The following is a 119,441-nucleotide window of genomic DNA, read 5'->3' as shown; positions in this document are numbered from 1 at the left end:
GTATATGACCTCAAATAGGGAAATTTAAAGGACTATATTTAAGAATCCATTAAGAGTATACATATCTCACCATCATATTCATCTCATGCGAGTGCCAAGCACTTGCTGATTTTGTTATAATTATATCTAAACACACGGCACTTTTTGTAGACATTGTAATCATGATCATCATACGCATTTCACTAAAATCAAATATTGCGAGCGCAAAATGCGAGCTGAAAATTTTTACCTGAAGAGGGGCATTCTAAGGCTTTGTAGGAATTCACCAGGGGCCGTGGAACCGGGGGGCTCAGTTTTCCAAAACCGTGTACAAAATTGGAGAAAAAAAATTACCATACGATTGTGATTTAAATGTTAGCCCCCCCCCCCCACTTTTGGCTCAGCACCCCAACTTTGAAAACTGTTCCTAGGCCCCTGTTCACTAAGACCAAACACATTTCACTAACCAAATGATTGAAAGTTGTTAATATTCAGATAAGAAAAGGAAACATTTCAAGGACTGATTTAGGAATGAACAGTATATCTCACCAATCGAACGGAAGCATGCATGGACAGGAAATTTTTTATATTAAAACCTCAAATGGCGAAATCACTTTGAGTGGTCATGAAAAGACACATATGTCATTACATAAAACATGTGAAACAAGGTTTCAGTACAACAGGATTATATCTCGTTAAACAGACAATGCGAGCACCAAAAACAAAGAAGACATAGGCCCTAATCATGTTCTATATAAAGTTAAAAATGTTTCTTATGAAATATAACATAGCACAATTATGATATAATATAACATTGTAACGAACAATAATTTTTCCTTCCCCCTGCGTTTCTCTTTCTTTCTCCCTCTTTTTCGCCGTCTTTTTTTTTGGGGGGGGGGACCTCCATGCCCCCAGTAGTTAGGCCACAGCCCTCGATACATGTATTTAAAATATATGTTGGTTATCCGTTTATGCTCTCCAGCATATCCAGTAAGGGGGGGGGGGTCCGTCGTCACGTACATCAGGTCTCTCCATCTGGAGGGGGGCACGTCCTGTTGGTCTCCTGCATTTCAAACTAATATTCAGAAAACAATATCCTTCTCTTCCTCTTTCCCTCCTTTTCTACTGTTTTTCTTGGTAGTGAAAAATTTTGGGTCCATACTATGCCCCGAAGCCCCCATCTCTTTGCCGGTGGATTTATACATACCTCAAACATCGCCGGCTCATCCCCTTTCTCTCTCCATCTTCTACATTCGTCATGTTTTCAGAATTGAAATTTTAATCTAAAGTTCATGTAAACATGATTGCAACACATTGTTTTGAGTGACAAGGAGATAATTAGCTGGACACCTGCAGCTGGATATATGAGAAGCAGAACAGCTGTTCATTACATAAAAACCGGTTTTATCATTTTTGGTATGACATGAGTAAATTTACAAAGTATATAAACTTTCCTTTCTAGTTATGATCATTGTACATAACTTGCAAAGTGGGCATGTTTAAAGAAAGAAGGCGTTAATGTGAAATTAAAGAACGACATGCAACAGGTGATAAATGACAGCCAAATTCTACACAGGAATTATTTTATAAGGGGATGTCCGCTCGTCGATATAGCTTTAATTAATAATTGGCATTTTAAGAAAAGAGGGGAATGACGACGATCATAGGCGGAAATCCCAGGGATACAGGGGTAACGCGTCCCCCCTAACCAAAATAGTAGGGGCGGGGGACACAATATCCCCCTACTATTTTTGGTCTTTTATGATGGAAAGAAATACATCATTCAAAATCGAAATAAAACCTGTATTTTGGACGAGGTGACCTTATTTTGGGGTGATAACCCCTTTTCTTTTTTTTTTGCTTGTCAAATATATTTTGGTCGAAATGACCTTACATTTAGGGTGATAACCCATTTTTTTTGCTTGTCAAATTTTCCAGCCCCTAGTCTCCCCCCAACCTTTTGGGAGAGATTTTCGCCCTTGACGACGGTGGTGATGATGACGATGATGATAATAATACTGTTCATACCTACTACTATAATAGCAGTGCTCTCATTCTTAATTCTTATTATCCTGACCGGGTGCTCAGGAGTATCCATTCAATCTTTGTGCATGGCGGCATGGACATTGGCAAATGTAAATTAAAGGTCAAGTCCACCTCAGAAAAAAGTTGATTTGAATGAACAGAGAAAAATCAGACAAGCACTGCAGTGCTAAAAATTTCATCAAAATCAGATGTGAAATAAAAAAAAGTTATGACATTTCAAAGTTTCGCTTATTTTAACAAAATAGTTATATGAACGAGCCAGTTACATCCAAATGAGAATGTCGGTGATGTCACTCACTCACTATTTCTTTTTTTTTAATTGTTTGAATTATACAATATTTCAATTTTTCACGAATTTGACGATTAGGACCTCCTTGCCTGGAGCACAAAATGTTAAAATAATGGAAGTTCACGTGTTCAGGGAGGAATGAAACTTCATGTCACATGAAAATGACGAGAAAGTAAAAATATTTCATATTTCATAAAATAAAGTACAAAAGAAACAGTGAGTGAGTGATGTCAGTGATGTTCCTCATTTGCATACCAACCGAGATGTGCATGTAACTGTTTTGTGAAATGAAGCGAAACTTTAAATTGCCATAACTTTCTTATTTTACATCCGATTTTGATGAAATTTTCAGTGTTATGCTAATTGAATTTTTCTCTTTTTATTCAAATCAAGTTTTTGTTGGGGTGGACTTGTCCTTTAATTACCAATTGACGTGAGTTCAGTAGTGGGATTTGAACCCCGGACCTTGTTGTTTAAAATATTGTTACTTATCCGCTGAGCCAGGGGCGTCGGTCCATTTTTTGCGAGCTGAAATTTTTTAGTATATTGACCTGAAAACAGGATACCTGTTTAGAACTGTTTGTAGTAACTCATGAGGAGGATAAATATCTCACTACACAGATAATGCGAGTGCCGAGAGTGAGCTGAAATTACTTTATATTCTGACCTGAAAGCTCGATATTCTAAGCATTTTTTGTATCAATGATTCAGATGGGTATCTAAAAGAACAATAGATGCGAGCGCGAAGCGCGAGCTTAAATTGTTTATATTTCAATCTGCAAAGCGGAAAATTTAGCACGATTTGAAATAAAGAACGAGTTGTGTATCCCAATCTCGCTTGCTGATTTCTGTGTAACATTACAATCTTTTTTTATTTTTGCACATCCGAAATTATTAGGGGGCAAAACGATATGTCTGCCCCCAATATTTTCATTGGTGCCCCCCCCCCTCCGGATCGACGCCTCTGCACTGAGCCACAATACCAGTCCTTTATTCCTCCTTCCTCAATTCATTTTGCTCATCAAAATACCCTGTCGCGGCGTGATCATCGTCAACACTTCATTGAGTTATTGATCAGTAAACTAATCTGCTGTCGGAAATAAGCTAATATATCCATGAACATGACTTTAACTCGTGTCAATCTCTTTAAAGTATTGATAAAAAAATTACGATTTAAAAATGTAACCAAAAATAATCACTCTCTCCGCTCGATCATCGAATCGATCGCTTCTATAACGCCCTTGTTTTTATATGATAAGCCTGTCGTCATTGACTGAACTCTTTTAGTATAAGAAGGGGTGCCTGTCTATGTTAATTTCATTCTCCGAGTCATCATCATCAAGAATAGAAGGTATCATGGCTTTCAAGAATATCTTCGTGGTTCTTTTCGTTGGTACCATCATCCAGTTTGCGGCCGGTGCCCAGGAGTGTAGCTTGAGAGAATCTGTTGGGGCACTTCTTGAAAGCTGTAGTGCGTGTAAGTGTTTTTAGTCTGACTCTTGATCTTGATATATCAATTGATGTAAAGTGAAACTAGGTCTGAAACTTCAATTTTTTTCTATATCAGCACGATTTGTCAAAAATCACTTTCCGGCATGTTCATAACTATATTTTCGGGGGGGGGGGGGCAACATACTTAGAAACTTTCGACTTGAAAGTTAGTATAGGGACCGAGCTTATGCATGGAGCGGTTTTCCAATTTAAAAGAAATGTAAGCTTTCACAATTTCTGGGAAGGGGGAGGGCAACTGCCTCCTGTCCTCCCGCTGAGTACCGCCATGTCTTCCAGTTATCTTCTAATCGTATATCGGACGGTATAGGCTTACCTTAATTTTTAGCTTACTGTGAGAGTAAAATGATAAAATGTATTTGGTCTAAATTTCTATGAGGGGGAGGGGGGCGTAACACGGAAAACAGTGACAATATAGAAATTAAACATGATTTTATAATTTTGAGAAAAAAATCGATTTGTTTTATGATTATGACGTTTCATCTAACATGTTACAAACAATTTCAAAATATGAGTAGGTCGTCAGGGACGCGTATATCACCCATTTATGTTCAACTTACGACTTGTGCACATACTGATACCCATTGAAATTTCAGATCGTATGACTAGAAGATGCCAGCATCTTATAGACATAGCCTAGATGAAAATATAAAAAAAATCTACTTAGATCATGTCGATGGAAACTGTAGGATCTACTTGTGCAAAGCAGTAGAAATATTGTCAGTAAAATGATAGCTGGTACAGTAACATAACTACTCTCACCTATCAGAAAGTTATAACCATGTCGGGTAACCATGTTATAGTTCATATTAGTGAATTCACAATAACCGTCTGATTGGGCTCTCCTAGTTGGTGACAAATTCGAAAAATGAAATTGTCCAAATTATGAATGGTCTGTTGTATTGTATACAGTGACAGCAACGCAATGTCCAGATGGCTGGGAATGGTCTAAGAAGACCGATTCCTGTTACTACTATCTCCAAGCAGAACTGTCGTGGAACAATGCTAGAACAAACTGCAGGAATATGGGAGGAGATTTGGCTAGTCTGACTAACAGGGAAGAGATTGGCTTTGTTCAAGACTACATTCTATCTATTATTGGTTCAGCTTCATGGAAGAACGTCTGGATAGGTGAGCATTATTTGGTGTAGCGATTCCGACTCTCGCCTTGTTATCAGAGGGTCGTGTGTTCGAATCCCACCATGGCCTACAGCGTCCTTTGGCAAGGCGTTAATCCACACTTTGCCACTCTCCACCCAGGTGTTAAATGGGTACCCGGTAGGATGTGAAAGCCTATATGTAGTATGCCTAGCAAATGAGTCTTGGAACTCTTGTTGGAATGCTCCCCAGGGAGTGGAGAAGATGCATACATTGTATGCGGGCATGCAAGGATCCGATGACCGGGGCGCGACCTGCGCAATAAATATCTGTAAAGCGTTTAGAGACGTCGTTCCGAAGTATTAAGCGCTATATAAATGCGGAATATTATTATTATATTATTTGAAATATATCCATGTAAATACCTCTTTTAATAAAGGGGAAGAGACCATTATTTTTCCTCAAAAATGATTTTCAACTTTCCCGTTGATATTTGGCTAAATTGAATTTAATTTAAAATGTTTTAAGGTCAGTTGAAATGAGGGACTAAATCTATTAAAGAATCGAATACTGTTGAAATCCTATATTTTGTCTGACCGTCGGTTTGATCGCTCAAATATCTTAGAAATTTTATGCTCTTAAACTATCCTTTAAAAAGGTTTTATAGCCCCTTTGTAAGAGAAAATAACAGACGAATTAAAAATCAAAATATGTAACAGGTTGATGAAATCGTCATAATACTTTGAAGATACTCCACCATCTTATCTACACCTTCCGTGTCTATAACAAGGCAAACAAATTATTATTATTTTGTTAAAACTATAATTGAAAGTAGGCCTATTCGATCAAGCCCCCAAACTCAACAAGCAAAGAAATTGTGATACAGGTTCATCATGTAGAAATTAAAATTTAAGTATATTGAAAGGACATGTTTTTCATGAGTATAGTTTGGAGGGCTATATACGAACCTAACCCCTACACATACTGTCTTAACCCCTCAAAAATCAAACAAAATACTAAATCACACACACACCGTCCACCCCCCCCCCAAAAAAAAGCTTGGAATTATGGAATGCTTTTTATTGTTGCCAATTATCTCGATCGCAAGGACTCCAATTATTTCCAAATATACGTTTCATCATTATTATTTTTTATAGGAGCGGACAATACTATAGAAAGTAAAAATTAAAACCTATATATAGGCCTGCTTGCGTATACTGTATTTTTATAACAAGTAACATACATGATACATGCTCGGACTCCCCCCCCCCCCCAAAAAAAGGGGGATGTATATTTTGATCACCAATCTCTTCTCATCATGTATGTTTTCGAAATTTCAGGGATCATGCGGGACGGTAACAAATGGCGATGGTTGGATGGAAGTGAGCTCGCCATACCCGCCAAAGCATTTTGGTATCCCGGCGAACCAAACAACGCGGGCGGTGGAGAAAACATCGGGGAGTTGTACGCCTCTGGGCTCATCAACGACGAATCTCAAACAAGTAAAACACGACACGCTATCTGTGAGATGACGATGTAATCAACAATGGCATCAACCAGGCATAGCATCAACAACAACAACATCATCAACAAAAACACGTCACGTGATCAAAAAATCGTCGTATATCATTCCAAGGAGGACTCGACCAATAAAAGGCATACCATTCTTTGTGGCATCTCAAATATTGCCCTTCGTGTTTACGTTTAGTAGTTTGGGGAAATAATGGTGAAAATGCCTCTTTGAATCTTTAAAGAGAAATTCCAGTAGTTGCAGTAAACACTGATTTCATGAGAAAGTCTGTAAAACAAGGCTTAATTGTCCGTGTATCATCGAGGATCTAGATCTGGTACAGTTACATTAACTGAACTTTGTGAAATCTTCCCAAATCTTGAAATCTACGCTGAAAAATGTTCACACCGAAGATCCCCAACACAGATAAGCGCACGTGGGACAATGTATAATTATTGCTTAGAGCGTCGGGCCCGACGCCCTACCCGAATCCTGTGCTTATTTGCTGATTTCTCAGCAATTACACAATTTCTTCCAGAATCCTTTGGCACATGCATTTTATTTATACAAACAGACACTTTGGTGGTTATTTCATTATATTCTCTACGAACTCATTTTGATATCGTTACCAAAACTAGCATTTACCTTTAATCTTTCCTAATAAGGCACATGCCAGGCTATTTTTGAAATGAATATCATACCTGGCAAAAGATAAGTGGTAAAATAAAAGCTGTTGAGTTCGATGTATCAACTTTTACTTAGTAAACAATGGACAAAAATAAATCTCGAAATGTTAGAACCTCTATATGTAAAAAGCTGTTCATCCAGCTCATTATAATTTCTCTCCTAAATGTTCTTCAGGATGTAATTTTATACCTATTTCATTTCAGCAGTTGATCATAATGACCCTCAACATGTATTCTCAGATAAATGTATAGGCCTATCATTTAATTTTGCAATATTAGTTGAATAAAAAAAAACACTGCAGTACTATACTACAAAAGTGATCATATATAGACTTTGTTTTCCCTTTTTACTGTTTTAGGAACTGCGTTCTTCATATAATTTTCTTTATTTGGGAAATCGTTGAAAACAAGCTTTCGTTTTCAAGTAACAAACCCAGTAATCAGTGAGAATAAAAAAAAAATGATTTGACGCACGTGCATCTATTTTCCTTTCTTTCTTCTTTGGCAGTTAATTTAGTTGTTGTTGCCTTATTCCAGAGTATGTGTGCTTAAAAGAAAGGTTGACAAGATGAATCTTCAGAATCAGAATTCAAAATAAAGGAAGTGAAGCCTTTTTTTTGCCTGTCCAATATTGTTTCGATCGTTTCGTGGACGAAACATCCTTAATTAAGTTGTTATTTTATTTTGCTCGTAAAAGTTTTTCTCGAAAAAATAGAATGTGCCCCCGGTCCTTTTGGAAAATCCTGGATCCGCCCCTGGGTATGGATGACATATTTAGATCCATGGATTTGAGAGTGTAACAAAATTGATATTTTAGAAAAAATAAGACCTAACCTCGGATATCTATAAGTGATCAATGGTGTTACACACGATAAGAGTTTCATGATTATGTTTACACAAAATTAAACTTACTCCTCAAAGGAAGAGGGAGGGAGAGAGGCCTGGGAGATAGAGAGAGAGAGAGAGGGGGGGGGGTGAATTATGCAAAAGTGAGGGTAATACATAATACCCGGACAAAAAAAAGATCTTTATAGCTTTACACGAGAGCGTGTTTACCCATCAAGTCAACATTGCAAGATAAATTATCTTAGGATCTCGACAATCGATTGTATTATAGGCCTACTATATATACTTCATAACTTCCGTACTTATACACAGTTAAGAATTTCAAGAAAATGTAAATAGAACTCTATCAATTGCAAGAAGCAAGGAAGTATATAGACAAATACTCATCTCTCTCATCTATTCTCTCCCACTCACGGAGCATGAGGAAAGTCTGCGATCGCGGAGTGGTCGCATCCTTTCGAGACAACTGGGCGGACGGCGGTGGATCGAATAGGGTGTTTTAGTATTTTTTTGAACCAGACATTTCTCTGAAATAATTATAACAGCAACATCATCATGATATTAAAAAGAAAATTGCATATCCTGTTGGTTTAACTTGAAAAAAATTGCATTTAATAAAAAAGTTCAGAATGCTAGAAACTCCACAAACTTACACAAGCCACACAAACAAATGTATGGGACAAGAGGCTACGTAGATCAGCCTTTCGTGACCCCCTCCCCCTGTCTCGAAAGGGTGTGTTAATTTGACATCCCTTCCTCAACCTAATATTTTGAACCAAATAACCCCACCTCCCATGCAGTTATCTCCAACCCCGCTCCGCGAGTCTTCGTCACAAGCTCCGACTCACTCCTCCCCCTCCTGCTCCCCTGTGCACTACTCCCTCCTTATCGCCCTCCCTTTTCATCTTCAATTCTCTTCTTTATCAATCACTCTTTTCTCTGTTATTGCCCGCCTTTCTCCCCATTCTTCCTCACTCTTTTTGTTCCTAATCCCCTTCTCCCACTTTCTTGGCCCCCCTCTCTCTTCTCACCTACCGCAATTTTCTTGTTCATGCTCTCATATCACATCTACCCCTCCACTTATCCTTCCCTCTCTCCACTCCCATCTCCCTCTTTCTTTCTCTCCTTCACCCCCCCCCCCCTCTATATACATGAACAATGACAAGCCATTATAGGGAGACATACCAGATCGTGCTCGTGATGAAGTTTCATATATTCATATTAATCATATCGCCCTCTCAATCTGAACATTAGTTTCCTGATTACATATTTAAGAATATACACATAAAGGCCTTATGTAATTTGAGTGAATGCAAATTCATCCTCACTACTGATAACATGCATCTGCTCATAATTGGCCACTCTGCACAGTGGATTTTGCGCATTACAAATCCCATCTGTTATTATTATCATTAACATCAAAACAATAACATACTAAATTGGTACTTTGATATCTCTGGTAAATATAGTCATGTACTTCTAGAAATTAAATGAACCAGAATTCAAGATAGCGTTCTCATTAGGCCTACTACCTTGATTCAAGATTACATGCATTTACAAAACAAAATTATTGCATATATCAAAGTTACATAAAAACAATGTTGATAAATTGCATTAAAAATTGAAAAAAAAAATCAAAGTTGAACGTTCATCCAGACCGTGCTTAAATCACTCTAAGCCGAACATTCCACATAAGATCTTCTACTTCAAGTATTGATACAACACAAAGTCAGTTGTTTTTTAATACACATTAAAAAAAATGAACATGCATTTCAATTACATCTTAATTACTTGGTCCTTTCTGGAAATTGTATTGCACTCAAATATTTCAAAATATCTATTGAGAAGCACAATCTAAACAATAGTGTGACATGAAGCACAATATGAAAGGGTAAGTTCACCTTGACAAAAAGTTTAATATATTGATACCCCAAAAATAGTACCAAAAAACATATGTTGAATGTTTGAGAAAAATCCACTACATTTCAAAAAATTATCAGAATTTAAATTTCAATTTGTGAAGTTATATGTGAGCAGCTTCCTTGTATGTATCATGCAGTAACAAATCAATGAAATGCCATTTTCTCAAAAATATTGAAAACAGTTTTTATCTTAATACTTTTAGTATATCAACAAATTATTAACTCCTGAAAGAAAAAAAAGTCATTGAAAGTTAGACATTATATTGCATAACATACATAACAGCTGCTAGTATATGAAGTCACAAATATATTTTTAAAACCTTGATTTTCCTCAAGTCTTCACCAATGTTTTTTTTTCTGGTACTTTTAGAACAAGCTTTACTTCGGGGTGAACTTCCCCTTTAAGTGTTCACATGAATCACGAACAGGCAATGATTACTAAATTTAAAAAAGGGAGAAACTGTGTAACATACAAGATGGGAGAGATGGTGGAAATGAGATGTTAAAAAACACATACACACACAAAAATATCTTCAATTATAAACATAAATTCTGAGTTAAGACACAACACAATCATAAAAGTTAACTATCATGGAGTTGTTTAAAAAGTGTCTACAATGGTTTTCAATGGGCCATCCAAACAGTCATTGGTAGAACGTGCAGCAGCAATCAGTATAGAGTTGCCATGAGAATGAATTAAGAAAACAGAATTTATACATACAGTATACAGGACGGAGAGAGAAAGAGGATGGGACTGGCAGGATGGAATAAAAAAGAGGAGAGAGAGGGGGAGAGGGAGGAAGAATAAAAGAGAGAGAGTCACTTAAGTTTTACTTGTCCTTTTTGAGGCACTATATTTGTTATATTTCCATCAACTTTGATAAAAACATACTGTAAACTGTAGACAAGTTACAGGTAAATCAAACATCTTAGGTATGCTGCAGAAAAACTGTGTGACATAAATGCTATACATGATGGCCCCCGTCCCCTGTATGGAAATGGCTGTGTCAGCTCTTGTGTGTGGTCTCATGTTCTGTTTAGCCTATTCATGGACGGTGAAATCAGTATTTCATTGCATGATGCCCTTTGAACAAATCAATAATGCTGATTATTTTTATGATGGCTGTATTTGATTACATACTTTGAGATGTTACAGTGAGACGTTTAATGTACATGGGGCGGGCTTGGGGGCCCTTGAAACCCACCCCCCATAAAAGTTCTTCGAAACGACTTTATATCAAAATGCAAAATGACAAAGTCTACCATAAAGTTAGATCTTCATTTTGAACAGGCGGCAGGCCCCAAAATTTGCTCAATTCTCCACACAAAATTTTCCCCAAATGCAATGTTTTGTTCTCTCAGAATATTTTGTTCGTCACATCATTTGATACTTCTTTAAAACAAGTGGAATGCCTCTGGCCGTCTCACCTGCATCACGCGGTTCAATATAGCAGCAGTGCTGACTTTGCATACTACTCTAACTCGCACAAGATGTTCAGTGATACATGGTTACTCTTATGTCCTCTTTTTATGAACTAGACCAATAAACTTACAGAGATATGATGGTTATTCAACAAAAAACCCCAACATGGCCAAAGTTCATTGACCTTACATGACCTTTGACCTTGATCATGTGACCTGAAACTGGAACAGGATGTTCAGTGATACTTGATTACTCTTATGTACAAGTTTTATGAATCAGATCCATAAACTTTCAAAGTTATGATGGTAATTCAACAGATACACCCAATTCGGCTAAAGTTCATTGACCTTTGACCTTGGACATGTGACCTGAAACACGCACAGGATGTTCAGTGATACTTGGTTACTCTAATGTCCAAGTTTAACGAACTAGACCAATAAACTTTCAAAGTTATGATGGTAATTCAACAGATACCCCCGATTCGGCCAAAGTTCATTGACCCTAAATGACCTTTGACCTTAATCATGAGACCTGAAACTTGCACAAAATGTTCAGTGATGCTTGATTACTATTATGTCCAAGTTTCATGAATCAGATCCATAAACTTTCAAAGTTATGATGGGAATTCAACAGATATCCCCAATTCGGCCAAAGTTCATTGACCCTAAATGACCTTTGACCTTGATCATGTGACGTGAAACTTGCACAAAATGTTCAGTGATGCTTGATTACTATTATGTCCAAGTTTCATGAATCAGATCCATAAACTTTCAAAGTTATGATGGTAATTCAACAGATACCCCCGATTCGGCCAAAGTTCATTGACCCTAAATGACCTTTGACCTTAATCATGAGACCTGAAACTTGCACAAAATGTTCAGTGATGCTTGATTACTATTATGTCCAAGTTTCATGAATCAGATCCATAAACTTTCAAAGTTATGATGGGAATTCAACAGATATCCCCAATTCGGCCAAAGTTCATTGACCCTAAATGACCTTTGACCTTGGTCATGTGACGTGAAACTCATGCAGGATGTTCATTGATACTTGATTAACCTTATGTCCAAGTTTCATGAACTAGGTCCATATATTTTCTAAGTTATGATGACATTTCAAAAACTTAACCTCAGGTTAAGATTTCGATGTTGATTCCTCCAACATGGTCTAAGTTCATTGACCCTAAATGACCTTTGACCTTGGTCATGTGACATGAAACTCTAATAGGATATTCAGTAATACTTGATTAACCTTATGGCCAAGTTTTATTAACTAGGTCCATATACTTTCTAAGTTATGATGTCATTTCAAAAACTTAACCTCAGGTTAAGATTTGATGTTGACGCCGCCGCCGCCGTCGCCGTCGGAAAAGCGGCGCCTATAGTCTCACTTTGCTTCGCAGGTGAGACAAAAAGTGCTGTCTGTATAATTTCTATGCACAAAAATACAATTCACCCTAACAATGATTTTCCAATAAATGTAAACACATTCTATTGACATTATCAATAAAACTTAAGAAGTCAATACTGTATATTACCAGAACTAGCATTCCTTATGCAAGATAATATAACATAATATGAAGTACAGAATGAAAATGAAATTTCAATAAAAGCAAGAACATGTTCACGTTTGACAAATATGACTTGTAAGTGAAAAAAATATGACTCTTACTGACGCCTACATTTGTCTTTGGAAAATCCCAAATGCACATATCACTATTCCATTAAGTACTAGATAAATGCATCTGTATGCCCCAAACTTCAAAACAGTTATGATATGGAGAATATGACAGGACAATTTATTTTAAAGGATTTTCTTGGTTTCTGGAATGCTAATTAAGGAAGTAACCCTAATTAGAAAAAGAAATGACAATAGAAGCATTTAAATCAGTTGGGAAATGATAATAATGAAGTTTCAAGTAATAAGCTACTAGACTTCCTATTACAATCTTGAATTTATGCATTTCTTAAAAATGAAAAAGTTTTCATGGAAATCTTAATGACCCAAATTCACAAAGGTGGTTTTGAGAACCCACGGTTGAGTCCATGGTTTATTCAGATTTCCTGTCTTAATTAAGCTTATTTTAACGCGTAGATATTAAAAAATGACCAATGCTGATGCACGCTATTGCCACAGTGTGTCAAATTGATGCCTGTAGCCATGGTTATCCTTGCTATTTTATTCATGAGTCCACCGGTTTTGAATAACGAGTCCACTCTTCAAACAATGGACTCATGAATAAAATAGCGTATCTAACCATGGTAACAGGCGTCAATTTGGCGCACTGTGACAAAAGCGCGCATCAGCATTGGACATTTTTTTATATACGTGCCGAATACGCGGTAGATTAAGCGCAATTTATACAGGAAATCTGCATAAACCAAGGATTCAACCATGGGTTTTCAAAACCACCTTTGTGAATTCGGGCCATTTAGTTTGAACATAAAATTGAATGGACTGTTTCTACAGATTCTGCCTATCTCTTTGTATACACAAAACTTGTTCCAAATACTTCTTCTTCTGATGTTTCACTAACTTAGAGACCATTTGTTTAACTTGAACATGCCGAGGATGGGATTCCTCTGAATCCCTGCCTTGTTTTTGCTCTTTCGCTTTGTGTGTCCTATGGTCAGACTCCACAATACTTATTGGAAAGGCAAGATCAGGAGATTCCTCTTTAATATGGATGTGACACACTTGATTCTCACACCGTTGTGTCTCTGTATTCTCATCCACTCTCTGCTCTTCATAAGTCGCATCTGGTTTCCTGTTCTGATGTGATTCTTCAAGCTTACGCCATTCCATCTCATCGAGAAAGGCAGACTCAGGAGTTTCTTCTTTTACATGGATCACACGATAGACCTCATACTCTGGGTGTGTCTCTGTATTCTCATGCAGACTCTGCTTCAGGAAAATAGCATCTAAATCTCTTCTTTGATCTTGATCTTTCGATTCAGATACTTCTTTCCCGTATTCAGACTCTGCATCATTTTCCAAGGCAAGACCAGATTCCACTTTATCAAGGCAAACTTCAGTCTCCTCTCTCATCTCTCTATTTCTATTCTGCCTTTTCTTTCTATACTTTTCTCTTTCCTTTTCTTTAATAGTCTGCTGCTTCTCTACTGAAATTGAAGCTCTCCACTTTCTTCGATATTCTCTGAAGTAAGCTTTTCGAGATCCGGGATCCGCCTTTTTCGCTTGCAGGACTTGTTTCTTTCCTTGGCTCGATGCTCCTTGCTCTTTCAGCTTCTGTCGCCTCCTCTGCTGCCGGATTCGTGCAGCTTCTCTCTCCATCTCCTTCTTAACTTTAGCTGCCTCACTATCGTCTTTTCTAAGAGCATCTCTTCTTTGTTTCTGTCGCCTTCGGTCATACTCATGATAGTTTGTGGACCGTTTCCGCATTGATCCCAGGACTGGAGATTCTTGGGGAGCAGAAAGCCGCACAGTCCACTTGGCTGTTCTTGACATTTCCAGACCTGTGTCTTTCAGATTACTGCAATAAAACAAGCATACGTACGTGACGGTCATTCAGTTTTTTTATATTTCACAATATCATGAATTCATAAAAATAATGTGTTTGATATTCACAGAATGGTTATTTTCAAATAGTTAACACTTAATGAACAGAGCCCTGTACCCCTGTACGTACTTTTGTAGAATTTGTCACAATACATGCAGACATGACATGGCTGCTGACAAATATGTACAGTTGAGGCCAAAAGTTTACATACACCCATGGAATTTAGTGAAATTTGTTTGCTTGCCAAACATCTTAAAATTTATTATATCTACAGAAATATGAATAATACCATGAAGAATTTGGTAACAAATGAAAGAGCATATTAAGCTCTTTCACATGAGTGGGATGCCGTTGGGATTAAAGTATATTTCAGGTGGAATTTTCTCTGAATAAAGTAATATTTTGGCCAAATGTATTATATTTTCAAACATTGTTTCATAGAAATATGTCAAATCTATGATTTATAAATACATTTAAATTATCATGATATGTCACCACTGAACAAAAAAATGTAATCTGAAATGTTAGTGTGTGTTGAGAAGTAACTAGCACAAATACAAAATGTTTTTGTCAAGTTTTTACTTTTAGTTTGTCTAAAATATTAAGATTTTTGGGGGAAAATGACACCTAAATATTTTTCAGCTCCTAATGACAAAGCAATGTGATGAAGGGGCGTGACATACTCATTTGTTTGATATCAAATTCGTCACAATAGCACAAGATACAGTAAATTTTATGATGTTTGGCAAGTGTCAACTTTTCTTTGAATTTCCTGGATGTATGTAAACTTATGGCCTCAACTATACATGTATGTAGCTTGTTTGCTAGCATTGGGTGCACTTATGAACTCTACCATCATATAGCAATTACATGTACATGTATATGTATTTCGATGACTGAAATTATTGACCACAGATCTAAATCAATGTTCATTTGAAAGTACAAGAAAAGAAGGACATACAGCAACTGACTCCATCAAGTTATGATGCATTACTAATGAATTATACATGTAGTGCGATGATTTTTCATTCATAATAAAAATTAAAAAATCCCCTTCCCTTTTTTTCACACTGCTAGATACATGTACATGTGAGATTGAGTTCCAGTATCAGTTTATACATGCAGCAGCTAGCTTTATCTAAATTCACTTTTACCCTCTAAGTAGTTCTCACTGAACACAACAAAACCTATAACAATTGATTTGGTTTACTGAATCTATGTTGATATTCAGTGTGCATGCATGAAGGTATCTTAAAGTGTCAAGAAATTTAGAGTTCTAACTTAGTAGCAGCGTTCTCGCCAGTGTATAATACGCATGGTTCGAACACCATGCGTGCGGAAATGGAGACCAAGTGGAACCATGCGTAAAATTTCAGCGACATGCGTGGAAAAATTAAATGGAAATATTCAGAAAAAAATAATACACTCCATGAACTCATCTTAGTGATATCAACTTCATTTATCGGGTTGCGCCGAAGTCCCACCAACTTAAGACCACTTGCAAATGAAAATCAGTGCAGGGCCCTAGCTAGCGCCGACGCTCGTTGGATGCGCATTTTGTATACTGTACCGTACATTTATGCACAGATCGCTAACTAGGTGCATGCACGATACGCGTGCGCTATATAGACGATCGACGGAGCGGCGGACATGTTTTGCAGATCCAGCCTAAATCTAGAAACACGACAAAGCCCTTTGACTTCTCATGTCTGGTCCGACCAGGGCCCGACTCTTTTTTTTTTTCTCGAAAATATTTACAATTCATAAGCTGGAAAGCTGCACTTCTCTTTCTTTGGACTGAACGGCAAGTATCTGTGCATTTATGTGGGCTTAAAAATACGCCACAATGGGGCTTCCTTAGCGCCTCTATTTGATGAAAACCCAGGAGTGGCAGCACAGTCCCCGACATGGGTGAATTTTTTTCTGGCGAGAACGCTGCTTAGTAGTACCGTACTTGTACATATCTTACCATTCAAAAAGAATTCACAGCTTCTTATCTTTCTGAGTTTGAATGCTATGGCCTTGGCTGAATGTGTTTATCACAATCTTCTTGATGTACAAGATGACATAGACGCACAGGTATGATACGAAGTACCAGATCGTGTACGCAATGGACAGAAATGCAGCAATAGAAGCCAACAGGTATCCAGCCTTGTAAAAGGATCGAGTGTAGACGCAGGTCGCAACCACAGCTACGAACAGTACCAGAGGAAGTCCGTTGTTGACGAGCGTGATGAAGAAAGAAGTCTGGACGTTCTCGTTGAACTTGTTACGCTTCATCGCCTGTTGGACCGCCTCATCATGAGAGAGGGTATGCCTAGGTCTGAATCTCATTGCTATGGATGCCTTGGAGTCTGTTTGGCTGAAAAACTTCCAATGTCCTTAGTAAGAATTAGTCTTATTTTCATAAGACAAGAACAGCATATGTCTATGAGAAATGATCTGATGAACGTAAAGTAGATTTTCTTGCTATAATCTCTTGCTATAATTTCTTGCTATAATCCAATGGTCACTTCAAGGCAAAAGTGAAAATTTCCCTCGTCCTCAGCTTGTTAACCCATCTCATGCCTTGGAAGATCTAAAATCAAAGAATATGAAATTAAAAAAAAAGCATTAAGAACTGAATTATACACTTCATTCATTGTGCTTGCAACTCGCTTTATAAAGTATCTTATCTACATGTACCAGGGGGCAGATGGGGGGGGGCTATTCCTCTTCTACTCTTCTAAAAGTAATAAGGGCATGAATCAATCCAAGGGCATGGCTATCGAAGGCCATAACCATTGGCCCTATTGACTGTCCCTGATGTGGCCCCTCTAATTGGCCTTGGAGATTTGTTGTGTCCCTTTTTTGTGTTTTCCATTAGTGCTGAGCTATAGAAATTTGCCCAATGGAAAACTGGCCTTGCCCTAAAAATAAACAAATATTAAGGCCAGCCTAAATGTATGGTAGTGGATTGCATTACCGAACACTTTTCGTGAATTCAATCATATCAAAGTTCAAACACATAATTCTCATAATATTCACCAAACTTTCACCATAAATACACAATTACCTACAAAAAAATATGTACAAATTTTGCCAAAATCGTTTTTCCTTTTTACGTTATTAGCTTCCAATCGGACCCCTCTTCGCATGTGAAATATTTTACCGAACATGTGTTTTCTATGAGAAAAGTTGAGAAAACAACAAAATTACTAACGAGCTATTTTGACCATATTCCATTATTTTTAGATTAAGACTTTTAGAATGTGTTTTTGACCATTTTTCATCATCTTTCTATTTAAGTCCCTTTGGAAGAATGTTGCAAGTTTTTGAGCGTATGAGATATTTTCTGACGTGTACGATGCTCGCGTTCGGTAATACAAGGCCAGTCACAAATACAATCACTCATCATACCAACCTCCCAAAGACTCTCATGACCCTTGCTAATTTTGGACTCCAATAGACTTATAAACAAAAAAAAAATCTTGTAAGATGCAAGAGTTTTCACAGGAAATATTGCCGCAGAGATGACACAAGTTCGATCTATCAGTATCACAAAAAATCTGCAATGGTCATTGTGAGGTTTCCCCATAGAAGGGGAATAGAAATTTGATACCCTTCCAAATATCGAACATCTTCTTGGCTGAATGAATTGGAAATGCGTGCTGTAAACATGCATGCGCATGCTCGCTTTTCAATTTCAGAATGGAGGTGTGCAAAGCTGAGCGGGGATGTCCGAGTTTGGGTTTTAGAGTGCGATTTAAATTGCCAAAATTGATTGCAGCACCCAATTTTACTTTTACTAACGTTAACTTGTTAATTGTTGAGGCTTACCAACTTAGGGCGTAACTTAGGCCTATCAACAGAATAGGCCTACCATGTTTTTTATTTGATTCAGTGAGAATGTGACATTCACATTGAATCATTGATTGTAATTTTTGTTATTATTTTAGGGCATTGTTAATGTTGTCACAAAGACCTCCAATTATGCCTTTGGCTTTGTCAAGTTTGGGTTCTCATCACTCCTACATTACAACGATAGCGCTATGCACCACGCGAGGATTCGACTCCCGTGTAATTCAAACATCTTTAACACAAAAACGTGTTTATCCTAATTCGACAAGCGTGCATATAAGAATCACACAAGTGGGTATTACGGTAAATATTGTTACGAGAGTATATGCCCGTCATTGGTCTCCAGTCGAGTCTTGCTTTTTTAAGTCTAGTTTTATGACCTCAAAACCACAAAATCGAACGGAAATCAGGAATAATACTAGTTGCTTACCTGTAGGCGGCCATACAAACTTGACGTCCTGTCTACATGTATAAGGGTAAATCTGACAAGAGTCAGAGTTTCAATGAAGAAGTGGGAACATGCAAAAAATGGTGGGCGGAGAGAAAAGTCAGGGCAGGATCTGAATCGAATCTGTGACGTGCTGCATGCTCTGTTGTTATTCGGTGTGTGTATGGCAAGCCGTTTGTACCATAAGGCGATAAACCGAGTTTATCGCCGATAAACTCGGTTTTTCGGTCGATAAACAGAGTTTATCGACCTAAAAACTAAGTTTTTCACCGATAAACTCAGTTTATCAAGTGATAAACTAAGTTTATCGCGAGAAACTCTGTTTATCGTCGAAAAACTAAGTTTATCGCCGATAAACAGAGTTTTTCTCGATAAACTAAGTTTATCAAGTGATAAACTGAGTTTATCGAGATAAACTCTGTTTATCGGCGATAAACCCAGTTTTTCAGCGATAAACAGAGTTATTTCGATAAACTATGTTTATCACTCGATAAACTTAGTTTATCACTCGATAAACTTAGTTTATCGCCGAAAAACTAAGTTTATCGCCGATAAACTTAGTTTTTCGCTCGATAAACTAGGTTTTTTCGATTTCGATAAACTAATTAAGTTTTTCGAATTGAAAAACTTAGTTTATCGAAATTGAAAAACTCAGTTTATCGAATCGAAAAACCTAGTTTTTCAAATCGAAAAACTTAGTTTATCGAAATTGAAAAACCTAGTTCATCACTTGAAAAACCTAGTTTATCGCCGATAAACTTAGTTTTTCGAATCTGATAAACTAAGTTTTTCGAATCTGATACACTGAGTTTATCGAAGAACGCCATTTGTCCCATAAAGGCGATAAACTAGGTTTTTCAAGTGCATGATAAACTGAGTTTATCGAAAAACGCCATTTGTCCCATAAAGGCGATAAACTAGGTTTTTCATGTGATAAACTAGATTTTTCAATTTCGATAAACTAGGTTTTTCGAATTTGATAAACTAGGTTTTTCGATTCGATAAACTAGGTTTTTCAAAATTGAAAAACTTAGTTTATCGAATAACTCTGTTTATCAAGTGAAAAACTTAGTTTATCGCGAAAAACTCTGTTTATCGGCCATGTAGTGGGCGATAAACTTAGTTTTTCGCCGATAAACAGAGTTTATCTCGATAAACTCTGTTTATCACTCGATAAACTTAGTTTATCAAGAAAAACTCTGTTTGTCGGCGATAAACTATGTTTTTCGACGATAAACAGAGTTTCTCACGATAAACTCAGTTTATCACTTGATGAACTGAGTTTATCGCCGAAAAACTGAGTTTATCGGTGAAAAACTTAGTTTTTCGGTCGATAAACTCTGTTTATCGACCGAAAAACCGAGTTTATCGGCGATAAACTCGGTTTATCGCCTTTATGGTACAAACGGCTTGCCATATGTGTGGGGCCGGCCGGCCTGGGCGCGGGCCGTGGGGGGGGGGGGGGGCAATCGCCACTAAGCATAGCCTACCACCATCATCTCTTCACACTTGGTATAGTTCCTCCTTTAAAAAGAAAGATATCTTCTCCTTTCCCACTGACGCTCAGATCTCTCCCCCATCGACCCTGTCTTTGTTTTTCTTAAATAAATTTCTTTAGTTTTTCTCCAAACCCTCACTTTGATAAGGGCGGGTGCCACTTAATTCAGCAACGAATCGACTCTTGTTGTTGTCCTAGGTGAAAGAAAACTATTACAGTGATTTTATGATTCAATACATATACCTTTCTTTGCAATTTCACATGAACGCCTTTTCTTCAAACAAATCCACGTTGCTATTAATGTTCCATGATTATTAAGTAAGGTAAATCTGATATACTTTGTAAATTTGCTAATGTCATTCAAAAAATGATTGTTCTCACTCATGAATTCAACAGTTGTTCTGTATCCCATAAAATATCCAACTAATTATCTTCTTGTCACTCAAGAACAACGTGCACACTGATGATATTTTAATTAAAATTTGAAATTTTGACCGTGAATATTGAGAGAGGGGAGAGAAAGAGTCAAAGAGAGGGAGGGAGAGAGGGGGAGGGTGAGACAGACAGACAGATAGACAGATAGACAGAAAGAATTAGGGAGGGAGGGAGGGAGAAGGAGCCGGAGGGGACTAGTGTATCATAATTATTATGGAGATGAACTGGTGTAATAAGTAAATAATTAAATATAGGTGTATATCATTTAATATTGCAACGGAACGTACAATTTAATGAAATTGTATGAATAACCTATTTATTATTAGAAGTACAAAAAGTGTATGGGTTATTATATTTCCGACCCAATGAGTCAAACTTTCGATCAAAATTTTGTATAATCTAACTAATGATCCAATCGATGTGTGCATGTTGTGCACGCGACCCCCACTTCACTTACACTGTTTTCATTGGTTGCACTTCGTAATTCCGAAACAAGTAAATTGCCTTTACCTCAATGTTCGAAAACGTGAAAGGGTTCGTTAATCCGAACATTTGTGGCGTTATTCCGAAATTTCGTTATTCCGAAAGCTCGATATTCCGAAAACGATAAGGTTCGTTGTTCCGAAGGTTCGTTAGTCCGAAAACGAAATAAGGTTCGTTAATCATTTAGTTTCGGACTAACTTAGATTCGGACTAACGAACCTTCGAATTACGAACCTCATTTCGTTTTGGGACTAAGGAACCTTCGGAAATACGAACCTTCGGAATATCGAACCTTCAGAATATCCGAACATTTGGAATTACGAAGCTTCGGAATTATACGAATGTATGTGGTTTTCATCATGGGGCGAGGAATCGGGATCTTCAGCCCCACATTCTCTGTCAATCAATATCGAGTACAAAAACATGAAAATTTCCATCAAATTGTGATTTTATAGAGGTTCCGCACCCTCTACTTTCGGCTCATCCCCCCTTCCGACTTTCAAAACTGTCAGCGGCCCTCGTTCACGATCAATTCATCTGTATCATTATTCAATACTTCTTATATTCTACTTAAACATTGATACTTGGACCCTTAAAAATCAAATGCTTAAACCAGCAATTTGGGATCTTGTGTACATAGTGAATGCAGCACTCCGGAGTGCTGATTTTCAGCACTTTGTGTGCTAAACATAGTGCATGACACGCTGTATCCAGCACCCAAAGTGTTGTTTTTAGCACCCTTAAATGATGCATTTAGCTCCCTACATGCACCTAGCCCGTGCCTCGTTAATTCTGGCGCCATCGAACATCAGACATTGAGTATAGGGCATCTGTATAGAAGTTTGTTCATTCTGAGGGGCAACCATAGAGATATATACTTAATTACTAATTAGTAATACATCTCTATGGGGGCAACTCTCTTTCGCTCCCAGTGCACCTCCTACGCTCATTCACACACACACGCCATGCACGAATTTCGCATCAGTCCACCCCATATTGGTTTCAGTGAGTAGGCTAAAAACATCGTGCAGGTTTCCTGTTCCCGCCCCATTAGTCACCAGATTTTTTTTTTCATAGCGACAAGTATGAAGTTGATCCGTCCATGGACCTATACTACAATTAAAGCTGGTCGCTGCCCAGAATCAAAGTACTATTAATAAATTTATATAAAAAATTAATGATTGGGGAGAGGTGGGGGCATTAAAACAAGCCTACACAAACAAAAAGTTCGTGCAAATTACAGTTGTTTTTTACCATAATCAAGGACACAGTGATGACATTCAATATTAATCTTTCACAAAGTTTTATTTTATTATGAAATATTATGATACATGCATGAAGAGCAAGGCATCGCACAACAAACGGCACAGCAGCGTGAAGTCAAAATTAAAATGAGGCCTATTTTTATATAGAGCTGCGAAATAACAGCAAGTATGTGACTATTAAAGGTCACTTTCACCCCCAGAAAAATGTTGATTTGAATATATAGAGGAGAATCAAACTAGCATAACACTGAAAATTTCATCTAATTCGGATGTAAAATAAGAAAGTTATGACAATTTAAAGTTTCGCTTATTTTTCATGAAACAGTGATATGTACAATTCAGTGACATGCAAATGAGACAGTCGATGATGTCTATCACTCACTATTTCTCTTGTTTTTTTATTGTTTGAATAATAGAATATTTCCTTTTTTACAGATTTGACAATAAGGACTAACTTGACTGAACCATATAGTATTCAACAATGCCAATTCAACATGTTCAGGGAGGAATTAATCGTTGTTTCACTTGACAATGAGGAGAAAATCAGAATATTTCATATGTTATATAATAAAATATAAAAGAAATAGTGAGTGGATGACGTCATTGGTCTTCTCATTTCCATACCGACCAGGATGTGCATATAAATGTTTTGTGAAATTAAGCAAAACTTTAAAATGTCATAACTTTCTTATTTTACATCCGATTTAGTTGAAATTTTCAGTGTTATGCTTGTTGGAATTTTCTCTTTTTATTCAAAACAATTTTTGTTGGGGTGGACTTGTTCTTTAACATCGTCGAGGTAAAGGGAATGAAACTCTCGAGAGGTGTATAGTTAACGTTTAAAGTAACCATATACGTTTTGCAATTAAACCAAATTTAAATCTTTTTTATACCATTCTACAACAATTTTGTTTAAATTAAGCACCTTAGGAGATACTAACTGCACTTCGAGGTGATGATTACCACCTGTACAGTCGAGGTCTCCGTCCCGGAATGTGATACATAATTATAATGCACACAAGTTAGGTGCTCATTTATTTCTTCACGTGCAGTTAAGAGCTCTGTAATGAATTTCGAATTGTGTTTTTATGACAATCATTTGGACATTATTGGGCATACGTTGAGTAAATAGCAATTTTCAATCATTAATGTTTTAAATTGTTACTCTAAGTCGTTCCAATCATTGGCGGCGGAAGCCAAAAAATTATGGGGGGGGGGTCTACCTGAAATTTTGTGATGTAAAAAAAATTGACAAGCAAAAAAAAACAAAAACTAAATTTTAGGAGGGGAGGGACAAGAGACATTTTTAGGGGGGTCCACCAGAATTTAGGGGGATACAGGAAACAAAATTGACAAGCAAAAATTTGCTCAAATTTGGGGGGGACAGGTCCCCCCCTTCCGCCGCCTATGGTTATGGTTCCAATAAATCTATTCATGAACATATATGGGGACAAAATTAATATTGGTCGTACGTAAATACATTTTATGAGCCGTACGTAATATACTTTTTTTTCAAAATCTATTGAATCTGAATGGAATTTTGGCACAAAAACCTACTCTCTAAATGTTATGAGAGCAAAGGACGCTCGAAGAGAATTGAAAGTCAAATCTCTCAAGGAGTTAAATGGGGCTCAACTTTTTTTGTGATGAAGAACTCGAGTGACCACCATTTGCATCCACCAATAAAAAGACAAATAATGATACAAATTGACGGAATTTGATAAGGAGACTGATTATTGCTGAATTTGGTGAAAGTCCACTTATTCGTTCGATCGGGCTGAATTTTGCTCCACGCAGTACTTAGCGTGACGAGCTCCCCAAAATGTTGAGGGGGCATAGCATGGCGTATACGTGGGAAAAATTCTAAAAAGTCGCTACAGAGCGAAGCAAGTGAGCACATTTTTGGCAGTTTTACTATGAAAACAACATGACAATGTGATAGATTTTGCCATGATATTTCACCTTTTCCGACCATTTTCTTTCATTTATTTTTCACTTTCCTTGTTTTTCTTGGTCTTGGAGCCAGAGTCTCCCAAGCAGCTCGTCTGTATGCAAGTGATTCGCTCCTTTATTTAGAGGGTAGAATTATATTGAAAATCGCATACATTCGTAATTCCGAAGCTTCGTAATTCCGAAGGTTCGGTTATTCCGAAGGTTCGGTTATTCCGAAGGTTCGTATTTCCGAAGGTTCGTAATTCCGAAGGTTCGTCAATCCGAAAACGAAATAAGGTTCGTAATTCCGAAGGTTCGTCAATCCGAAAACGAAATAAGGTTCGTAATTCCGAAGGTTCGTTAATCCGAAAACAAAATGAGGTTCGTAATTCCGAAGGTTCGTCATTCCGAAAACGAAATGAGGTTCGTTAATCCGAAAACGAAATAAGGTTCGTTAATCCGAAAACGAAATAAAGTTCGTTAATCCGAAAACGAAATAAGGTTCGTTAATCCGAAAACGAAATAAGGTTCGTTAATCCGAAAATTAAATAAGGTTCGTATTTCCGAAAATGAAAAATTATTCATTTTGGTAACAAAAACGGTGTTGTCATTACAAGATTACACGATATTATGCAATGACGATCGATGATACATGCATGTGTTGTGGCCAAAAGCATGTATTTCATTAAGAATAGGCGCCCTGATCAAGCATAGGCTAATTTCGATTTTATCTGATCAATTGCTGCCTAAGCAAATGGTTTTAAGATGCAGGGGATCAAGTGTGTTGGTCGCGTGCGAGTAACCTCTAGATAATAGGATTTGTATTGGAGGGGATGTCATTTTTAATAACAGCTTCTGCTGGTAATAAAAATAAAAATAATACTATAATAATAATCCTTGTGAGATGTTGAAAGCGCGAATCGCAAGCTCAAACTAGTAGACATTTCATGTAACAAGACGTGAACTTAAACATTCTGAGCATTTTTTTTAATCGTGAGAAAGATGTGTATCTTTCTAAAGAATTACCTCGAGGGCGAGCTGTAATTTGTTTATATAGTGACATAAGTAATCTTTTAAGGACTGCATTTAGTAACTCATGAATAGAATATATATCTCACGAAATAATGAGAGCGCGAACCGCAAGCTTGAAATTTGTGACATTCCACCTGAAAACTGGACATTTTATATTTTTTGTAACCAGAAATAGAATGAGTTCCTCAATAAACAATACTTGATGCGAGCGAGAAACGTGAGCCAAAATTTTCCGATTTTCAACCTGAAAACTGGACATTCTAAGCATTCTTGTTAACAGTAATTGACCAAAAAGGCGAATTTTACATCTTCAGATTTGATTTCTTCCCCCCCCCCAACCGCTTGCTCGCTACGCTCGCAGAAATGAAACGTAAATATATAATTTATCAATCAGTGATCACTTAAATATTTTTTGCTCAATTCAATTACTACAAAACACACAACCTCTTTGCACAGATGATATAATCTCATGGTGAAAATATACGTTTGCACCAAATTGCCCCTATTGGTCCCTTTTTTGGCTTATTTTGTTTTCGGATTAACGAACCTTATTTCGTTTTCGGATTAACGAACCTTATTTCGTTTTCGGATTAACGAACCTTATTTCGTTTTCGGATTAACGAACCTTCGGAAAAACGAACCTTATTTTGTTTTCGGATTAACGAACCTTCGGATCAACGAACCTTATTTCGTTTTCGGATTAACGAACCTTCGGAACAACGAACCTTATTTCGTTTTCGGATTAACGAACCTTCGGAACAACGAACCTTATTTCGTTTTCGGATTATCGAACCTTCGGAACAACGAATCTTATTTCGTTTTCGGATTATCGAACCTTCGGAATAACGAACCGTCGGAATAACGCCACAAATGTTCGGATTAACGAACCCTTTTTCGTTTTCGGATTAACGAACATCGAGGTATAGGCAATTTACGTGTTTCGGAAATACGAACCTTCGGAATAAAGAACCTTCGGAATTACGAAGCTTCGGAATTACGAAGTGTAACCTTGAAAATTTAAGGGGGAACTGTCCCGACTACTTCGTCCTATTATTGTACGGCCACACCACCATTCAGTGATTATCTATGTACGTTTTTTTTTATCTATGAGAGGCAGAGGAGAAAAGGCTACAAATCAATTTTAAAAATAAAAATGGCAAGGCATAGACGCCATGATCATCATGCGCAAGAAATTTGGCTTCGGATGAATGTCTAAATGAAAGCCTCTTGTGTGCTAATTAAAAATATATATACCACGCACACAATATACATCACCCTTAAAAATAACGGCAACTTAATCTCATCAAATAGTATAACATTATGGTAACAAAAATATGACTTTGCATTAGCTACCAGTAAGAATCACTTCGTTACAATCCAATAGCATGTTGATATATCCCATTCCTAACATCCGTAGACAGGATGAAGCCATGTGACCAGCCACTCCCAAAACCAACAATAAGGTTCCCAAAATGATATTTTCATTAAATCTAGAAAGACACATCCTGAGCTTTGAAATGGCATTTAACATGGCAAAATTGATCAACAATAACCCGCATAAGTACTAGATTAAAATAATGCAGAAGTAAGTAAGCAATAGCTTAAAAAATAAGGAGAAACAATATTTGAAGTTCGAGGTTCACTTACGCATGAAATGTGCACATTAATCTTTAAACGTCCGAGCAGTGCGCACAAATGCTGGCAATGAAACTCTTGTTTTATATTCAACTTGAACTTGAAGAAGAAAAATGTATCTCTTTTAGCCATTTTTGGGGTTGCTTTTTACTGACCAACTTCCATTTTTTTTTTGCTCTACAAAGGATCTCTGTCGACTTATTGTTGATTTGGGGTTTACAAGGCACAACGAGAAGAACTAGGAGCTGCTGTATTTGTCAACAATATGAGACGTAAAAGAAAAAAAAAGTGTGTGAAATTACGTATACAATCCTGAACAAATTTACAATGGCGATGAGAGTTTTATAGTTCTATACATAGTCGATAATTAATGACACAAAATGACTTTATTCTTTCGAAGGATATGAGTGAGAATGTCTCTATTAAGAAGTAACAGGATATATCACTAACATCTCGTTGCAAATGCAAATCATCATTTTCATATATGTATACAGTTTTACATCAAATAAATAATTTCAAGCTCTCATTAAAAATTATTTGATATAACGAATTTAACAAAATAGATTCAGCAGAAAATGTTGTTGGTGTAGTGCTGAAAAGCCTATGATACAACGAAAATTAAAATAACTTCAATCTTGTTTCTGAAACCACGGCAATTCCTTGTTCCATAAGAAAGAATATATTTATATACCTGAGGTAGGCCTAAACTTATCCTAATTTTAAGTATGAATTCTACGACGAAAAACAATAAGAATTTCCCTAGACCGTCAGCCCAAAGCGCAATAAAATCATAATTCATTTTTCTAACGAACAAATATTTGCCTTGCTATATAGCCTTTTACATGATCAGCCTCCGAAAAGTGGAAAGGGCATTTTTCTTTAAAAATTTCCCTCGCAGGTCAGGATAAGATGGTATTATAGGTATGTATATTATGTACCAGCTTCATTAGTCTTACCGATACTGGTGGGTGTTTCGTAAAGTAGTCGGTAAGTTAAGAGCGACTATAAGGACGACTGGTGATCTTTTCTTATGCGCGCTAAATACTCACCAATGGAAATAATAGGCTCGAATTCTCGAAGGGTGGCTAAATTAGCCCGTGCTAACTTTAGCCTACTCGGCTAACTATCCCCCGTGGGCTAAGTTAGCCATATTTCGAGAATTGGGGCCTGAAAGATCATTTACCACATCACACGAAATGTTCACCAGTCGATGTCACTCTTAACTTAGAACAGTTTTATGAAACGAACCCCCTTTATATAAACTGTAAAATATAAACTGTAAACTGGAGACGAACATGCGATCGATGAGCCTTCTGCTATTAAAAGAGTCAAACATCCATCTTATTCATTCTTCATGCAGAGAAAGAAATAGTTATACCCCTCATTTTTCTTGTTAGAACTGAGTATGTCATAATCTCTACTTATCAATCGTTTACATATAGGCCCACCTCCAGTGAAGCGTTTTTATCAAGATTTAGGCCTATCCGTCCTACAAGTTCTTCTCCTTGATTTTGATTGGATTAGAAGCGCTGTTACTATGGTAACCGACGGACTTGTCGGATAATACGTCGGACATTGTTCTGTCATTAAACGCTCCTCAGTACCCATGTTTGTTTCCCCATAAGGGTTCCCATGGCAACTCCAAACAAGTAAATAAAACATTGCAAATGTTCTTTGATTGCGTATAGTTATCATGGCATATTAAAGTTATTCCCCGTGTCCATGTCGTAAATCAAACACTCCTAAATAATTTTTTTTCTTTTACATTCAGGGAAAAACGATGTAAGAACGAAACTGAAATTTAAAAAAATGCATGAAACACTGCAAGCAAAAGCTTAATATGAAATTATGAATTTACAAAATGTTTAATATAAATACATAAACTATCATATTCCACTTACAGGGCTTCCAATTAAATCTGCTTATAATACAAGTGTCCTATAAAGTTTTCTGTATAGTGTATAGATAATAACGCTGTGGTAATATTTCTCAGTATAGTATGAAATTCACAATATGAAAATAGCCTTTTATACAATTTACATTTCAGATGATAGATGTTCGATACCAAGCGAAAGAGGTAATAAACATCATGTTTAAGTGCAGCGTTCACTATACGACCAAACTGCGATCGTTGTACATGTATAGAAGGAAAATCGTAAAACGAATTCAAAATAGTAATACTAATAACAAGATATTCACTGAATGGGGAAAGTTCCATTGTACTTAAAATGGAACTTTAACGAAAATCTAATATGTCAGATCCATTCGGTTCTCATATTAAGGTCATTACATTGCACAAATGTCCGATTGGTACCGATATGTATAACTAATTCACTGAGATGGTGGGGGTTCATCTAATTTCTTATAATCAAATGCAAATGATATTAATTAATCTTTGGATCGCAGAACGGTCGTACAGTGATCGGCAGCCTAACAAGTCGCACCTTGTATCATATTTTTCCATTTTCATTTAAGCCATTTTTGTGCATAGGTTGCATTTCCTGCTTCTTAGCTTCCTCTTTCTTACAACTATCAACATCGTCGTCGTCGTCCGAATCGCCGCCTACCTCGGCGTAGACATCCTTGTCGACGTGTTCCTTCTCGTCGAGCTTCCGGTTCTTATTGTGGTAGTAGGAGTAGATCTTGTAGCCGATGATGAGGGGAAATGAATCGATGTAGATGAAGCAGACATAGAGGGATGGATAGAAGAGCATGTCGAGGAAGAGGGGAGAGTCGGCGAAGGTGATGACAGTGAGGGTCAAGGCCAGCGAGACGTTCTGGGAGCCGGTCTCGAAGGCGATGGTACGGCACTTCTTGTGTGGCTGTCGGAGCAGACGGGCGATGCCGTAACCCATGACGAACCCCGCGATGGGAAGTACGGCTGCACAGAACCAGAGCTTCCAGCCAGCCCGCAGGAAGTCGGGGTTCATTACGATGCTGAAGGCGAAGGCGACGATGATGCAGATGAAGGAGCAGACGACGCCAATCTGGTGATGGAGGAAAATATTAAAGTCATTAGGAATAGAAATAGAAGGCCCTCATAGAGACGTGCAAATAGTATAGTCCCATTTTGAAATAAGTTGACAATCTGTAAATTGACCTGTTCAATATCCGTGATATCTGCATAGCTAGTGAAAAATAAACCTTAGGACTAAAGGAATATAGCATCACAAACCGACGTTAACAGTTCTATTCTTCTCACACAATAACAAAGAACAAATAGTAATACATGTAGAATATCATGAATATCAATGACGACCAAACTCCCGAAATCAATCTCCTATCCTTCCACACCCGGTCCATGCTGTTCCCTATATTTCGTCTCTTGTCATGCTGGCTGAGATTTGAGAACAGTTTCATGAAAATGGCAAACGGACTGATCGTCGTCTTTCTGAAATTTAAGTGAAATCCTAGGATTTTATGAAAAGCTCCGATCTCTTGGCCAGAGGCGTCGATCGGGGTGGGGGGGGGGGACAGGGGAGCAATCGCTCCACCAATGAAAATATTGGGGGGTCAAAAACATAACGTTTTTAATAATTCCGCTGATGTGTAAACATAAAATAAGATTGTAATGTTACACAGAAATCAGCAAGTGAGATTGAGATACCAACTCGTTCTTTATTTAAGATTGTGCTAAAAATTTTCGCTTTTTAGATTGGAATATAAAAATTTTCAGCTCACGCTTCGCGCTCGCATCATTTTATGTAGCTAAAAACCCATACTTTCCATGATTAAATAGGTAAATACAATGTCCCGTTTTCAGTTCTAAACCTCGCCAGAACTCCCGCTTCGATTTGTAATAATCTTTTGTTAGATATATATCTTGTTCTTTATCAAAAGCGTCAATTAAATTTTCAGCTCGCGCTTCGCGCTCGCATCTACTGTTCTTTTAGATACCCGTCTTAATCATTGGTACAAAAAATGCTCAGAATATCAAGCTTTCAGGTCAGAATATAAAGAAATTTCAGTTCGCTCTCGGCACTCACATTATCTGTGACCAGGGACCTTTTTCCTGTATTCATGTCAGTATACTAAAAAATTTCAGCTCGCGCTTCGCGCCCGCATTTATTTGTTGGTGAGATATGTGTCTCTATCTCATGAGTCATACAAATATATATATGTACACCTATGTGTTTGAGTGAGTTTGTTCCTTTTTTGTGATCGAGTGCCTTTGGAACGTTGATTCATGACCCCCCCCCCCCATCTGAAAAATGGATCGACGCCCCTGCTCTTGGCGAATGACAAATCGCCAGTGGAACGATGCACTTACCTTAATACCTTTCTGTTTCCCATTCCAACATTATCGTAAGAATAACAGACATACTAGGACAGTATTTAAACTGAATGATGATTCTATTAGCATTGTTTAAAGTCATGTGACAAGTCTGTGAGACATTTCCTGTTATTTGAGCGATTAAGCGCCATGGTCACCAAGCAGAAGCGGATACCAGCACATGCAAGAACCCATCATGATAACCCTCCTCGTCATCATCATCACTTATCCTTACCCTTGTAAGATGCTTCGTCAGCCATTTCTTCCACCAGTTGAGGAACACGCCGAAGGCGACCGGTACGAGGATGATCACGAGAGTGGTGACGATGTTGACGTACGGGATGACCGCCTTGTCGTCCGTCCATACTCGGCTATAGATGAAGAGATTCAGGGGCATCATCCCGATAGCCACTGCCGTGGACACTGCTGTCATGCATACGCTATTGGATAGAAACGATCAGGGAGAGACGGAGAGTGAGAGATAGATACAGCGATATTGAGAGAGAAGTTAAAAATATTAAGTATAAGAGCCTGTCACAATTTGAGAAAATGCCCTTGACATATATTGTTTATCATTCAGATTTTACAAACTGTAAAATGTGCTTGAAAAAGGGCATAATCTACACTCTTAAAATGTTGGGCAACATACTGACACAACAATTGGTTAAAAAATTATCCAACTTCGGGTAGTTTTCAACCAGTACTGTGTAGTTCTCACCCAAGCACACATTACTGGTTTCAACCTACACAGAATTGGATAAGGTTTTAGCTTATTGTTGTATGGACAGTATGTTGTCCAACATTTTTAAGAGTGTAGAGAGAAAGTGATGATATTTTAATTGAATGTAAGGGTAAGTACCGTATTTACACGGGCCCTGCTATCGTTACCTCTCTCTTTTCTAATTTGCCGAGCGCCTGGTTAGATGTCAAAAGTTTTTGTTATGACTCAGTAAAGTCATCTTTTTCATAATCAAAATTTTGAGAAAAAAACATGACAGAATATCACAACATGACTCAAAATTTCTCTTTTTCCATGGTTTAATTCCCGCACGCTATTTCTTAAAACCCTCTTGCCGGCCCTTTTTTGGATTACTTAAAAAATCGCAGGGAGCAGTCACCTCCTGAGAGTGAAGGAAATCTTGATAACGATATTGTTTCATACCTGAGACACACATCCCCATCCACCCAATAGGTGTAGAGGTTCGAGAGTGTACCGCCGGGGCAGCAGGCCAGGACCAGGAGCGAGAGAGCCCCCGCTGCATGCAATTTAAACGCTAGTGCAATGCAGAACCCTAGCAAGGGCATCAGGATGAACTGGCAGAGCATACCAACGAAGAAACCAGCTGGCTTACGGATCTGGAGCAAAACAAAGAGAACGAATCTAGATTAAGTATATATTTATTAAAACATGACGAATTTTATGCCGTAAAAATCTCATTCCATAAAAAAAATGATGTCTTAAAAATATGAATGAAAAATACAACATATTGAAATTCAGTTACGTTAGCTCAATTCAAAACTGTCACCGTTCCTAAATGTGTCAATTTGGTTTTTTTTTTCTTTTTAAATTTCAGCAACGTTTATCTTCCCCATACTTGGTACGAGATTTTTGTAATGATGTCACTGTTTAGTGGTGAGCACACTCAAATAATTAATTTAAATATTTTTTTTTCTGTTTTACCCAAGAAAAAGAAATACAGAAAAGACTCATGTCACTTTTTTTATTTGATATTTGATGAATTAATGTGTATGCATGACTGGATAAATAAATCATATTTCCACATTGATGTTGGTCAATTGTGGAAGAAAATATCAAGCCAAATTGGTGAATATTTATTTAAGCTACGGTATTTCGAAAATTGAGAAAGCAACTTATACCTAATAGGCTAATAAGGGGCAGATCTAGGATTTTCCTGGATCTGCCCCTTATTAGCTATACACTTTTGAAATGAGTATCATGGCTGGGATTCCTGAAAAAAAAACACAGATTATTTTTTTTTCTCTCTCTAATCGAGAAATCAATCGAAATATTGTCCAAGAGAGGCTCAAACATGACTTGCAATACGCGTTTTTCTTTCTGGAGGTACATGTAGAAGTAAAGTAAGTTCCTCTTACCGTCTTTTGAAAATCCTTGTAGTTCAGTGTACATCCCATGGAGATCATGAGAAAGATGAGGATGATCATGTGGATGACCTTGGTGGCTAGCTTAAGGTCGGGGCCAGTGTAGCCTCTCGTCTCATTCCCGTTCGTCCCATTCATCGACAAGTTCATCATCGTCGTCGGCATCATCGACTCCGTGGTTATCAATGAATACTCCATCCCTTCGTGATGACAGGTCTAAACAAAGTTCATAATAGGAAGACCATGGTTAGACTTACCAGGCGATAGTTGTACTATTAACTGCATTTAACGAATGAAGATATCTGATTGGTTACATTTACAGACTGGGGATATATTACTGATTGCAGACCGTTAAAACGGTAAATATGATCAATGACTTATTTTTAAAAGTATGATAAAAATGTTTGCATGGGGAACAGGGCAATATGCCAACCAGTTTTCTGCTATACCGCATTCCATCTCAAGAATAAAATTATTCTTATTCAGACAAAATATCGTTAGTAAAATTGCATCAAAAATATTGACTACGGCTCTCAAGGGGTGGGGGCACGGGCCGGATGAACCCCCCCCCCCTTGGATTCGCCCCACTGGTGCATGCATAGGCCTAAAAATGTGTCATTGGCCTATCTCTATGTTGCGGAAGCCACTAACGTGTTTCTCAAGGGCACATTACACGTGCCTTGTATGGAAACGATCATAATTAAAGAAAATCACGTATGTCTGTTATCATAAACTGTATGTAAACTTGGTTAAAACTACCCCTCATAAGTGAATTTGATTCAAACGAACCATGATAAAGTTACAACAGTTACAAGTCCTTTATGAAAGGGGCCCCAGATTGAAGATACATTTTTTTTATTCGGTTCCGTTTTTTTTGTTATTATTTATAAATTCAACAATTTGGTATAGTTCTAGGTATATAGTTGAAATATTTTTTTTCTCTTTCACCCATAACAGGGGCATTTATTTTCAACAAAAATTCATTTCATATACACATCATTTTTAAACAAAACTCATAGATACATTTCCAAAGCAACAGGCAAATTACACATTTCTTTCTTTCTTCTTTTCATCAGAATCTTGTTGATATCTAATCTTAATTTCAATTCTTTGACAAAAGTAAACCATAATTTATTTTTTCATATATATAGTTGAAATATATTTCTTACTTTTATAGTATTCGTTTGTTCTTTGGTGAGTCTGGATTAAGAATATTCTCGTCCGTTTGTTGACATATTTATTATACTGAGAAGATATCGTTTATAGGTGTGGGCGATAAAAGATCACCTACCTTCTCGTAATTGGTATTTTTGTAACTTTGGGTATAGTCTATCAATTTCAAAATGACAAAGGAGCAGCGCATGTTTGAAAAATGCGATTTCTTTTTTTTTCAAGCAACTTTGAAATAAAGAAATATTAGATGTTGTTTGAAGGTTTGCATGGTGGCATGTACAATCGCTGATGTGGTTTACGGTACACCATGTGGAGTGTTATAGAAACAGTGGATAGAAGAAAAAAAGAAGTGGATAGGCGAGAATGTGGAGATTTGAGAGTAGAGTATTCTTTCTTGAAAGTAGTCCTGAAAGGACTGTAAACCAGAAGAGATTGATGAGTTGAGAACAGCTAGAGTAGTAGAGCTAATGAGGAGATGCTGGCTTGAATCGGCGAGTAGAGATGATGAGCAGTAGACTAGAGAGACTCGACGTTTCGGACAGGTTAACTGTCCGTCTTCAGGAGTGGAAGACTCCCCTTTTTCGCCTATCCATTTCTTCTCTTCTTCTATCCACTGTTTCTATAACACTCCACATGGTGTACCGTAAACCACATCAGCGAAAAAATATATAATAAATATTACAAACAAATGGAATCATCCAATTTTTGTTCTATCAATAAAACGGCTACCAGTTAATACCTGTTCTTGAAATTGGGTCGCTATCAAGTAGACCACGCGTGCTTTAATTTCTGTAATCGACCGCATGGCTTATCATGCTTTATGGGCAGATCAATTATAGTTATGATCGCCATAAACGCCCAAAGTGTTGTTCATACAAAAACTGATCATCAGCAATTTTCATGTATGATAGTTTTATATGCTTGCTTTAAATGATGTAAAATATTTTGAGATAATTTAGCCTCTGAATTATCTCTTTTGTGCTTTCATTACACATTGGTTCTCGGAATATGTCGTAAGAACATAAAACAATGTTTGCCCTTTCTTTTACTTAATCTTATTTCAATATCAATTGCGTTTAAACGTTATTAACAACCAAAACCTATACACACTTTTAAATTCAAGTGTTTTAACAATTTTTGGAAATAAAAAAACAGTTTTCAACTTTTAAATTACAAATATTAAAAGTCTATCAGAACATTAAGTGAACAAAGACCAGTTTCATTTAAAATATGTTTTATTCAAATTCGCAATAACACTTTAAAGCTACTAAAATCATTAAATTTGATTGGCTCTTTGTAAATTTGTCATAGAAATTGTGATTAAAACAAATATTTATGACACAGGACTGGGGTAGTATAAGACGCTTTTATTGTGTATTTACTGTGCATTTATTGTCAAAGTCAAATGATTGTTACCAGAGTCCCTAACCTTGATCAGAAATATAGGATTTTATGAGCTTTTACAATACACATTGACGAATTGATGATGATTAACGATATGTTTTATTGACATGCTGTTAAATTTAAAAACAAGTGTTTGCCGAATCATTAATTTTATCATCGTCGCATAAAACATTTTTATGCAAGATAGTGCAAAGAGGTGTGTGAGTGTGTGGGAGGGGGGGGGGAGGTAAATGGTTATTAGAGATGATTACTATGATCTTATACTGATAAATTTGGGGCTTTTTTTTCTTCGACATGATAAGATACATAGTTACAGCAAGTGCTTGGGCTGCATGGACAATAATCTCCGACATCCAGATCACGATGATGATAATGGATGATAATAAAATTATTAAAAAGAATATTTATAATAATATTATCAATGATGATGATGATTATGATGATGAGAAGAAGAAGAAGAAGAAGAAGAAGGAAAGAAGGAAAAGAGGAGAAGTAGAAGGAGAAGAAGAAGGAAAAGAGAAGGAGGGGAAGAAGAAGGAAAAGAAAAGGAGGAGAAGAAGAAGAAGAAGAAGAAGAAAAAGAAGAAAAAAGAAGAAGAAGAAAAAAGAAGAAGAAGAAAAGGGAAAATATAAAAGATATTTTAGCCACAAATGACTACACTTACATGATGCTGCGGATCCAAAATACGAAATAAATCAATGTCTTATAAGCTCTGGATCATCCTTATCCAATCAATGACAAATTTATGAAAGTTAGTACGTGGTTTGAAAACTAGTAACTCCTTTGTAAGAGACTCAAGCAAACAGTATGAAGCCACGACGTGTTCAATGTGTTAATGATCGTCTGAATCTTGCCAGCATTCTTATATGGTAACAAAAATCATCGGCTGCATGTCAGTCTTTGAATGATATTGGCCTCTATAAAACAAAGTCATATTAGTCGAGGTCTTGAATAGGTCATTATCACACGTATGACCGTGGTACAAAGTAAATAATAGTATATAGGCCTATATTAAACAGCCGTTGACACACATTATCATGAACTTACGTCATTTAAAGCCAGGGCCAAAGTAAAAGGTCATTCTATGATAAAGTCTTTCGAACAAACAAAGGTATTTTCTTTACTGAAAAAAATGAATGTGGAAAAGGGGCGGTACTAAAGGAAGGAGAAGGATACAAATGCCACTTGATTTCTTTCATGTGAACGAATTATGAGGGGGATTGTAATATACATGTAGATGAAGGAAATGTAAGATTTACTTAAATTCCAGCTTTTCTTACTGGCAATTGTCGCATTCGACACATCAATGAAAACACTTTTATTTTCTTTAATGAAAAAAAAAAAATTCGGAGGGGGTGGGGTGCTCGGAATTTGAAAGGGTGGGGGTGTGTGCCCCCCCTAAAAAGGGGGAATCTGAAACCATACCCTTCAGAACGGAAGTTGCTTTGATATGAAATGAGGGGCTTAAGACAAGAACTAACAAGTTAGATGGCCCTCTGAAAATGGAGGGAGCTTGGGAACTGGAATTTGATATGAAATTGGGGTCTTCAAAATCAGGAGATTAGGAACGGGGAAGAACGGGTTGGTCATTGATTTTTTTTAATTGAATTGAATTAAAAATTATATTCTTGATGGGAACGGCTGGCAAGAAAGCCGGTTTAAGGATGCAAAGCGGTCTTGAAGGCCCCATGCACATCGCGATGTGGTCTTCCAAACTGGTTTGGAAGACCTCTTACACTTACAATCACTTCGAGCCTTATCATTTAAACTAGTTTCCACTAAACTAGTTTACGAACGTAGATGAGGAAGGTGTCACCTCGCGTGCTCAGTTATCTATGGTGCATCTAAGTACACCCTAATGTTCAAAGTGCCATTGCGTCACCCACCGTGAGATACAATTATGTCTTTTTATGAATGTGACCCCGCGTATTGACTGTAAAAATATTTGGTAAAATTTTTACCACCACGAGGGTTATTATGTGTCCACCCCATTTGGGGGCAGTGTTTTACCCAATGCGGGAAGCATATTGTCCAGTATGGTAAAAAAAAGCAGCAATTTCTTTAGAATGGGTAAACTTTTATCACACTGGATAAATGAAAATGCCCAGAAGAAATACCCAACTCTGGTTGGGCACATAATTACCCTCATGGAGCACTTTAACCCAATTTGTTTTTAAGGGTGTATTTGTTTTTATTGGTTTCCGTTCTCATAAAACAAAGTATTGTAACCCCACAAGGTCAAATATATCACAAGGCATGTCAAACATAAGAATCCATAGCATAATTGAAGAAAGGATAAACTAGCTACATAGAACTGGCTTTATCGAAATTAATTAAAATAAAACAGTACAGAGGGGCTTGCCAGGAAAAGAAAACGTAGAATCTTAGCCACCTACGAGGATCATGATGGTGATAAAACATTTATGAAAAAAGTGTTCGTGTTATAGGTGTAGGAAATAGGTGTAGATCAAGGCCATCCTACATAAATGTTTAAACTTCCCCATGCAGAGGAAGCAACAAGATTCCAGGGTACATTCGAACCTAAACTGATCTGACACAAGTCCATTCAACTACAGAAAAAGTACCTTTCCCTCTTAATCAAAACTAATATGTTTCAATGGATGATTTATTTTGGGCCCAAATTTTCAACAAAAAAATCTAATACTAAATAGGTTCATTATTGCGGATTGAAATAATCGCTAGAGGGTATTCATTTGTCTCGCAATCTACTATGGTCAACAAGGAAATTCGTGATCACTCTCGCAAAAAGTGTTCACTGGCTTTCTATAGGAAATTCGTGATCACTCTCGCAAAAAGTGTTCACTAGCTTACAAGTTCACGAGCTTTCGAGTGCCGCTGCAACTCTTTATCAAGTGACGAAAATCTAATAGTACAATTTGAAAATACACTTTTTGCACCTACTGTATAACTCTATAGAGTGTAGTTTAAAAAAAACCATAATGTGAATTATATCAATAATGTAACTTGGTCATGATGTAGATACAGATAATAAATGAATATATATATAGCGAAGTGTTAGTCTAAACATTTTAAATTGATAAACTATATTTTTATTACGTGATATTTTATGATATTCATATTCAGTTCTATTTCAAGATTCAAAAGTTACCCATACATACTACCATCTGACCATTGTTGAAATAAGTATGCTATTAAAAGAGTAATGGCGACAAACAATAGCCCTGTGGGAGGAAGAGATGGGATGGCTTATCATTCCATTCACCAGATTACTTGTGGAATGACACCAAATATAATCTTATATATATATGTGTATTATCATTATTGTTATTATTATTATAATCAATATTGAGATGTTGGTGAAATAAATATATAAATAAAGAACCGACTTGATAACATAATGGAAATATTTCTCATAACTAAAACATAATTAGCCTATAAGCAATCATTTTATAGGCTCTTCTTTTCAGTGGCGGACCGTGACCTGGAGGAGACAAAGCAGGGGGGGGGGGGGGCACTGCCTTGTTGTGAACTATGCATTGCCACTCTAATGCTTTGTCTCCTCTGGGTCACGGTCCGCCAATGCTGGTTACGTTTACAGGTTATCTATATCACAAAGTGATGGTTACTCTTACGGATTTTTCCTACTTTCTGATCCCAGACATACTCTTTCCATATTTCAAATGTCACTTTTCTCTTCCACTGCCTTGTCATACTTGTCTCTTTCCGCATACTTCATCCTATTGGGGGACCTGTCCCCCTAAATTTGAGGTGGGGAGACGGTCCCCCCTTAATTTTTTTTGTATAACCTTTTAATTTGCTTGTCAATTTTATTTCCTGCGTCCCCCTAAATTCACGTGTACCCCCTAAAATTTAGATTGATGACTTTTTTTTCAAAAAATTTTGGCGATCCTCTACTAAAATGTAGGATGGTACATTCAACAATTTTAGGTGGACCCCTCCTAAATTTTTTGGCTTCCGCCGCAAATGCTTTATCCTATTTAGCCAATCATATCTTAATAATATGTGTTGAATTGTATTTGCTTCTCAATACAATATAATTATACTTGCTTATATAGCGCTTAATACTTACTTTGTCCATGGACCTACCAGCAAAAAGTCTCTAAGCGCTCTACAGCAGTATATGCAGCATGGCTTTAGCAGTGCAGCTGTTATGCGCGCTGCGTTTCAAGGAATAAATTCCTGCCAGGTACCCATTTACCTCACCTGGGTTGAGTGCAGCACATTGCTGCACAGTATATACGTGAATGTTCTTTTAAAATACGTGTATTGTATAACCCTGCTTATTGGCAGGGAAGTTTGGGATTACCTACAATATTCATATGAATATTAAAAAAATGGGTTTAGTTTCTGAAATTGTATTTTCTTTATGAAGGTGTATCGCTCGTCGCTTAAAGTAAATCTAAATGCATACTCTTTTAAGGTGATCGGTAAAAACTATAAAAATTAACAATGTATTGATTGTGTATTTGCTTTTCCCCCTAAAATGGTCTTAGATGAACAATATATCATGAACATTGTTTCAATTAATAATTTTGTTATGTAGAGCAATCCTGTATATGAGTGTATTCATAGTTTGAAAATTTGAATCGCATCAAAATGCAACTCGTTTTGAAATAACCTCCCCAGAACTTTTAGTACAAACTAAAAAAATTCCTCGGGGCTTAATTTGCCAAGAGGAACTCCTGTTCAAAATAAGCTGAGAATGGACACGTTTTACCTGTTTACAGCACTAAGATAAGGCCAATAACATTTTATAATATCGATGCAACTATCCAAGTGTTGTTCTTTGAACAATATGTTTCATTAAAACTCACGCGTGACAAAGACTTTAAAACTGATTATCTTAATAATAAAACAAACGGTTATACTTACTGATTTAATCCAAAAATCCTCCTATTAGGTAAATTACCTCTAATTCCTTGGAGTTTATCCCGTAACAAATGAAAATGTTCCCGATTTGATTATGGTAGACGGGCATTTGAACACGTGGTACATTGGTTGCTCTGTGAGATCGATATACGAATGCTACAAAGGCGGTGCAACTGAAAGTCATTGAGTCTTCTATTTGTTATGATGAATTGAATATATTGATCTCAAAGAAGTTTCGTTTCCATTCGTTTGATAACACCAGTGATGATGTCACAGGACGGTGGATACAAATCATAAACGAAGGTCACAAATCTCCGTTATATTGGAACTAAATAGATGTTGGAAACAAAATATACATATTTTACACATATACAGTATATCACTAAAGGATTACTTAAATATTAAGTTATTATAAATTGTTTTTCCGCGCAGTGAAGTAAAGCATACTTTCAAATGAACAGTTATTCATTGAATAAGATGGTTTGGAGAGTCCGCGCGCAGTGAGCCGTGTCCAGCGCGCGAAAATGGATCGAACTCCTCCGGTGTCATGCTTTCAAGGCATGTACAAAATGTGTATGTGGTAGTGCGCGCGGCGCTGAGGGAGGTTCAGCTCGGCGTACCCAGTTCTTCAACCACAAATAAAGGAGATTTCGTACCAGAAAAAAAGAATTGATAAGCAAAAAAAGGGGGTCTTCAAGTTCAAAAGAGGGGGCACACATCTGTTTCATTGCATTTTTACATTACAAATTATTAATTTTGCTTCTCAAAAGGGGGTGGGGGCACGTCCCCTGGATCAGTTGTGGCTCGTCAAGGGGGACAGTCTGCATCCCCTGCCCCCCCCCTTAGGGTACGCTAGTGGGGAGGTGTTAATTAGGTTAACTGGTAACGACTATTCTACTGCATTGCAAAGGAAAAATGAACGTTTTTATTAAAATAACAACGGGATCGAGAGCATAAGGTCCGTTCCAAGGGACTTGGCTATTGAGGAAACATGCTTTACGAAAGGAGCTAGCGATGCTTAAGGGGAATTGAGAAAGAGAGGGAGAGAGAGAGGGGGGGGGGGTTCATAGATGCCACTATGGCATAAATATAACAAAATATAAAAATTGCCCGAAATCAGCATGCAATTTTATTTCCGACGGATTATAACGTGTCTGAAAGAGTTGTTGGTAAATTACCCCCCGCTTTCTCCCTATCCTTCTCTCAATCTATGAATAGATTATATAAATCAATATTTTTTTTTGCATCGTTGTGTTGAAATAGATATAGCAAACAACAGAGGTGAAATAAAATCTCCACAAGACGCATGAAATCACACCAAGTGCATGATGGTCTTTGACCGAAGAATCATAAAATGTTACGTCTTTTTTTTTTTTTTGTTTAAACATATGCTATTTGCTTTTTATATACATTATTTCCCCTCATATTCTCTTTTCTTCCTTTTCATTTGCTTTGCTCCTTTTTCCAACCTTCTTGCTCTTTTCTATTTTTATTTAACCCATATTCCTTTCAGCCACACAGACTCACCATTTCTCTTGCTGATCATAACGCCTTTTCCATTCTGTTTGTTTTAATTCAATTTATCTATCTCTGTATAAATTATGTGTTTGATGCAATATCTCATAGAAATCATTGAATTTTAATAATCCAACTTTTTTTCATTTTTATAGCTTGTGAAATGTGATATACATATGCGTTGTATGTTCTTAATAATTTGATTTAATGATAATTCCAATTTATGTTTTCCTTCAGTTTGGTTATCCTTCGATCATAATTATTGACGAACGCATCGTCTCATTTAAGAGGATTACACGCCTTCTGATCCTTTCGATATATTTTTTCTTAGTGGTAGCCCACCCCCTCACAATAACGAATTCTATGAGCAGGGTTTTAATAAAAAGGTTAAACGTTTATTATCCCCCCAAAATAATAATAAACAAATAAAACCTATTTTTATTGTTTTGAACCTTTCCGAATCGTTTTATTTTTTTCAATGATTAATGCTATTTTCAGTTAATGATTTAATCTACAGGCTGTTGATATCTTAATTTACAACATGAGCAATATACAAGTTCGAATGGTGATTTAAAACGCGTTTTTAAAATTTGTAAAAAAAACCCGGGTGCCTTCAAACAAGTTTTGAAACATGTTTAAAAAAACAGCGTTAAAAATGTACAATCCCTGCCTATATAAACAACTACACACACACACCCTCACACCCCCCCACACACACATATATATATCTTCAGCGCATTGATTTCTTTGAAAGGTGAGTTTCACATCCGTATGCCCATGAACAGACGTGTTTTTCACGACTGTTTCAGAAACGGATTTTGAATTCTCTTTTTTTTTGTCACATCATGGGCACTGACGAAGAGTGTGACTTTACCTTTCATTTTTGAGAGCTATGCTCCTTTTAAATCTATGATTTTATTTCTACGGCATTTACTATACCTTTTATGATTATTTTATTCCTTATGCCGAAGCAGACTATTTCTATTTTACTCAGGTACTTTTTACTGCTAAACTTCGACTGTTGGCGGTGAGGCCCTTTACAGATTTTCCTGTTTGGGAGCCGGAGATTCGCCATTGTCATCTTGCAGTCATGGCAACGCGTCTTTAGATGCGTTTTTTACAGTGCGCTTCCTCCATCTTCAGCGCATTGATTTCTTTGAAAGGTGAGTTTCACAATCCGTATGCCCATGAACAGACGTGTTTTTCACGACTGTTTCAGAAACGGATTTTGAATTCTCTTTTTTTTTGTCACATCATGGGCACTGACGAAGAGTGTGACTTTACCTTTCATTTTTGAGAGCTATGCTCCTTTTAAATCTATGATTTTATTTCTACGGCATTTACTATACCTTTTATGATTATTTTATTCCTTATGCCGAAGCAGACTATTTCTATTTTTATATATATATATATATATATATATATATATATATATATATATATATATAATGAAAAAAGGTAGGCATTTTTTTTTATAAGATCACGAGTGATATTCTTGTGAGAGCGTTGGCAACCTGATAAGCAATTCAAACACAGCAGATGGAGACAATAAAAAAAGGTTTATTTAAAATCAGAGATTTATTTCAGTATATCAAAATAATGCATGAATAATGAGTTGAATTATCATTTTCCGAATTATATACGAACTCAATAATGAGTGACTCGATCTCCCACACTCGATCTCCCGCACATTCACAAACAAAGATCAATTGTTATTAATTTAAATAAATACAAGGGCATGCATAATATTTGCCGAGTGAAAGAGTGAGTTGAACAATAATGAACTTTAAATATTCCTCTGATGCGTAGTCATGTATCCTCCCACAAAATAAAAAACCGCCATTTTCCAGTACATGCTAACTCAACTTGATGATTTTAAATAAGCTTGAGTAAGCAGGACATAATTGTGATAGAGGACATTTTACTACTTCATTAAACTCACAATATAAACAAATCTACTGCATTTCAGAAATTGATTGACAAATAAATGCCAAGCTATATTGTTGTTTTCGATGGTAGTATGGTCCCATATAAAGTTGTTTCATTGAATACTTTTCCTGTAGCATCAAGCTCGTGTGTGTTGCAGCATTCATCGAGCTCCATCCAATTTTTTAAAATATCGATGGGTGACCTCCACACCCCAACACCATGTCCTGCCTTGCATTGTCCCTGAAATAATACCACTCAATAAACAGAGACTTTATTATCTAAGGTGATACTAAAATCGCTCTTAAAACCATCGGATATGGCACCAAATGCACATGAACTTTGGAAGATGAACTTGGGCGGTGAAAGAAATGGACATTCAACTTGAATTTTTGTTAACGATCACCTACATGATCGAAACAAAAAAAATAACATCCAATATTACTTGCAATGACGTGCTGTCCTTACGATACCGTCAATACTATACCGAGGTAACATTGTTTTGTTCAGCAGCCAATCAAAATTTAACTTTTACTAGACTACCAGGGGATACCATTCATAATGGTTATGTCCCGTAGATTAAATATACTTTATGCAACAGAGTCAAGAATAATACTTTCAATATTCAATACTAGTATACGACACTTGAAATAATGATTACAATGATGACGACGATGATGATAATAATAATTATGATAACAATAATAATAACAACAGCAGCAATAATAATAACAACAGTGGTGCTGATGGTGATGATAATAATAACAGAAGAAGAAGACAAGAAGACGAGGAGGAGACAGGAGAAGAGGAGGAGACAGGAGAAGAAGAGAAGAATGAAAAGAAGAGAATGAAGAGAAGAATAAGTAGAAGAAGAAGAAGAAGAAAGGAGGAGGAGGAAAAGAAGGGAAAAAAATAGCTGACAGGCGTTTTTTTTTTGCTAGGTGATACAAAACGCAACTATCATCACCCCGGATTTAGCACGAGTTACCACTTTACCCGATGTATTATAATGACGTACGAACCGACAATTAAATACAGATTTATGCGTATATCAATTTCCAGGCAAGCAATGGCTATACTCTTTTTTTGAGTTGTCCAAAATAAGTATGAATCTTCGTTTTACAAGAAACACATTTACAAAGTAATTTTAGAACTGATACTTCGATAAAGTTATCAAATCGGGTTTAAAAGGTTTGTTCATGATTGGATCCACGCCCGGGCGGTGTGACCAGGCCTTAAAAGGCATGGTCACACCGACCGAGAGTTGTTGGAGCGGTCGTGGAGCGGTAGGGAAAGAGGACCGAATTTCGCTCACAAAATTGGGGAAAAAATCGAAAACATAAATAAAAAAAAAAAAAAACAATCGAAATCGAGAATGGTGAACGGTAGCGAGCGGTGATGATTTTTTTTCTCCGCTCCACGACCGCTCCAACAACGCTCGGGCGGTGTGACCATGCCTTAAGATTTCATGTTGACGGCGCCGCCGTCGGAAAGCGGCACCGATAGTCTCGCGCTGCTATACAACAGAAACAGTTGGAATAGAGAAATTTTGTCTCATCGTCTGCCCAACAGAGCGAGGATATAGGCGCCGTTTTTCCGACAGCGGCGGTGTCGTCAACATTGAAATCTTAACCAAGCTAAAGGTTTGGAAATGTCATCATAATTTAATGTTTACACCTAGTTCATGAAACTTTTACATAAATGTAATCAGCTTACTGATCATCTTGCAGGAGTTTCAGGTCACATGATCAGGGTCAAAATGTCATTCAGGGTCAATGAACTTTGAAATGTTTCTTACCGAAAGGTTTTGAAATATCTTCATTACATACTTTGATACTATATGTACCTATTTCATAAAAACTTGGACGTGAGGGAGTAAGCTATATTTAATAAAGTAGTAATTTTCCCGTCGATTGTCTAGACACCTCAATAGCAAAGATCTGCACCACTCAATAAACAAAATGTTAATTCCAGAAGGTTCGGGGGGGGGGTGATTCTAAAAAAAATATATTACATTCTACATCTTTTGGTACTTGTCACCGTCGGCCCCCATCCGAACAACAGAGTTATTTACACTGACTGTTTGCAAAGCCCTTTTCTCTTCATTCCGACTGACGTCATGGTGGTTTTCGATGTCCTCCTCGTCGTCATCGTCAGCATCTACCTCATCACCAGGCACGACGTCGAAACCGTTGACACGCATGTCCATGAATTGATCGTTCTTGCTCTTACAGTAGACAATTGCTTTGTAGATGCCGATGACTACGAACGAATCGATGTAAATAAAGCAGGCGTAGAGGGATGGGTAGAACAACATGTCGAAAAACAAGGGCGAGTTCGCGAACGATACAACGGTCAGGGTCATGGCCAGAGAAACGTTCTGGGAGCCGGTTTCGAAGGCGATTGTCCGGCTCTTCTTGTGCGGCTGTCGGAGCAAGAACGCGATGCCGTAACCGAGGAAGTAACCCAGCAGCGGTAGCGATGCGGCGCAGAACCAGAGCTGCCAGACAGCGTGCAAGAACGTAGGGTTTAAGATGAAGCTGAGCGCGAAAGCGGCGATGATGCACATGAAAGAGAAGATGATTCCAACCTGTGAAAAAAAAAAGAAAATAAAGACAATCATGAAGCCTAAGATCAATATAAATAATATGAAGAGCTCACTTGCAAAAGGGGTTAGGTCCATTTTTCATAAAATTTGATTTCTATGTCTCAATGTACAGATTTTTAGTAGCTCTATTAGATGATACCAAAGAAAAGTTGAAATTCTTATTATTATAAAAGTGAACTAAAATGATTATCTTGTAGTGGACCTAACCCCTTTTGCGACTAAACTGTTCTGAAGAACTAATCTGCCAAAAGGGGTCTAGTCACTCTGATGATACCAAAGAAATTTTGAAATTCTAATGAAAACGTGAATGAAAGTGGCAAAGAAATATAACTTTTTTTCAAGAAAGGTTAGGTCCATTTCAGTTTAGTTGCAAAAGGGGTTAGGTCCACACAAAATTTTGGTAGAAAAGAATATACATGTATTAAAAAATATGAATACAGGTAGATTTCTTTTATACCCAATTTTATGTTCACATAATAAGCTAGTCCAGCATAGCAATTCAGCTTCTCATAAGCATGATAAGAATAATTAATGAGAATAAAAAAACATGGGTTTTCTCGGAATGGACCAGAGTGGACCTAACCCCTTTTGCAACTAAACTCTTCATACATTAAAAAAAGCTTATTCTAAACTATTCCTGGCAGTCAGTTTAGCGCAAGTAGTAAATAAATCTGAAGAATGTGTAATAAGCACACGGTACACAAATAAGCGAGGCACGTCAACCGAAAAATCATGTGATCTGTACAAAGAAAGCATATTTGACAGCCTAAATGCGTTTCTCCTACAAAGGTAAGAGAATATCATTAATATAAGGTCCATTTTTCAGACATTCTGGGAATTCACCCAAAAGAGACTGCTATATGTCTATTTTTTTTTAAATGGATGGCTTATGTTTTCCCTTAATAAGCCTGTAATACTGTATAAAGATGGGGCCAGTCAAAGTGTCTTGAATAGTATTGTACAAAATATTAAAGATTCCATTTGCCTGGTATACCAACCTACAAACCAATGCACATGCCATTGACCCATAAAATGAAATAGTTGAGTGGGGGTGAACTGGAATACCATAGGAGCTGTCTAAACAGGGGAACTAAGGCGGAACTGGGACAGTCAGGAGGGGAAATGCTAAAATTACATTGCAATGTTGGTGATGTTTGTTTTAAACGAGTGCCGAGAAAGTTAGGAGCCGCGAGATTGTCATCCGAGGGCATAAGGTCATTATACTTAGCTCTTATAGCCTGCATGGATAACAATATTGTTAATATAAGGACCTACTGCGATTTATTACAATGTGCCGTATTTTGACTCCATCTTTGTAGGTGAGGGGTGACATTTAAGTTCAAGGTGTCATTGTTGCTTACAGTGCCCCCATGAAAATATTGGGAATCTTCGCTCTATACGACGCACGACGAATCCAAGAACAAATAATTGTCAAATGACCTTGATGACAAAGAGTAACCAAGAAGTTTTTATATTTTGAAGAAAATTTGGTGGATCAAAACAGCAATTTCGTCCTAGTCCCTATAGATTCTAGACAAACGATACTATTTGCAATTTTCGTCAGCTCCGCGAAAATTAGGACGAAACTCCAGTTCCGGTTCGTAAATTTTCGACAAATACCTCCGTAATGATCTTTGTCATTTGATTGGCATTTTCACCACATTTATTGTGTTCTCGAATCCGTCTTGTGTTGCGGTGTGAAAACTCTCTATTACTGTTGCAACACATTATCAATATTTAGCAGAATGCATTTCTAAGGCACAAAGAAGGGAAAAGGCCTGGTATTTGTGTATAATCTATCATTAAATCCAGCATTCTCTCCGATCTATTCCTCTCGCTCTTCTAACCTCACCCTCTTTTTATTTCTTCATTTTCTCCAATTCATTTTTTCCTCTGCTATTCTCCCCTCTTCCCATTTACATTTCTCCTTCTTCCTGTCTATAACCAACCCTCCTACCTTCTCTTGTTTACCCCTCTAATATACTTTCAAGTACATTGAATTGAATAGAAACAACACCATTTTCAACCCCCCCCCCGCCCATCGCTTTCCTTCATACTCCCGTCGATTGTTCAGAAGGGTAATGTCCGTGTGGATCATGTAGGGAGCGCGTACCGAATGACCTTCGAAAGATCAACAGTTTTCATCGATTGCACAAAAAGTTTTCCTTTATCGATTACGACTATTGATTTAAAATGTCGATTTATTTTAAGGTGGTGGAGGGGGAGTAGGGATCATCAATATTATCGCCTTCCGGCTGCTAAAAGCTGATTTATTTTTTTTTGGGGGGGGGGGGTTGATGGGATATTACTAACTAAAGGCTGAAGTTTTAATAATGATAATTATGCTTTCTTATATATAGCGCTTTAGGAGTCCACTAATATTAGCGTCCGTGAGAAAGGTGGCAAATGTCGCAATCTGCGTTGGTGCGACATTATGCGTTGGTGTAACATTATCGGTTGTAACAGGGCATAGGTGCCGCGGCCGGGATCGAACCCCGGACTTTCTATGTATAGCCAGGGGCCTTAGACCACTCGGCCACGGCACCTCCTGTGTTGAAAATCCCTAAGAATATCGATACACGTATAGATGCAGTTGGTGAACCCAGGAAATATCCTCCTCACACTTTCAACAAAGTAGATACTTTAAACAATATTAAATCTCTTTCTGAGTACAAAGTTGAAAAAACTCATTGCCAGTAAAAAGCTATGTTCATTAGATTTCAAATCCAAAGAACTTCTCCAATGTTTCGATGTACTCATTCCTGTGTTCATTTTTAATATCTCTCTCGAGATCGATCACTTTCCAATACAATGGAAAACTGCTCTCATCACTCCATTAATGAAAAAAAAAGGTCTTGATTGCGGACTTTAAGAACTTACGACCTGTAAGCAATCTGAAATACATATCAAAGTTGGTCGAGGGTGCAGCTACCCAACAGATTATGGAACATCTTAGACAGACGCAGCTCTCTTTGGCCATGTATTCAATATGCATATATAGACAACTCTACAGCACTGAAACTGCACTGCTAAGAATAAAAAGTGGTCTATAATGTCTATGGATTCTCAGAAAGTCACCATTGTACTTCCAATGGATCTAAGCAGTTCATTTGACACCATAGATCATTTTACCTGGCGAATATGTTTACTCTGACGATTTCCCGTTGCCCTTTGGCGTCCCACAAGGATCATGATTGGATTCTATAATGTACACCGCCGATCTCATTTCATACGTTCAAACGTGCTTTCCTGAGATATCATGTCACTGCCATACTAATGACACACAACTTTATGTATCATTCAGTCCCACTGAGCAGGCGCGCCGGAACACTTTCAGTTTTGGGGGGGGCAAAATCCCGAAGGGGGCACAATATTTTTGACAGCGTGAGATACCGAAGCGATCGAGCGGGAGAGGCTATGGGACCCCCCCCCCACGGTAAGGATTTTGTGTAAAAATGGAGGATAAAAGTTGCGTTTCTAAGTGCATTCAAAAATAAATTTCTTGAGAATTAAACAGTCTTGGAGTTCTTTTAGCTCCTTCTGTTTCCTCCCTTCTGACCCATCCTGGTGTTTCTTCAAGACCAGGGTCGCAGTTCCAGCAAATTACGAGCCTTATTGCAAACGAAATTGTTTCAAACTAGTGTAATATAGGCCTTTTAAAGACTTTAAGATGACAAACATGACTGTAAGCAGCCGGGGGCCGCCGATCGAGAGGGCAAAATTCACCAAAAGTGTGCACGAAATCCTTCAATTTCATTCTAGAAAATGCAAAAGCTCCCCCATCACAAATCCCCTCGCTCTTACGTTTCTTCGAAAATTTAGGTCTTGCAGCCCCACCCACTCCCGGTTTTTTTTTTTATATATTTTTGCAAACGTCCATGAATAACAAAAGCTGGGATAAACCAGAGAACATATAGCTGCCATCTCGATCTGATTAGTAACAGGTAATGGGAAGAAGTTTTGGAATCTAAAATGCATAAGTGCTATATATGAGCTGAAATAGTATCAGACAAAACGCCTTCCAATCATGCCAATGAAAAGGAATAGAGGAAAATACGGGGCTGTGAAAATATCTTTAAGATTTTTTTTTATAGTAGAGCACTACTGTAACGCTTTTTTTTATATTCTTTATATTTTTATTCACATCTCGGATAATATGAGTCCGTTCAAGAAGACACTTTCACAGATGATTTTATTTTTTTCATGTCTAAACATTATCTCTAAGTTGCTTTCGAGTGGGATTCACCATTTTTAAAAATTATAGATTATAATCCTCTACACTTGATTATTCTGAGTGCAATTTTCTGATAACGAAGTTCAAAACCTACGATTTCGACTTCGACGGGCAGACGTGTTACCGACTGAGCCAACACGGTTCTCTTGTTATCACTGTATTGACTCAATTTATATTTCGTTGAAAATGAAATAATTGAAACAAGTTTCTCGAGATGTTATGGTTTCTGGGCTTGACAGCTATGACATAGATTCCTTATCTTGCTCGAGTAACTAGTGTTCACGCGCGTTAGTTATATCGGGTCCGGTCTGAGCGTTTCTGGGCGACCGCGCGTTTGTTAGACGACACAGCCAGCATCATAGAATTATAAACCTAATCATTGGTGGATCACTATCAATTTGCCATTCGCTTTTAGTTTGAAATGTATTCATTAAAAGGTTAAACGTGATCACACTGTAATAAGATGGAAAAGTGGCTAATCAAAGCTATGTTTCACAGAGGAACTGTTCGTCAAAAGAAGCGAGGCTTACTAGATAATGTATTTGCCCCGTTAGAGGCAAATTTTTTCATTTTTGACAATGGAAATGACAATTTTCAGGCAGAAAAGTGCCTTCATTTACTTTTGTCCTTAAATAATTTATCATTTTTCATCTTTCAGGGGGCACGTTGGGGGGCAAAATCTCGTTTTGCCCCCCCAAAATTTTATTTGGGGGGGCAAGTGCCCCCCTGCCCCCCCGCTTCCGGCGCCCTTGCCACTGAGCATGTACAATATCAAGCTATATCACTTCTCGAAACATCCAAACTTAACTTAAATGGTGTATCAGTTGGAGACTCTCTGATACAAACCATCTCTTAGTGCTAGGAATCTTGGTGTACATTTTGATACAGAGTTGAATATGAAAGAACATATCACTACTGTTTGTAAATTGGCATACTACATGGTCACATTCGAAATATTTAGATATGGATGTTACAAAAGAAATTGTTCATGCATGCATCATTAGCAAATTGGATTACTGCAATAGTGTACTACATGGGATCCCTGACTCTTAATTATTGAAATTTTAGTCAGACGAAGTGTAGAACTCTTTAGATGTTAATGAAAATATAATTGACCAATAAGATTATTTGAAATACTTCATTATATTTTGATTAAGATGTTTTTATGTCATTTTTTTCAAATGAATGTAAAGCAACTAACATCATGATTAATCTTATGTAATTTATTTTATTTTAAACCAAGGGCTGATATGTAGTTGTAGTTTATAATTACTTTTTATAATCAAATTTCTAACTCTTTTTTTCTCGTTAGGACCTATATTCCACTCTTCTGTGATTCGTAGAATATATCCCCAAACTCTTTGAATATTTCTGGTATTCCATTCTGAGCCATCCAATATGATATCATTGTTTTTTTTTCTGGTATTTTTACAGCAAACTTTTCGTTAGTGTTAAAGGACAAGTCCACCCAAAACTTGATTTGAATAAAAAGAGAAAAATTCAACAAGCATAACACTGAAAATTTCATCAAAATCGGATGTAAAATAAGAAAGTTATGGCATTTTAAAGTTTCGCTTATATTTTCAACAAAATAGTTATATGAACGAGCCAGTTACATCCAAATGAGAGAGTTGATGACATCACTCACTCACTATTTCTTTTGTATTTTATTATATGAAATATGAAATATTTTTATTTTCTCGTCATTGTCATGTGAAATGAAGTTTCATTCCTCCCTGAACACGTGGAATTCCATTATTTTAACATTTTGTGCTTCAGGCAATGAGGTCCTAATCATCATATTCGTAAAAATTGAAATATTGTATAATTCAAACAATAAAAAACAAAAGAAATAGTGAGTGAGTGACGTCATCGACTCTCTCATTTGGATGTAACTGGCTCGTTCATATAACCATTTTGTTGAAAATAAGCGAAACTTTGAAATGTCATAACTTTCTTATTTTACATCCGATTTTGATGAAATTTTCAGCATTGTGCTTGTCTGATTTTTCTCTTTTGATTTAGATCAACATTTTTCTGAGGTGGACTTGACCTTTAACTTCTCCTCTCCTTTAATTCATTAGTGTTTTAAGCTATTGAAATCCTTCCATCTGGTTTGCCAAGGGCACACAAAGAATGTCGGCGATAGAGCATTGACAATAAGAATCATGTACCCCCCCTGCCGTCTTATAGACGCAGTGCACATGATGAAAGGAATAAGAAGAACACAACGTCAAAGTTCATACTCGGAAGACCCGTTTCAATAATCAGACGAAATATCACAAGATAAATTCTACATTATCAATATTTGTTTGGATGATGCTGTATGGGGAAAGTACATAGATGTACTGTATTTAATCATTAACCGTGGAGTGTCAATAATCTATTAAATTCCGAAGAAGAGAAAAACATAGTCGTGCTCCATTTACGAAACGATATATTGAAGTGTATACTGAAAATCCAATACTTACTAAAGCATAAATACGGATTAATAATGTGGGGTGTAAAAATTAGGAAGTGATTGCGGGGTTAACTGAGTTTATGAAATTCAACATAGGGAAATATAAGATCAAACAAACACATTAAAAATCAGCAAACGGATAAGGTAACAGGATTTAACTGAATACACAGGAATATAATTGAAGTCTGGTAGTGAATTGATCATAAAAAGACGTCTTTTCCACATTAGAACTCAAATCATAACAATTTACATATATTGAAATTAAGTAATATCAACCAATCAAAATAAAGAGAATCAATGGAGGAGCCAACCAAACTGAAACAGTCGAATTCATAAAAATAGCCAACAACAGATAGTGGATGGAGATGAATAACCTGTTGGGACGTAATAATAATGTTGAACAAATGTCAGAATATAATGATTGAACACATATGAATAGGTAAGGAATATCTAGAGAAGGAGGTTGAAAGTCAAACATCAGCAGTAAAGCTGAACTAATAACTAAAGCTGTAAATGAATAATTAGAATGATTTACTGGACCTAAAGGTGAAACGGTCCTACAATACTATATTGCCTTATAAACAAAAATAAATGACAGTGGAAGATGATTGAATCTCCAAGTTCTTTTCGGCGCAATGACAATGGTATTTCAAAAAAAGAGCGTCAAAGTTCACCATAACGAGACGAAACATAATGAAACACGCCTCACAGAATGAAAAAAATCCTAACGTTTACTGTACATATTCTTCTCACGAGGTTAATACCAAATTATCAATATTTGTTTGGATGATGTTGTGTGAGACAGTATATATTTTATGTGTTTGATCATTGAGCGTATAAAGTCTCTGAGTTAACCAAATTTTGAAGAAAACATATCCAGAATGAGGAATCTGGCTCAGATAAACTTATTTGAGCTGACGTACTTCTGGTAGGTAAGTTGACAATTGTATTATAGTCTTCAATCTTATTCAGTATACGCTATTGCAATAGTTATATGTAATAATTCACATGCATGTATATGATTTTATAGAATGGAAATAGCATGTGTTAATACTTCTGTAATTCTCTGATACATCTAATTCCATGACGGTTCATACCATTTTTTAATGGTTAATACAATGGTTATGCTAATTTATGATACGCATTAAGAAATAAAGGTTCAAAATTTGACCAGGGGTTGGTACAATAGCAGCACAACTAGGGTGCTAATGAGAGCAATGCTACTAATTTAAATTAATTTGAAGTTAATTTGAATCAAAAGAGAAAAATCCAACAAGCATAACACTAAAAATTTCATCAAAATCAATCGTATATAAATAAGAAAGTTATGACATTTTAAAGTTTCGCTTAATTTACAGAACAGTTATATGCACATCCTGGTCGGTATGCAAATGAGGAACTGATGACGTCATCCACTCACTTCTTCTTTTGTATTTTTATTATATGAAATGTGCGATATTTTCATTTTCTCCTCAATGTCAAGTGAAACAACGATTAATTCCTCCCTGAACATGTGGAATTATAATGGTTCAGTCAAGTTGGTCCCAACTGCCAATAAAAAAATAGTAAGTGAGGGACATCATCCATTGTCTTTTTCGAAAATTGGTGAGCCGAACAGCAGTTTCACCCCCCCCCCAAAAAAAAAAAAATGAAGCTGACAAAATTGCAAATATGTCCTTTGTCCAGAGTCAAATGCCAATATAAGCCTGAACTTGATATGAAACTTAGGCGAAACCTTGAAAGAAAGCTACAAGGTGAAATATTTTGCCTTATTCAAAGATTAAAAAACGCTTTATTTATAATACGAAAAGTTAAAAAGGCCGGAATCTCTTAGGCAAAATATTCGCGTACTGTGGCCTGAAGAATTAGGGAGAACCAGTCCCGATATCACATGTTTCTTGTTGTCAAAGAGAATAGAGATAAATGTTAATTCGCCGAAATGGACATCTTTTGATTTTCATAGCCGGCTTCTTCGAGTATTTTTTTTTCTCTTCGATCTTCAATGATTAGGGTGTTGTGCACAATGGATGATGATTGATCGATCGTCTAAAAGATGATGTTTTCCTGTATAGTGCTAAAGTCACATCAAAGAAAATGACTCCAAAGCATCCGACGGTATGTCAAGAAGAGATTTGATTGGTTTTTGGATCGGTTTCCTGGATGCACTCGAGAGTTTTCGCATTTACTACGGAGCCGCTCTCTGCCAAAGTCAAATCACAATGGAGAGCTGAGAGGCTTTTGTCTGAAGTAGGTAGACCGGGAGAGCAGATCATCCGAAGATTTGCACCGGACGAACAATTGCAAATACGTATGTAGTCGTCCAGAGTCAAGAGATTATAATATACTGATGTTCTGATCCAATATCGACAAAAACCTCTCAGCTCTCTATTGTTATTTGGCTTGAATTTTCAAAGGTATTCGTGTGTTGTAGAGAGCGGCTACATAGTACGATGTAAATACGAAGACTTTCTAGTAACTATGCTAACGTATTTAGTTTAGGACACTAATTACTCAATGGTTTTCACAATGTAGCCTGATCGATACTCATTCATTCAAATATTTGATTTATGCTTACATAGTAACTTCACATTTCTGACACAATGGAGATGACAACTAAAACTTTGATGTCGACGATGAACACGACGGGCAATGGCACCGTCGATGACGGCAACGAACTCGTCACCTTGCTCACCCAAGCGACCAACATTCTAATCCTCGTCTTCCTCATGATAGCTATGGGCTGCACGATCGAGTTCAAGGATTTGAAAGAAACGGTGAGAATTTTAATCGGTTTAACTACCACAGGAAGCTTGGCCCAAAGTCTATCATTATCGAATTTTCGCGATTGCAACGGGGATTCTATAACATAGCAAATCTATTGAATATGCCTGTCAAATTACAATGAATAGCTGCGAGGTCTTTGTTGAAAATTAGTGAACCGGGACAGCTGATCTTGGTAAGTTTCGGAGCTAGACGAAAGATTGCAAATATGTCGTTTGTCCAGAGTTACGGACGACACTGCTATTTTGATTCACCGATTTTCAATAAACAAAGCTTTGTCATGAAGGGAATTTGTCAATAGATTCTCTACTTTCCAGAAGCGTCTGCGTAGTAGTTGCGCAAACTCTCTCGCTCGTCTGAAGTGTTGCGCTACGGCGTGGGGAACATATAAACTGTGTATTAGAAGAGGCGGTTGCTTACAAGAGGATAAGAAAAATTGAAGAATGGGAAGGAGAATAAGTAAAGATAAAAATTACACCTCCCCTGTATGAAAAAGGGTAGATCCTTAAAAGAGTCTTTTACAATTGGTTTTGCGACCGTCTACTCAATCGGCAACAGTTCCCATCCTTTTAAGACAATACGATGTCAACTGTTAAGATGGTAAGTAAGAACGAAGAGAGCACGGCATGAACTGGACACTTGCATTTTATTTTTTAGTATCGTCGACGATAACCCGCAGACGGAGGGTTTATTAAAGGACAAGTCCACCCCAACAAAATGTTGATTTGAATAAAAAAAAAGAAAAATCCAACCAACATAACACTGAAAATTTCATCAAAATCGGCCGTAGAGTAAGAAAGTTATGACATTTTAAAGTTTCGCTTAATTTCACAAAGAGTTATCCCAGTCGGTACGCAAATGAGGGAACTGATGACATCACTCACTTTTTATATGAAATATTCTTATTTTCTCCTCATTGTCCTGAGAAACAAAATTTTATTTCTCCTGAACTTGTGGAATCTCCATTGTTTAACATTTCATGATTCAGTCAAGTTGGTCCTTATTGTCAAATCTGTAAAAATAGAAATATTGTATAATTCAAACAATATCATCTCTTCTCTCTTAGCTTGTCACTGAGTTGTGCATGTAACTATTTGTTGAAAAATAAGCGAAACTTTAAAATGTCATTACTTTCTTATTTTACATCTGATTTTAATGAAATTTTCAGCATTATGTTTGTCTGATTTTTCTCTATGGATCCAAATCAACATTTTTCTAAGGTGGACTTGACCTTTAAAGTTAAATATACTGTGTGAGGGGGCGGAAGTAAATGGAGACTGGCTGATATAACGGAGGATCATACTTTAAAGAATATGTGTGAGGGTTTGTGTATGTGTACACTGGCACGACTCCTTTCTTTTTTAAAAATTCAATCACAGTTTCGTCATCCAGCTGGTTTCTTTGTCGGGATGCTATGTCAGTTCGTCCTCATGCCCCTCATCGCTTTCTGTCTCGGCCTTGCTTTCAAACTAGAGACTGGGGGCGCCCTTTCGGCCCTAATCCTCGCCTGTTGCCCTGGGGGCACTCTCTCCAATCTCTTTACCTACTGGGTTGATGGTGATGTCTGTCTAAGGTATGAAACTAGAGTGTCAATGATGATGTCAGTTACCTGGTGTAATGAAGAAGCGCTCACTCAGATGATACGTCACACAAAAGCGTAACACCAAATAGGGTTAAAATAACTACCAAGTGCGTCAAAAATAACATCAGTCGGTTATGAATACTAGCACCATTAATTTAGATTGTTGGCACAAACAAGGCTTTACGTCAAATGGAAAACGGAGTACAAAATATTAAAACGAACCAAAATAATGCCATTATGTGAACACTTTGCAAACCTACCCTCATTTCCTCCTTCACGGACGCAATTTTTATGTATTTTTTCATGAAACGTGTATCGAATATAATATCATTTTTTGAAAATGAGCGAAAAATCAACTAATGGGTTAAGATGATAACAAGAAATATAATGATAATATAGAAAACATGATTTGCTTTGCCCCCGATTGACCCAGTGTATGCATGACATCGGTCTCTACCGCGGTTGCTATCGGGATGATGCCCCTGAATCTCTTCATCTATACCCGAGTATGGACAGGTGACCAGGTGGTCATTCCGTACGTCGACATAGTCACCACTCTTGTTAGCATTCTCATTCCCGTTGCTTTCGGGGTGTTTCTCCGCTGGTGGAAGAAGGAATGGACCAAATATATAACTAATGTAAGTTTGATATATATTTTCTTTTTCATAGGAGGGGAGGTCATTCTGCGCATGATCAGAAGAAGGTCATTGGTACTAAATTGACATGGTGGTGTAATATTTAATGCACCAACTTTGATGTCTTGATTATCTATTATTCTTTTAAATTTTGTTTTTTAATTAGATCCACAAAAACCAATGCGTCCACCAGCGACTGGCATTGCAAAGTTGGCCAAGTGCATTGTTATAAAAACGTGCTAATGCATTTAAAGTAGAAATGCATCAAATAAGTGTACATTGATGTGCTATTCTAGTCACCTGGTCTATTCAATATCTCCATCGTGCTATGTAAGGCATGCAGACATAACATCCTGCTTAAAAATCTGCCTATTGTTACTGCATGTTTACTCAGTGGTTTCCTTTTGAGTTGCAATATGTCCCTATCATGGCGGTTTCAGGTATGATGTTTTAGCTAGCTTCATGCACTCTAAATATCTTTTGTAATTCAGCATTTTGGTTCCGATTAAAATGCAAGATCAGTATAAAAAACACCATTTGCATTTCAATTTGCAATTTTAATCGATGAAAAATAAATTGATCGTTCACACACTATCAACATTTTGTGAGTCATTTTGTTAAGTGGCTTAAGAAATCGCTTAAAGGAACCGTTTTCGAATGGCTTAGTCTGTGACTATCTTATCCACAACAGTATGACGTTTGGGGGTGAAATTGTGGTTAGATTTTCAATTTTGTTTCTTTTTTTAGTCCTTTTTCTTATTTTGATTCCTTCGACAGTTCGGCGTAGTTCTCGCATTCCTCTTGATAATTGTTGCCTGGGTTCTGTTCTTCATGCTAAACCCGGGCTCGATTTCACTAACGTTTTTTATGCATCGCTAACCCTTCGTAAGGGCTTGAACCCATCGCAACTTCGCAAACCCATCGCCCATGGGCGATGGGTTGCTTTTCGATTTCACGAAACTCTTGCGACGGGTTCATCCATCGTTAACCCATCGCGGCTCAGCAGATGCCCAAAGGGTGATCGCAGGGCTGCGATGGGTTCAAAAACGTAACTTCCTGTCCCAAGGTCATGTTTTGGCGCGAACACTTTGCCGATACTTATTTCTTGACATTCGACCGTGTAGACATTCTGCTCTCTAAAATTTCAGATTTTTCAATAGTTTTTATAAGTTTATCTCATCATGGCCCTTCTTCTGTACGTTAATAACGCTCGAGCGCTCAATCGAGAGCGTGTCTTCAGGGATAGGACCAATCCCTTGGATGTATTAAACGATAGGAAGATGCATAAGTACTACCGTTTCACTCGGCAAGGGGTGATGAGGATCATCGACCTAATTCAGGACCGCATAGCCCCTTTGACAGAGAGGAGTCATTCCATAGACTCAAGGCTGCAGGTGTTTGTTGCTCTGAACTTTTATGCAACATCCGACTTTTACTCCAGTGTCCAGAAGGAGCATGGTGTTTCTTCAGCTAGCGTTTGCAGAATAGTCGCTAGAGTTTCCGAAGCTCTGGCAAACTTGAAAGATGAAGTAATAACATGGCGGCCAGTGGTTGAAAAGCAGAGGGAGTTTATGGAGACGAGTGGATTCCCCATGGTCGTCGGGGCAGTGGACTGTACTCATATTTGGCTTGATGGCAGCCCTTTGGGGGACACTGAATACGCATTCATCAACAGGAAGGGATGGCACAGTATCAATGTTCAGTACATAAGTGATGCCAAGTACAACATAATCAATGTAAGTGCACGGTGGCCAGGATCTGTGCATGACAGCAGAGTCTTCGAGAATTCAGCGGTAGGACAATCGTTCCAGCGTGGTGAATTGGAAGGTGTCATTCTTGGTGACTCTGGTTACCCGCAAAGATCATGGTTAATGACCCCATTTCGTAATCCTCAAACACCTGCAGAACGCGCTTACAACAGGTAGGATACATCTTCCGACTAAAAAGTATTGCTATTGTGAAACGCAATTTGCATTATTAACTAGGGACCTACTTTATTAATTCCCGATGTGGATATGTTTATAGATTGAGCTTAATATAGATTGCATTCGCCATTAATCAGAATGTTGAGCGGGATCCCGGAAATATCACCAAACACCCTGAAATGCTCCTTACCCCCCCCGCCGAACCTGATTGAGCCCACTGAAAAAATCACAAACATGACAGTTTAAGTGTAGGTTACTATAAAAATATGAATTGCTTACACATACTTAGTTGAAATATATATGAAATATATATGTTAGACATCCCATTTCATGTACTTTTTTTTAATATAGACATATTCTTTACAAAGGGATAAAGAATTGAATTTGAATATTCTAAAGCTAAGTACTTATCCTAACAAAATATTCATCTATGCGTATAGACATGTACGAAAACAATTTGTTATAAATTATGTTCTGTTGGAAATAAAATCGAATTTGAATTGAATAGACATTGCAGATTACGCGACTAATTATGAATTGCTGCATGTATATTAAAAAAGAAGTGATGCAAAGTGTAATTTTTGGATGTTTATGATTCACATAATTTTACATTTCTAAATTACTTTTTTTTCTAATGAGTGAAACCCCTTGAGTGATCCAATTAGTTTTAAAATACATGGGTTCTAAAACGTCTAACATTTTCACTAATAGGCACTGGCGTACCAAGGGGGGGGGGTCAACATCACCACACACCAAAACTTACACGGTCGAGAAAAAGAAAGGGAAAGAAAAACGAGTTAAGAAGGAGAATGCTTATAAATCAGTATATCTTATATTGCGGAATGGGTATCGAAATCCCTGCAATCTGATTGGTTGAGAGCTATGCTAGAATTTTTACTGGCTGCATGAGAAAAAAATATAAAATTTAACAAGAAAAAAAAAATATGAATAAAAGAAAAAAAATTGACATTATTTTTTTATGTATTTTTTTAATCAAAAAAAGAAAAGAAAATCACTTTAAAGAAATAAAATTTCATGCGTCTGGTCAAAAAAAATAATGCATCCGTCAATAAAAAACAAGCTTCCAGTAAAAAAAATCATGCATCCGGTAAATTTCTTATTTTCAATTTTGGGAATTTAAAAAAATTAAAAGCCCCTATTATATAAAATGTGCACTCGGTACCTTTGGTATCAATGTCTAACTAAACCCACTCAGCTGCGCCTCGTGGGTTAAACGAGGCCAAAGTTACCTCGTGCACACAGTTGCTACCGACCCACTCTAACCCATGCATCATTTTTATACCACACACTAAACTATGGCTTATTATATTTCCTTCATTTTAATTCAGGTCTCACATGAGAGGACGAGTGGTGGTGGAGCAAACTAACGGTCAGATAAAGAAGAAGTTCCCTTGCTTAAGGAGAGGTCTGAGAGTGGAACCAAAGAAAGCCTGCACAATCATCGTTGCTTGCACAGTCCTGTTCCGTCTCTCAAAAGAGTGGAAAGAGCCATACCTTGGAAGGGATCATGAAGTACCACAAGTAGGTGCAGATGACTTTGATGGTCCTGTCAGCAATGAGGGATATGCTGCACGTGCCCAACTGGTGGCCAGATGTTTCACTTGAAATGGATAACATTAATGACGTTGATTTCCCATGGAAAGGATCTTTTTAATCCATATAAATTTTTTTAATGAATAATGTTAACATAAATTCTAAATGATGGCAATTGATTTTATATGTTATGTTTGAAGGGTATTCCAGGCTGAAAATATCATCTGAACAGATAAAATAATATAATATAAACAAAACACTTAAATTTTCATCAGAGTCTACAGGAATTAATAAAGTCATGAAATTTTAATGTTTTGCATTATTCGGTGAAAGAATACTAGGCATGTCTTCAGGAGTATGCGATAAACAATCTTATGATGTCACATTCTTTCATTCTTTTGTATTTTATTACATGAAATATTTTTTTTTTCAAATTTTGTCCACCAAATTGATTTAATGGATAAAATATTCATTACTTCAATTTCAGTTAAAAGGGAGACATATCTGCAAGAAAATAATTTTAATTTCAATGATAACATAATGGAAAGTGAAGAGGTAATATGACGTCATCATCAATGAATATTCACGACGGAGTACATATAACCATGATGACTGTTTTCTCAAAATATTGCTAAACTTTAAAATTCAATAACTTCTTTGTTTGGTTCTGAAATATGATGATAATTTTTGCGTTTGGCTCTATGAATTATAATCTATTTATTCAAATATTTTCTATTCAGGATTCCCCCTTTAATAACTCTGCACAATGAACATTATGAATACACAGGAAATTCTATAAATGTGATTTCAATAGACTTTTATTGAGCTCACCTTCATTGTTCTTTACAGACTTTGTAATGTGAATTCACATCTTTCCAAGACCATGGTCATCAATTTTCAATAAAATCTTTCTGCTGCTAAAATACAAGTTGATTCCTGTTGATTTGCATTGAAACATTATACTCCATTCACTTCTAAAGATGTTTCATATAATTTCAAATCCGTGTACGTATAGATGTTTATTAATGCATAAGGTCAATGGATCATACAATTACATTGTTCCGGAGAGCAGAACTGACTGCTTCTCTAAAAATATTAATCAATAACAGTTCTTGCTAAATGAAGTAAATAATTGAGAATTAAATTCATTGCTTAAAACAGTAGTCTCAACAATATGATGATAAATCCACATATAACATTGATAAATAATTGATAATTCATTTTATTGCGATAATATCGGAATTTCATTAAAATAATGATTAATCACTGTGACATTTATCTGAGACCTAATGTACGACTGGACTCATTGGTGGCAAACCTAGAACACTACTGCTCTGGTCCTGATTGATTGAAATTTGATGAAATACGTTCCAGTAATCCATGAATACCTTTCAGAGTAGACAAGATACCTTCCAGTGCTACCACTTTACGTTCTTCTTTCAACACCATTTGCTTATTTAACGTGAGAAGGTCTATCTCAGGGCGATTCCACACTAGAAGTTCAAAAATATCATAAATTTCAACATGCTTTCAATAAGTCATAAGTAGTGTAATATTTTACTATGATACCTAAATTTCATGAAAATTATGAGTTTTAACCAAAAGTGAAGACAGATATAGTTTTTTTTGGGGAGAACAATGGAATTTTAATTTTCAATAATTTTGCTCATTGAATAGTCAAGTACAAATTCCGCCTGAAACAATTATTTGCAAAGCAAGAGAAGATTGAAAATATTGCAGGTCAATAGAATAATATATCATTGATGGTTCCAAATAATATCTACAACATTTTCATGATCCATAATAGGGGCAGCCCTGATTTTTCCTGGGACATGTCCCGTACGACACACAATATAATAATGCATTTAATTGCAGGATTTGGATTCAGAAACCATAAATAGTAGGCATATTTAAATTCATTTAATTGATTTAACATAAAGTGAACTGAAAAGGTACTTTGTTTATCTCCATAGAACATGAAATAGGTGATTCTAAACATTTTAATTGATTTCATGTAGGCTTATTCTCTTGTGAATCCCTTCAGCTAAACTGGTGATTTTCACTGATCAGAGCAGGTTAATTTCTTTTCATTGAGCATGAAAAGAAAACTTTTATAATTATTTCAACCTAGCCTGGAAGATGACTTCCTCTTGCATGCTAATGTGGAATTATTATAAGATGTAAAAAAAATACATATCAATCATCATGATCATCTATTTGGACTTCCCTTGATGATCACTATTTTTTAATACAGTATTGAAACTCCTTACTTTTTTCAAGTTGCAAAAAAAATCTGGAAAATAAGACAAACCATATGGTTTCATGAAATGCAGATGGGTTTGAAAAAGTAGAACCGCACTTCTTCAGAAAAGAATTGGGACAAAAAAGGAAAAAAAAGTGACAGTTGTGACATATATCATGTAGATATACATTTTATTTAAAAAAATTATAACATTTTAGCCCCATAATTTACACAAAGTTTCATTCATTTATTGTTTAGTGTATGGAAATCATCAATTTATTCCCTAAAATATAACTTCACACAAAACTTGAAGTTTTTCAGGTCGTAGAAATGCTGTGAACACTTGTACATTTCCCATCATGAAAAAATTATAACATATTGTTCCCAATTGTATATATTGAGGTTACTTAATTGTATTGTCCTGAATGACTACTTATTAAAAGATTTTTCATAAATAAGCAAGAATTTAGGGGCAATGCTCCTTCTGATTGATAAAAAGTTCATGTTTATTTATTCAGGCTGCCCAGTACAACACGCAAGTGCCTGTACAACACACAAGTGTCCCGTACGACACAGAAGTGTCCTGTACGACACACACTTGTCCCGTACGACACATTATTTTATTTATGATATATTGACAGAAATATTCACCTAATAGCGGTTTCTAACCTAATGAATGTCTTAGTTTGATAGGATTATCATTACCATCAGCCAAATAATGTGATTAAAGAAGTCAAAGTGACATAAAGTAAAAAAGTTTGGCTTCAATTTAGAGATGTCCCGTACGACACATTTTGAATGTCCCGTACGCCACAATGTTCTCGAAAATTATAATTTGCTTTATTTATTCATGAATGTTTATTTTGCTTTCTTTTATAAATGTGTTTGTTCTTGGGTAATTGAGTGTCAATTTGAGTTCAGTTTCTATGAAATTTATCTGCCCAACTCATAGACTTTTGAGTACAAACTTGAGGTTTCTAAAAAAGCCACTTTTTCTGCGTCCGTACGACACATTACTATTTTTAATCTGTATTATACAGGATGTGAATTCAAGTCATGTTAAGTCTTGGTTTTTCTTACACTCTGGTAGTAGTTGATGACCACCTATAGTTACTGGAATATTCTTTGTTTTTTCTTGTCAAAAACTGTCAAATGTTCTCTAAATGTCCCGTACGACACGTATGGAATCACCCCTCATCTGAGTCCTTCTTTAGCTTTTTCCCTTTCTTCCGTTTCTTCATCGCTTGTCGTCTTTCCTGGGACTGCATTACCGTTTTTAAAGGAAAGAAAACGAATGAAGAATATTTATTAGAATAAAAATAGCTAAATTCTAACCTATAATAAATGTAATTGAAGTCCTTAGAATGCTAATTGTAATTTCTATTTTGTCATGACCTTCACTAAGATCAGGGAATAGAAATTTATAGAATGTTTTCCTTATCTCAAGTGAAAATTTTATAAATAGGCATAGGTGAAATTCAGATATGTCTCATATATAGTTTTAATTAAACATACACAATAACACTTAATGCAAACTTCTGGTATGCCTATCAATATTAAAATGTCATGAAAAAGTGTTTGTTAAGGTCCAGTGCTCACTAAAATATAACAAATTCACATTTTATGTACTGGTTACTTTAGTAGGTCGGCTGCATAGATTCGCATTGTTAAATCACTATTAAATTAATTCATGAAATGATATGACCAAAGCAATAATGAATGTTCTAAAAAATGTTTTTAGTTTTAATTTCCTCCATCTACTCTCCCTATAGAGGGTTCCCGCAGGCAGCCATGTTGGAGGACAAACAATAACAACCTGTGCATCAAACCATCATAAATTATTGTCTAATACACAGTTTTCCCATTGTTATGTCTTCCACGGTGACGTCATGCTGAAACCCTCTATATGTGTATTTCATTTGTCATTGTTTGTTTACAATTTGCTTTCCCCATGAAATGTATATTATTTGGCGAATGAACATTTTATGATGATGATATATATGTATACTAATGTATATATAAATGTATTTAAGAATGAATTATTATGATTTTAAATGTCAAGTCGTAGCCATGTTTTTCTTCAAAATAAATTAAATTTCTAATTTACACTTACATCTTCTGTTTCTGACTCTGTTATTGGTGCAGGCCTCTGTGTGAATAAGGATTTATGGTAAAATTGTTATTGGTTTGGAAGTTTCCTTGTGTCAGCAAGTTAAACATAAATGAGCGTAGGCATAGATACTTGAGTTTGTTTGTTGATTTCTTTTCGGAATAAAATCACGTTAAGTGGAAAAAGTAATGATAATGGATGTAAGCATCCTCCCATTGCCAATGAGACCACCATGAGTTCAGTCACAGTAGATGTACAACTCCCCAATAAATTTCTACATATTTTGCTTAGATTGATACGTTTATCAAGTCTATCAATATATAATGTAGACTAGGCCAATGGAGGACATGTAAATATAGGGGTTCCATAAATACATCGTGGTAAAAGAGCCTTCTATCATAATGAGCACAAATAGATGTGAACTTGTGGTATATTTCCGTGTCCAAATGGGATTGTTGTACTTCTGTGACATCACAAATTTTGATCGCATTGCCAATGTGAGGATCTCCATAGAAATTTCTTGTTTATCCAATTGTTCTCGATCTTTCATTGATCTTAATCTCTTTTATTTTTCTGTTTTCATACAAGCAGACTTGGTTTCATTCTACTTGAAATATGATATATAAGAAATTCTCTTTACAAATAGTTTATCTCCTCTTATTGTTTCATTTTCACTTTCTGCTATCTATCTTCAGTTCTGAGGTCTAGGTAAAAATGAAATGAACCGTAATATTTTAATTGAAAAGTAATTATCAATACAACTTAAGATGCCAGACTCAAGCATTTCTTTTCGTCATTATCGTCGCCCGCTAAAAAGATTTTCGGAAATAACGAAAATGTGACCATGTGTTTTTCATTTGAACGAATAGAACAATGATTATCAGCAGGGGCGGATCCAGCCTTCGCCAATAGGGGAGGGGGGGGGCCGGAATTTTTTTTTCAGCCATATTTTCCCCGATCGGCCACTCGAATATGATATCTGCCGGGATTTTTGGTTTCTTTAAAGGGGTAGTCCTATTAGTCACTTCTTAGCTTTATTCTTATGAATAAACATAAATACATAATACCATAATCATTATTTATATAATGCGAGCGCGAAGCGCGAGCTATTTTTGGGGGGGAATCTTATGTACTTTTTTCTAAAAGTTTTGAACATTCTGGGCAATCCTGAAAAAAGATGTGTATGCAAGTGAATAATTATTACGAACGTGAAGCGCGAGCAGAAATGAACTGATGGAAAAGGTACTGTTAAGGACTTGCTTGCAATTAGCCATGAAGATGTTACATATTTTAAAAAATCAAATAATGCGAGCGCGAAGCGCGAGCTGAAATTTTTTGACATGTTTACCTAAGGAATGGAAATTCTAAGCACTTTTGTAACTTAACAGAATAGGTATATAACTAAACGATTGGTGCGAGCGCGAAGCGTGAGCAAAAAATTTCGTGATTTAGACCTACTGAACGAGACACTCTATTCAAGTTTTGTAAATCATGAAAAGGATGAGGAAGTGGGGATCTTCCTTACATTAATAATGCGAGCGCGAGCGGAAAATTTTTATATACGTTTTGAGCTGATCGAAAACGTATTTGTTATGGACTGCTTGAACTTAGCCATGAAGACGTTACATATTTCAACATTCAAATATTGCGAGCGCGAAGCGCGAGCTGAAAATTTTTGACATTTCTACCTGAATAATGGAAATTTTAAGCACTTTTTGTAATCGTGGAAAGGATAAGACAAAAACTGAACATTATTGATGCGAGCGCGAAGCGCGAGCGGAAAAATTCTGGACACTCTATTCATGTTTTGTAAATCATGAAAAGGTTAAGCTATTGGAAATTTTCACACATTAATAATGCAAGCACAAAGCGCGAGCAGACAACTTTTTTATATTGTTATCTGAAACTGGATAATTATTTAAATGGAGAACAAGCTGTGTATCTGAATAAACGTGTTTGAGATATCGACCTAGAATTTGGGTACTCTAAATACCTTTTTTTACCATGAAAATCAATAAAGCGAGCGCAAAGCGTGAGCTAAAAATATATGATATTCAGATCTGAAAAGAAGTCACTTTAAGCTCTGTATTGCAAGCACTTTGTGGAAAAATTGTGAGGTGAAAAAGGATCACAGTTAAAACAGAGCTGATATTTTCAATTATTATTACTTTGAGTTTTGACATAGGACCGGGATATTCTATAAGGACATTATGTCATCATAAGAAAATGATGACTATCTTCCTATTTCTTTTCCTAAGCATGAGAGCGCAAAATCTATTAATATTATGGCCTGAAAACTGGACATTTAAAGCACTTTTGTGATTGGAGTATAAAATCTATCAATGCGAGCGCAAATCGCGAGCAGAAATTTATGATTAATTGTCATGAAATGGTGATTTTAAGTAGTTTGTTTTAGAATTAATATTGAGATATAAATAACTCACTAATCAAAATGCAAGCGTGCAGCGCTAGCTGATACGTTTTGACAATCTGACCTAAATAGGGATATTTTGAGAACTTCATGGAATACAGGAAAATAATAGGTAACTGACAAATCAAATTTTGTGAGCGCGCAGCGCAAGCAGAAATTGGTAATATTCAGACCATAAAACAGAAATTTATACTTTTAAAAATCAATTTGTAAATAAAACAAAATGATGAAAGTTCAATTTCCCAGCTGAAATATGTTTTGTATATTGACTTCAGACTTTGATATTTTAAGGTCCATATAGTGAGCAAGATATCACCTAAAAGGCAATGCGAGCGCAAAGTGCGAGCGAAAATTTTATATCCCGACATGAAAGATTAAAAAAAAATTAATTTCCAAGTCTTCCCCTTATCTTATTTTATTCACTGATCTTTCTCCTCTTATGCTTGCCTTATTTCTTTTCTCCTCTCTTTTCCCTTTTCTTTTTCCCTTTCTTTTCCCCTTTTTCTTTTTTTTTGCTCCGCCAATAGGGGGGGGGGGGGGCCCGGCCCCTCGGCCCCCCCTGGATCCGCCTATGTATCAGTGTAACATTATTAAAGCAAAATTAAACGAAACAAAGATAATCATTTCCTTACAGTTATTTACATCGCCATTCTTACCTTCTCTCTTTCAACAAACACAGAGCTTGATGTTGGCCGACTCGTTTTCCCCGTTGCATCTATCAGAGGAAGTTGTCCGATTGATGGGATCTAGAAAAAAATAATGGGATAATATTCACTAGTTAAAAAACTTTCTGGGTAAAACAAAATTGCCTTGAGTGGAAATCAGTATTTTTTTTTCTTAAGAACATACATTTCATCAGAGGAATGTATTTGTCTTTAAAAGCGACCTTTTAACTATGCTATCTTCATATGCTGATCATGAATTTCAAATTAACAAAAACAATCAAATCTTTCCTTTTTTGAAGCACACCCTTGCAGTTTGGACCCCCCCCCCCCAAAAAAAAAAAAATAATAATAACAATTAAAAGAAACGATATGGGCTTTAATACCAATGTCAGTTATGGTCAGTTTTAATTTAGTTTTAATTTTCGTAATTGGATCTAAAATACGCAAACACACATACATTAATTTTAAATTCAACGTTTCCTAGTTTCATACAGTTCAAGCTTATTGTAGCCTGGAAAATATATGTATTTAAATGGGCCTATTACAAGGGGCAGTAAATATGATTTAGACTCGTATTTAGTGACTCACAGATTCCGAGTTTCCAATGGCTGTTATTCCATCTCTGAGTTCGTTTGGGAGGGCTTGAAGCACCAACTCGTACTGCTCGTTTGGTGGTGTGAACGCTCCGCCTCCTTTTATATTTCAGAGTAAGAAGTAGGAAAGAGACAACTATACTTAATAATTAAAAAAACTCACAGTTAAAACAGGGGTACCATGGTCAGCTTGGAATCCGTTATACATTAACATTTATACATATTGTTTTGTTTTTAAGGATGTTTTTGTTTTCTCTTAAATCAAAATAAACATTCATATTTCATGAACAAATTATACAATTATTTGAAATCTGCTCACATGTCAAGTTACAATAAAACCATATCCAATACAATTAAACAAAATAGTAAATATCAAACTTCAAAGATACTGGTATTGATATTGAAAATTATTCCTTGTTATCAATTGCAAAATAAAATATTAAACATGGTGTATTAGACAAAAGAGAAAAAAAATGATTAAAAAAACCCATGATATTCACCCCCCCCCCCCCGGCCTTCCCTGGGTTCAGAGCACCCTCCCCGTATAGTCTACTCTGCATGGAAGGGACGCCAAATTCACTGTATGTGTGTGTGTACATATATAGATATATATATATATATATATAATATATGCCTACCATTGTTCTCTTCATCCATTTCTTTACAATATATATATATATATATATATATATATATATATATATATATACATTGGTTATTTGTTTTTAAAGATTTTTTTTTTAACAAGTGCACAACTAGTTACCAAAAATGCATATAGCATTTCCATTTATTTGAAAGCAGGATTTAACAGCAATGTACATTAAATGCCTTGCTCACGGGCATAGGTGCCGCGGTCGAACTCCGGACTTTCAATGTATAGCCAGGCGCCTTTGACCACTCGGCCAAGGCACTTCCACATTATACATTGGGGAATCGATTATAAGACATCTCATTTTACAGCTATTTTAATAAAATCGATTACAAGACATTTTAATCACAGTAAAGAACAGGCGTTCGAATCAAAGTGTAGGACAGTGTAAATACAAGTAAATTATCCATGACAAGAAAAATGACAAAGAGCGGAAATCAGGTTGAGAAGCAAAAAAAAGGTTATTGCTCCCAAATGACCAAATGTGATGATTTGGGAGAATCATCACCTCAGAGTAAAAAAAAAATGCTTGCTATCTTTCTTTTTTGTTTGTTACCACAACCCTACAGCACCCCTACCTAAAAATTGAAAATCTTTCTCAGGGCCCTGATATATGTATGTATATATATATAAATTTTAATAAAATCGATTACAAGACATTTTCATTCCTTGTGACACTTTAATAAATTTTCAACAAAGCAACGTATCATTCAAAGGACGATTTCTAGATTATATTACAAAACAATTACACTACTGCAAAGAGCGAGATAAAAAGTTGAATTGAAAACATTTATTTCTTTTGGAAGTATACGATGCAGCTCTCTCTTAAATACCGAGTGGATTGCAAGCTGAAAAATTTACATCGCTGATCTGAAAACGAATATAGTCACGTTTGTTTATTTGGTTTTTATTTTACAGTGAACTGAAATATTTTTCAATCATTTTGCTTTCATTCTCTTCAACTTCCCCCTCTTTATTGTTTCTTCTTCTTGTTGCCATTATCCCTTTCTTAAAGTAATGCATTTGAGTATTAAATGCTTATGTGATTTCATAATTATTTGATTTTTTAAGGCTCATTATTAAAATATGTTCTTTAAAAAAAAACATTACTTGCATTCGCCAAGTAAAATTTGCTAGTAAGAATTTCAAATACTATTAGGTTGCACATATTTGAAAACAAAAACAAAGTTTATTCAGGCCAAGCAAAGATAAAAAAATGATATATTTACCTGTTCCATGCACTTCCTTTCTTCTTTGTACGTTATACTTCTTTGCCTTTGAAGAAAGATCCTGCCATTTTTTTCTTATTTTTTCCAGGGGTCTATCACTCCTTCCTCCTGCAGATACGATGGCCAATCTGCACCTGTCCCATGCTTCCACTTTCTGTCTCTCAACCCCCATGCTCCCCCTACCACCAGTTCCAAAAAGAGTTGAGGCATTCATTTTCACGAATGAACATAGTGCCTGGACCTCATGAGGCTCCCAGGGCTTTCCTCTTTTCTGTTGAGTAGAGCAAGAGAAGTTGGACACGAATCATGTATTTGCATCTTTTCTTTCATTCATAACTAAGTTATAACTTCTTTTAATTTTTTCTTTTTCTTCTTTATGGTAGCTAATAGCAACGGTATCGGTAGGCTACTCAACAATACAAAATGTAATTATTGACTTTTTTAAAAAAAATTTATTAAATAGGGGCCTATAGATCTGACGTTAGATCTAGGATTTAACGTTAGATCTTCTATTTATGCAAATCATCGTAAAAAAGATGACTTGGGTTGGGGAAGAATTTGAGCACCCTATATAGCCTAGGTCTATTCATATTCTGGATTATTTTTTTCAAAGATTTAGAACTAATAATACGCGGTATATAGATTTAGGCCTAGATCATATAGAATTCTGTAAGAAACTGACATAGACAGGGCCCAGGGTTAGATCTAACTGAGGGAGGTGGAACCCCCCCCCCAAAAAAAAGTCTGACTCTCTTACTCTTCTTGGCCGCTCCTACCCCTAGGCCTAGGCCCTACCCCATGCGTCATGCTGGTGCATTGAGTACAGTAGAGCCTAGATCTAGGACTAGGCCTTAGAATAGATCTAGGCCTAGGCCCTAATTCTAAGTTAGGCATACTCTTCGCACTCATAATTTTTTTTCATTAAGATACACAGCTTGTTTGTTTATAAAATAAAAAAATGCACTTTTTACATTTAGACCCTAGATCTAGGCCTAGTAGGCCTAGACCTAACAATGTAGACCTCTAACGTTAGATCTAGGGCTAGGCTCTATCTAGATTTTTAAATGGGGAACCATGTTTTTTTTTCAATCTGAAAATGACTGGCAGAGATTTTTTCCATGAAAATCATAAGGGGCCTATCTTTACTCGTTAGGCCTAGAAATTCTAGATCTCTAGATCTAGGCCTAGATCTAGACTTTTTCTAGTTATTTCCTTCAAATTTTCAAGATTTTGGCACACTTACTTCGCCTAGGCCTGGCCGACTGTTACTTAGAGTCTTTAGACTCTAGATCTAGGCCTAGAATCTATATTGTTGTATTCATTACCAACTGATTTTTTTTTTTTGGGGGGGGACGTTAGAACTTAGATCTCTACCGGCGTACCGGTAGACCTCTAGATCTAATCTAGGCCTACATTTTAAAAAAATGAAGTTAGAAGATCTAACGTTAGGCCTAGATCTAAATAGAGCCGAGGTCTAACGTTAGTGAGCAGACTTGGTTGAGAACTCTCTTGAGGGTTCATCAATCAGACATAGTTGGTCGTCAATATTTTCCGCTAATCATGCGAAGGGCCTCAATCCCCCCCCCCTTAGGCTATCCAGCCCATCTATAGTCTAGAATAGATCTAGAGAATCTACTTGACTACTAGGGCCTATGGACATGCAAAATAAAAAAAATTATTTGTCACGTTAGATTTCAGGCCTAGGCCTACGACTAAATTTACATCTAGCCTAGATCTAGGCTACTGCAGATAGCAATTCACGTTGAGCGAACGGACAATCTTCTAACTAAAAAAAGTCAGAGTCTATAGATATCGGTACTTCTATGTTAATTACGCCACTGAAATTGTTACAAAAAACAGAAAAATTCCCTGTCAATTTGGTAGTGAACAATTTTTTTATAAATTAACCAAACTTATTTACCTCAGTCGTATCCTTTGTAGGAGTTTGTCCATCCATAACTGCTATCTCGGTATACCGTAATTAATTGCAAGAAAAAACCCGCGGGTAAATGTTCGCTGCTTGCGATGCGTTTTGACCCCATCCTCGTTCAAGAATTGTTTTTTCCTTAAAAACGCATCGCGGCTGCGATGGGTTTTGTGAAATCCTATGAACCAACTAATCGCAGCCGCGATGAGTTGCGTGCGAGCGATGGGTTGGGCGATTAATCGTTCGGCAGTGTTAGTGAAATCGAGCCCCGGCCTGGCTTTTCGCTGGTTGGCAGCTGTGGATCTGTGCTGCGTTACTCCCATTCCTGGGCTACGGATTTGGCTACAGCTTGGCTATCCTCTTCCGCCAACCCCATTTCAAGTGCAGGGCTATCTCCTTCGAAACTGGTTCGCAGAACGTATCTCTGGCCACAACATTAACCGTGGTGAGCTTTGCCGATTCACCATACTTCTTGGACATGTTGTTCTATCCGGCTCTCTACGCAGTCTTCCTCTATGTTGATTCTTTCATCGTCATTATGTTAATGAAAGGAGCGATGTATCTCAAAAAGAGACGAAATTCGGCTACCGATGAAGACCATGACGAGAATAAGAATGACAAGATTGGTTTGGATAACGAAGGCATGGCCACAGATCAGGAAGATGGGGTGAAGGTGGTAGCCATGAAGCAAATAGTAGCAGATAATTCAGTAAAAACAGATGAAGAAATCAAAGTTTAATAAACTGTAGATGTTTAAAAGGTGATTTACGATGGAGATCAGTAGGGGTTTGTTATCTCCTAAGCTCTGAAATACATATTTTCACTTGTCCTGACTGTGTATTAGTGTGTTGGGGAAAAACAATATGCATTTAGTTTTTCCTGCTTTTTCTTTACTTCACTTCTATTTTGTAATTTCGTGTTTGCAGGTACAGCATGTATAGATCTTGAGTTTTCATAATAATAATAATAATAATGAAAATGAAAGTAATAATTATAATAATGATAATGGGTGTATGGTAAGGTAATTATATTGTCAATTTAGGGAGAGCCAAAATAGATGTAACATTGTTATAACATTAATACATATTAATGATGATTATGAATAACTCAAATTTAAAGACATATAAATAACTGTATCAAAATGATAACTCAGATGCAATGACAAATAATTTGATGTGTCAGAAGGAAATGCAGGCATCCGGGTATTTATTGTAGTCAAGAATGTGACAACCGGAAATCTGCAGAAAAGAATGCATATTGGTGTACTTTTCAAGGGTTTCTTCACTTGATATAAGATGGACTCGGAACGACACTAAGTACTCTCTAAATACAAAAGGAGTTAATCCGGTCGCCAATCACACTCCTCTCAGAGTTAGATGAGGGACCAGTCCTGATGGAATGATATTTCAATCTTTCAAAAGTGATTTTTACCCTTTTTTTTAGTGAAAGTGTAAAAAAGATGCGCACTTTCACTCCAAAATAAAGGTAAAAAATTACTCTTGGAAGATTGAAATATCATACTATCAGGACTGGCCCCTGTTACAACCGATAATTGCCACCTTTCATAATCCTTACGGACGCTAATATTACGGTCCCCTAACACAAAAGTTAACGCTTAATCATACACTTGATTCTTAAGATTGATTGTACATTATATTCAAAGTATCAAACGTAGAAAACTGCTCTACAATCAATGCTAAACTTTGTGTTACAGGGGGGTTACAGGTACTACAGATCTGTTTTTCGTGTGCAAAATTCTTTCCTGCGACACCCGCACTATACATGTACATTACGGCTGATGGCTGGAGATATTCGAAATGCAGGACCTAAAATAGAATATGACATGGATAAGAAAGTGGTTTTTCAAACAAATCAAGTACATATTGAGTAAGGAAATACTTACTGAATGAAGGCTTAGATATAGATCATTACAGTCCATCGAATCGATGTTGCATTTAATGTGGATTATTGGTGGATCACTGGCAATTGAATCCATGGATCTGATCACCACTGCAGCCGAAACCATTTCGCATTCGTTGATATGTACACAGCATATGCAATACGTTTGAACTTGCGGGTTTCTTTTGTTTCTTTGGTTTACTCCTAGACAAATGATGTGCCTCTAGCACACGATGTAATGGGCATTTTACTTTCCCCAGAAATTGGGGATTAGATTAAAATTCCGGGGGGACCACTTCCATTGATGAGTGGATACCAGGCACGACCATGGGGTTTCGAAAAGTACCCTAAACAAGGGAAGCAAGTCTTTTCCAGATTATGAAAATGCATCTTTTAACAAATATTTGGTTCTTGAAACCCTATTTGGATGTATATCCCTTTTTCAGTATTTTAAACATCGTTTTTGACACCCTTATAACGTTACATAGGCCTATACGTAACGTACTTGCCCACTCTGTCCCCTTTTACGCGTGGTCGCTCCTGGTATCCACTAATCAGTGGAAGTGGGCCCCCCCGGGCGGCCTCTCGAGCTCTAGGAGGAACCAAATGTGGCTTTAGCAAGTCGTCCTAAATCGGATATATCGCTGTTAACGTAGTAGCAACCAGAATTTTGCACACGAAACCCAAATTGAATGTTTCCGTTCCAGGTGCAAAACGAAAAAAAATCTCATGTCACACAATTTGCATTGCAGGACAGAGTTTTACGACCATGACGACGGGCCCAAAAATCTCTTCCAAAATCAACTACCGTCGTCAATAAGCGTTCGCGTTCTTCCAACGAAAGGTTGGGATTGTTAGATCTAGTACACATTACTAATTACACATTTCTTTTTCATTCAAGCTTTGTTATAAGCATGCTCCCTGGATGTTTGTTTCATAGAAAAGACAAAAGACCTACCCTGGTGACATATTTAGTCAATTCCTTCTTCCACCAGCGGAGAAACACCCCGAAAACAACGGGAATAAGAATGGTGATAAGAGTGGTTACAATGTTGACGTACGGGATGACTGCCTTGTCGTCCGTCCATACTCGGGTATAGATGAAGAGATTCAGGGGCATCATCCCAATAGCAACCGCCGTGGACACTGCTGTCATGCATACGCTAAAATGAAGGAAAACGTCATGAGATTAACGTCCGTCTTGATTAAAAATTAAAAAAAATCACTGCGCGTTAATGCACTGAATCATTTTGTTATACCATTTAGTCCGTTCATATTATTCTATATATTTACGTTTCATTCAAGGGTTCCGACCGTGCTGCACTGTTCAAGTTTTTGCCAGTTATGTATGTATATTATTACAATGATAAAATGTAGTTGTATTGCCCCACCCAGGAAAATATTTTAGCACATAAATTACATAAATTTTTCCCGAGGAATAAGTTGACTAGCAAAAAAAGTCTTCGCTTCCAAAAGGGGGGGGGGGGTACGATTCTGTTTTAACGGCATTTTTCATTAAAAGGATTGGGGCATGGGCCAGCTGTGGGTCCGCCAGTGATACAAATAAATAGCATTCTTCCCCATGGTGCCCTGGTATAATATTCGGAGGATACGACCGTCTCGCCTTCTTTAAACTTAGTTTTTTTTAGATAGATAAATTCAAAGTTTCGCTTATTTTTCACAAACATGACAAAAACTTACTATATACTAGTACATCATTGGTGTAACATGTACACCCAAAAAATGAAGTGCTATTTAGCACTTAAGGAGCTTGTATAGGGGCTGCACTTCGAAGTGCTCATATTTCTAGTTCAAATTTGAATTAGAAAAACAGTCACTAACTAGCTCCTTAAGTACTAAATTAGCATTCAATCTTTTATTGTATGTGTGCCTGCATATTGATCGTTCGTGACTTTTTTTCACTTAAAGATGATGATATGGTTCAACAAAACTAATTATATTTAAGGAACGATAACAGTATTTTTTCAAGACATTATTGAAACATAGATCTCTGGAGATATTGCACACAGCTTGTGTTTTCGAACGTTTTCAAATCAAGCGAAACTTTGAATTGTTATAACTTTCTTATTTTACATCCAATTATTATTTGTCAGCCTTTTGCTTGTTTAATATATTCCATTTATTGAAATCAACTCCTTGTTAGGATGGACTTTGTCTTTTCAAAAACTAACCAAAAAATAGGCTTTAAGGATAAATGAATCTCTTTACCTGAGGCAGACATCCCCTTCTGTCCAGTAAGTAAAGAGATTAGAGAGGGTTCCCCCGGGGCAGCAGGCAAGGATTAGAAGGGAGAGGGCTCCAGCACTCTCTAATCTGAAGGCAAGGCCGAGACAGAAAGCGATGAGGGGCATGAGGACGAACTGACATAGCATCCCGACAAAGAAACCAGCTGGATGGCGAAACTGTGATCAAAGCGTAATAGAAATCCAACTTTATTTAGTATTTATGAACATACACATCATTGTAATATGAATTATTAAGTTCAAGAATTTCTAACATACAGTCGATATCATAATTACAGTAAAACAAGTACTGTTTTAATTTTCATACAACCATAAAACTTATATACCATAGAACTTATACGATAATTGTTAGAACAGTTTAAATGAGTGTTTGAAATCTTAAACAACAAAGTTTAAATTTGTATATTTAATTTTCAAGGAATTAAGCATGGGTGCTTAAACTGTTAAACGAATACTCTCTTAAGTTCATATAGTAGACAGCGTTTTATAACATTTTAAACAGCTTTTTTACTGGATATGACTACAGCATGGGCAATATTGCGACTTTCATTTAAATTAAATAAAATTTTGAATTGACATAAAAATTATTAACCTGTATTGCGCACACCACAAATAAAATTTCAATCTCGGAAAGCAATTGCAAACTGAAACCAAAACGCATGAGAAGAGAGGAAAGTCACTTTGTTATTATTGAGGGTCTCGAACCTAAGGTTACTTTATAATGAACAACTCTGCATGTATAAAGATATATTTATTACACATGTTTGTATATGTGCGGGGACTTGATTTTTTTTTATTTCGAATAAAAGCGGAGCGAGCAAGGATTCCTTGGGAACAACAAAATGGACGATGTCTCATGACTTAGGATAGGCTAAAAATACTAGTCATGCTAGTATCCATGGCTTGTGTAATTTTCCAGGTAAATTTAATTTGAATCCGTGTAGTCTACATTATTCATTCCCAATGAAGTAGTAGACTGGGCCTATGGAAGAAAGTGATATAATCGATTATCCACAAGACCATGGAAGAATTTTTTCAAGGACAATACTATTGTCCTTATAGTGTCCGTAATAATAGTAGAATCGATATCACTATTCAATCTGCTATACCATCCATCTATCTACATTAACGATTTTATTGATTTAAGCTCCAAGAAGTAAATAATTCAAAAGTCTTGTGGTGGTCTAATCTCTATTCATGTGAAAAAGAAATTTTCTATCATTACACAATTCACTTTATGATACACTACTATTAAGGCTTAGTTTGAGCATGGACCTACCAGCACCTACCTGCTGGTAGGTCCATGGTTTGAGATACCATTTATAGCAAGAGAAAATTTCAGAAATGTCCTTTTAGAATTAAGAATGATTAGTTGTAATTTTCTTCTCAAAATGTTGATTATTATAATTCATAATGCTAACATGGATATTATATCTCTTCAGTTTCGTAGTGTTATCTTACATCTACTTCTGTTGTGTTTATACTTTCATGTTATTTGTACTATTGAGCCTATGCTGCGAAACGATCTTCAAATAGAATACAACTATCATTATTATTGTTCTTAACATCATTATTAATGTTATTAATACTATTACAAATATTGTTATTATCTTATATTAATCCTTATCATCATTAATATTTTAATATCGAAATTGAAGAATGATCATAGATACAACGAAGATTTTTTTGATTTATTGTGCAACGGATAGGAACTTAATTTGAGGTTATCCACTGTAAACGAATTTTTAATATGACAGAAGAGGACGTAGATACAGAATGTTAATCGACAGACGGTTATACTTCAAAAGAACGTGCCTTAATATTGACCTGTATGTATTTAGCATATGATAAGCTATTTTGAATTTCAATTTGCAATTCTATTTTAGTTTGTGCGCATGAGCGTTGCGCGGCGTCACATCATACAATCGTCCGGGTAAATCTATCAGAATTGGAAAAACAAAATCTTTCATTGGTTTTGTAATTAATGTTTAATATCCATATCACAAGAATTTAACCGTACATTTTTACAGTGAAGCAAGACGAATTCCATTCGATCGATGATATACAACTTTGAAAATACTTGAATGAAAGGAATGCCAAACAAGCAAAAATATCAGGGGCGCGATCATGATTTTTTGATGGGGGGGGGTGATTATTATGTGACGTCACTTTCTCAGTTGAATTATAGGGGAATTGTAGAGGTACACGATCCTGACCTCTAAATTTTATTCTGTTCTTTCCCCTTTCTTTCTTTTTTTTCATTTCACTAAAAATGAACCAAAAACAACAGATGTTTTTTTTTTTTACTAACCGTGTCTTTGAAGTCTTTGAGGTCAATTGTACACCCCATGGAGATCATCAGGAATGCGAGAATAAAGATGTTGATCACCTTAGTGGCCAACTTTATAGTTTCGATGTTACTTGGTGCTGTCTCGTTTCCCGCCACATCCATCATCGTTGTTACCATGACAGTGAACGTCTCCGTCTCCAACTCCATTTTGATTCCAGGTGCTTAGACAAAAGACCTATGCGTGTACGGATAAATGAAAATGAAACGATCACAGAGAATATAATCCATTGACTCCTTAAGTTATGATTTGCACTTGAGACATGCAGTGTCCACATAGTTTTAGTATTAAATGGCTGTCCTTAAATCGAGAATGTTTTCCTATGTGAAACGCCATGGTGATAATACATTTCCCGTCAGTCCCGATGTTTTCTGATGTGTCTGTGGGTAGAATGGTGTGGAAAGCGGTGCCACTGTGTGGATAACGTTGTGTGGGACATGCGCATTTCCATAGTGTGGATTTGTGTGAGATGCTATTATGCAAGGCTTGCCATTGTGTGGATACCGTGTGTGGTTTTATCTTGTGTGGGACGTGTGTATGGCTCAGTGTGTGGAGGAAGGTTTATGTGAATACTATGTGGCATCGATTATTGGACCGGAGGAATTTTCATAGTGTGTATCTATATCGGATCTGTGTGATGGTGTGGGTGTGGATTGTGTGGTCATTGTGTGAATATACTGTGGGCTTGTGTGGTCTTTGATATTGATTAAACAGATTCTAACGCACTGCACATACACGAGTAAATCGTCAGCTGTTGTTAACATGATAACTTATCAGTGGCTTACCCCTAGGGTGACACGACGTTTGCACCTGCGACATTTGCTGTGGTCTTAATGTCTCAGAGGGGATAGGGTTAGACTAAGAGTTCTAATAAGTTTTTGGTTCAGAATGATGTAAAGATGATGTTTAGGGTTTATTTAATTTCGGAACATTTTATTTTAGCTGACAATGCAGATTTTTCTATCGGGGATATTTTCACCGCATGTCATGGAACCATTCCCAGAATGTAATGGATGATTTGAGTGTCAAATGAGTTGATTGATCTTCTAGAGGTACGTGCCATAATTAGTAAAACAACTTTTTTTTTATCAAAGCCGAGTACAGAATTTGTTCTACAACATTGTTTACTACAAATAACTCTCGTTTGTTCATTGGAGCTTAAAGGGACTTTATATTATTCTGCTCTTTTAATTGGAACGAATAATTGTCTATTTCTAGCAATAAACACCGCTCTTTAATAATAATAATAATAATAATAAAACAATGTAAACAATACTTGATCAATTTTGATATTATGTCCTTGTTTTTTTAAACATCTTATATCAATGATACCAATACTACCCATGTTATAATTACACTCGCATTTTCTTAACACACAACAAAGTTACTCGCTTTCGTTGACACATATTTTACGAGATTTAAATACATCTAAATAAAACACAGTTTATGTATTTTATTTATTTTTCTCATAAAATTGATATTGATCCGATTACAATTGAATGACATAAAGACATAATATTCCCCCTGTCTCCTCTATCCCTTGTAGTGTGTGTGTGTGGGGGGGGGGGCTGCATGTGCGTATGTTTTTCTGTTGTTTCAACGGCCATCGGTCATGACTTGTGGGAAGTACATCAAACTGGGTTTAAAATGCTTCGAGCTTCGTTATCAGTTGGATGCATGGCAGAACTGCTAATGGTATTAACAGGAGTCATGAATTCATATATAGGGGAAGGCGGGGTAAGTTGAGCATAGGGGCAAGTTGAGCCACCAGCCCCAGGCCAATAATGAATGAGTCAGACATTGTGGTGGTGTCATGTATTGATGACCCATAGCATAACCCCTAACCCCACCATATTGTTTTCAACTTTGAAACAAAAAGTAGTTTTTTAGAGGGAAAAATATGAATTTCAGCCAAAAAAGTAAAAAAGAGTGTGAAATAGATAAGTGCTTTATAAACACACATGTCTTTAAATATAATAAAGACATGATAACAACATTATTAGTCCAGGTATGGATCTTCATTCTTGTCATAGTCTTTTATATGATGGATGCATAATAAATGTGTGGATACAAAATTATCCCACTAAGTTCGGACTGGGGTAAGTTGAGCCAAACAGCATGGGGCAAGTTGAGCCATGGTAATTCCTATGGTAATGTATCTTAAAAAACAAACAAACCAGGTGGCTCAAACTTACCCCATATATGGGGCAAGTTGAGCCATTTGACATCGTTTTTTTCAAAGGTCACGATGACTTTCAGTGTGGGGATAGAAAGTTATATATAGGTGGAAAATATTTCAGAAGAATTAAATTTCAAGGCAAGGTACTTATTTCGACAAGATTATTAATCATATCAATTCTAACATGCAAAAAGCAAAAACTGTCACAACTTACCCCGCCTTCCCCTATAGGTGTCGATTGGTGTTCATGGCTGGGTTTAAGAAATAAAAACACAAATGTTGTTTTTCTACGAGCGATATTTTCTCACAGTTTAAGGGGGGGGGGTGAATGGCTTCATGAGTTCAAAACTTTTAGCGGGTCAGAAATGGCGTAAAAAGGGCAAAATCTATTGTATAAAAAAAACCTGCAAGCGAAGAGAAGCGACCAAACAAAAGTTTCCACCCTTTAAACGCAAAATCTCCTTTTAAAAATAGGTTTTAACATAATACATGAAAATTTCTATATCCCCTTTTTCTTTATCTTTCTTCTCTCATTTTTTTGGTGGCAAAGCATTTTTTTTTTTTGGGGGGGGTTCAAGACCCCCAATTCAAACGTCGGTACGTAGGATAATGTAATTGATATAAACATCAACATGTTATTCCATTTCATCCTGGATTTTTTTTTCTTTATCTTTCTCCATCCATCTATTTCATTTCTTTTTCATTTCAAACAAGCATTTATTTTCCTCCAATTTACAAAATTTCTTCATTTTTTATAAAAAGATTTCATATGAAATCAATTTCCATAAAGAATATAAATACATACAACTTATGTGTACAGAGGAAGGCGTAGGCCCCAAGAAGCACATGTTTGTGGCGGGATACGCCTGTGAACATATAAATATATACAATACACAATCTATTTGTAACATTTAGCAATGACATAAGTAAATATGAGGAAAAATGCAAATGGTCATTATGCGTAAATGCAGTATCGTTCGCTACTATCAACATTTCATAATCATACTTAAATTGTTAAATATATTATTATTATTATTTATCATTATAATTATTATTATTAGTGGTATTATTAGTATTATTTCATGACCATCTCTTAGTGTTATTGGGCGGGGGTGATTCAATTGGGCCACCCCCACCACCTGGATCGACATCCATGTATATTTGTGATGTTGTAACGTTTTTTTACTACCTCTTGATTAATACAATTTGTGCCATACCCCATTTTACCTTCTGAAAGGTTCGGAAAACTGTAAAAAAAAAAAAAAAAGGGGGGGGGAATGTGGATGTTATGAAAACGAATCTTAATCAGATGGTGACATGCTCCAATGAACATCTTCTTTTTCCTAGCCTCATGCATCGTTTGATTATTGCAGTTTGGGGTACCCCACAGATAATTTTTTTTTCGGGGGGTCATAATAAATCTGCATTTACATGCAATAGTGATAACCTGCATTCAGTGGATTGTGACACTTGATTTTGATCGTAGTTTGAGATTGGCTCAATGAGAAGGAGTTAGTCGGACGAAGAGGGCAGTGTTGATTATTTTGTGTCGGAGGACAATCGTAAATATAATCGAGCTTCGACATAAAGATACCAACGTACAACGCTTGTTGAGTGACGTAAATAAAATATTAACAGTTTGAATGGTATTCTATGACACAAAAAAACACTTGGTTAAATACGATAATACAATTGTGAATCTATAGCTTTTCCCAAGAAATTTGACCCCAAAAAATCACCATCAAATGAAGGTCATTTTGTTACTGATGAATAAAAAGGTTTTCACTACTGAATTAAAGTCATTTAGTAGGCCTACCGAGCAAAATTGCTTGTTTTCACAAGCAAAAAAAATAAATATAAAATAAAAAAGGTTCACTATAAGTACATTTTTTTAATTGGCAGCCAAAGGGGGGGGGGTTAACCCCTAACCCCCTCCCCCACCCCCAATCTGCAGATCCGCATCTTTAATGTGGATAGCAGAATCGCTTGAGCTAGCCAGCATCATTCCCATCGTAAGAGGGCGGTATGCAGGAATACTAAAGTCAAACAGAATGTGTATCTTGACATGTAGTATATTGATTTCATTGGTGCATGAGTTACACTTCTTGTTTCAATTTAAAGGACAACCCCACCACAACTAAAAGTTGATTGCATATAAAGAGATTAAGCGAACTAGCAAAACACTAAAACATTTATCAAATTCGGATGTTAAAGAACAAAGTTATGACATTTTAAAGTTTCTCTTAATTTCACAAAACAGTCATATGCACATCCTGGACGATATGAAAATGATGGGACTGATGACGTCACTCACTATTTCTTTTGTATCTTATGAATATTTTCATTTTCTCCTAATTGTTCTTTTAAAAAAGGGTTTATTCCTCACTGAACATGTGTAATTACTATTGTGTTAACATTTTATGGTTCAAGTCAAGTTGGTCATTTATTTATTGTCAAATCTGTAAAAATGGAAATGTTGTATATAATGAATGGAATTGAATTCAAACATTTAAAAAAAGAAATAGTGAACAAGGGACAACATCGACTTTTTAATTTTCATGTCACTGACTTATGCATAGAAATGTTTTGTGAAAAATAAGCGACATGTTTAAATGACATTAACTTTATTATTTCACATCCGATTTTGATGAAATCTTCAGTGTTATGCTTGTTTGATTTTTTTTCCTATTGATTCAAGTCAATATTTTCCTTGGGTGAACTTGACCAAAAAAATTACTGCGAAAGACAGATTCTCTCACTTTTATTAGTCAACTATATGCATGTGTGGGTATGTAGTTTTAGTGTAATTACAGAGGAATATTTCCTTTTATTTATTTCACTGCCTATAATGCAGATTTTTTTTAAATAATGTAAAACTCATCAGTAGCCTATTGAGTGAAGATCCTCTTCATAGTCAAATATAAATAAATATTAAAATACGAAATAGTGAATGTGTATCAGCTCCATCATTTGCCTCCTGACGTACCAGAAGTCTCTTTCCTCTCTCCAATTTATTTCTTATCACTTTCATTTCCGCCCAGTGGCGTACCTGGGATTTTCTACAGGGGGGGGGGGGGCAAAACCGGTCGAAGAATTTGACAAGCCAAAAAAAAAGGTCTTCAATCAAAAGCCTCTTCAATCGTACCAGAAAAAAAATTAACAAGCAAAAAAAAAGAATAAAAAAGGTCTTCAAGCTCGTCAGAGGGAGGCAAAATATGTATTCAAGCTTGTCAGGGGGGGGGGGTAAATAGGTTTTCAAGCTCATCAGGGTGGCAGTGGTATGTCTTTTGTATGGTTTATGACTCGTCAGGGGGGCAGATTGCCTCCTCTGCACCCCCCCCCCCCCGTATAGGTACGCTAGTGTTTCCGCCATGTTAAATTTTCAGGTTTACTTCTATAATTATAACATTTATAACCAGAAAAAATGAAAGGGGAAGCGTGTTAACTCGAAACTGCAATATGACACTCTTACAAACGTGCTTTTCCTTCTTTCTTGTTTCGTAAGCACATGTTTTTTTGTAGCATAAACTAAACCAGAAAGAGGCATACTCACCTGGTATCCTTTTTCAAAACAATGTATAGTTTTCAAAAACAAAGCAAGCACCATTTGTCTGGAATGATGAAGCGATGTGACATTTAAAAAAAGAAGTTTGCATTGTATAAAAACGCGGAAACTTCAGAAAAGATTGTACAATTTTAGAAGGAATAATTTGATAATGTAATGAATAATACTTCTTACTCCATCCCTATCGCTAATGTACTGGCTCAAAGAGTATGATCAACCCCGTTTTGCATGCCAATGCATGATTATAATGACGATTGTGTTGCTTGTACTCACTTCTCTCGCTCCCAAATTTTCAGAAATAATGCAAAGATTATTTCAAAAATCCTGCCCTTATATCTACTGACCTCATTCTACATGTATAACTTGAAATGGCAGCTATTACAAGAAATAAACTCAAGCATTGTAAAAAAAAAAGTATATACGTAATGGAGTGAAACGAACAGTTAAGTATTGGAACAAACCAATACTAATGACTAACTGAACAGCTGGATCATATTCGACCAGAATACGTGTTTTTAACTAAAGTATATGAAGAATTTCTAATGCTTGTTTATGGCAGGTAAAATGTGCACGGGGTATAATCTCGTATTTCAATCGCATTTATAAGTATATGATGTAAGTACAATTAATAAGAAAAACACTTTTTGCCCTAGGTCTTCTGGACTATATACAGTGGTGCTAAAACGTTGGTGAACCCCACCAGAAAATGCACTTCTTTATGTTGAGTGTCCAACACTGTAAAAACTGTGGTGTTAAAACTGACACCAACCGGTGTTAATAGAGGACCACACCCTGAGTTGTTAAAATTATACCCTAAAGATTGAACATAACACCAAAGAGTGTAAATGTAACAACCAAAGGTGTTGTAATAACACCTATTGGTGTAACACTAACACCACCAATTTAACACCGGTGTAAAATAACTGGTGAGGTCCTCTATGTACACCGGTTAACACCACACTTTTGCTGTGAATGTAGACAACAACGCTACAATGTCCGGCGAGACCAGAAAAAAAAGCAATGCTGAATATAATTCTATCACCTGAGTTCACAATTGAATAAATAAAGATGGTAGAATTTAAACACTTTTGAACAGGTTCACTGACTTTTTAGCACCACTTTACTATAAACATTCATCAAACAGTGACTGCGCTTGAAATGTCTGACATTACTTTTAAGAAATTCATGAAATATTGTTTAAAAGGTTCAATTCTTTACCTTACCTCCTAATCCAGACAAACGGCCCGTCCGAACATACAATACGTTCAGCATACAATGAATTTGAACACTTTTATTTCCATTATTTTCCCCTCTGGAGTACAAGGGCAAAATTTGTTTTATGTAGGTTTGTTTTCCTTTTCCTTTTCCGTTATATTTCCAATGAGATGTATATGTTTTGATTAACTGTTAATGATTTACACAAGGTTGAACGTGAACTGGAATGTCCAACTTTGAATTTTAAACAATCAAAAGGTCTTGAATGAATGATCATCATCATCATCCTCACCATCATCATCATCAACATCATCATTTTTACTTCTATCTTTCATTATTATTGTTGTAGTAGCAATGATAAATAATAACGTAGTAGTAAAAAACAAGAATAGCTTGCAGCGATAGTCTTGTGGTAGTAGTAGTTAGAAGAAGCAATTGTACTATATTTTAGTGATATTAGTAGTGATACTGTAGCGGTTGTAGTATAGTAAAAGTATTAGTAGTAGTAGGAATATATAGTAGTAGTAGTATAGTAGTAGTAAGAGTAGTAGTAGTAGTTGTTGTTGTTGTAGTAGTAGTAGTATAGCGGTAGTAGTAGTAGTAGTAGTAGTAGTAGTAGTAGTAGTAGTATAGTAGTAGCAAGAGTAGTAGCATAGTAGTAGTATTATTATTATTAGTGGTAGTAATAGTAGTTTTTGTTGTTGTAGTAGTAGTAGTAGTAGTAGTAGTAGTAGTAGTAGTAGTAGTAGTAGTAGTAGTAGTAGTAGCAGTAGTAGTAGCAGTAGTAGTAATAGTAATGCTGCAGCAGTAGTAGTATAGTAGTAGTAAAAAGTAGATGTAAAAGTTGTAGTTGTAGTAGACTACTAGCAAACTAATATTATTCAGGTTGTAAATTTCCCTTCAAAATATTTAAACCGAGTGAAATGCAGGCCGGTTCTGATTCTAATCAATTTGATTTTAGTATCTTACTTAAATTCTACTTGATCGTTTTTCGATGGATCGATGAACTCAAGTATACCCGTTTAAAATTCTTTGTTTTCGGAATGCTGTACATACATTATAGCGTTATATTTACACAAATTCAAGAACAAGACCTAAACCCCCTACAGTCCGATTTTTGTTTTTAGTTCAGACCGTATAACAGACTGCCATAATACTTAAAGAGTTCTACTTGAAAACTTCATAAATGACTATTTGTTTTCCAAATTGTCGGTGATAATGATATTGAAATGTTGATTGACTTACGTTTTCTAACACTGTATCTTAATCAATTCGAAATGTCCACCACTGAAGAACAGACTTTCAAGACATAAAAAATGTCTATTTCAACTCCACTTTCACTTTTGCGTAGTGTATGTGCAATTAAATATCTAAACTGAAATTTGTATATCTTTTCATTGATCACTTTGTATATTTCTATTTTACAAAATGTAGGGATAGTACACAAAATGATCATTTTCACTGTTTTTTTTTATCTTTCATTGCGAGTTGAACACTAGTATTGTGAAATAGTGAAATGAAAATATATATCCACAGACTTTTTCAAGGCATGCATACACATCTGAATAGTCAATTTCAATACAGTAAAAAAGATGTTAACTGTAAAGGAATGAGCAATTAAAAATATACACTACCAAAAACTGACGACACTGTTTTTTTTTTTTTTCATTTTATACATTTTACAAAATCAACACACATAGTCATCGAGAATAGTACAATCTATTAAATCTACATAAAGCAAAGGCAATGATTTAGTTAGTAAAAACTTACCGTATTGAGGAAATCGGTACCAATGTAATGACTGATTCTGCTTCTGATAAGGACTGGATTCGAATAGTAAAATCCGTTCTCATTTCAGTATAAAAGAACTATGCTCATAGATAAAGCGATAGATTTTATGATTTAAAGTAACAGGTGTCCAACGTCGAAGGAGTCAAGATGTCAGTTATGAATTTGATTTGATTTTCAAGTGATGAATCAAAACAGAGAGAACTACTCAGGGAGCTATATGAACTTTGCTCCTGTAATATCCATGAACATTAAAGGGCAACGTTAATTGAAATAGAGATAGCAGAGTAAATCGTAAACAACAGATCAAACAAGCTCGAGGATATAACCTCGTACGTCCGTAAACAAAACGAATGTCTGTGCCCATTTTTTTAACACAATGTTATAAAATGAGAGTACAATATTTTGACTTTGATTCATTTGTATTCATAAATGTCTTTATTTTATACTATATCACACTCATACAGCATATTGGTAATAGTGCAGTACGAATAACGATTGCCAATAAAGTAATAAAGCAAGAAAATCAAGTAAATTCTTAGGAGTAACTGTTGATGAAAATATGACATGGATATATAGCATAGACTACATTTGTAAAAAAAAGAAGAAAAAAAGAAGATTTCTAGCGTAACTGGAGCATTGAACAGAGTCAAGAAAAAATAACCATTTAGCATCCTTGTAAATTGATATGATACCTTGGTCTTACCATATATAAACTTTCTGGAGTGGCTGTGTATCATACTTACTCCAAAGGATATATGTAATTCAAAAACGTGCAGTAAGGGTGATAACAAATTCCCCTTTTTAGAGATCATACAAAGATTTTTTTCAAGCTCAAATTTTTCTTACTAAATGAACTTTATGAAACGTAAACTACTTTGTTTATGCACAAATATATATTTCAATTCTAATTCTGCTCTTCCATCTTGTTTTGATACTGATTTTATATTTAATAGCAGTATAAATAGTTTACCTAACGAGGAATTCAAACAAATTATATGTTCCATTTTTCACTATTATACATTTTCTAAATCTACAATTCTTTATAAAGGACAAGCATATGAGTTACGTGATATTTTAAATCGTCAGTTACATTCTCATCATTGAAACGTAGATTTAAACAAAACCAAATATCTACTAATACTTAAAATTCCAACTGCCTACCTACAGGGGGGGGTGATCTTTGTATTGTTCGTGTCGGTTATTATTTTGCGGGCCCTATTCTATTTATGTTTTAATCTTACGATAAAGTAGTAATCAAGGAAGCTGTCTTTGACGGGTCAATGGCCTGTCCGACTTCCTACATCAACAACATTTTCGTTTCATTTTTTTTAAACAATTCTACTTTCTAATTTTTTAACAATGCTTATACTGTGATTTTGCCCCTTTTACTCTTTTTTTTTGGTTGTATCATCTTATTCTTGTACATATGTATATTTTGAAGAATGTCTAATAAATGAATTGAATTCAATTTCAATTGAATTAATGTGGAAAAACACGTAACGATTATTTAGTCTCCAAAATACCCCACATTTTCTGACATTTTGGGAATAAAGCGATCCCCACCCGTTTGTTGCTGTGTGTATAACTACCCTGTCTGTGTAATTATTATTATTATTTATTCGGCAAGACGATTGCAACGAACAATGCATTTCAGAAAACACAATACAAGATAAGAAATATCAACCGTTGAAACGTCAGAGACAGAAAAGGTTGACTAGATTACTGTGGCAAGAAGCCTCCAGTATTGAGTCTATGTATCATACAACACGCACTTATGTATTTAAAACAGCATTATTGTTAAAAATATCATATCACATTCATGTATGATATTTCTTTCATTGTAATCTCGGTGTTTATTTTGATTCACAATAGCGCTCAAAAACTATATCTTTCAGCCAATTCCTAGGATGCCCTCTAGTGATGGAAAGTAAAAAAAATACAGGCTACAGTTTGTTTCCTTTTTGATGAATAACTGCAGCAAAAACTGACAATGCAAAAAGAGGATTTACCCACTAGATCACGATATATTTACCTCCGAACATTGCCATTCTTATTTCAGCGAACAAGGGTTACGAACTGAGGACAAGGTTATACCTTACCCTTGTACAAAGGAAGTGCCGCATACGTCAGTGTATATAGGCCCACAATTTGAATACAAATTACTCGTTAATGATTCATTAGTCCCACTGGAAATCGGACACAAAGTTTGTATTTACACGAGTCCAGCAAGGTCAAACACTGTTATCACGTTAATTCATAATCCAAAATGCCATACACACGTGGTCATTGGTAAACAATCTTGTTGTTGCATTTTGCAAACTTGAATGCTCCTGTCCGATAGGTGGAAAGAAAATCACGTGATGAATTGCAGATCAAATACAAAATGGTTGATGATTCGTGACATTATTTTTTTCTTACAGACACAATTAATTTCATAGATTTCCATGAAGCTCTTCCCTTTTTGGCTGCTATGTTTCAAGCATATATTTGCTTATATACTTTGCCTCTTAATTTTTGTCCCATTAAGTTTTTTTTCTAAATTGTATTTATGTCTTTCTCCTGTCACTATAAGATTGTCACTTGGTTGTATGACATATTATGATAATGTCTCATGCATTGTAAATTCGTTTTGTATATCGTTCCGATAAATGCAGAAAATCCTGAAAAATGGTGTCTAATCTGCTTTTTGCTGATCTTTATAGATAAAATAAAAATACAGTTAAATTTAGAACCAGCTTTTATATAATATTGTTTTAGGTGTAATTTCCTAAGAATAATGCTCCCTTTCTTTTTATGCTTAGACCGTTCTAATGCAAAATATAAAGCCCCAAATAATCATCTTATGGATTCACCACCCGCGGCAATACGAACACGTGTGTCTCGAAAAAAAAGATCCTACTTCACGCCACTCGATAAGGACCTGGAACCCGATTCATACACAGACTTGTTATCATAACAATTGGACAATATCTCTAACAAGTTTAGTATTGGCAATCAAATAGAATTATTTCAGTAGCTGTACACTGCAAAAATGTTGGTGTTGATTTAACGCCACACCGGAATCTATATATGTCCACACCGGAGAAGTATTGAAATAACACCAGTTTGAAATCAAACCGATGCTGTTTTAATACTAATTGGTGTTGTATAACCAATATCTGGTGCTAGACCAAAACCAAACTGGTGTTGTTTAACACTTCTCTGGTGTGGACATAATAGATTCCAGACTGATGTCAAATCAACACCGGAGTTTTTGAAGTGTATTTTTTTTGTAATTTGTTATAGCAAGTTTTATAAAATGGGACCCAGGTCATGTTATTCCGTAATTTCCCCCCTCGACCAGAGTTCTGATTAACAAAATGAAGGACCTACCGAATAGAATGATAACATATTTACGAATTAAATAATTGGACATCAACCACCCCGAAACATGACCTTCAATTAATAAAAAAATGCATATACATGATTGTACCGAGTTTCACAGTTTTATCATCAGTAATGTTGAGGTCCCCCGCAGTCTGATAGTGCAATAATCCTCTTTTGGGGAAATAATTGGCTTTTTTTTTCTTACCACGAACCTACACAGTACTATTAGGCCTACATGTTGTAAAGACCTACATGAAGTTGAATAGAACAATGCTAGGGTGTGTGTGTCTTTTTAATAGTAAGAGAAAATGTATCAGTTAGATGTAATTATTTACGACTTGGCTTGACCTTTTAACGTCACCATCCGAAAGATGTGACCTGAGTTCAAACATTTGTTTCAGTCTGTTTTGCTTCAGTGGTACGTCTCTATATTTCAATATTAAAACACTCGACCAAAACAGGAATGAACACTTCAGTTTAAGAGTTATCTTGATAATGTATACTGCCCTCTAGAGGCAGATTACACGCAATGAATTACACTTGCAATGGAATTTATAATTTAAATGTGAAACCTGCACAGAAATATTTATATATATTTATTTATTTATCTATCCATTTATTTTCTTAATCATTCATTTATTTATTTATTCATTTCTTTGTTATTCTAATTTTGTATTCATTTATATTTTATCTTATTTCTTTACATATTCATTAAATCAATCAAATTGTGCATTATCATTTATTGTTTTTGTTTTATACTTGTTTATTATGTTGTTTGTCATATCTATGTTTACATATTTATCGTTTTTCTGTATCTATCTATTCATTTTTTTTTCTTGGGTGCGTTATTGGACAAGCACGCATCCTGATCAATAGGCTTCCTATACACTCTTTTCTTAGATCTCATTTTTATTTCTTTTATACGTGTATTGTTGTCGGACCCAAGCAAGAGTGATAAAACCGGAAATGCTTTGATAAAACGTAATATGCGCGTTACAAGTGTGGGATAAAATGATCATTAAAAGGAAAAGACATCACATCAGACATGTCAGATGGGTGGAAAGTCATAAAATCTTTATTTGTTACGAAAACTCATAGAAATTTTTGGATGAAAACTGCATACACAAATCACAAGTAATTAACTACTAAAAAAGTGTTAATAGCTCTTAAGTGGAGAAGAATCCGAAACTAGTTAAAGGTTTTTTTTGTAATTCATGTTTTATTGATCCTTTTTTTATTCATCAAAATATACATTCATGATATAATGGATCACATATAAAAGTTCAAATGACATTAGCATGTAAAATAACATGTCTAATATACAAAATAGTATAAAACAGAAAACATATATGTTTGTTTGCAACAACAACAACAACAAAATCAGGCACTTGGCCTATAATAAAATAAATAAACATAACAAAAATTAGCCTTCTGCTTTATCTCCTCTTTAAAGTATTCAGAATGATAACCCACTTGCCATCATGTTTTTCCAATATGCATTTCCTTTGTGCTATGGTATGTTCAACAGTTTCAAATGATAAAATAAAGTTACAAAAATGGGGAGAGTAGGTTTTGTTTCGTCACATCGACATCTAAAAATATATTGTTTACCTGACAGGAGCAGAAAGTTCAATATAAATATATTTCTGGGAATTTGGGGCTTACAGATACCAAAAAGAGCATATGTTTCTGAGAGGAAATCAGGAAGATCTAGTGAAGCAAAAAGTAAAGCAAAACTAGTTAAAGGTACATTTGAAGGTGACGATTAATTTTGTAATAATTAAAGAACTTTATTGCCATACATGAAAGATCTCAATGTTATGTGCATAATTAGATAGCGGTTGTGATGATGTGATTAAAACAATAATCCCTAAATGCAGAGGAGATAATCTGATCCCTAATCACCATACTCTCAGAGTTAGATGAGGTACCAGTCCTGATGGTGTGAGATTTCAATCTTCCAAGAGTAATTTTTACCTTTATTTGGGATTGAAAGTGTGTATCTTTTTACACTTTTACTCAAAAGAGGTAAAAAAAACACTTTTGAAAGATTGAAATATCATTCCATCAGGACTGGCGCCCGTTGCAGAAAGAGTTGCGTTTAAACGCAAGCCAAAAAATCAATCGCAAGTCCCAAATGCGTGCTGTTGATTGGTTGAAAACAAAGGTTGAAAATCCAGTTGCGCATGATTTTTAGAGTTGCGATTGATTGCAACTCTTTCTACAACGAGCCCCTGGTCCCTCATCTAACTCTGAGAGGAGTGTGATTAGGGACCGGATTAGCTCATTTTGTATTTAGAATACTTGGTGTCATTCCAAGTCCATCTTATATGAAGTGAAGAAACCCTTCTAAAGTACACTTTCTGCAGACTTCCGGTTGTCACAATCTTGACTACAAATGCCTGCATTTCCTTCTGACACATCAAATTCTTTGTCTTTGCATCTGAGTTATCATTTTGATACATTTATGTATATGTCTTTAAATTTGAGTTATTCATAATCATCATTAATGTGTAATAATATTATCATAACAATGTTACATCTATTTTGGCTCTCCCTAAATTGACAATAATAACCTTACCATCACCATACACCCATTATCATTATCATAATTATTACTTTCATTTTCAATAATATTATTATTATTACGAAAACTCAAGATCTATACATGCTGTACATGCAAACACGAAAATACACAAAAATGCTACCTACAATGATGACACAAAGCAAAAATATATGGTGTATATATATATAAATATATATATATACAGTATATATAGAAGTGAAGTGGGGAAAAGCAGGAAAAAATAAATGCACATTGTTTTCCCCCAACACACTAATACACAGTCCGGACACGTGAAAATATATATTTCAGAGCTTAGGAGATACTAAATCCCTACAGATCTCCGTCGTATATCACATTTCAAACATTTATACAGTTTATTAAACTTTGATTTCTTCATCTGTTTTTACCGAATTATCTGCTACTATTTGCTTCATGGCTACGACTTTCACCCCATCTTCCTGATCTGTGGCCATGCCTTCGTTATCCAAACCAATCTTGTCATTCTTATTCTCGTCATGATCTTCATCGTTAGCCGAATTTCGTCTCTTTTTGAGATGCATCACTCCTTTCATTAACATAATGACGATGAAAGAATCAATATAGAGGAAGACTGCATAGAGACCCGGATAGAACAACATGTCCAAGAAGAGTGGAGAATCGGCAAAGCTCACCACGATTAATGTCGAGGCAAGAGATACGTTCTGAGATCCCGTTTCGAAGGAGATAGCCCTGCACTTGAAATGGGGTTGGCGGAAAAGGATAGCCAAGCTGTAGCCAAATCCGTAGCCCAGGAATGGGAGTAACACAGCACAGATCCACAGCTGCCAGCCAGCGAAAAGCCAGGTCGGGTTTAGCATGAAGAACAGAACCCATACCACGATAATCAAGATGAAAGCGAGAACTACGCCGAACTGTCAAAATAATGTTAATACATACATTTACAAGATTGATAAGAAAAAGTGTCAACTGCCATTTTTAAATCCTCCTTACTGTTGTAAGAAACATCATATTCTGTGAAAATCGCAGTGGCTCTAAGCGATTCCTTACGCTGCAATCAGACAATTACAAATCACCCTATCCAAAACGCAGATGCTGTGATAAAGTAGTTTAGCTATTATTCATCAACGATGGCGATCCTAATTCATTTCAAGACATACAACTATACTGAAACGTTCATGTTTGTGAAAAAGTTTGGCCCTTGAATACTTAGTGAATGCAATGCATGTTCGAATGGCGACAGCAGGCTTCCATGATGACGTCATATAATTGTAAATATCGTTATTACGCTGAATTTCTTTTCAATGCTTGCGTTCAGAAAGGCTTAATTTTGATGGTAAAAGATCGCTATAGCACATCGACATCTTTTTATAAATAAATGCTGAGATCTGGGATTCCTTTATCATTTTTGTCATGGATCTTATTCATTTATTCATTATTATTATCTTTTTTTTTTTGGGGGGGGGGGGTGGTCAAGCTCCCCCTCCACATGCAGTGAATGAAACTAATATGATATGTAAATTAGTACGTAAATACGATAGAATTAGAAGATAGAGAGAATATCATACTAACTCTGGTGACATATTTAGTCCATTCCTTCTTCCACCAGCGGAGAAACACCCCGAAAGCAACGGGAATGAGAATGCTAACAAGGGTGGTGGCGATGTTGACGTACGGGATGACCGCTTTGTCGTCCGTCCATACTCGGCTATAGATGAAGAGATTCAGGGGCATCATCCCGATAGCAACCGCGGTAGAGACCGATGTCATGCATACACTGTGTTATTTGGGTCGAATAAAAGTATATTTCATTTTTCTCATTTAGAAACTGTGGTTGATTGGGTTAAGAGGGTGTGGTTCCCCAAGGATATATCAAGAAGGAAATACTCTGCGATGTTGAAGTGGTTTCTAAAACTGAAAGAAGGTATTTAAGTTAATTATTTAAAGGTAAAATCTATTGATCCAAACATTGCATTTAGTGTCAGATTGTAAAAGACAACACTATATCCATCCACAAGTGTCTGACCCCCCCCCTCCCTCCCCCACACCCTCAGTCAGAGTTTCCTGAGAGCGCATTAATACTAACTTGGCCTATTGACAGTACTTCTGACGCTACACTCTCCTACCTTAGGCAGACATCCCCTTCTGTCCAGTAAGTAAAGAGATTTGAAAGGGTTCCCCCGGGGCAGCAGGCAAGGATGAGAACGGAAAGGGCCCCTGCACCCTCAAGCTTGAAAGTAAGACTGAGACAGAAAGCGATGAGGGGCATCAGGACGAACTGACATAGCATCCCGACAAAGAAACCAGCTGAATGGCGAAACTGTCACGGATCAAAATAAAAAAGGTAAATCATGTTTTTGCGCAGGCCTATATTTAGGCCTTAGCGCGCGACCGATGAGCATGATACCGTCCACTTGGCGATTGTATACTTCAGACTGGAAGACTTCTGGATTAAACGAAAGATGACAGCTTTTCAGAATTCGATTTCCCAAGTTTGTTTATCAATCGAGTGGGACTATGGAAGTAGGTTACCATGCGGAACTTCTCTCAAATTTCTTGCTTTACTTATGCTAGGTTCACACCAACGCCGCTTTGATGGCGCTTTAAAGATGCGTGCAAAGCGGCGGCAAAGCGTAACAAAGCTTCATTAAAGCGTAAAGACCGTAATAGAGCATGAGAAAGCTTTGAGCAATTCGGGACATTCGGCAAGAGCGCCAAATTTTTTTAAACTGTTTAAAAATTTGAGGCGATCTGTCACGGATTGAGAAAAGCGGGGAGAGCGTATTAAAGCTTATCAAGCCGTCACAAAGCCTATCAAAGTCGTAGGAAAGCTTAACAGAGTTTAAGAGAGCTTGGTTCAAAGCGGTGACCCCACTTTTGATACTTTGCCCATAGGCCCTACAGTTAAGGATTCGTTCAGCCTGATTTTTACCGGTAACAGACCTTTGCAAGAAGTACTTATAACACAAAAAACACTGAATGTGATTTGGTTATTTTTGGATCAATTACTAAATGAAGAGTTGGTCTTTTCAATGAAACAAAAAATAATGGAAAAAAAAAACGACCAGAAGTGTATCGGGCATTTTTTAATGGGACACCCCTGTATAAAACACGATAAAATAGAAAAGGCAATAGAATAAAAAATAAATAAATAGAAAAACTCTTTAAAACTTGAAGTTTTCCACAAAGTCTTTTTCTTTTTATTTTTTTTATTATATTTCATTTTTTAATTCAATAATGTTTTATATTTTATTTCCTTTGTTTTATGTTCTCTTTTATAAAATTGATTTTCTAACTAATTTTTTAATTAGTAAGAAAATCAATTTGAAATAATTTATAATAATAAATTTAACACAAAATGCGTATTTTAAAAGTCTTTAATCGCACATGTCTAAATTTCGAATTCTGCAACTTGATTCCTTTAAATTTTCACTCCTGATGTACAATAGTAGTATTTTTTTATATTTAATGGGTAAGAAATCAATAAAGTCTGTATTTATATTTTTACAAGCAGATGAAATACATAACAACATTAACATCAATAATAATATTAAAATCTTCACAAGTACACACAATACAAAAATTATTTCAAACTTGTATTAAAAAAACGAATGTGCGTATGGGAGTATATTCTTATTCCCAGGCACAAAAGTCTTTATCTTCATCATTTGCTTCTGACGATATCTGAGTCACTCCTTTCTTGACTCAATCAGGAATTACCACCCCAGCCATTTTTTTGTTGCCAGTCGATAGCACCCACTGGAGAGTATTCTCTGAGATGATCTCTCTGATCTCTGGCATCCACAGTGGCGAGGTTCCCCCTTGCAGGTGGTTGCGGAACATCTTCCCAGTGAGGTCCCCCTCCCCTGGCCCCTAGTACGAAGCTGTGCTCTTCATCTTCGTGGTCCACCGCATTGGCTGCCAGCGCCACCCTCTTCCTCAGCTGGTTGTGGAGCACCACAGCAGTCTCCACCAAATCTCTGATGTTATCTACCTTCTGTTCCAGTGTTCACAACAGGCACCGGAACCTGTTGGTCATGATGCCAAAGGCATTCTCCACCACTCTTCTCCCCCTTGAGATCCTGTAGTTGCAGATCCTCTGTTCATCTGTCATCCCTCTTCTGCTGTATGGCTTCATCATGTAGCTCTTCAGGGCAAAAACATCGTCACCCTGGATGAAGTAGGGGTATCAAGCTGATTTTCTCCAGGGAGGGGGCATGATGGGGGCAGCCCTATGGACCCATCTTCTAGGCATTCGAAAAGCTCAGAGTGAGACATGTGTCATTTACCTCCCAGCTCAATCCAGATGAACTTGTACTCTGCATCTACCAATGCCAGCAGTCATCTACCAATGCCAGCAGTGGTATAGAGAAGAAGCCCTTATAGTTGTGGTAGAGACTGTCTGTGATTGCTGGCTTCTTAATGGCTGTGTGCTTTCCATCCAATGTACCAATTGCATGGGGGATATTCCATCTCTGTTCAAACTGCTGGGCAAGGGTGCTCCATGCTCCAGGGGTGGTAGGTATGTTGAAGACCTCATCTTTATATGCCTCTGCAATGGCCCTGCACACTCCTGGAATCAACTCTGATATGGTTGAGATACCACATCTGAAACCATATGCCAGTGATCTGTAGTTGTCCCCAGTGGCCAGATGTCTCAAGGTGATTGCCAGGCCAGCGGACAAAGGGTGCCTGCAGTTAGTCTCTTAGTCGCTTCTGGATGACTGGTGCAACTCTCGCAAGGATCTCATCGATCACCTCAGGGGTTACTCTGGTGAACGTTGTGAAGGCAAAAGGGTCCTCTAACCGCGGTTGTGTGTCTAAGAGGATAGTGTACTGGCCATATACTGCTGTCTTCTTTCTTCAGTGAGCCATGGCCTGCATGGTCCAGCAGCACCTGATGAATGGTCTTCTCCCTCCTGCTGGTAGTTCAATCTCCTCTTGTCGTTGCTGTTCTTTCTCCTCTGCCTAGAGGGCTATCATGTAGTTATATACAGGGAGACAAAGGTCATGTCTACATCATATGATGGTTCATAGTCTGGTATATATTGAACTTCCACATCTCGTTCTTCTGCCAAAGATGAAATGATGTCGTGTATCTGCTGCATCTTTATATACTCTGGATCAGAGTCGGGATGCAATCAGAATCTCGAATTTCGTCATTGCGTAACAGAGCTTGACAGACCCTGTCAATGCACAAGAAATCTTGATAATCGTATCAGAGCGTTATTTGAAGCGTGATAAGCGCATCAAAGCTTATCAAAGAGTAATAAAGCATATCAAAGCGTGATTTAAAGCGTAATAAATCCTGATCAATCGGCATCATAGCGTGAGAAGCGGTAGCGATTCGGGAAATAATTTGTCGCACAAGCGGGAACGAACTTCGTATCAGAGTGCATCAGAGCTTATCAGAGCATAACATATCTGATGAGATCGTGAGATTTTTTAAAAGTTGAAAAAAAATGACGCCGAATTGATCGCCGATTTAAAGCGCGGCATTCGCCGTTGGTGTGAACTTAGCATTATCGGCTCTTTGCACTATTTATATAGTTGCATGTTTACGAGTGCGGCCATTTCGTTTGTTTGTGACTCTCTGTTTAATACTCCACTGCAGATTGGCTACTATAAAACAAAGCTTCGTCACGTGCTCAGGAGCTTCGCGAAGCGTGCGCATATTGTAGGCCTATATATCGGTAGTCTGATTACCATGATTACCGAAGTTTTACGAATGTCTCGCACAAGCGCGAAGTTCGCCAAAAACTTTAGCTCCTGATTATTTTTTTAACATTCACGTTATATCCGTATTTGTTCGCGTGTTCCTCGCGATGTCGACTGACTGTACTCCTGAATGGTACACATGGCATTCGTACACGCTTCATGAGAAATGCGCACGCTTTGCTCACGATTATATCAGGGTAAGATTGGAAATTTTGACTATAATTGAATTGAATTTATTTTTATACTTCACAAGATAACAAAATAACAACATAATACAAGAAATACATTTGGTTTCATAGAAAATACAAAGATAATGGCAGTAAATAAAGTGAACTATGAAGGAACCTGCAAGAAAAGCAGAGCTTGTAGTGTCTGCAGGTTCCTTAAAGTAATTATGAAGTTCGTAAGGAGATCGGACACTAAAGAAGAATTAGACTACAAAGGAAAAGCCAAACATTAGCGCAAAATCAAGGGATAAAATATTAAGAGGAAAAGTGGACAATGTGAAATATAGGAGGGGGATGAGCGAAGAAGGAAACAAAAAAATAAAAAATATACCACATTATACCTTTAAAAAGGTACAAATCAAATACATTATATATATTCAACCAGTGCGTCCTAACGGTGTCCATAACTAGACAAAAGAAATGATTTCTGTTTACATTTTAACATACTTAGAGATATACAGCTAGTTATTTCGCTTGGAAGATTATTCACAAGCCTTGGTCCTTCGAATACAATTGTTCTTTGAGCAAATAACGTACGAGTTCGTGGAAGGTGAAATGAGTCCCTTTGGCGGGTAGGGTAAGAATGGATGAGGTTGTTTCTTTGAAACAAGGAAGAAAAAAATTCCGGTAGATCATCTTTTGACAGTTGAAACATGAATGTACCCAAATGAAATTTAATCGTGATGAAATGAGAGTCATATATAAGTTTAATAGTATATACTCAGGGAAAAAGAATTTTAGCTTGCTTAAAATACCAATACTCCTAGAAGTCAATTTACTCAAGTAATTTATGTGACACTTCCAAGACAAATCATGATCAATATATAGAGCCCAAGAAATTCGGTGGAATCAATCTGTAATAAATTTACATCATCCATGACTACTCGACCAGGTAAACTTTTGAGAGAATTACTGAAAATCATAAAATTAGTTTTCTTAACATTAAGTGACAACTTGTTCGCTCTAATCCAAGACTGAACTGATAGAAGTTCTGTATTCAAAGTATTAAGTAGCGTATGTGGGTCACGATGAGACAGAAAAGGATTAGAATCATCAGCAAACAAAATAAATGACAAAATATTGGAAGAATTCTTAAAATCATTAATGTAAAGAATAAAAAGTAAGGGACCAAGGAGTGATCCTTGGGGTACTCCGCAAGATATTGATTTCAAACTAGAATTTATACCTGTATGAGAAACAAATTGTTTACGAGAAAAACAATTTGTTTCTTATACAGGTATAAATTCTAGTTTGAAATCAATATCTTGCGGAGTACCCAACTCCTTGGTCCCTTACTTTGCTGGTTTTCGACATTCTCCTGTTTAGCTAAACATTTGTAATCCCCTTAAAAACCGCACTTTCAAAGCCATTGAGACATACCGTTTCTTTTAAATCCTCGAGCTCTATGGTGCAGCCCATAGAGATCATGAGAAAGACGAGGATTAAAATGTTGGAGACTTGTGAGAGCAAGGTGACGACGTCGTTGCCGCCATCGATGGTGCCATTGCCCGTCGTGTTCATCGTCGACATCAAAATTTCAGTTGTCATCTCCATTGTGTATCTGTACGAAATCAAAATAATTAATGGACTGAGCGATGTTCAATCAAGTTTAGGGTTTCCTTTCCTCTTTTAATAGCGCTTTATAGGTGCTTTTAAAATGGTAGGTCATAGGTGTCTCAATATACCTTCTCGATACTGTAAGAAATACAAACAAGCGCATATTTGCCACCTACAGTTATGGTCAATAGTTGGTGAACCCCGCCACAAAATGCACTCCTTCATGCTTTATGTTCAATGTACACAGCAACACTACAATGTTCAACAAGCCCAAAAAACGGATTTTATCGCATTTGATATTTTATTAACTGACTTCACAATTAAATATCTAAAACACAGCAAAATTCAAAGCCCACTATTTTTAGCACCACTGAATAAGTCCAAATGTCATGTCAATATGTTAAACTAAAATTCACATAATAGATATCCGTTGGTATTATATTAAGATCAAGTTTACGAGTTGTCATCGGGTGATTAAACATGGATCATGATTCCAGTCGATTAACCTATTGATAAATAAAGTAAGCATAGCTGAGGGTTCAGTGTAAAAATGACAGAGGTAAAAATGACACACACTTAAATGTTGGGCAACATACTGTCCACTGTGTTGGTGTTGTATGGGTGGAATATTGTCTGAAAACATGATTACTAACGAAATACATCATTTAAAGTTTAGGTGATAAATGTTATATTTTAAAATTCAAAATGGCCGCCATACATGTATGCCCTTTTGTGGAAATGTTTCTATCCTCATTCAAATTGTACATAATACAGTAGAGGCCAATGGCTGCCATTTTCCATTCAGAATGCAGCATTTATCACCTTAGGAACTATGGTTTTAGACAATATTTCACTCTCACATCACAATTATTTGCAATACTTACAGTCAAGCAAAGACAAATTCTGTCCCAAATTACAATGTACATAATACTTTTAGGACCTATTGCAGCCATTTGAATTTCAAGGTACCTCCATGACCAATATGTGATGTATTTATTTAGAAATCATGTTTAAGACAATATTTTTAATCATGCATCACAATTATTTGCATTTTATGATTTTCACTCTTGTAAAAAGTAGATTCCCTATACGTATGTAATATAATTTAGTTAGGGCTTGTATCAGCTGTTTTGATTGTCAAAATACAGTATTTATCACTTGCATGGCAGAAGAAATGCTTTATTTCATAAAAATAATGTTTTAAAATAATGGCTTATCATACAACAAGACTTAATGGATTTCATAGTCAAGTAAATCCAAATTCCTACAAAATTACATGTCCCCATTTACATTGTAGATAATACTGTAAGGGGCTATAGGGGCCATTTTGAATTTCACAAAACAGCATTTATCTCATGCTTGACAAAAAAGATATGTCTAAAAACATGTTTTCAGACATTATTTTACTCGGTGATCACAATTGCATGCATTTTATAGTTCTTACTCTTGTGAAAATTGATTTCTCCAATCGCATTGTACATAATGTATAATGGGCCTATGGCGGCCATTTTGAATGTCAAAATACAGCATTAATCACATAAATTTCATTTTTATTTCGTTAAAATTATGTTTTAGCCGGTATACCATTCGCTTGTCTTAATACTAGTAATACGCATTTTAGAACTCTTATTATTTTCTTTTGTCCCCATGAAACTTGTACATAATACCGTCAGGGCATTTGGTGGCTTTTTAATATTAAAATGCTTGGTGGCTTTTTAATATTAAAATGCTTGGTGGCTTTTTAATATTAAAATGCTTCATTTATAACAAACATGACATAAAAAAATGATACATTTCGTTAGCAATTGTGTTTTCATCAATTACTTCACTAAAAAATCACAATAGCTTGCATTTAGTGTTCACTTTTGTGAAATTTAGTTTTCCCCATTAATATTGTACATAATATAGAATACACGCTATGGCGGCCATTTTGGATACCTAGATTTTCAAAAATCGTTTTTTCAGAGAGTATTTCACTCCTGCAACACAAATACATACATATAACCAATGTTCGGGCACTTTTACATGCGCGGATCCAGGAGGGGGCCGAGCCGGCCCGGCCCCCCTATTTTTTGACAACCTGCAGAAAAAAAGTGTACTCTTTACCTAGATAGAAACTATGAAAAACAGAAAGAAAAGAAAGAGGTATTATACCCATGATATGTGATTTATAGCCTCGTGACGGCCGCACAGTGGGCCAGAATGAACCCAAAGTGCGACAAAACCCTTTTTCACATATTTATACGATTAAATTTGGTAGACAGGGGTAATTTCACCCGTAGAATTCAATAAAAGTATTTTCAAATATTGATGACGTCATTAAAATACTGTTTTCTGATTGGCTGTTAACATTTGAGAAGAAATTACATGTTTCTAATTCTACAATAATTTTCAAATTTTCAGAAACTAGTTTTAGAGAAATTTCAGCAATAAGGAAGCATATTAGCAAACAGCAAACACATAAACAGGCAAACAAACAAAAAAAAGTCTGTGCTCGGGGTACAAACAATTCAATTTGTGACTTGAGTATCGCTTAACCCTAAAAAGACTGGGGGCTGATTCAGCCCCCCTCGACATTTTTCGCGATAAATCCGCCGCGCAAAATTTTTTGACCGCGTCGCTCAATGACTTTTTACTTTCAAGTCTCGGGCAACTTTTGAGACCAAAATTGTGACCCCCGGGTACTCGGTTCCGAAATTACGCAACATTTTGTAAGTGCATGCAGACCCCAAATTACTCAAAAACGTGACTTTGTGTACAAATCCAATGCAAATAGTGTTTTCAGCCAAAATTCATAAATGTATCATTATTTTTCCTTTTACTGCTTAAAATCAATTAATTAAGCCCCTGACAATTTACATTGAAAAAAACAATAAAAAAACAAAAATTCGAAAAACAAAGAAATACATAAGAAATTTAGAAAACATAAGAAAATAAATGTGATGTTGAAATTTTTTAAAAATAAATTTGATCAGATGCCTATCTAGAGTATGTGAAACAAAAATAAGCAATTCAGAGGCATTATTTTATTAATTAGATCAAACTTATGGTTTTACGCATAAATTAGCATCATTAATGAGACATGAGATTTTTTGAAGAATTTGATGTTATAGTTTTGTAGGTAATGCCAAGGGTAATGCGTGTGCCAATTTTCGTCGCGATCGCGCGATCGACGGCCGAGATCATAAGGGGGGGGGCTGAATCAGCCCCCCCCCCGGTCTTCTTAGGCGTCGAAATAGCCCAGTCTATTTAGAGTTAAAGAGGGCGCCCTACCATGAATCCGGAATTGTAAAATTCAAAGTGAAATTGTAAAAAAATGCAAAGGGGTATTTTTATTCAATGGGTACAATGATTAACCACACCTACATGAATTAAAATGGATTGATGCCAGTATTGGACAGTGAAATCTTTAAAATAATTATCCCAATGATAAATAATAGAGGCCGGGTCCTCTGCAGGTTAATCGGTACAAGAAATATTTCACCAAGAACATCGTATACAAAGTTATTCCGAAACAGAGTCTCTCTCTGTTATCTCAACAACCATTATGTCTTTGGTGAGAGGATCTTTTAGCATACATGTACTTTGAACATCAGGAGGAAGAGGCTGTGCTTGTTGTACTCTTAAAAATTTGCTACTAATCACAATGTCACTTGTTACCATTAGTCTGTGGAATACATATAAAGTCAATAAGAGTCTAGACCAATCAATCCTTGAAATGATAATATGCACTTTCTTCTTGATTGATTTTAACAATAATTTATAGCAAATTTAGAATGAGCCAAGAGATAAACGAATTCATACGTGTATGTGAAGTTACAAACCCTTCATTTTTTTTTTGGGGGGGGGATAAATACTAATAATGATAATGCAACTTTATACATGTATAGATCCGACGTATCTGTCATTTTCATTTTTTGGCAGAAAACTGAGTGAAACCAATCACATCCCTAGTCATGTGTGTTATAGCGATATACAGTAGGACTTGCTTTATGATAGCGATATGCAGCAGGACTTGGTTTATGAACAACAAAACAAATTAATAATCTTACCCGGGAATCTTACCTTAAGAATTAATCTTCTCAGAATGACAGCATAATATGCAACACGGGATGGAACAGTTTGATATCAAAATGAAGTTGTTTTACATGTATTACTATATAGTTAGTGGAAGTGGAAATGACAGCTTGTCTTAACGTATGTTTAACGAAAATATTTTAGGAAGATACCAGTCTAAAGAACCAGACACCTGAGCCAGACACCCCCCCCCCCTCTCTCTCTCCCACCACGCGACGGTGAGTTTCACAGAGATACGGTCTTATACGGTCCCGAAGGGAGCGGGGAGTTTGTTTAATGTCACCCGCAACGTTCGGCACGCACATAATGGGACACTAACTTGGAACGACTTTTTGTGATAAATACGGCGAACATGTGGTTGGAAAATTGGTTATATCTCCAGAAAGTGCACGTATCTGCAGCTAAATTTGGTATCATTGTAAAGCATGAACTATAACAAAGACCGTCATGGTATTTATAGCGCAGCAATCGGCAGCAATTTGTAAAAGAAATGCTCATGAAAAAAAAAATTGCTTAAACCCCCCATTGTCAAATGGTTTCGTCCAAAATTACCTCTGAAGGGATCATCATTTTATCTTGAAAATTTTTGATCACTTAAAACAATTATTCATCAAAAAGTACCGTGAATTAGAAATAAATTAAGCTATCCGTTTTGTTGAAACAGTGAAATATCTAAAACGTGTCATTTTCACATGCGGTAGCCGTAAAGGGTCATTTTTCCGGTAATATTGAATAAAATGGGCAACTAATAATCAATTTCATGGAGAAATATTGTATGGAGACATCCTACAGGTTCTTATCTTTGCTTAGAACATGAAAAAAACAAAATTTGTTTCATGACCAAAAACCAGTTTTGGCGCACTTTTGCTCTCTCCTGGCCCACTGTGGGCCGGCCCGACCCCAAAGAAAACAAAAAAAATGTGAGGGGAAGAATTGGAAAATAGACTTTATATACAAATTTTCGCTCGCGCTTCGCGCTCGTATTGCCAGTGAAATGAATCCCATTCAAGAGGATTAAATGGCATTTACATATCCAGTTCCGAAATCAATAAGCACGCAATATTTTAGCTTGCACATCAAGCTTTCATTATTTTGTTTGATTTACACAAATTGTTTATACATATCAAAATTTTCAGCTCGCGCTGTGCGCTTGCGTTGTTCGATATATGAGTAACCTATCTTCTTTGGAAATTCTTACCAAAATTTGTCAAAATGCTTCTTTATCATGTCAGTATATAAAAAAATTAAGCTCGTGCTTCGCGCTTGCATTATTGTTTGAGACACACAACTTGTTCTTTATTTAAATAAAAACGCGCATAGACTGTCCAGTTTTCAGGTCGGAATATTAGAATATTGAGCTCGCGCTTCGCACTCTCATTATTTGATTGGTGATACTTGTATCCTCTTCATTAATCACTAAAAAAACAGTCCTAATTGAGTCACTTTTCACGTTAATATACTAGAATTTCGGCTCGCGCTTCGCGCTCGCATTGTTTAGTTGGATACTTATCTTTTTTTCATGATTATACAATTATACAATCAATACAAGGTCATTTTGCCTCCGAAGAAGATTCTGCTAGGATGGAAAGCTTAGGTCCCTTTGACTCTCTATTATACAATCTCCTCAGAATCTTCAGGTCTAAGGACATAAAATATCAAAGAATTTGAGCTCGCGCTTCGCGCTCGAATTATATTATGACAACATGAGATAACTTATCTTTTTTATAACAATGCAAACTAACATATACTTTAACTTTAGTCTTTAGTAGGACTACCCCCCCCCCCGAAAAACCAACAAAAAATCAGATTATAGCGGCCAATCGAGAAAAAATGTTGATGAAAATATTTTTCGGCCCCCCCCCCCTATTGGCGAAAGCTGAATCCGCCCTGCTTTTATGATTATCATGGGTAATATGCATATTTTGGCGGCCATATTGGATTTTGCCACTTTGCGGAAAATGCTCAAGGTTACACGAGTGGCATCATTCAGATTCGTAATCAGCACCCTCGAATTGACCATCGAACCATCGAAAAATATTGTATACAGTGCGTATCAAAAAAAGTTTACACTTTGAAAATGCCTTGGAAATTAAAAAATATACATCATGCGGGTAATTTTTACATATACAATATTGGGTATGGGTCTCATTTATCCGATGAAGGTAAAAGTTTTGACAGAATGTTACACTTGAGTGAGCACGGTCCATTTTTGTAAAGCTCGCAGAAATCTGTTTGCGCAGAAATGGTCGTTTTCACGCCGTGTCAAGGGGAAAGGGCGAAATCAAACTTACCCTGCTAATCATTTCTCATACATTTCTCTTGCACTTGTAGTCAATTTAAGTAAAAGGGATACATTCAAGCATTTTGTAACAATTTTGCCATCCAAATTGAAATTTCAACACTTAGTAAGCACAACCTTTACCCTTTGTGTGTCAGCTGAATCTAAGGACATAATTGAATCTGAACAAAAGTTTTTATCAGACTTCTCCAGCATTTTTTCACTAAGTTTTTATCATTTAAAGGGTGTTTACATTTCATGTTTCATTTAATACTTTTCTTTCCACACTTTTCCCAAGCTTGAGAATGATTAACAAAATGAAAATCGAGCCGTAGCCATTTCATGTAAATCACAGCTCAGTGTAAAGCACATATCGTCACGATGGCCTCGGTGTGTGGGGGAGTGGGGTGGGGCGCAATGCACTCTCCGAAGTGTTTTGGGCAAGGAAACAAGTTTAAAAAGCTAAAAGATATCTTCAAATCAACTTACTAGCTAAATTCTACGTGTTCATCATGATTAAGATCTACTTTTATTCGCATAACTATTACAAAGTTCTGCGCACATCATTTTTCACTAACTTTTCAAAAGTAAGTGCTGCTCATTCAAGCGGAAATATTTTTCGACAGTTATATCGTCATTTGCATGAATGGATCTGTACCAATGTTAAACTGAGAAAAAAATCTTCAGGATATTTCATATATATAATTTTACAGGGTTTTTTCTAAGTGTAAAGTTTTTTTTGATACGCACTGTATATAAAAAACAAGGTTTGGTCAGTTTTCTATGGGGCCTATCCTGGACTGTTAGCTTTGAATGATTGTATCGACTTGGCAAGAGAGTTCATTCCACAAAGTTGAAGCTTTTTCACCATAGGAAAATTCCATAAAATGATCAACCTTTTGTACGTCCGATCTTACTTCACTTCATAAACTGACCAAGTCACGGTCCTTTGAGAACATTACAGGCTGTCAAAAGAACAAGAAATCAGAGACAGAAAATGTCACGAATGACCCACGTTTAGGGGGTCGGATGTACATATTTTATGATATTGCCCCCAAATTAGCATTTCACTCTACCGCTTCGAGTGGTCAATAACCCGAAGATTTTAGATTTCTAGTGGATACATTTCATCGAGCTAAGATCATCAAATAATGAGGAGCGGAACTATTACGAATTTTACATATAAGCAAAAAAATCATGAACTTTATTCGCTCCACATTAAAATATAACGACCACTGCTGCCTTTGGTTCGGACTTCCCCGTCTTCTTTCTTTTTATCTCCCATTTTCTTTTATTGTTATCCCATTTTCTACATTATGCATATGTCCTTTTAATGAATATGATTATTAATACTAACAATCCATTAATTACATAATTACATTTTTATTCTTATTCTCATCATTATTTTTATCTAGTTTGCGATGTCCGATATTAATAACACATATGGTAGTATAAATGAAAGAAAATAAACCGGAGTTAATAATAATAAAAAAGAACAACGAGTAGAGATATTTCAGACATATGCACCCCGTCAGCCAAGAGGGAGAGCCTTGGGCAATGAACCCCTAAAATGGCCATGGCCCACAGACCTGTGTGTCCATACGCAAGAAAGATTTTAAAATATATACAACTTTGGTTAACAATTAAAAATAAACATTAAAGTAAAACTCAGAAGAGTCTTACGGTTGTTTTAAAGATATTATATCCACAACTATAAGAATTGTAAAAGCATATACTGACCAAAACCCGTTTGTCCAACAATCATGAAAGAATGAGCAAACTCCAAACGCGGCACTTTGATTCAGTTCCGTTTATAAAGCCCGATATTTTGTACTTCATTATTTCTTTTATTAAGATTATTGATGCTCCTCAGATAGCATCACCCAAGCAGAGATACTCCTCGTGAATGAATACAGAGAGTATAAAGCAGGGGGAAGGTCTCACTCTTCTATGTACATTGTTATATATATCGTCTGGACTTCATAAGGTCATGTGGATATTCTTGAATGGAATGTGGATATTTTTCAATGGAAATGAAATAAAAGAATTGAATTAAATTGAATTCTGTCACTGAAAACAGCACATACCCATAATAATGATAATCATGATAAACGGCATATTTACCCAGGGTAGCACCTTCGGGGGGGGGGGGGGGCTTGTCAAATCGAAGCCAGCACCCTCTGCTAAAATTCGTTTCAAGTCCTTGGCGTTGTTGCCCTTTCTTCTGCTACTGCTACGACTGCTGCTACTTTTACTACATCTGCTGATGGTGTTCTTACTAAAACTACTACTAAGACGCTAAGGACGACTCCTACTACTACGGTGGGGGGGGGGGGGGGGGGGTCAGTCGTCTTTAAACGTGACACTCATCAATATTTCCCAATGATGTAAGTTGTTGATTCAAGTGGGGTCATCGCCCATCGATGTATTCCATTCGGCTCAAAGTTTAGTACATATCTTAATGCAATCATAAACAGAATTTAATTACTATAACAAAAATTTAATCACCAATATCTACGTGCACATAAATTCGATTAAATAATCGTAAAGGAACTGTTTATGGTGCGTGTATTTGTGTGTTAAATAAAATGGGTGGTATACTTTATGTCTTGTTGGCATGATTTAGTTAGTTAACCTTAGATTGAATTCGGCCATGCGTCTATTCAGTGCTAGTTGCTATCTCATTCATCAAGCGTGAATGATTTTAATCTGAAGATGAAAAAAAAATCCAAAATGCTATTTTGTTATAAAAAATGTTGACATTTAATGAAATAAGTCTACACCTGCTTGAACACCTTGATATTTGCATATAAATCACAATTAGCTATATAAATAGCTCATTATAAAAGATTCATTTATTGTAAACTCGAAGGCCCATATACGCACAATATATCAACCATTAGTAATAATAAATCATGTTAAACAGCCCCCGCTGGGAGAACAGTTTTCGGAACTGAAGTGGCTACCCTGGGTAAAATATGACGTCATTATTATTATTATTATTATCATTATTATTATTGTTGTTGTTGGTAACAAATTTGCAAGAAGAAAATCTGCTCCAAATATTTTGCAAAATCTGTTGTTAAATCTAAATCTGAGAATGGAATTTGTTAGCACCAAACATCAGATCTAGTCTAAGAATGCCTTATTTAAAACACGCCGAATGTATATATTTAGAGATTACAAAATTATATATTTATATTGTTTTATCCTTGATCCATTTTACTTTATAGTTTATTTATGTAGTTTATAATGTAACCTTTTTTTGTTATATTCATATCATTATGAAGGAACCGCTTTCACAAGCTATACTTTTTTGGGAAAAAAGCTAGCTATACTTTTTTACTTCAATCACATAAAATGCTTCTTCTTCTTTATTTGTCGACTGATTTTGATTTAGAGAGTTCTCAGGGCCATGGCAGCAATGCTCCATCGAGCTCAGAAGTACATCAAGAGAAATGGACAACATGTGGAAGATTGAAGATGGGGAGCTTTGTACAAGTTGTGGCCGAAATGACAATAAAAAGGAACTTTTAAGTGAAGATGATTTATTGATTTACTGGTTCTCTTGTTTATGTTTCTTGATTAATAAACATAGGTATAAACTTTACGCTCATTGTTTGTGGGAATTCTTTTGTCTCTGTTTCAGCAGGGTACATGTAATCACCTGACTTGGCGCAAATGGGTTTTGACACTTTTTCAAACAATGGCTGTTGTGCACTCAACCTTAACAACAACACTGAAACAAATTTTACCAAGTGACAAAGGAATATTAACTCTATCCTTACATGCTAGAATTTCTCTCTGAACCCCACATTCTCTTGAAAATACTTAATTTAAAAAGTGTAACATATTTTCTGACTCACACTGTACAAGGGCGATGCAGGTTGACACTGTATTCCTACATTTAAGCTTTTTTCAACCGGTTTGGCATGATATCATGGATGGACACTATATCTTCACTTTGCTGAGAGCTCCATGGTACTAGCTACTGATCTGAGTATATCAGGCATGTCAGGTAGGCAATACCTGGCAGGACATACAGACTATTAACATTTGTTGGCCTTACTAGATAGCTAGTGATAGTCCTACAAAACAGCTATTGATTATAGATGGATCATGATTCTTTGACAAGGGGATCTTTCCAAAAAACAGGACAATACTCTTCAGCAGAGTAGCAAAGAACAAGTGCTTTTGCCCGAAGTATTGGTGCATTGGCTCCCCAGGAGGAGTTTGTCAGCTCTGGAGGAGGTTATTATGGATCCTCACTTTCCCTTTGAGTGTTACTATGACTGATCAAGGGTGACACCGACAAAGATTGCATGGTCGCAGTGCTCGAAGGCAAGCATGGGGATGATCGGGATGACACAGACTAATCTTGGTCTTGCCAGGGTTTGGAGAACACTGCATGGATTCGAGAAACAACACTACCTTGAGAGAGTCACTACTTTTGAAATATTCACCTGCTAGTCTTCCTGTTGGGCTCCATAAAGATATGTCTGTTTTCTAAAAGAAATCTGATGAATTTGGTCAGATGGATGTCATCAATGTGTTCAGTAGAGTAAACGAAATTACCTACACCCGTTGGTTAATTACCTTCGTGGCCGTCTTCAGGTTGAGAACCTCGCCTGTTCAGTATTTCCAAAAGCAAAAACCAGCTTGTTTAGGGAAAGGATAATATTCTATAGTAGGACCTCCTTTTGCTCAAGATGAGATGCTAAAGTAGCTTGTAGAGATGTCAGGATAGTGCGATTTGCATGTAACTTTTAGGCACATTTGGATCTTTCCCAGGTTTAAAGATAGCAATTACTCTTTAGAATGCAATAAATAGTTTTTATTACATTTTTATCTTGACATTCGAAAGTCTTTTTTGTCTTTAGCTAGTCTTCAACAATAGCTTGTTGCTTTGAAACATGAAAAGAATTGACTATTGAAAAGAGAAAAATGTTAAAGCTGACTTCAACAGCAATTATATCATCAATATTTACCATCATAAAAGAAATATATGCAGGACGACTTTGTATGGGAATAGAAATAAATACTTTACGACATATTATAGCTTAGCAATATGTCTATGAAGATATTACTTGTACACTGTCAAAATAATCATGCGCAAAAAATGATCTAAAGAAGATTTATCTAAGACCATTTATAATTTTGCTAGTCCACGGATAGCTTCAAATAGCAAATGCTTTTTCGCTTCAAGGGCATTGATTGTGCGATTTTGTTCGCTCGGTTGATGCTCGTTTATTTATCCATACCGAATTCAATATATACTCCATTCCTTAAGCGGATGAGACAAGATCCGAGACTCTTGACATCGATCAAATTAATTTTAGTTCACCTTGTCTTTTATTCTTCCATTTATTTCTGCCATCGCTCTGAAAATGCTGATTCAATTAACCCAACAACAGGAAACTGAGGAGAAATAAATTGCCGCTTTGATGGAGAAAAGTGCACAAGGGAAAGACAAGTCAAGGCGGAGTCAACTTTCTCTTTTCTACTCAAATATTCAAGTATCAAAGGGATTTCAAAAGGTTTGGAAATTTTCAACAATGGCAATATCGTATATGTTGTCGATATCTTTGTTTGAATCACCTTTTATTTTACATGTCTTGGTATTAAAACTTATCTTCAAAAAAAAGAATAAAAAGCCGATCGAGAGGAGGTTATCTCCTATGACAAAGCAACCTTGATATACTTGGACAAAATCGTAATACACATCTTCTGAAAGGTATCTGTGTAAAGAGAGGGGGGGGGGGTGAAAAATGGTGACACTTGGAGAAAAAAAATAGAATGTATACTTTGTAAAAATAAGCTTCAAAAAATGATGAAAAGCAATATTTAAACAGTTGAGAGAATGCACTGAATCAAGTTTACGACGCCAAAGCTCAGAGGGCACAGATGGGCTTATTGAGTGCTATAGTCAAGCATACAGTGTGCATCAAAAAAAAGTTTCCACTTAGAAAAAGTCCTAGGAATTGAAAAAAATATATGTGGGGATACTTTTTCACAAATATGCTTGGGTTTGGGTCTCATCTACCAATTAAAAGTAAAAATTTTGACAAAATGTCTTACTTGAGTGATCACAGTCCTTTTTTGTAAAGCTCGCAGAAATCGGTTTGCGCAGAAATCGGTTTGCGCAGAAATGCTAGTTTTCATGCTGTGTCAAGGAAAAAGGCAAAAACAAACCGACCGTGTTGTACATTTCTCATATATAGCAAAATTGAATAAAACAGATACATTTAGATATTTGTGTAGTAATTTTGCCACCCAAATTAACATTTTAACCCTAGATAAGCACAATCTTTACCTTTTTTGTGCCAGCTGGATCTGAGGACACAACTGAATGTAAAGAAAAGGTTATTTTTGACATCTTCAGCATTCTTTCACTAAGTTTTTATCACTTAAACTAAGATGATGTTTCATATCTTATTCATTACTTGTTTCTCCACATTTTTTCAAAGCTTGACATCAACAAACCAAAAATTAAGCCTAAGCCATTTCATGTGAATCACAGCTACGTGTAAAGCAGATATCATTACGATGGCCTCGGTCTGGGAGAAGGAGGTTTTGCACATCGCCATGATCGCCGCTCAATGAAGTGCTTTGGGCAAGGAAACAAATCAAAATTCCTAGCTAAAGTCAATGTATTCTCCATGATTAATACCTACTTTTATTCACATAAATACTTCCAAATTCTGCGAAAATAATTTTTCAAGAAATTTTCTATAGTAAGTGGTGCTCACTCAAACGGAATGTTTAAATGTGAAAAAATGCTTCGGGATTGTACAAATATATAGTTTTACACCATTATTATAACAGTGTTAACTGTTTTATATGCACTGTATTAAGCCTATACATTATTTGAAAAAGGCTAATCAACTATTTCCATTCTTGTAAAATCAAAATAAGTTAATTTTTACAACCCATTCCCGCCCACAACGTTGATAATAGCAATAATATTTTGTTTTTCTAGGGGGTACAATTTTATAATAATATGAACCCTCCTTTTTTACTTGACTATCATACGAACTCGAAGTGTAATTTCGTATACCAGTGAACATATGTAAATAGTAACAAATGTAATTTTGCAAATCCGCATGAATCCAACTTATGTTATTAATCACATATGATCTTAATGCACGTATGACAGAACTTAGTTCCAAGGTAATAAGAATAAATCATCAAAAGTTTAGTTTCCGTAGACGATACTGTACTGATAATGTTCACAACCATTTCTTTTTTATCAAAATACATATATAATACAGTATCCAACTGATGTGAAATCATGTAGGCTTACATAGAATGGAATAAAAAGGGCGAACTCCAAAGTTCATGTATAATTCTTTCCCCATCTACAAAATGTAGTTAAAACTTCATGTCTTGTTGGTTCACATTGCCGAGGGTTGATACCTGTATTATTTTATGAAATTAAGCTACGACGCTGATGATGGCTTTTACAGTTGCCTATAGCAATAATTCGCAATAATTCCGTCGGGATATCAATTCATTCATGAGGGACATAGCTATCATGAAACCAACCCTCAGCATCCTATACAGTAGGGGAAGGCGGGGTAAGTTGTGACACTTTTTGCATTTTGCGTGTTGGAATTGATATGACTAGTAATATTGTAGAAATAAGTACCTTGCCTTTAAAATTGATTCTTTGGAAATATTTTCACCTATATATAACTTTCTACCCCCACACTAGAAGTAGATGTGACCTTTGAAAAACACGATGTCAAATGGCTCAACTTGCCCCATCTGTGGGGTAAGTTGTGCCACCGTCTGGGGTAAGTTGAGCCACAAAAACTATGTACAAAATGTATGTGGAAAGAACCAGGATGTCAATTTTTCACTTGCTAATTCTCTATAAATAATAACATCTTCTAAAAGGAAAAGAACCGTCATGTGAATTTGCTCCTTCCTTCCTTTCTGCCTGCATATCGATGGCTTTTTTTTGTTTTTATTTTTTTATTATATATTACCATGGCTCAACTTGCCCCATGTTAGTTGGCTTAAATTAGCCCCGTCCGAACTTTTTGCGATGTTTTCACATCCACACATTTTTTATGCAGCCGTCATGTAAAAGACTATGACAAGAGTGGGAATCCATACCGGGACTAACAATATTGTTCTTATTTCTACAATATATTTAAAGACGTCTGTGGGTAAAAAAAGCACTTATCTAATTCACACCACTTCTTTGGCTGAAATTTGTATTTTTCCCTCTAAAAAAGTAATTTTGGTTTTAAAGTTGAAAACAGTGTGGTGGGGTTATACAATGGGTCATCAATACAGCAATGTCTGACTCATTCATTATTGGCCTGGGGGTGGTGGCTCAACTTGCCCCTATGCTCAACTTACCCTGCCTTCCCCTATAGTATTGAAAATTTGTCCTGAGACTTCAGCCATGTACTCATCTTTTATCATGATCGTGATCGTTGAATACACCTCAAGTGTTGTAATAAGCCAGTTCGTAGTTCCATTCTGCGCATGATCAGATGAAGATCATTGGTACTGAAGTGAAATGGTGGTTTAAAAATTAATAAGATAAGCCTCAACTTTGATTTCCCAATCATTCATATATTACTTTGCATTGTGTTTTTCATCTACATCCACAAAGTTCAACAATTCGTCCACGAACGACTGGTATTCCACAGTTTGCCAAGTACATTGTACAGCATGCCATAATGGTCTATACATTTCATTGTCGTGAAAGTGTGTGTGTATGGGGCGTCGTGGTCTAGTTATGACGCACGTCTTTCAATCTTGGGTACGTGAGTTCGATTCCCGGTCACGACCATTTCTCCGTCAGTAAAAAAAAAAAAATTACCCAAGTTTTACTGCACTCAACCCGGCGCGGAGAACCGTTTTCGGAGCTGAAGTTGCTACCCTGGATATACATTTTAGTATTAGTACTATGGGCGTGTGGGTACGGACGTGTGTGTGTGTGAGGGTGTGTGTGCGGAGGGAGGGATTTTTGTCCCATTTTTTTCGTCCTTGATGGCACTGCCCTCGATGCAGGCTTAGATATATTGCTGATGTGTTTTTTTTTAAATTGTTTATTTTAGATTAACCTAGCAGAGGTAATGGAGCGCCTTGAGCATGCACCTAATGAGGTGGATATGTGCGCTATACAAATGCCCTAAAGTTTCATTTTTTCGCACGTCATGCAATATATAAAAACATCAATAAACATCAATTTTCTTTTCATGTCAGACTCTATCAAAATAAAGAATGGAGCATTATAATACAACAAGTGAAAGACAAATGGTCAATGATATAGGTCTGTTTAAAAGCTTTAAACTTATGTCGCTTTTCTGTGAATCCCTTAACTTGTAATCGCTTTATCTTTCTTATAGAGGATAAACCAGGAATTCAAATAACTGTTGCTATGTCTGTTGAACCGTTTGAAAGCTGCCAACAATACATGAACGTTATTTGTTCAGGTCTATGGGTAGTTATTCTTTCATTCGTATTCTTTTATTAGCATCATCCTCTCATCATCTCTGCGCTCGTTTTACTTCTACTTGACAGAGGTTTATCACTGTGAGAAGAAGAGTCTTCGTCTGATCAACGCCTTGGTTCTTCATTGCATCTTGCGTTGTGATTCCTCTATGCATTCAGGCGATTTTAGAAAACGCTATGTCGCTTGCAGGTGAACGGTAACATGCAATCTTTTCATGCGGAGTCCGCCAAACGCGGGCGCCGCGTTCAAGGTATTAAAAGAAGGTTCACCACCACTCCTCCTCTTCTCTCGGGAATCTCGGCGAACAATCAAAGCAATCTACGGTCGCGCATTGTGTCTTTATTTTTTCTCGTAATAAAAAGACGTCATCAATTTGCCCTTAAAGAAAAGCATATCGTTGTCCCACGAACACATTTTCTTCTAGTTCACCCACTCGGCGCTCATAATCGTATCTCTAGCGCGTTGAATAACTTGCTCCAGGTGTGATAGGGCCATCAGAGATCTTTAATGTGAAGCATGACATTCGCTCAAGGGTGAACAAGGAAGTCGGAATGGGCTCTACGCATCCAGTTAAAGCAACTAGCTTCTTAGATCAACCTAGCGGAAAGTCCGA

At 36.2% G+C, this 119,441-nt stretch overlaps 7 protein-coding genes and 1 long non-coding RNA gene across 10 annotated transcripts; 4 read left to right on the top strand and 4 right to left on the bottom strand.

Annotated features, from left to right (window-relative positions):
* The first annotated feature begins 3,645 nt into the window (after positions 1–3,645).
* LOC121414720 (lactose-binding lectin l-2-like) lies at positions 3,646–6,496 on the top strand. The gene is made up of 3 exons (XM_041607785.1): positions 3,646–3,791; positions 4,736–4,954; positions 6,262–6,496. Exons 1-3 carry the CDS (start codon positions 3,671–3,673, stop codon positions 6,459–6,461), a joined length of 540 nt encoding a protein of 179 aa, XP_041463719.1. The 5' UTR covers positions 3,646–3,670; the 3' UTR covers positions 6,462–6,496.
* A 7,075-nt stretch (positions 6,497–13,571) lies between these two features.
* LOC121415084 (trichohyalin-like) lies at positions 13,572–19,178 on the bottom strand. The gene is made up of 3 exons (XM_041608165.1): positions 19,099–19,178; positions 16,798–17,406; positions 13,572–14,801 (listed from the first exon to the last, which is right to left on the bottom strand). Exon 3 carries the CDS (start codon positions 14,774–14,776, stop codon positions 13,772–13,774), a length of 1,005 nt encoding a protein of 334 aa, XP_041464099.1. The 5' UTR covers positions 14,777–14,801; positions 16,798–17,406; positions 19,099–19,178; the 3' UTR covers positions 13,572–13,771.
* An 8,362-nt stretch (positions 19,179–27,540) lies between these two features.
* Positions 27,541–41,523, bottom strand: LOC121415082 (ileal sodium/bile acid cotransporter-like). Of its 2 annotated transcripts, none has more exons than XM_041608163.1 (5): positions 41,243–41,523; positions 33,785–34,006; positions 32,832–33,025; positions 31,905–32,109; positions 27,541–30,383 (listed from the first exon to the last, which is right to left on the bottom strand). In XM_041608163.1, the coding sequence occupies exons 2-5, from the start codon at positions 33,986–33,988 to the stop codon at positions 29,847–29,849; spliced, it is 1,140 nt and encodes a 379-aa protein (XP_041464097.1). In that variant the 5' UTR covers positions 33,989–34,006; positions 41,243–41,523; the 3' UTR covers positions 27,541–29,846. The 2 variants fall into 2 exon arrangements, with proteins under 2 accessions (XP_041464097.1, XP_041464098.1); XM_041608164.1 differs by lacking the exon at positions 41,243–41,523 and adding an exon at positions 37,032–37,070.
* A 4,026-nt stretch (positions 41,524–45,549) lies between these two features.
* LOC121415081 lies at positions 45,550–46,429 on the top strand. Its single transcript, XR_005969949.1, has 2 exons — positions 45,550–45,927; positions 46,324–46,429. It is a non-coding gene; the product is annotated as an uncharacterized LOC121415081 (long non-coding RNA).
* On the bottom strand, positions 46,099–93,149 carry LOC121415077 (ileal sodium/bile acid cotransporter-like). 2 transcript variants are annotated; one of them, XM_041608160.1, is made up of 5 exons: positions 93,139–93,149; positions 80,781–80,994; positions 78,435–78,628; positions 77,164–77,368; positions 46,099–47,270 (listed from the first exon to the last, which is right to left on the bottom strand). In XM_041608160.1, exons 2-5 carry the CDS (start codon positions 80,964–80,966, stop codon positions 46,698–46,700), a joined length of 1,158 nt encoding a protein of 385 aa, XP_041464094.1. In that variant the 5' UTR covers positions 80,967–80,994; positions 93,139–93,149; the 3' UTR covers positions 46,099–46,697. The 2 variants fall into 2 exon arrangements, with proteins under 2 accessions (XP_041464094.1, XP_041464093.1); XM_041608159.1 differs by lacking the exon at positions 93,139–93,149 and adding an exon at positions 89,547–89,811.
* On the top strand, positions 55,869–59,869 carry LOC121415080 (solute carrier family 10 member 6-like). The gene is made up of 4 exons (XM_041608162.1): positions 55,869–56,757; positions 58,144–58,337; positions 58,780–58,984; positions 59,759–59,869. The coding sequence occupies exons 1-4, from the start codon at positions 56,584–56,586 to the stop codon at positions 59,858–59,860; spliced, it is 675 nt and encodes a 224-aa protein (XP_041464096.1). The 5' UTR covers positions 55,869–56,583; the 3' UTR covers positions 59,861–59,869.
* Positions 59,877–62,578, top strand: LOC121415079 (putative nuclease HARBI1). Its single transcript, XM_041608161.1, has 2 exons — positions 59,877–60,902; positions 62,256–62,578. The coding sequence occupies exons 1-2, from the start codon at positions 60,163–60,165 to the stop codon at positions 62,530–62,532; spliced, it is 1,017 nt and encodes a 338-aa protein (XP_041464095.1). The 5' UTR covers positions 59,877–60,162; the 3' UTR covers positions 62,533–62,578.
* A 1,947-nt stretch (positions 93,150–95,096) lies between the features above and the next one.
* LOC121415076 (ileal sodium/bile acid cotransporter-like) lies at positions 95,097–111,497 on the bottom strand. Its single transcript, XM_041608158.1, has 5 exons — positions 111,478–111,497; positions 102,822–103,002; positions 97,623–97,816; positions 97,069–97,273; positions 95,097–96,410 (listed from the first exon to the last, which is right to left on the bottom strand). Exons 2-5 carry the CDS (start codon positions 102,993–102,995, stop codon positions 95,877–95,879), a joined length of 1,107 nt encoding a protein of 368 aa, XP_041464092.1. The 5' UTR covers positions 102,996–103,002; positions 111,478–111,497; the 3' UTR covers positions 95,097–95,876.
* Positions 111,498–119,441: the final 7,944 nt, after the last annotated feature.

The sequence above is a fragment of the Lytechinus variegatus genome, chromosome 5 (assembly GCF_018143015.1).
Source record: "Lytechinus variegatus isolate NC3 chromosome 5, Lvar_3.0, whole genome shotgun sequence".
Classification (NCBI taxonomy): domain Eukaryota; kingdom Metazoa; phylum Echinodermata; class Echinoidea; order Temnopleuroida; family Toxopneustidae; genus Lytechinus; species Lytechinus variegatus.
This window is presented reverse-complemented; position numbering and strand designations above follow the sequence as displayed.

Coding starts and splice junctions, on each gene's coding strand:
- LOC121414720 (XM_041607785.1), top strand. CDS start 3,671: ATGGCTTTCAAGAATATCTTCGTGGTTCTTTTCGTTGGTACCATCATC. Junction 3,792..4,735: donor TCTTGAAAGCTGTAGTGCGT/GTAAGTGTTTTT, acceptor TATTGTATACAG/TGACAGCAACGCAATGTCCA. Junction 4,955..6,261: donor ATGGAAGAACGTCTGGATAG/GTGAGCATTATT, acceptor TCGAAATTTCAG/GGATCATGCGGGACGGTAAC.
- LOC121415084 (XM_041608165.1), bottom strand. CDS start 14,776: ATGTCAAGAACAGCCAAGTGGACTGTGCGGCTTTCTGCTCCCCAAGAA.
- LOC121415082 (XM_041608163.1), bottom strand. CDS start 33,988: ATGGAGTATTCATTGATAACCACGGAGTCGATGATGCCGACGACGATG. Junction 33,026..33,784: donor ACAAGGATTTTCAAAAGACG/GTAAGAGGAACT, acceptor GTTTTGCTCCAG/ATCCGTAAGCCAGCTGGTTT. Junction 32,110..32,831: donor GATGGGGATGTGTGTCTCAG/GTATGAAACAAT, acceptor TCTATCCAATAG/CGTATGCATGACAGCAGTGT.
- LOC121415080 (XM_041608162.1), top strand. CDS start 56,584: ATGGAGATGACAACTAAAACTTTGATGTCGACGATGAACACGACGGGC. Junction 56,758..58,143: donor TCAAGGATTTGAAAGAAACG/GTGAGAATTTTA, acceptor ATTCAATCACAG/TTTCGTCATCCAGCTGGTTT. Junction 58,985..59,758: donor GGACCAAATATATAACTAAT/GTAAGTTTGATA, acceptor TTCCTTCGACAG/TTCGGCGTAGTTCTCGCATT.
- LOC121415079 (XM_041608161.1), top strand. CDS start 60,163: ATGGCCCTTCTTCTGTACGTTAATAACGCTCGAGCGCTCAATCGAGAG. Junction 60,903..62,255: donor GCAGAACGCGCTTACAACAG/GTAGGATACATC, acceptor ATTTTAATTCAG/GTCTCACATGAGAGGACGAG.
- LOC121415077 (XM_041608160.1), bottom strand. CDS start 80,966: ATGGAGTTGGAGACGGAGACGTTCACTGTCATGGTAACAACGATGATG. Junction 78,629..80,780: donor TCAAAGACTTCAAAGACACG/GTTAGTAAAAAA, acceptor CTTTGATCACAG/TTTCGCCATCCAGCTGGTTT. Junction 47,271..77,163: donor TGACTAAATATGTCACCAGG/GTAGGTCTTTTG, acceptor TTTTTTTCACAG/GTTGGAATCATCTTCTCTTT.
- LOC121415076 (XM_041608158.1), bottom strand. CDS start 102,995: ATGGAGATGACAACTGAAATTTTGATGTCGACGATGAACACGACGGGC. Junction 97,817..102,821: donor TCGAGGATTTAAAAGAAACG/GTATGTCTCAAT, acceptor GATCCGTGACAG/TTTCGCCATTCAGCTGGTTT. Junction 96,411..97,068: donor GGACTAAATATGTCACCAGA/GTTAGTATGATA, acceptor TTATTTTGACAG/TTCGGCGTAGTTCTCGCTTT.